Source organism: Columba livia, chromosome 3 (assembly GCF_036013475.1).
Source record: "Columba livia isolate bColLiv1 breed racing homer chromosome 3, bColLiv1.pat.W.v2, whole genome shotgun sequence".
Taxonomy (NCBI): domain Eukaryota; kingdom Metazoa; phylum Chordata; class Aves; order Columbiformes; family Columbidae; genus Columba; species Columba livia.
Genome location: NC_088604.1, coordinates 59,495,589 through 59,639,767, shown reverse-complemented (window position 1 = coordinate 59,639,767; position 144,179 = coordinate 59,495,589). Strand labels below are relative to the sequence as shown.

At 41.3% G+C, this 144,179-nt stretch overlaps 1 protein-coding gene across 3 annotated transcripts; it reads left to right on the top strand.

Annotated features, from left to right (window-relative positions):
- The first annotated feature begins 42,801 nt into the window (after nucleotides 1-42,801).
- Nucleotides 42,802-121,059, top strand: SGK1 (serum/glucocorticoid regulated kinase 1). Of its 3 annotated transcripts, XM_065057052.1 has the most exons (14): nucleotides 42,802-43,373; nucleotides 69,756-69,971; nucleotides 93,738-93,813; nucleotides 115,553-115,628; nucleotides 116,061-116,136; nucleotides 116,584-116,688; nucleotides 117,166-117,249; nucleotides 117,353-117,484; nucleotides 117,769-117,881; nucleotides 118,090-118,213; nucleotides 118,542-118,637; nucleotides 118,737-118,892; nucleotides 118,999-119,088; nucleotides 119,808-121,059. In XM_065057052.1, exons 1-14 carry the CDS (start codon nucleotides 43,305-43,307, stop codon nucleotides 119,973-119,975), a joined length of 1,581 nt encoding a protein of 526 aa, XP_064913124.1. In that variant the 5' UTR covers nucleotides 42,802-43,304; the 3' UTR covers nucleotides 119,976-121,059. The 3 variants fall into 3 exon arrangements, with proteins under 3 accessions (XP_064913124.1, XP_005509458.2, XP_005509457.2); XM_005509401.3 differs by lacking the exons at nucleotides 42,802-43,373; nucleotides 69,756-69,971; nucleotides 93,738-93,813 and adding an exon at nucleotides 112,365-112,843; XM_005509400.4 differs by lacking the exons at nucleotides 42,802-43,373; nucleotides 69,756-69,971; nucleotides 93,738-93,813 and adding an exon at nucleotides 115,199-115,445.
- Nucleotides 121,060-144,179: the final 23,120 nt, after the last annotated feature.

Genomic DNA, 144,179 nt, shown 5'->3' with positions numbered 1-144,179 from the left:
TGCCCTGCCATTTTTGTTTTAGCCAAAGGACAGGAAAGAAATAGAGAAGCCACTTGTTTCCTTCATATCCAAAGCAGGCAAATCTCCCTTGAGTCAAAATTATTTAAGGGTATTCATGTGATCAGTGAGACTGTAGACAGAGGGAGACTGGATGCTGTTGCTACAAGCCTCCCGCATGTTGCCATCCCCCCACCCCTGCCTCCCTCTCTCTGACTCCCAAAAGCTGGGCATCCCCAGCAAAGTGTGAGAAATGTTCTCCAACATGGTGGTGAAATACATAGATCATCACTCTGCCTTTATCTTTGCAGACTTCACCATCCATGGATATGTAGATTAGGGTAGGGTATATGCCTGGTTAGGGTAGAACAAGGTCATCTTTGCATATATGATACCCAGTTTTCCCACAAGTACTATTGAATCTCCCAGCTGCCATAATAAAGTGGATTTCTAGAGAAGATATAGACAAAGTCTGTCCTTCTGGGCTGATATTCTCAATGCTATAAAATAAGAAAATACCTGCTTCTTCCATTCTCAGATGCTCTCTCTTTATCACCTTCACAGAAGCGAGTTAGTCAAAACTGAATGTAGGCAATATTAAGCAGGTGCAGGCAGAAGACAGAGTAATTTGTATGGCAAATGCTTGTGCATCTATGGCTTCCTTCATTTCCATGGTGTTCTTGGATGGAGTCTTCATCTGCTACAGCAGAAAACCGTTCCTTGTGGCTTTGGGAGAGGTATGCTTGAACAGAATAGTGAGTCACTTTGTCGCCATAACATTATTTTCACTTCAGTGCTTTAAGTAATCTGAAAGCCTGCTAGGAAGGAAAAATAAATACAAGAAATTGTAGCCTGTTTTATCTTGCACAGAAATGGTTAGGGTATATATCCATTCCTGGGTAGTAAGCTTAAATAAGCTTCAATTTATTTAGAAGCAAGACCAAATACCCTGGGAAAGGCAGCAGGTATTTGCTTTGTGGAACAGGGCTGCTTTCACAGTTTGAAGCATATCTCACTGAAACCCCAGGAACCTTCACATTCGGTTTAATTGGGCTCTGTATCAGGGCAAATCAGTATAATTTTCTAATAAAAGACCTAACTCACTTAGAAATCCCTCTTAATTTTACTGGGGAGAGTATATGTCATGGGTTTGGATGTGTCCTATTGAGCAAACCAGCCTTTTCACCTTCAGAGTTAAACACAAAGCTGATCTCTCTGATTTGTTCTTCCGTAACGAGTTACGGAAATACAAACTAGAAACAAAGACTCCTAGGGAGAAAAAATAGTTTGTTTTTGAAAACTCTCAGCTCATAGGAAAGATAAAGGAGCTACTGTATTAAGCAGTGGCTGGCTGGTAGGTAGGCAGATAATCTGTCAGGAAACATTTGCAGTTCCGATCTGTGTAACCGAATTTCAGTGAAGAGGACAGTACAAGCCTAGGGACTATGACAGACTGAGTACTGTCAACCGTGACAGCATGCTCAGTGTGACTGAGAACACCAAGAACTACGGACTAGGAGAAGCTGAACACCTTAACGTTGCGCTTAATGGAGAGCAACCTGCTGCCTAATCACTAATTTTGGGGAAGCCTGCAACTTCTTCAGGAATAAAGGAGTACTGATGTAGGGCCAGACACTGCTTCTACTGATATTAATGGCAAACCATTTAATGATTTCAGTGGGAAAAGGATCAGGCCCTTAGGTGAAGGCATGAAAATGTATCTATATACTAATGAACCAGCATCAGTAGGAGAGAAATCCTGTTGTGTGGAAACAGGTTGTTGTAAATGCAAGTCCAAAATTGATTCTGCATTTATGTTTGCAAAGGACAGGCAAGAGATGAAAAACAAGCCTTTTAGTCAAAGAAAATGGATATTAATTCAGTTCCCCAGCTAGGGCACCTGTGCAAACAATACCATCCCCAGGCAGTTTAAACAGAGAAATCCATAGCTAATAGGGTAATGTTGATTAACACCTGACTACTTCACAGGCCGTGAAGAATAGATTTGGCAGATTTGCAAAATGAAAGGATGTCATCTAAAAAGTCATTTTACTCTCAATGATTCTACAAGAAATTTTAGATTTGAATAGCTTTCCTCAGCCACAAGCAGAACATATGACTATATTTGTGAGAAAAGGACTTTTTATTTGGTAAATCTAAATATTTAAGAATGTGATTTTTAAGCAACCTTTGCTTCTAACCTTTTAAAAAGACATAACATTTTTGCTGTAAACCCGGATAATTTTCTTACTATAAAAATATTTTGACACAAGTTGAGATTTTAGTAGTTAAAAAAAATTCTCCTAATGCTTTTCCAAAGTAAAAATTTAGTTAAATTAACTAATCCTCATGAGTAATTTCAGTATCAACTTTTTTTAATGCTCAGTAAAGGCCTCTCATTGGATCACCGGTGCTCCAAAAAATTCTAGGACAAAAGGTTCAGATGAAGTTCTAAGAAAATCAGTTTCGGCACCTGGAGGCCTCGGTGCAGCAGATTACATCATGTCAAGATATTGTAGGTGGTATTCAGCTCTTCTTTGGAAGACTGAATTTGGAAGTGGCCCTTAGAAACATGTAGGAAAGTGAGATGATATCTTTTTTCCCCCAACTCTCTTGTTTTTATTATGATGTGGTTTCTTGTTGTTTGTTTAAGTTTCCTTGCCCAAGACCTTTTAGTCTACTAGAAAACATTCTTCATTGTTGTTTGCATTCAGCCCCAGTGGTTCCACATTGGAGGGAAATAAATGCCATGTGTTGACCACTGATATTAAAAAAAAAAAAAAAAATTCAGTATCTAAAAAGTAGCTGAGAGGCCTGGTTTTATCCTATTGCTAGGAAGATTAGAGATTCGTGGGACCAGAATAGTTCCTGTCTTATATTAAGGTCTGTAACTAGACTGACAGGAGTTAAAGTAATCAGAACCCTTCAGATGGTTTCAGTATCACACCCATGTATCATCCACCTAGCCTCAGACTAACCTCAGTATAAGGTTAACTTGAAGTTTATTACAAGTTAATTTAAAAGAAAAAGAAAACCAACCCCCAGACTATTAGATAACTGCCAACAGCTGAGCAGGGCAGCAGCCCATCACGCAGCCTGGGTATTTTCTGAAACTCTGACAGGCAGCTCAAGCCATTCCTTGGCTGCTCAAAGCAGCCTGCTCACAGGCCAGCAAAACACAGATGGTTTTTATTTACAGCTTGCCAGTATCATCCAGACCAGCAGCTAATTGAGACTGTGCTATTTTCATGCTTGATCTTTGCTGAGCTACAAATTATGAGCCCTGAAAAAGTATTTTCCCTCATACCATGCACCTTATACTTGCACTCTTCAAATTTCCGAACAGTGCAAATAGCTCCTTAAAGATTATGGACCACTGAATCATCATGAAATTATTTTTGAGTGACCTAAGAAAGCCTTTTATACAAGAGACTTCATGGATCAGGGGAGAAAAATGTAAGCGAGTCCTTTTAGTATAGGTTGGGAACTAGGTGTAGGGTATTAGGATTAAAACTTGGAAGCTGTTCATTTCAGTCTGTTCCAATCCCAGCTTTGCTGGGTGAGTCAGAGAGAGGCTGTAAGCAGCTGTGTGAGAGACTACCCTCACAGGAGATAAGGAAACACTCAATACCTCTATCAACTTGGTTTCATCAATGCTTAAAAAGAAATTGCAGTGCAGGAGCCTACCCCAGCTTTTACATGTGCTGACTTCTTGGAGGACTCTGCTATTAATTAGGTTTGCAAAGCAGGACAGAAGAGAGAATTTATATAAGGTTGTGGATAGGGAGATTGAGAAATTTGCATTTGGTCTGTGGGAGAAAGGAAAGAAAAATAAGAGTAAGGAATTATCATGCTAGAAAGATCACTATGTAGAGCCACATAAGGCTGCCAGGGGAAGATAAAAATGCAAAACACACTTGAAGTAGGCATGGAAGGATCCCACTATAGGAGGACAGAGTTATTTTGCTTCATATAAGGAGAATTTGGGGTGAAAGAATCTATCTAGATGAGTGCATAAAACTCTGTTGTCCATTCTATTTACACACTTATTCATGTTGCTAGCAATCAACTGGGAATGGAGACCTACTATCCTAGGCACCGCGTGGGTGAAGAGAAGAAGACAGTCTGCACCCTGAATTGCTTACAGTCAAAATGGACAAGACAGCTGAAAACTAGGGAAAGGAGATAAAACACAGAAATCCACAGCAGCAAATGCTACAGTACTTTCACAGCCCAGGTTTCACTGGGGACAGGAGTGTGATAAATGAAAGGGAAAGAAAAAGCAAAGGAGGGAGAGAGAGAAGGAGGGTGTGGGGAGACAGGAGAGTGGGACCATCCAAAGGGGACCATCAATGTGGGACCATCAATGAAGAGGCGTGGATGAGGTGGGAATCACAGCAAACAGCTGCTTGGCACCGCCTAGTCAAAACTGTAGAAAAACATTATCAGTGTCCATGAGGCTCAAATCACGTTGTCTGGGTCTGTTGGCATAAACGTCCACTTATGCCCCCAAAGGCCACACATTTGGAAAGACAAGAGGTCCCAGTCCTACAAACAGATAAGATTTTTCACTTACATGTTTCTAAATATGGAAAGAATTAGAAACATTTTCATCTGTGTATCTTATTCTCCAATAAAAAAAAAAAAAAAAACAAACCAAACCAAAACATTTTTAGGTCCACAAAATTGCATAGAAATCCCTACACAAATTAATGAAATTGTTTCAACTAGGGGAAAAAATTAAAAAAAAAAAGGAATGTGTTTATTTACATTCAAATGTTTTGCCTTGACAATTTAAACAAAAAATTTACCTGGATTTATTTTTTTATATTAATTAGATTAAACTGTACCTTCATTTCATTTGGTCTCAAAAGAATTTTTAAAATATGGACTAAGCCTGAAAAGTCATTATGCAGTGTCCTGGATGCAATATGAGCCTAATGCAATTTGCCAGCAAACAGAGGAGTGAAATGAAAAATTTGCAGTTGTGCTAAGCACAGCAGTCAGAATTTATCTTTAGTGCTACCTTTTAATATGTGTTTTACATGATACATTGCTCTTCTGCTTCTCTTTTTAAGGTGATCTAAAGAAATGTACACCTGAACAGTTGATCCAGGAAATTGTCCTTGCCCATCACCAGCTACGCTGACTTACCCCAGTCTCAAATCACACGCTCTTAACTTTCAGCTTTTCAGACCCTTAAAACACTGGAGGAAACATAATTGGATTCCTGTTGCTCCACAGGTTGTCTGGTTTAAGATGAGAGGAAAAGAGAGCTCAGGAGTTGAGCTCTTTCTGTGGAAATTAACTTTCCAGAAGCATATTTGCATAGAAAACGAGGGGTTCCTATGAAGCATCTTAGCAGTCCTTTATTTCCTTGGTCTCACACAAGCAAAGAGGCAGCCTTTAAGGAGCCATTTCCAGATTTGGCCTAACAGTCAAAGACAATACCCTAATTTGCACCCAGGAATGAAACTGAAACAGAACATAGCACAAAATGCATCCTGCAAGAAAGCCTGGTCAGCAAGCCAGCAACAGCATGCCACCCCAGCTGAAAGTAATCCTAACCCACAGCCAAACTACGCAGGGCCTGAACTGCGCTCTGCACTTGGCACAGAAAATAGGCAATCTAATGGGCAGAGAATTTTCAACATAAATTTAGATGCGCTGCTACAATTAGAACAACCAACATGGTGATTATGGACTAAGGGAGTATGAGAACCACAGCTTTCACCTCAAAAGGAAACTGCTTGAGTGTGGCGCAAGTAATGTTTTGTTTATGCTTCGATTAATTTGAAAGATATCATTGAGTAATCTTGGGCCTCATGACAAGAGAAACAAGGTTCACTGAGTGGTAGAAAGAGAGGGGTATGATGCCTCTGTGAGTAAGACTTCAAGAGCCTTTCCAGTATGAACAGATTGAGGATAGGAAGAAGAAGTCACCCACACTCAGATCAAGGGTGCAGTCACTGAGACTTTTAACTGTGAACAAGTACAAGAGGCACTTGAAGCTGCAGTCTAGAGAGTTACAGGAAATCTTTCAAGCCAGTATAAGGAGTCTGAATGTGATATATGGTCATTAGGAAACCAATGAAGGATTTGAAGGGAAGAGAGGTTTGGATGAAAAACACATTTTTATTTTTTTTTTTTTTTGGCAAACCGAGAGGGAACAATGAAGAAGACCATAGAGGAAACCACTGTAGTAATCATCCGACCACCAGTGCATTCCTGCACTGTACCCAGCACGGTTCCTTGTGCAGTCTAATCAGGGAGGCTCCAGGGCAAACATCCCCTTCCAAACATGGATCTGGGGCTGGAGTTCAGCTCTTGCTGTGCTTACTACACCAAGGCAGCAAACAGAACCAAAAAAGCTGTTTTGCCTTACCGCAAGAATTTTAACAGATCTTGTCCATATTCTCAGTGTGAGAGGAGTCCAATAAAGTGACAAAATTAGAATGTCTGATGCTACCCAAGCTTCAAACACATCTCCTTCATGGCTTTTCACAGTTGCTACTTAACGTGTATATATAACTTTCTTACTTATCAGACACATGCACACACTTCTGCTCCCCTTCTTTCAAAATACAGAAATATTTAGATCAGCGCAAAGATGCAGCTGAAGGTGAAAAATAGTTGGAGAAAAAATGTTGGAGAAAATGAACAAATTATGCACAGATTCATTTATTATGATTTACTTCATGCTTTGCAACTTCAGAAGCTCAACTTAGATAAAAATGTTAGTTTAGCTACTTCACGACACGCTAATATTCAAAACAGCAGCTGAGAATGAAGTAAATTATTAAACTTAAAATTATGGGAAACATAAGTCTGACATACAAACCAAAGACATACTAATCACTGGCAGAAATCAAATTTCATGATAGGTCTTCTATCATATAACATGCAGGGCTCCATTCAAGTGAAAAAACCTGAAACAAACAATAGATTACTTCCTCGGGTAGTGCACAGTGATGTTCCTGTACTAATTTTTAGATCATGGACAGTGAGAAAAAAAAAAAGAGTGTCTAATGATAAGGAAAATAAAAATATTTCAAAAAAGAAAACTAGTTCTCTGGCAAGAGAACTGTGAATTACACGCACAAAAATATTTGGTGGGATTTACACAAGCTCATAAATGTGTAGATATTCTCCATGAAGGGTAAGCAACTGAGAAGTCTTTTTCAAGCGAACTAGCATCTTCTGGTTTTTCATTTGCCAGTCCTCAGAAATGGTCATCATGAGTTAACCTGCCTTTGCTGGACTTTTACATTTTGCAAAGTGTTTCTTCTACCTTGCTTCTAGCTATAACTTTGTTTTACCGTTTCTTTAGGACTAGATTTTGTCCTCTGATAAGGTAACAGCCCAGGGGAGCAACATCTGACCTAAGCAAGTATCTACAAATGCTGTCATCTGCATCTGTTTCAGCTCTTTGAACTCACCAGCCAATAGTGACGAACAGGCACTGATTCCCCTTGTCCACCTCTAGACTTCTAAAAGGTGCCAGATGCATTGTCCCCTCAAGAGCAGGAAAGGAAAATGGTTTATTTCTTGCCACTGACTAAAAAGAGGACAGGGACTCTAGCTAAGACATGAGAAAGAAGACACTAGACTTTTAGATTATAGATACAAGAGAGAGGCATACTGTCTTGAAAAAAACAAATTTCTTCCATGTTTCAAAAGCAGAAATATTTTGTCCCTGTGCTGTTATTATTTTTATTTTATTTTTTTTTTTCCTTTTAGAACTCCATAGCATTAAAAATTAGACTTTTTCCTTTTTTTTTTTCAGGGAGAACAACTTTCAGGATTTCAAAGCGGAGGTGAAAAGGTACCCAAAAGTAACAAATCTGGAAAAAACAGGTGTTCTAATGATATAATTTGGCTCAGCAGAGGAATAACATGACCTAAAGAACATATAATGAAAATCAAACCTGCATCTGCAGCATTTTCTTCATATATCTGCTAGGCAGAAGGAAAAAACACAATGACTCATGAAAAACATTGTCTTTTGTGAAAATTGGATTAGATTCTTGGTGCTTGTCACATAAAAAAAAAACAAAACAAGACAAATAAAAAACCCAGATTAATACAATATCACCTAGGAAACAAACAAACAAACAAACAAAAAACCACAATGGGAATGGATGTACATTTGGTAAAACTGAAAGGCCTTTTCCCTTTGGTTTCAGCCTCAAGGTCTTAATTTTAAATAATGTTATCTCCAAGCAATCACAATTATCCAGGCAACCACCATCTTGCAAGCATTGGCCACTAAATAAAAGTCTGAGATGACTGAAGAGGGGGAAAAGCAGATAACCCAAGTGAATGTCAAACTTCAGAACACTTGTCAGGAATCAGAGGAAACATTTCTTTGAGCATGCACATGTTGGTCTTTGTGTGTACTTACCAGCTATCTTAATGCAGTTATTAAGTACAGTGTCATTATGTTATTAAATATGAAGTGCTATGGTACCACACCCAAGTGATATCTCTGGCATGCAAAGGTCTGGAAATAATCTGCTGCTTATCAGAGATTTGAGCAGGGCTGAATGCTGACCTGAAGGAGGGGGTGGGGAGTGAGCTGCAGGATGTCTCCTGTGACCCCACGAAGGCCACATTTGCCACCCCAGGTAGTAACACTTGGAGAGGATCTGCTGGTTCTGGTGTCTCAAAACCTTCCTGGTAAATCAATACATATTTTCATTCCAGGCAGGATAGAAAATGAAGCTCCAGACTTCTCTTCTCAAGCCTGAGCTTTGTTATCCTGTGACAAATAACATTTTGGTGAAACTCAGTTTGCAGCCAAATAGGTCCTGCAGTGCCATGGCAATGTGCATTTTTTTCAGGTTATCTCAGCAAACGAGAGTATGGCATGCACTTATTTAAAGCCCAGAAATGAGAAGGATGAGCATACAAAATCCTTAAATCTGGAAATGTATCACTGTGATGCACTGAACTACAGCCTATTAGTCTGCAAGCAGGGTTGCTACAGCGTGATAGTAATGTGAAATTTTCTAGACATTAATGAACATAGTAATATTCCTGTAAAGCTCTAATTTTGCCTGTGAATTTTGAGATTTTGGTAGGGAATGTGCTGCTCTGTGGTCACAGGCCTTTCCAAAAGGACATCTGCTTCCAGTTATTCAACCACAGTCCCTGTTTCCAACCTGAGTATTACAATTTCATACGGAGAGAGAACATGTATGGAAAAGCAGGTGTTTAGATCACAGTTCTTAAGTTAATCACTTTCAGGATATGGCTAGAATTTCATCTTAGTTCACACTGAATCAGGATTAATTTTGTATAGTGTTTTATATGGTTTTGTGGTATATGTATGGATCATTCATTCTTATTTCTGGTCTGATATGACAAGTAGTTTTATGAGATCCTGTCTTCAGATTAATCAGCTGAAGTCATGTACCTTTCATGGTTTGAATAATACATGTCACTAAAGACACAGGGACAATCTCTTAGTGCCTTGATGATTTAGATAACTGCACACTGCTGTCTTGGCATGTTGAAATCTACAGCACAGAATATGTGAATATTCTGTCTTTCATATGCTGATTATTAGTTTAGAACTCTGTATGGTCATCAAGGAAGTGTAAGAAGTCTTTAGACTACCTTCTCATCACATTATAGGAAATACTACTTCTTCCTCCACCCCCCAAATCATCTATGTCTGGAGCAATACTTCTGTAAATAAACACTTGACAGAGGAGTGATACCTGTTTGAGAGAGTTTCAGAAGTTTTCAGTTTTCCTGCAGATTTTTCCTGTTCAGGAGACACAAATCTGCCATTCTACATCATGTCAGGCTTGCAGCAGGTTTGAAAGGCCATTTGTAGTAAATGTACTGTCTTCTATCATGCTCTGTCCCTTCTAGTACTCTAAAAGGAGACATTGAATGCTTTGTGGGAATTTTCCTGAATTCCTTTACTCATGTCCTTCATGATTTTTCCAGACAAAATAAATTGTTAAATGACTAGTGCTCATTTTTACCCCATGACTAGATTTCTCAAGCATTGACAGAGGTGTATGTGCTGATCTCAGTACACTTCCCTAATCAGGAACCACTGAAGTCATTTGAGAGTACCCCCATGAAACACCCCATTGTGTTGAGCAAATATTCTGTTTGAAAGCCCATCTTCAGAGCTCAGGCTAGAGCCCAGATCCTCAAGTTCACTGATGTGCCTGACTTCATGAAACTGAGGATTACGGTCTAACTGTTTATCCTGGCAGTCATGTCTATCCATAAGCCAGAGGAGTGAGTGCAGATGGAGAATTAGTTTCTTTTCCACTTTTAGAAATAAGCATTTGAGCTGAGGAGAGAAGCACACTGCAAGTTTCTAAGACATTCCTCTACACAGCTCAAGGATTTGAAAGAATCTAATGCATTTCACTATGTACTTGGCAAAGCACAGTCTCGGTTCTGTCCTTGTGCACTTTGGGAGCCTATGGCTTCATTTTTTCAAGCCTTGTGATCTGCCTGTATTTCTACCTGAGGCTTCTGATGTGCTTCTGATAAGATACAATTACAGGTGAACAGGTAAAACAAGAATTCAAGGGCATTGCTGAAATGCTGGGCTCAGCATCCCTTACTCCTCCCTTTCTATCACCACCTTTATTTGTCTGTGTTAAGAAAATAACAGCAGCTGAGAAAAAAATTATAGACCCATGTCATTCTCTGACTACTTATCTGGAACTCATCAGAGAATATCACTACTTTCCATTTGCATGAGATAAAAAAAAAAGACTAACGTTAAAGTCCATTCAGAAATGTGAGTTGGATTGCATTAGGATGTGTTCAGATACTACAGTAAAGGTAGAGATGGATGGATACATGGATGTATGGAAGTGATTTCTGTATAGTAAAGTTAGATTTTCCAATGTGAAGCTTTATTTTTCACTCTCCTCCTATAAATTTAGCCTGAATAGTGGAACTGGATACATTTTCCTGATAATAATATATTACAGAAAGGCCATAGATTTCATGGTCATTTTAAACCCAAAATGCACCAGAAAGATGCAATCCTGTCCACCCTCCAATTCAGTTTCTTGTTATCACCTTCTTTCCCTTCTACTGCACCTGCACCCCTGCAGTGTGCACTAAACAAGGTCCCATGGGTGATATGGACTAAAGCTAACTTGCAGAAAAACAAAGCATGCTAATCTCTCCCTCCCCACTCCATCTTCCCAATCTAGTTGTGCATAGATCCATAGTGATTTTGTAAGCGCTTAATGAGAGGTAGTAGTGGGCAATCAAAAAGCAAAGAAGGATAGATGTGGAGAATGATTCTTCAAGCTATCTGCCTACTTATCTACCTATGGCAGGACCCAGGAAGGGTCCAGACACAACCCCCACACTGGTAGGCCTCTTTTCCTCCTCTGCCAGACCTCTGCAATCCTTTTTCTTAGAAAGCTAAAACACTGCTTGGTTTCTCTATGTAGCTGTGTGTATATGCCTATGCGTGGAAATGCGTCGGTGTGCAGGTGACCTGACTTTTAAGGTAAACATTTGTACCTGGTGAGAAGCATGATCCAGTATCTCAAAAGGGTTGCTGAGAGATTAGCTAGTCATTGCTGGAACCTGAGGGCCATTGCCAATGGTTTTGAAAGTAGGTGCTTTCCCCAGGAAGGCTGGGGTCATTGTGATACCAAATGGTACACTGATGCAGATCTATAACAAAAACATGAGGGCTCTTGGCCTTTTCTGCCACCAGTCCCTTCCTGCTTTGCACACATATTCCCTGTCACACGATGCGGCAGTCTTGTGACTGCACAACCTTTCTTCTCCCCCACATCCACACTCAGGTTTCAGCCAGCTCTGAAATCTCCATCTCCACGAGGTCGCAAAAGGTGAAAAAAATGCAAGTTCAGCTACAGTGGTTGTCCAAACCAGCTCACTTATGAAGTAACATAAAATGAGAGCCCTGCAGAGCTTAAGTGGACCATCGGGGTTCATTTCATTGTCACCTTTGATGCCATTTCATACAAGCCAGGACTTTAGCTGATTTCTGATAACTCCAGCCACAGTCGATAGGCAGGCAGAAGGAATACAGGGGAAGATACCAACATCATTGAAAAGGCCTACTTTATGTGCACTGCTCAAAGGCTGAAAGCAAACTATACCTGCATGCAAACAACAGGGCTGAAAAATTCAGATGATGCTGGCTGATTGCTTTCAGCTAAGTGATCCCAACCAGAGTGTCCTGGCTGCACTTATTCCTGCCCTTTTGAGTCAGCAGAGAAAACCTGAATGAGCCTATTCTAACAGCCTGTGTCTCTGCTTGGTGTTTGAAGTAATGAAAAGCTCTGCTACAGGTAGAAATTAGCAAGAAATCAAGTGTGCCCCAAAACATTGATTCAGTGAGGTAAAATTCATGCAGCACTCTTGTTGCTGTCCATGTGAATAGGCAGGCAGCTCAAAAGAATAGATGTTGTTGATATACACACACGTGTGTATAGACATATATCTAAACTTTGTATTTACTGCAAACAGAGCTCAACAAATCATTTGCACCAAGTGCTTTTCAGTTAGCATTATTCTTATCTTCTGTTCACTGCTTACCTGTTAATGCTTTTGTATATGTTTCCAAGATTCTTCAGGTTTTGGACAAATGATGTCTATTCAACACTTAAGTTGTATTGCTTCCTTGGAGCTGCTTGGACAAATTGCCTGTTCATCCTCTGAACCAAACAAGAAGGAACCAGGGAAATCACCAGGACTCCAGACAGTAAAGTTGTGTTATGGTTTAACCCAGTAGACAGCTAAACGCCACATAGCTGTTCACTCACTAACCATCCCTCCAATTGGGATAAGGAGAGAGAATCCAAAAAAAAAAAAAAAATAGTAGAACCCATTGGTTAAGATAAAGATAGTTTAATAGGACAGAAAGGTACAGTAGTAGTAGTAGTAATAATAGTAACAAAAGAATACACCAAACAAGTGGTGCTCGGTGCAATTGCTCACCATCCCCAGACCTATGCCCAGTCTGTCCCCAAGAAGTGATCACCTTCCCCAGCCAGCTTCCTCAAGGTCATATACCAAGCACAACATCATATACTATGGAATATTCCTTTGCACAGTTTGGGTCAGCTGTCCTGCCTGGCTGTGTTCTTTCCCAGCTTCTCATTTACCTCCCACCTTCTCGTTGGCAGGCCAGTATGAGAAGCTGAAAAGTCATTGACTGCTCAGCAACAACTATTATAAAACACTGGTGTGTTATTAACATTATTTTAATTCTAAATCCAAAACATGGCACTATGCCAGCTGCTAGGAAGAAATTTAACTCTCTCCCAGATGAAACCAGGACAGGTTGTGTGCAAAAGGAGACTCTTCTTCAATGGGGAGGGCAGAGAGCTGTAGTAAACTGATGCTCAGATGAGGCTATCTTCCTACTCAACCTCCTACTTACTTGCTTTCTCAAATTCAGAATCAGACCTTGAAACATGAGGTTTCAGACAAATAGTGGCTCTCATTCCTTGTTTCCAGGTGGGCTGGGGATAAACAAGTACGAGAAGCTGATGATTGTAAGAAAGAGGAAATGCAATCCATTAAATTCAAAAAATCAAACAATGACTACAGAAGAAAAAATTTGTATTGTTTCCTCAGCTCTACCTTCAAGTGCAGTCTCATTGACAGACTTGGTTACAGCACAAGCCACTCCCTGTACCTTTCAAGAACATTTAGGTCATTGCCTCATCTGAAGTACAAGAGCTTCTTGAGGCAGTTTCCACAGCAATCTCATTCTCCAATCACCATGTCAGCTACATTTCCAGAACTCAAGAGGCTGTAGAAACTGCCCTCATGCACAGTTGGATCCTGCATGATTAATCTATGCTACTGAGATGACCTGAGTCAGCCTGCAATGTGTACAGGATCTCACATTGCAAAGAAGAGAAAGAAAAATTGCCAATGTTTACAGTAAGAGAAATAATACCCAGATGTTCCTCTACAGCTGCCACTGCTACCCAGGTAGTTTTCCATACGGTCCTTAGTTTACTTCCCCGCAGCCAGCTCTACAGTTTGCACCATGTGCAGCTCCACAGACTTCCACCAAACCTTATAGCACCTCTCTCCCAACCCCAGGTGTGGTCCACAGTCTACCTCTGATCTGCACCCTGTCTCCCCAAGTCCTACCTCCTTCATGTTTGGCTGCCCAGCCGTGTCATTGCCAGAGCAACAGCTGGGTGACAGGATCTTGGGAGCTGCGTGTTGCTGGCACTTTTTTGAAGTCCATGATTCCTAAGTGCTTAGTTTGTGTGTTGCCAGTTGAACAAGCCTTCAGTGAGTGCTCTGGGGCTGCTCAAACAATGCATTTAAGGTTATGTATAACCTTATGTATAAGAGCAGAAGTAATGGCATTAAAGGCAACAAAACTATTCACACACATAAATAATAATTTTCACCACTGCTTTGACAGACTGGGGCTGACTCCATTCACATATCAGCCTTGCAGATTAAGCCCTTAGTGTCTGAACCTTTCTCCTGCTGTTTTTAATAGAAAATGTCCTAATTTAGAAACAGGTCTTTCCCATGCACACCACAGGGGAAAGTAATTACATGTGATAGAAGTCATGACTTCTAAGAGGAGATATAAGGTACCTGATTCCCTGCCTTCTTTACAGACATGCTTAGATCATTGCTGGTTTAATTAACTCTTTAATTTTAATTATCCGGTGGACTATAGATCTGAATTAATGATCTGATGAACAAAACATAGCTTCTAGGTCAGCATAGTAAAACTATATTTAACATCAGAGGAAGAAATTGCTCAATTTAACTACATGTTCTCAAATCCCCTTAGTCGTCTTTGACCATCTGATTTCATTAAAAGCCAGGGCTGCTCCCAGTGAAACAAACCACATGCTCGGGGTGAAAGGAGATGCATGAATCTATTGATGCTTCCTGCAGTACCTGTATTGTCAGACTCAGTCCCTGTATAATTATGCTGCCAACAACAGCATGTTGGTTGCTTTGCCTTTTCTCCCTTTCCCCCTCCCTTCTCTCCCAAATTCTTTGTATCACCTGCCGAGCAGCACCCTGATGCTGTGATCCCACCCATCAGATCCAGAGAGTCAGTGGGTCATGGATCAGGTTGATCATCTGCATGGGGAGATCAGTTTGAGCTGCTTGTATTTCTATGGGGGCTTCTCTTCCCTTCCCCTTCATGTCCATCCCTCCCCTCTGCACTGCACCCAGGGGGCACGGCAGCCCAGGCAGTCCCACCTACCAGCCCCCACAGCTCCTTATGTACCTGACGGGCTGCCCGCAGCCAGGCAGTAGCATAGCTCCTTGCTTGTGATAAATTCCAGCTTTTCAGCATTGCGACATTATTAGCTGAGTCTACTGGAGAGGCTTGTGATCTGTAAAAGCGGCAGATTTTATTGCAGTTGTCTGTCCTTTACTCATAAAAATACCGCCTTTTCATCTTCTTGCTGCGGTGCTTGTCAAGTTGGTGGTCAGGGAGCAAAGGAAATGCCTACTTAGACGTTCAGGGAAGGTGACATGGCTGTCAAACATGCAGGCTATTCAACAACACCTGGAGCTGCAGGCTGACTGAAAGACAAGAAGGAAGTGTGGATACATTGAGCTAAATGTAATATTCCAGCAGTTCAGAGTTAAATGCTAAATTTGTTTAAATTAAATTGAGTTAATCCCTGTGGAACTGCAGTACTACCCCGTATGTTCACTTTTCATCCATGGCTGCAGCACTGCAGATCTCTGCTAGGGTCAGGGATTTCTCAGGCAGGAATACAGCATCATGCAGCATCTGTGCAGAGTCTGATCCATCTGCTAAATTTGTATACTTGCTCTGTACTTGCTCTACTGTGAGTCAGACCTAAGCAGTAAATCCAACATGCCAGCATCTATATGACTATTGTGCATGCAGTGATTATCTGTATTGCATGTGTGCACTTGCAGTGATATAATCACCTGTATGAAAACATACAGATGTTCTTGACCAATATCTAGACATGTAAATTATAATGTGAAGAGACCCAGAGGAGAAAATATGAGAAAACGGTATTTGGTTTAAGGCTTCTTTTCCCTGCCTTAACAGTGTAGAAAGCCATTAGTGTAAATGCAGATAGGGCCTGAAGAAATTTCCTCAGCAGAAGTTTAATAGTATACTGCAATCAGACACACAGTTACTCCTAAGTGAATGTTTCATGCCTTAGCTGACATGTGGTACCAAGTTAATGTCAGTTATTCAATTACCCACCAAATGGTTATCACTGAACCCATAGCTTGTACAGTAGCAGCTTTCATGGCTAATAACTGAAAATAGAATCAGACCTCATGTGAGCTATGTAACTGTGCACTGTTTAAAATTAATTTCTATTACATGGTAGGATGGGTTATATTTACACTACAGAAGTAGCTACTGAACATAGTTTTTGCAAAAATAAAATTACTATAATTGTTTCTATTATGTTATCTAGAAAATGAGATTTTCAATTTTTATAAGGTGTTAAGAGTTTTTGAAATACATAAGGGCACAGAAAATTGGATAAAAAGAACAGATATGCCTTTTTTACTGAATGCACATTGGCCATCATGGATTAATAATCTCAGTAACAAGATTGTCACCCCAGAATGTTGGACACAGAATTTAATTATCACTTTGAAATCTCTTAAATATGTCTGCAATATTCAGACAGTCAGGATATGGTGATCTCTATGTACGATAGGACGTTGCAAATGTTCCTCTCACATGCCTCTCAGCATGCTGATCAAATGACGCTTGCTGTCCTGGAATTAGATTTCATCCACATCTTCCCTCCATCCTCACCCACTCTTCCCAAGAACAACAACAGAGCGCTCTGCATGGGTATATTAACAGTGAGAAAGTGATGACTGGTTACATGAGTCTGGACTTGCTCAGCCTCACAGCTGGCCAAACAAACCTCCCTGCATGCTGTAGCCCGCTCTCCTATCGATGAATCACAAGCAGCAATTGAAGCTTTTAAAAGCAATAAACTAGTTTCTACTAGTCTGTGTTTCAACCTCCTATTTTAAGAGGGATATGTTGGAGTGGATAAAGCAGTCTGAGCCCTTCTTCTCTTTTCATTAACTCTGGCTGGTATCAGGTGGTTTGTTCATGGCTGCAGGGCTGACAAGCTTTCCCACTTTTATTGGGACTGCACCCTGCATATATTTTCCTCTTCAGTAGTCACAGAACTTGCTGGTTGATTTGAACCAAATTTGACAAGCTTCAAATATATTGTTCCTGCAAAGTTTCTGCAAGGGTCACAAGAACAGTCAGCTATTGGATGGTTCTGTAACTCAGGCTCAGAACTTAAGAAGTTGTGCATATTTTCTGCAAAAAGAAAGAGCAAGTCAGACAACAGCAATGAGTACAAAACATGAAGTCATGTTTCTTACAGGGTTGTGATTCTTGGCTGATTTACCAGACCAATATTAAGATTTTCTGTCCCCTTTCCTGATTCCCCTGAACTTTTTTGGCTTCCAACCCCCTTCCAGAATAATGTGCTGGCAGTAAAAACCTTGGAGGGTTTTATTCTTATCTCAAATTTGATTCAAATCAATTAGGAGGTTCAAAAGCTGAGGGGAAACAGAGATGCATACACAGACAGCTCACTTAGGTGTGTTTCCATTTTAAAAAAGCCTAAAAATGTGAAAGAAAGACACATTCCAAGAAGTCACATTTTACACCAAAGGTTGTTTTGTTTCGTGGTTTGGTTTTGGTTTGGTTTGGTTTGGTTTTTACTGCTGCTCAAATAGCTTAATTTGTGACAAAAGGGTTTGTAAAAGCCCAGGTCATTCTCACGGGCAGTTTACAGAAGTGACCATATATTGAAAATGGTTTTAGGATTCCTCTTCTGGCATAACCATTCTCTGTTTCTCTTTTATCCAATTGGAAATTTCAGAAATCCTTAAGCTTCAGGTCCATAGAAGGGCTATCATGCACAAGCTCATAGTTATCTGCTGGTCCTGCAATAGACTACTTGTACAACAGAGTATTGCATCTCGCAGAGTAGATAAAACTGGAGGGAAGCCAAACTGGTGGGACACTGACCACAGGGCTAAACCTCCTGTATTCCACTTCTCCTTACAGGCAGGTATCTGAATACTTTCATTCAGTATTCCCAGGCCTTAATTTACATTAGAAAGAGTATGTCAGTGCTCTTCCTTCAAATACACTGAGTGGACAATACGCTTTTCTTCAAAACCATGACTGATGTTGTTTTTTATCTGCTTGTAAAATGCCCTTGTAACTAGAGTGCTCAAGGGAGTGCCAGAAGCAAAGATTTTTTCCTCTGGAAATGTGGGATTTAAATTTCCCCAAGCAGAGAAAGGAAAATTAAACCTATGTCAACTAATCATAACTCAGGTATTTTCACCCTTTACAAGGTACATACAAACCACCTTCTTCTCCAGCTATGTTTTAAAATCAACTACCATTGCATTTCAAATGCAGTGTGCTCAGTTTGGGGCCTTCTCAGAACACCTGGTAAGTTATTAAGCGGAGATGAGCAGAAAGAGTTCTAGTTTATTGATCCTGATGGAGAATAGAAATGAGACAGACTTCAAGCTGCTCATCGCTGCCAGCCTGGGGGACTTGCAGGGGGAGTTTGGGCATTGCCAGCTTGGGACAGTGGCTGAGGAAGACTTTCACAGACTCTATTTTAAATGTTTAACTCAGGTAGTGATGTCCTTTTATTGGCCTGAGAGAGTCATCTGAATTCCTGCATGTCCCAAAGACTACAGTTATACTAAGTACTTCAGCTCCTGGGAGAAAAAGCTCTGTACCAGGTGCAAAGAAGAGAGAACAAAGTATCTGCACCCCGAAGGCCCCTCGGACAATGAGGCATTCCAGCATGCAAACTGCGCTCCTTGCTAAAGATAAAGTCAAAACCTGTCAAGATCCCTGACTGACTATCTTTTGGAGTAAAATGCTTTTCCTACCCCAAATCTGGCCATTGTCATGACCTCAAGCATCAGAGGAAGTTACACAAAGCAGAAAGCTTAGAGTATGTAGTGCCTTCCATCAGTGTTCTAACCTCACTAATGTCCTGTTTCCAACTGGTGGCAATGTTTGATCCATCAGAAAGCGCTAGGTGGGTAGGAAAGTAATAAAAATATATCTTGGAGGCAGAGAGAAGGAATCCTTTCATACCCTGAAGGTAACCATGTGAGGTCCTCGCTACTGATTGCAGGCTGCAATTTGGAGTATCTCCACTGAAGGATATTTATCAGTGACTAGATCTTGTTGTGCCTTGGTCAGTAAAAGTTGAAAAGCTCTCTACTGTCAGATATCCATCTTGTGTGTTAACACTTATACCAAACAATCAGATCACCTCAAGCTTCTTTTTTCCAGTAAAATGAATAAATTCTAGTCCTTATGTCTCCACTCCTACAGTCCACTTGGCAGCCCACAAGCCAGCTTTGTGTCTCCCCTTTGAAACTTCTGTGGCATTTCCTCAGCCTCCCTCAACCAGCAGTGACCAGAAATGCAAGTCAGCTTCTTGCAGTGGCTAACTAATGCCATAGCTCACATCTCTACTTCTGCTTTCTAAATAACTATTAAACAGTTTTGACAGAGTGCCTAGAGCACTTATTAAGGTAGCAGTAATGGTGTTCCTGAAGGTAAACCTCCACTTCACTCGCAGTTACTCACCCAGGATTCGGGAGGTGCCAGGGTTCAACACTGGGTTTGGCATAGCCCTCTTGGGCAATCTTAAGAATGAATTTGACCTTTCTGTGTTGTCATCATTGCTACCTCACCCACACTTCTGTAGGACATGTACAATACTCGCACTGCTCTGTTTCCACCTGGTTTATCTGCAGGCACATCTGCACAGACGGTAGCTCTGCCTGCACTCTGAGTCAGCCGAGCGAAAGCCTTCTCCAGGCTGGAAGGTGTTTAGACGTGTTCTTGTAGGTTGTGCCCATGCTAATGTTTCCTGCTTCCCCATGAAGAAAAAAGGCATGTCAAGGAGTTGAATTTACTGTTATGGGGCTCCTCAAGGGTAAAAATCCCTAGTGCTTTCCAGCACACCAAGAGACGCAGAGCCCTGGTGCTGAAGCCGTCTCCAGTCTCACATTTGTCTTGTCCAGCATCTAATTTCCCCGTTTGGGCTCAGCCAGCTTCCCCCAACCCCTTCCCAGCCCTCCTGGATGGTTACACGAGGGCTGCATCACAACAGACAGACTGAGATCTCAAAACCTAACCAGTTGCCAGGGGCAGTCCCTCCCCTGTCACTAATTCCATATTAGGGAAGAAAGCATTTCATTTCACTGGGAGCGTGGAACATGCTGTCCCCATGTCGCCACAGGTGAATGCTGTCATGACACAGCAGCACAGCCCTTTCTGATGACATGGAGATTCCTCAGGCGGCACAGACATTGGGTCAGATATCCCCTGCATGCCTAGCTCTCTGAGAATTCTCCTGAGAGTCATGGTTACTGCCACTGGTGAAACACCAAACCTCTTATATGCTGCCCCTCACCAGGCAGTTGCAAGCTTTTACCCTGCTGTGAGTTTAGGATGAAGTACTGTGTATATACTCAGCCTATAAAATTACAATTAGTGACATGATCCACTGGCAGTGTTGCAGATTTATTACATCTGGGTAATTAAATAATTACCTGTAGGTGGAAAGTGCTGAAAGCAATCAGACTTGCTCCTAAGGCCTTTGTACTTACAAATAACAGCATGAACTGCAAGTTTCTTTCTCCCCTCATCATCACCAGTGGTGGAACAATGCTCAATTTGTGTCTTTTATTTTACTAATGTCAAAGTGATACCTAAGCTTCCTGACATACCTGACTTAAAACAGCCAGAGGAGATCTACAATAATCTGTCAGGGTGTGGGTGTACTTTTATTGCAGAGAAGCAGAAATCATTTAATACTTCCTGTGCCTTGCTGTGACTTCCCTGCGCTCTCCCTGTGTGGGCTTCTGAGCCTGTGGATAGCATTACAGCAGGGTTATGTCCCTGCAGCAGAGGGATGATAACTAGAATGGTAAACTGGTGAAGGAACATATAATCTAGTGAAATTCTAGGGAAAAGGCTTTGGTATTGTTCCTGAAGCATGGCCTAAACTAATTTATTCCTCTATTTGTTAATTTGGTCATTTATTTGTAAGGTTTAAGCCTGGGATTTTCTTGTTTGATGCCTCTGAGCAGTCAGCCACCAAACAGTCTCTATGACTCTTGTTGTTGTAAATATATGTCTAGACGTAATTTAGATTAATTCACCATAACGATTCTGTCAGTCTGAATATATTACAATGCAAGTGCACAACATGCGGTTCAAATGCAAGCTCCAAACAGGCATTGCTCTGACCTGCCTGGTGTGTCTTAATATACTGTAATTATTCAAGTAGGAATAGAAAGAGGGAGAGTGTTCTTTCCTCAGTTAGAAGGGGAAGCCTTTACAGATTTTTGTGGAGTTTAATGAACTCAGACCATATACATTCACGGACTGATCCTACAGCATTGCATGGCTTCCCCTTTAACAACTGCCAATCTTCTTTGATTCTTCTTTTCAAAAGAATTATTGAGAAAAAGCAGTTAACATCTCTTTGGTGCTCATCTCCAATATGTACTCAAGAAAAGTAATCTTCTTGTGCAGGTGTAACAGTCTGAGACAACTGGGCTTCCCCTCCCAATCTTCAATGATTTTTTTACCACTTAAGTCTCATCCCTGGGTGTTTGACTTGAAAACAGCATTCAGGGAGTGATTGCTTTAGAAGGCATCCTATCACGGTATGTTTAAATGTAGCTGAAAATTTCTGAGGACCTTTTCCATGACACTTACAGAAAAGTCTCTATGCAGAGTCTAACCCTCTTTACTGAAACAGTTTGAATGTCTCTCTCTTCATTTCTTGCTCCTTCTGCTATTATTTGACAAAAATAAGATCACATAAGGGCAGGGTGTTACTTTGCATCAATTTGAACAAGAGCCATGCCAAGCCAGGCCATGTGCTGAGAAAATTCTAACCTGTGAAGTATTTTAGGGTACATTTTAATGGGTTTTATTTAAGCTTCTGTCAAGCTTGTTGTTACAGAATGTGAGCGTTGTAGCTTATTATGTACGGGTAGTTCCCATCTAAAGACATTTTCATTGCCATATAACCAGACACCATATTCAACCCACCACATATGCAAGGCACATTTATGACTGAGCAAAAGAGACAAAGCCCCTTGTAGTAAGACAGAATGGGAGATTCTAGAAGTTGGTGCCCTGGGCAATTGGCCACATGGCAAACCATGGCCAAAGCCATGGCATGTGGTCTGAGAGGTTTCCTTGCACCTTGTGGAAGCTGTAGCACTGGAGACTGCGAAAGAAGAAAACAGATGGTAAGAAAAGTGTTGCCACCTTCATCTAGGGCAGAAAGTCAGAGCTTCTTATGGCAAGAACTCTCTGGAAAAGCAATCCTGGAAATGAAGGGCTGGGAAAATGCTGGCTGACCTTTGCACCTACTGTATTTAAAGGGATAGGCTACATATACATTCTCTGACAATGACTGGGATTGCAAGGAAGGGAAATGTCTGATTTATATAGTAATTTTATACTTATAGCTAAAACAATTTTGCCTGAATGTTAGCTAGTTTATCAGGCTAATTGGCTGATGTGTGTGTGTGTATGCATGTATCTATATGTACGTGTGTGTATGTATCTACACTGACTCTGATCCATAGTATGATTTGGTTCTTGGGGGTCTCCCAGGAATATTCAGTTCCCTTTGCTGCCACCTTGGTTAGAGGAATGCGTGGCTACTTGGCATCTACCAGGACCTAGTCCATTCCAGCTTACACCTTAGGAACTGATAATTTGGAAGTGTAATACAAGCAGTGATAAAGTGAAGCTCCTAGTCTCCTCTTGTGCGTAGTACATGCCCTGTCTTAACATAAAAAGAAGTTTTAATATCAGCTGCCTGCTTGAGAGATGGACAAATTTTACAATTTCAGAGCAAGTGAATCTGAGGCACATAAAAAGTTGGTTGACAAGCTCCAGGCCACACAGGATCTCTGTTCTCAACATATACAGAGAATCTAAGATTTAGGAACCCAGTCTTATGATTTGACCAAAGTCCTTCAATGCCCTTTTAACTTCCTCCTCAAAAGCGTGCAGTTCAAAAGGTGTGAAGGTTAAGAAAGAACAAGTCTAACCTCCTTCTTAAATATTATCCCTGTTGGAAAGAGCAAAGAAATCTCTTTCAAATTCATTCTGATGGCATGAAATCACTACGGGCTTTGCAGGTATGAATCTAAATAAGCAATGCATACCAACCCTGCAATCCTGCAAACAGATTTCTCACATGCCTGCCTACACAAAACCCTGCAGGTAAAAGAGTTACTTTACCCAGAACATTTTGTAAACCATTAATCTAACTTATCCTTGCACGAAGGGTTAGTCTTACAAATGCTCTTCCCCTCACGTTTCCGACAATGAACAAATCACCTTACTAACTAGATGCTTTTGGGTGCCTGAAAGACATAATCCCCTTCTATATTTTGGTTGAATTTCTCAGAAATACTGTCCAGTGTTCATACAGTTGTCTTCAGCTTTTTACTCCAAGTATTCCAGTAGCTGTGGAACAATACTATAATTCTACAGGAAATCAAAGACCTATATTAGTATGCCTTATATTATACATAAGGTACAAGGTTGGTCTAAAAATATTACCACAAAGCCATTTGATTATAAGTTCTTTGCTCTGTTTTTTGAGACAAAGAACACTGTCACAGTCTAAATCCTTTGTCCATCACAGTCTAGATCCCATAGACTACTTCTTAGCAGTTTAAATCATGTAGATCTCTTCTGAGCAACTATTTCAGGTAAATACATTTTAGCATGAATTGTCATAAAAGATGCCTTTGGTTCTAACTGAAAACCAGAATTTTGTGGGAATGTTTAATAACAGGAGGAGGTGCAGGGATCCATAGGGTCCAGGGAGTGAGCTGTAATCAATTAATGTATTTTTAAAAATGTGCAACCCTCTCAGATCAAATTCAATTTTGTAACAAAAGAAAAGAGATGGAAAAATTTCGTTAACATTAAAACTGATTTGTTTGGTTTTGGGTTTTCTTCAGTTAGCAATCCTTTTTAAGTTCTCAAATACCTGGCAAACAGTACCTGCAGTAAAATTTTCGCGCAATTTCTTTTCTAGACATTTCCTTCACTAGGCCAATTCTATGGTCAAATTAAATAATGCTTATAAACTCTAGTCCTTCTTACAGCTATGCAATTACTGAACATCAAGCTTGAAGATATTTACAAGAAAAACAGTCTTTGCTCATATTACTATGGGTCTTTCTACCTCTGTCTTCTCTCACAAGACACTTGACAGAATAATTATTGAGCATGACAATATATCAGATTGATATTCAGTCATCATTTTTAAATCTCTCAGCATGCCTACTCAATAGAAAAAGCACTGGCAAGCAGCAGTGGCACCCATGGAGTTTGTCCCAGGACACTTAGAGGGTTAAAAACCACACAGTAATCTCTTCATACTGTCACAGGCAGTTAATCTTATTTAAAGGAACACATTTTGCCTCAAGACATCATACCCTCGGGGTGTGAATGGGAGAGGGGTGTGCAGAACAGAACAAGAGTGGCTGGAGGGGTTTTGCGAGCACACAGCACAAGCTGGCTGCTGCCTCCCCAGGCTGGGTCACAGCCCACGGGTGACCCTCATCCAGGAAGGGAAAGAAGCACCTGACTCTGTCCCCACATACCTCACTGCTCCCCCCCCAGCCCTGCACAATGTCAATGAAGCCATTCCCCTGGCTGGAGGGCTGGGGGAACAGCTGTCAAAATGTCTGCTGGCTTCAATGAGACTGGGATTTCACTAGTGTTTCTCAAAGAAATGTATCCTCTACAGGGAGCTGACGTTGATGCCTCCTGGTAATGTAGAGCCCCCCCACCCTGCGACCTTCCTTCTGCTGATACAAGAACCATTTACACCACAATGCCTGCAGAGAGATTTCATTGTCTAGGAAGTGATTATGAAGTACTTGCTAATTATAGGAAGTGTATTAAAGTGTTCCAAAAGAATTTATCAGCATAAGGGCAGAGAGAGCTATTCCCAAGAAGTAACATATTAGGCTACTGGGCTTTTCTTTTTTCTGCTTGCTGAGCATCCTCCAGCAATATGCATTTACTTTAAATTTATTTATCTGAATGCATTTGAATTGATTATTGTCAGGATACTTCTATCACAGGGAATTATAGTACATAATTGTAACTGGAGCTATGCAGCCTGGTTGGAAATGATCAGACAAGATGTAGATTTCATTCTCTGAGTGGAGAATGCAAGTAATTCCATAGCAAAACACTCATGTTTAAAGTAAAGTCTCCTTGAGTGTGGGTGTTTATAATTCCAAATTCCTTTAGAGCAAATATTTGTGTCTATGAAATCCATTTGCAAAAGATTTGACAGGATGTATGCAGAAAATAAAGGTCAAAAACATAAAAGTGTACTGAAAAGAACAAAAGTAAAGTCCTTGAAGTATGTTGTGTGGGTGTTGGTGTACATGTGTTACAGGTATGGGCCATTTTGAAAAAATAACTGTACCTGTGTGGATGTGAATGTGCAGTTCAGAAAATGCATGCATTGTGGGTTGCTACTTCCATAGCCCATAGGGAGAGTGTTTATGTGCACATGTACCTAAAGGAGAGGGAAAACGAGGGGGAGAGTGGGAGGAAGATAGGCACAGAGCCAGAATCCTTTTTTTTCTCCCATCAAGATGATTATAGTGTCCTTAGAAATGAGAGAGCTCTACTAAAGATTTTCCCTTCAAACAAAATTTCTGAGTGAAAGCTTGTCCTCTCCTTCTCTCATTAGTAGGCAGCGAAGTCTTTCACATAATTGATAATCTAGCATAGAAAAACAGAGGAGTATATTTCCCTCCCAAGTCAGGCAAAACATTTCACAGGCATGTGACTGTCTGAAGTTAAAAAAGAAAAGAAGCAGCAAGACATTAGGAGGGCTGTGAACACAGATGTACGAATATTAATGCAACTCAGAGATACTTCTGACTCTTTGGGGGTAACCTGTAGTGTAAGACTCCTGTGATAGTTTCATTTCTGGTGTCAGTGTCCTGTTTTCTTAATCAAATGTTTTTGAGTCACCTTTTTTTTTTTCTTAAATCTGCATTGTCATCCCTCAAATAGACTGGCTGTGTGTGAGAGAGGGAAAAACTCTCTTACCTACCTAGATGTTGGAGATGGCCCCGTGTTCTCTGTCATGGCCCAAAAGCTCCGTGCCATCTGCTGAATACGCCTGCAGCTCTGGCACACCGTCTGCAGCTGCAGGTGTGCACTGATGCCATCTCACAGCTGCCCACTGCTTCTCCATGCCATCCGTGTTGAATCCATCCTGCACCCTCACTGTGTAGCAAGGAAGATGCACATCCGAGCAATTCAAAAGAAAGACAAAAAATGCTGAGGTCCCCAGTCCAGTTTATAAAATCGCATCCAGCAGCTCTCACTTCTACAGTGCTTGTGAGTGATTGAGTTCTATTCCAAATTAAATGAATCTGTGTTGAATAAATATTATCATGATTTTAATTATCCTACTCGTTTAGGGCCAACTCATAACCTAAGAAGTTCACTTTGTTCAGTACATCAGAGCCTAGAGAATTTCCACAGCCTTTTGAATCTTATCTAAGAGATTCCACTGGTCAAGTTTTATTAATTTTTACAGTTGCACTTGCTGTTTTGCTTTTAATATGCTCCACAAATTGATTTTGTGGCAGCTTCCTGTTCAGCACCGAATATTTTATAATCCTTGGATTTAATTAGCTGCATTTCCATGTTATTATACTGAAGTAGAAATTACTATTTAGTGACAACAACAAAAATAAAGACTGAAGGAAGTGAAAAAGAAAACCTAAAAAACCCTCTATTTTCTTCTCCCTCTTCAAAGGAGACTCAACTACTACAAAGGAGAGTTGCAAGTCCTTTTACTGCCCCAGCCAAGAGCACAAATCAGACACTGATGCTGGCATAATGAGCAATTCTGTACGCTTGGGAAACTATCATTCAGCGAATATGCATTATGAGTCAAAGTTATTTAATGGACAAATATGGGCTGAGAGATGCTAGGTCTAAGGTACTACTAATCTGTGTCAAATAGGAAATCAGCTGTCTGATATTAGATGCCAAGTCTCCTGGCATAAAGCAGTGTGAATATGGGAAGACACTTTTCCCTGTTTTCCAGTATCATCCCTGTAGTTGCCAAAATATGTATGAACTGTAGAAACTTTATGTGCCAGAACAAAAGAATGAGGAAGGACAGACTGATTTACTGCCTGTAGTAAGCTAGCAGATGTATGGAATGCACTTTTATGAAAAATAACAAGAAAATATATGACATAATTTTTACAAAGCCATGTGTCTTGTAAACATGCTGTCACTCCTAATCTATACTGCTCCACCCTTTGCAGCACTTTTGCCAATCACATCACAAATGTGAGCTGCATACTTACTAGTTTTATCCCTTTCCTCCTCAGTAGCTGAAATGCTACTAGGTCAGAACAGTAACAATTTACACCTGTTTTAGTCCAAATGCAAAGCTATGAGGACTGGACAAAGCAGAAATACCTGTGAATTTAAGACGACCCTTACTGCATTCGCTTTTTGATTTGTACAAATAAATGCAAACAAACTTTATGTTGTAAATCCATAAACAAACAAATTTTTCTATGAATTCACTGTGGTACATGAGAACTTCTCAGTGTGAGTGATGCCAGGAGCCAGCTTGTCCATAGGCAAACTGTTGAGGTATCTACCACTTATATCTAAGACTCACTATTAGCAGATATCTCGGCACATTTACAGTATATTAATTTAGCAATTCTGATTTGGCCTAGAAGAGGGAAATGAGACCTCTCTTTATTCACCAGTACCTTACTGTGATAAATTATGAACATTTGACAGTTACCAAAATATTCCCTAAAGACTGGTGAAATAAATGAAATAAATAACAAAATGTAAATCATCTTAAATTCTTCTGAAGTCATAGGAAATTACATGTATTTCATTTCAAGCCTGCAAAATTGAATAGGGGCTGGCAGAATAAAAAGGATTATTTTGAAAAACGTACCATATCAAAGGTAGTTTCATTTGGAATTAATCCATTTCTGCAGGACTGCAATATCTTATTCCACTTGTTAGCTTTTAGTAGCTTTTCCAAAAACAGGGGAGAATTTTAAAGGTATGATGTAGAAAGGCAAAAAAAGAAAATGCAATAAAAGAGAAGTGAAATACAAGCAAGCTTTTTTTTTTTCTTGTTTTTTTTTCTTTTATTTCACTTAGTGACAAAGAAAGATAACACAAAATGGGAGGACGAGAGGTGCTAAGTCCTTTCCTTCCAAAATATACAATATAACATAAGCACTGAAATAAGGATTTTTTAACTTGCAACCAAAGACCCTTTAGAAAAGATAACCCTACCCCAAAACTTTCAAAAGCCCAAGCAGACCTATAGACAGAGAGACCACTGGGAGAGGATAAGGCTCTGCCAACAGGAGTGGCACCTGGGTTTTGGGGTGATCCCAGCCCTGGCTCCTTCGCATCTGCTTCCTGTCTCACTTGCAGAAGCACTGTCACCTGGACCAATGCTTGCTGGGCAATGGCAGAGGGAGGGGGTCCTGGAGCTCAGGTGGTGGCTGGTACCAGGTCTGTAAGCACCAGGGAGGCAGCGAGCAGCTGAGTACATCCGCACTTGGTTTTGTCTCTGCTACTCACAGAGAAGTTGCTCTCGCTAAGCTCCCTTATTTGCTCTTCCTTATGAATGTGACCTTCTCAGGGTTCAGCTCATAATTGCTTGCATTGAATTTTCATAAAGCTAGGCAATGATCTAGACTTCATTTTTCATGTAGCTCCAGGGGGAGTGTCTAAAATTGACATTGAAGCTAAGTACACTAGATTAAAAGAAACAGCCGTACATAATAAGACCCAAGTCACGTTGTTGTAACATCAGAAGAACATTCTGAAAACAATAATTCTTTCCTGACCTCTGCAGAGGTTTATGGCTCAATATTTATCATCACTAGGTGGAATTTCCATGCATAATGACAGAAAGCAGCCAAATTTCAGCATATTTCACATATAGAATTTGGATTCTATTAAACATAACACAGCGTAACATAAATGTCTGTTCTGGATTAAGCCTGCGCAGTTGTTGATATTTTCTCCTATTGCTTTTGTGATCCTTATGGCTCCTGCTTGCCCCGATGTCTGGATCTGTATCAGGTGGCATACTCCTTTTTCATTACAAGGTTGATCTGGCCTTCTTCAATCCAGATTTTGAATGCGTGGTCCTGAGGTTGATGTGATAATGTTTAACCTTTAAACACTGACCACCTGAGATACTCCAAACCTTCTTACCCCTTGAACTTGTATCTCAGAGGAGATGTTACTAAGCAGAGACCAGATCTATCCACATAAAAATTCAGGAATAGCAGGAGGATGGCAGCTTCCAGTAAGAACCGTCTCTGCTTGGACATCTTTCAGATGGACACTCTTGGATACTGATGTGTGTATGTGCACACTAAGCCTCTAACAGTTCCTGTTCAGCAACGTGCTTGAAATAATTTTCTTATGTGTAAAATAACCTTAAGGCAACAGCAAAACCTGTAAAAGAGGCATCTGTGCTGAGTGAAGCTTGAGTGGAAGGGTACATAATCCCACCTTCCATAATAGCAAGCTGACTGGCTGGAGGTGACCTTCTTTACTGCTTACACTAAGGCCACAAAGCTAAAGACATCTGCCTTTGGATTTAATTGTTAATGTATTGCTGCTGACTGAGTTGTTAAATTATTATTGTCTTTAACTCTCTTGTGAAGGTGCCATTGTGGCTGCATGTTCTCCTTACACTCAGTTGCATCCCATTAAGACAAATATCAATGTATTTTGATCTTATTTTTTGCCTGATTTCCTAGCTGGTGGCACAGGGAATATTAAAAACAGCAATTGTAGAGATGTGAAAGACATTAGGAAGTTTTTGGCCACAAACTGGATGCTTGTAATCTGAAATAGGCTGTTGTGGTGCCTCTTTCTAGGAAAGAGGATACTGAAAGTGTGAGTCTTTTTATTACAGATAATGTTATTATTTTTCTGAGAAATTGAGAATACAGTATGTTGGGAGTCCATGTATTATTCAGGACAACTCAGGGTCCCTTTACAATCCATCAGAAAAATGTCCCAGGTGATGAACTGGATGACTAATCTTCTAATGACAGATTAGGCAACTGTTTCATTTCCTTCTTACATGTGCTACACAATCTATTGATTGTAGTTGAGTTATTTCTTATTTATTTCTCAGAAAAATGAAGCAAGATTTACTGGGCTTTGGTTTTTCCTGAACACCGGAAGCCAGAGTCTGAGCACCTACATTAACTTGGACATGGACATTCCCCACATCTATACACCATCCCACGTCCTCCCAGCCCCGTACTTATCCATCTGCACTCAGAAGAGATGGAGGTGACCTGTTACTGATTTTGCTAATAATTCTCATCAGCTTCTAGAGTACCAAGAAAGCATTTCTCTCCCTCAGGAGTGACTTGCAAGAGGATTTGGAAGGTTATTTAGTAGGTGGGAGTATTTGAGCCTAAATTTTACGTAGCCCAAATTCAAGCCTGCCCAGATCTTGCAGAAAACTCAACCAGATTTAAATATTTTCAGATTAAGTCTGGGTCTTACCTGTATCACCAATACAGGTGATAGCAACAGCAACCTTGGTCAGAGTTAGGTTTATTCAGCTAAATGAAACCATTGGTAGGATCTGTCAGTGAGTGACAAGGTGACCCTTATTGGTTCTCAGTAGGGTGAAAGACTGACTATTTGAAGCCTTTGTCCCTTTCCTTGTTGGATGTCTGAGAGAGCCAGAGTTTGCCCTAAAAGCACTATGATGTGGCATTGTGTCCTCTCAACTGTCCTGTGGAACATGCATGTGAGTCTTACTCCATTAATAAGTGGTAGATATGTATCAGTATGTTAATGATTCCTGGCTCCGCATGTCCATCTTCTCTGACCCATGCCACACAAAGAAATTAATGATGTGGTACCCGAACAGACTTGATGTCTGACATGAGAGCAGCAGCTGGCGGAGTTCCCCTCTACATAAAGCATGAGTAACATTACAGGATTGGTGGGACAACTGGCAACAGTTCCATTGTGTTCTTGGTGCAGATTCTATGGTTCTATGATTAATGTTTAGTGTCTGGTTCTGTTACAGTTATGAGGACCCTTTTCTCAGTGACAACCAATGATAGAACAAGGGGCAATGGGTTCAAATGGGAACACAAGAGGTACCACTTAAATTTGAGAAGAAATTTCTTCTCAGTAAGGGTGACAGAACACTGGAACACTGGAATAGGCTGCCCAGGGAGGTTGTTGAGTCTCCTACTCTAGAGACATTCAAAACCCGCCTGGACACATTCCTGTGTAACCTCATCTAGGTGTTCCTGCTCCGACAGGGGGATTGGACTAGATGATCTTTCAAGGTCCCTTCCAATCCTATGATTCTGTGATTCTGTGATTCTCTGCTGCTGCTGAAAGGGGTACAAGCCCTCCTGGCAATCATTTTGAGTTTAGCCTACATGGCATATCGGGAGATTGCTTTGTCTAAGCTTTGAATAAACCAAACACCAAGCAGCCATGGATTCAAGGAGCTCAAAGCCAAGATGCAAGTCTGGTTAACAGTGCCAGTGCCCGAGCCTCCAGGCATCTGTGAGCCAGTAACCCTGAATGTGGTTGTGTCTCCCCTCAAAACACAGCACAGGTGTTGCCTTACTCTCCAGAAGTCTTAGTCACTTCAGGAACAGGCTACTCACTGCTCATGACAAAAACCTGCTGCCTAATTCCCTGTTAAATTGAAGCTGATAGAGCTGATAGCTGTCTCTGACTCAAGTCTTCATACACTGAACTAGTGCTTTGTTGCTTAGGTTTGGTTGATGACAAGAATCCATGCGTAGGTTAAGTTTTTACATTTATCATGTAGTCCCTACACTGGTTTCAGAGCTGTTATTGGAGAGGCACCATAGTCTTAACTAAAGACATCCAAGTAAGCAGCGAGTAGTTGAGAAGCTACCTGCATGGGTATTATTTTAAAAATTCTGTTTGAATATTCCCTAAGCCTAGATTTGCTGCCCTGTTAAACGTGGTATGAATTTTAACATTCCTCTTGGCATATGGGAGAGCAGAGGTCAAAAAGTAGTATATTAAATGCTTTTATGTAGGAAACTTGGTCAATTACTTGTGGTTCCAAACTGATTTATATAACATCAAAGGAACTGCGCATAAAAAAAATCATGGAACCAGCAATAGAAGGGTATAATAGAAAAAGAAAGGATTTGCGCATGAAATACACACTGATGGATCAACTATCTATCACTGGGTGATAAAGAAAGGCCTAACATCACACAATATCTGTTTATATAATAAGGTCTAGGGAAAAAAAAAAAAAAGGAAAAAAGAGTGCAAAATGTTAAACAGTTAAAATTTACATCCCTCTGAAAAAAAAAATGTGCCTCCAAACAAAGAAGTGGGAAGTTTGGATAGGTTTCACAATGCTGACATTGTCTCATGACTCCTGACTAAAACCAATGGTACAGTATGCTGAGACGATCAAATGCTGACATGTGTAAGAGCTGAATGCAAAGCACTTTTCTGATCTATAGGATTTTTTGAGATTTCAAAACTCACTCAGGACAAAGAGAAAAAAAAATTCTGTATGATGTCATAATAATAAAGATATTGTTTTAAATAAAACATTTTTTTTTCTGGTAACTGACATTTTTTAAACCCTTTTTATGATATATTAAAGCAAAATGTTGAAGAAAAAAGGAAATTTATGTCATAAAGGAAGACTTTTCCTTTAAAGAACAACAAAAAAGATATTTTGACAATTTGGAATTAAAATTATCCTGAAACTTACTAAAACTAACCATTTTATGTGAATAGTTTCAGTTTTGACATGTGAAACTGTGTAATGAAAAGTGCTTTTTACTGGAAATGTTTTAATTAGTTTTACCTTTCTTTTGTTTCATGGCAGAGTCTGGCTTATGACATTCTAACATAATAATAATTCCATTTAGATTCCCAAAGCATTATCTGAATCATTTTCCATATGCTAATTTCATTTATGATAGATTAAAATCAAATTTGCTAATTATATTTTTCCAGCATCATCAGACATCTCTGTGTTTGATCAAGAATGCAATCTGACTTAATCAATTACGGGATGTGCCTCAGCACTAATATTAATTGTTAATGGATATTTTTGACATAATCTGAACCAAGACATTTATTATAACTGATCAAAGGAGTTTTTAGCCTACCTGAAACTCCATGACAAACTGAGAGATGCAGATGTGTTTATCATAAATTCAGTCTCTAAGAATGCAGAATTATTGAAATTTCAAGGGGATAAAGATAAGATTGCAGAAAATCCTTCAGAGAAAACCACAAATCACAAGAAGAAATTTGAAGACAGACTCCCATCATTGAGATTTTCAGAAGATCACAAGTCCTGTGTAGGGATTAACAGAATTTTAGAAGTACCAGTTTCTCCAGTTGAGAATACTGAGATCTTCTAAAATAGTGACACATCTTTTTCAGTGCTATGCTCAATTACATACAAGTGAATGCCTGTGTCACCTGGGCGATTTATAACATGATCAGTGAAATATACCATCAGTATTTATAAAATGTAAGCACAGGAAAAGCTTTTAAATATTCCAGATTAAAATGTTTCCAGTTTCCAATGTTAATACTGTATTATTCCATCCAAAGTTGTGTCATACATAAAAATTCGTTAATAATGCCAGCTAAATGCTAAAGCATATTACTGCTGATGTGTACAACTGTTACTCAGAAAAATGCAAGTCTTATTGTGGAAGAGTGTTTAATATGGAAAGGCTGAAGTCACCTGGCAAAGCAGCTTTATTTGAGGTGTTAATTTTCTCATATCTTGGAAATCTGTTTCATTTTCACAAAAGTATGTCCAGAAAGTGGCCCAACACATTTTCCTCACACTTTCAGACTACAGAGATTTGATCTTGAGGAAATTAAGTGCTTCTCACCCCAGTGATGTGAATATTCACTTCACAGTTCAACCCCGGTATCAATGACAATGAAACAACACCCTTGGTCTCAGCTGCAAGTCTCCCTGCTTTGGACCACAATTACGTGGTGGTGTCAGTCACTCAATGCCCATATCTGTTGACATTAATTACAAATACTGCTTCCATCACTGTGCTATGTATAACTACCCTCGAGTTTCTATGAAACTTGACATACAGAGCTGCTTCACATAACATCTCCTACATGACATCCTCCTACATCACAACAGCTGCAGCATTCCTTTGTAATAGGAGAAGACATTGGAAAAGTTGTAAAGGAAGCACAGCTGATAAAGCTCAGGTTATTATTATTATGTATTATTCTATAAAGCTCGCAGGCCTGTAAACATTGGATATAGAAATCCAAGAAAATGTGATCCCTGCTACAAAGTGTTCAGAGTCCTAAACCACTGTCTCACGAGTGCAAACATATAGGAGAAATACCGACAACTGTAACATTCGAAGTTATACCAAAAACCACCTTAGTGGTGATCTTTATGGATGAGTGTGAAGCAAAACATTTTACAGGAGGGAGAAGGTCATGAAGAATGTGATTTATGCATTCAATTACTTTTGGAACAAGTTCATGAAGGTCTTTCCATTGATGTTTTTTCATTCCAGATGTTCAGCGTAGACATACCCATACATTGTAGGCAATTACTAGATAAATTCTGGTAGGAAGTGGCTTTCTGTAAGAGGAAAATCATCAGAGGACCTGTCAAGCACAGAAGTCTGCCAAGCAATGTAAAAACCATGAGCTGATATTTCCCATGGGATTCTGCACAGAACAGTCAGGACTCACCAGGCTAACCAAAACACTGCATTTCTACTTGCTTTTCCACCTAAAGAAGAGTGTTTCCATTGAGTTTGTCTGGATTTTGAGAATCGGGCAATATGAATCTCAATTCTGGGAAAGCTTTAAGAGATGTGATTGCATGATACTAGTCAAGGAATATAAAACTACTGCAGACACAGACACAGACACAGACACAGTCTGAAAACACAGCAGAAGCCTCTGAAAATGGAGTAATTTTTCTGCCAGAACAATTACGGTGTAATCAAAGTTTCATTATAAATGAAACTGCAATTCCCACATTGCACATATGAAACAATTAGTGACTTTAATTTGCTTTGCTATAAATGGAGGTTTGCTGTAGCTGAGTTTACTGTGAAAACTAAGTCAGGTAATTCTGTCATAATGTTACCTGAATGTTTTCAAATTGCCTGTGCACAAACATTTTCTGATACAAGACTCTTCTGCCTTTAAACCACCGAAAGAATAGTATTCTGGAGAGGCAACTTGTGTTCCTTTCCCCCTGAGAATGTGTTGAATGTTCAAGTGGAGCCCACATCTTCAAAGAAGAGAAAGGTTAGGAGACCTGGTGATATAATGCAAAAATCAGCCAGCATTGCCACTCAGTTTGCCCTTTTGCAGGGCTAGATGATATTTTGGATTATCCGAGTGTGTGTGTCAGTGTTACACTGTAAGTACCGCTTGCAAACACTCCTACACTGACAGCTCATACCTTGGGTCTGACTGCAGTCAGTAAAGCTACAGATTTTGGAAAGGAACAATGGAGGCAGGGTGGATCTTGGCTCTGTCCACCCTACATGGCAACCACTGTAACTGAACGCCATGTGGGTTGTTACAATTTTTAGATGTTGTGAGCCAATATGAATAAGCTATGTTTCCATGTCCCCCTCCCCAACAAACTGAAGGAGCAAATGAGTAATTGTGACTCATCTAATACTTCTGAGGAATCAGGCTTCTTGGGAATATTTCTAAATTGGTGTTGGTCCCATCAGAGTCTTTTCCTCACCTCTGTGCTGGAGAGTCATAAGCAAGCCCATTTTAGATGGACTATGCACTATTGGCTACATGCTGCTGACTTTATACATTTTGGGTATTTGTATCGTTTCTTTACAGCAAGGTAGAGTGAAACAAAGGAATTTTAAGTCCCAAATTAAATGTAGTTATTTACTCAACTGGAGTAACTGGAAAACTCCCATTCTAGTTAATGGCTTGTTTAAATAAACAAAGGAAAATTTGCTACAGTACAGGGAGTGTGGAGGCACTGACCTAGAACACATCATGAAGAGGAATCAAGAGGGAAATGTCAAGGGATAATCCTTCAAGGGCTGACTGACAAGAGACAATGGGCAGCAAATACTGAACATGGTAGTCACTGGGTTTCATAAGGACAATCCAGTACAATTAATGCCTAATGGCTCTGGGGTAGGAGTGAAAAAGGCGACCGGAGCAAAAATAACACCCTAGGAAGTGAGCAGATGATAACACTGGCTGATATGCAGACAAATAAATCACTCCAAAAGTGAAGGACAATGAGAGCTCACACCTATTTTCTGTGACAATCAGTAGATTTTTTTTTTTTGGCCTACAGGGATGGCTGCTATAATTTCCTTCTCCACCTGCTAGTCAGAGCGAACAGATTTCCCCAGCATGAGTACTCAAGCATGCATGCTGAGCCTGCTGAGCAAAATGAACTGCATCTCTACGTAGGACTTGTGTATACCTGTCCATAAAAGTGTCCTTGACAGCAATGACAAATGTCCTGGAGAAGTGTACGTCCTATTTTTTTTTTTTTTTTAAACAAAATACACATATTTAAGTAAACCTGCAGTAGAAACTTAACTACCAATCCTATGCAAAATGACAGTGACCTCTACAGAGCTTGCTTATTTTCAGCATCATCTAAAACCACTAATGATTCCATGCTCAAGGTATCAGTGGTAGAAATGGAGACTAAGGCTTCCGTGGGTAACTAGGTGTTAGATAACTAGGATTTCAGTCCTGTCCTCTCAAATAAATAAGGCAGCTGCTAACTCACTCCCGCTTCCAGAATGCCACGGATTTGTTTAAATCTGTCCCAGCTTGGACCTTTATCAATGTCAGTCTGCTCAGGAGCTGTATGGTTCATAAACCATCATCCCTGTAAATGTTACAACATGGCCCTGTCTAGGTGGATAGCAGGGTAAGTAAGCATGAGTGAAATATAGTCATGATAAGACCCTTATTTCAATATTAATGCTTTTTTATTTATCATTTGCAATTTGAGGTATTTTGTAGGGCCTTTACTTCCCTGCATGTCTCCTTCTACCTGACGAGTTCGATCTGTCGGCTGGGGTTGCGCTCCCAGCAGCACTTTGCAAGGAGCTGGGAAAACCACAGGGATGCTGGTCGGTGCCACAGCAGTGCTGTGCAGAGCCAGGTGCCTGGGAGCGGGGCACAGAGACCTCATTCAGCCCCGGCACTGAAGCTGGCAGGCTCTGCTGGGAAGGCTGAAGGGAGGTTTTGCTTTGTGAATGGATTCAAGGAATAAAAAAAGAAGCCAGGGGAAAATTACTGGCTCGATAAGGTTTCCATAAAATTATTTGGTTTTCCCTTAGTACTTTTTGGCTCCCTATCTCTAAAAATCTTACAGATCAATCAAGATACAGATAGGAAATCCAATTAAGTGCCTGTGGTAATAAGGATGACCTTCCTCTATCTTGTTTTTTTCTAGATAGGACGCTTCTGGGAAAAAAAGAATCCTGGCACAGAGAATATCTGCTTATTCCAGTGAAATTTTGCTTGCTTTAGAACCAGATCACCTCTTTTTCTCTCTTTTATGAATGTCAGTTTTATTTTATTTCATGGCTTCATGTATCATTTTATTTTCATTCCTCCTCTAAGTAATACTCAAGGAAATGAGATGCCTGAAATAATCAAACATCAAAAGTCAAGTATGCAAAAATTAAAAAACAGCTATTCACTTAGGCTCTTTAGCTAAAGTGACTGATCTTGGTCATGGAAATTTTCACAGTTTGAATTCTGCTCAGGTCAGCAGCAAGCGAAGCTCATTATTTTTAGGTGATTGTTTTGTGGCCTATAGGATATAGATGGATGTTTTCTTCCTGTGAAATAGGTTTTATATCTCCAGCTCTCGGGAACCACATGTAGCTGCACAGAAGGGGATTTCAGCTCACCTATGAGATATGAAACAATTGCTTCCAGCTCTGGTAGGATTTCAGGCTATCAGACCTTCAAATTGCTTCTGATATTGTGTATGAACAAAAGCCATTCTAAGCCATTTTTAAGAAGTTTGAATTGATTGAGGGTAGCTAGATTTCCTTTTCTATTAAGCCTGCACAGTCTGTGAAAGGCCAACACAGTGAATTCGGCCAGGTGAAGGGAGGGCTGGACTGCTCTGGCAGCGGCCAGCCTGGTGACCCTGACCATGCTGTACTTCTGGATAGCACTCTTTAGAAGGATCTTCTTCATCTCTCACAGCTGAGGAAATCCCCCTATCCTCTTACTTATGCCTTTCTACAATATCGTTATTGTTATGCTACTGAAGGAAAGTGCCATAACTTTCCTAGTGTCCCATCATATTTTAGTTTTTTCTCTAAATAAAAGCAAGTTTGACCATCACAAGTCTTTGTCAACACTGTGAAGAGCATCTCAAAATACCTCTCAATGGAGAGGGCTGGGACATCAAGAATGGATGCACTGCTAGTTTCCAAACTGATAATCATGCTTTTCTTTCTTCATAACAGCTTTTTATGCTAGTCTTCTATTGCTAGACGTTGTATCGCCAGCCTTAATTCCTGGCATGTGAACACGATGATTGTACCTGGGGACTGTTACTGTGTCAGTCACTTCCCTGTTCTTTGCTGTAACTGGGAGAGAAAGGAGCAAGCACAGATGAAGAACCACAGGAACCTCTGGCTGACAAGTAGCACCATGCAGTCAATACAATTTTGGGTTGCATATGATCAGGAGCAGGGGGGGAAATGGATCACAGTGGCAAACACAAATAGGAGCTGAGGAACAAGTCCTGCTTGTGAGTGATACAAGATGAAGAACATGTGAGAGCTGGCATAAGGAGGATGTCCACACAACGGGGTCACAAGGTAGATGCTGACAAAGCTAGTAGCTAGAGGAGCAACAAAGGAAGTGTCAAGAACTGCCCTAAGGCATAGCTGAGATGAAAGCCACATGCAGATTCAAGCAGTCTGATTTCTGGATATAGAATAAGGACTGGAAGGGTCAAATATTCATTCTTCTCTCTTCAGTTTTCATTCTCACTCTCTGAGATGTTCCAGTGGTACTCCATGAAACAATCTGTGTCCTTCATTGTTGAATACCAGGGTAAAATATCAGATCCATAGTTGCTGGAAGCTGTAAACCTTTCTCTGGCCACAAAGGAAGGAAAAGGAGGGAAGGAGCGCTCACTGACACTGAGCAGCTGCATAAGAGCCTGTAACTGTCAAGATATTAGAAATTATCTGTATCGTGGTTTTGGCCCATGCCAGAGATGTTAGCAACTTTGAAAGCACAGCAAAGGGAACCACATGAAGGGCTGTGATACTCAAGACCTGAGACTTCAAATTGAACATTCTTCTTAGGCATGGGCAGGAGATTTAGGCTGTTAGGGCTATAGCTGACCAAACCCATCAGTATAATGTACTTGTTCACTGATATACCCTGGAATGATTTATCACCCGTTACCTGTCACATTGCAATTGCAAGTGCTTAAAGGCAAGGCCAATTATTGGGATGCTGAGTTTGCAAAAGGCATGGCAAAATGACAGTTCTGGTCCATGATTAGGCCCCTCTGCACACTATGTTAATCAAAGTTTATACTTCTCCTTCAAGAAGATCTGTGATGAAAAAAATCTCCTTGCTTTTCTATGGGGCTGCCTCACAGGAGTTCAAATATTACTGTGTGCTTTGCAGGTCTCCAAAACTTTGCAGCTAGAATATATGTGCATTTCTCTACTGGCTACCATAATAAAAAACTTATTTTATAATCTGGGGAATATATGACAGTTTAACGGAAACTGCTAAAGACTCTTAAAGCATGGAGCACCTGTAGGACTTGTTTAAAGTGCCTGGTACATCTGGCAGGCCACCAAGTTGATGAAAGCCCTTGGTGTTTCATGACAGTCACAATAAAGTACCGTTGAGGGGGTTGGTTTGGCTCAAGTTCTCATTTTCCTACTCAATTTTTATGCCTTTTGATTGCATTTAAATGCAGTGAACACGGAGTTTTACACTTGCTTCAGGTTTAATTATGAAGCTATGCTTTTGACACCACGATAAAATGGAACACTTTTTCTTAGGGAAATCTCTCTGGCTTTAAATCTTTGTCTACTGCTGTAAAAATGGATATGTAGGGTTCCCTTCTGCTCCTCTTGAAAACTCTTGACCTCTTGTGCTAGATATAAGCTTTGTAGCCATCGAGTCATACTTCTTATATCTGTGGAAAAAAAGTTTGCAAATACAACCCTTTGAAGCTAGAGAGCCAAAGAGATTCCAGCTGAGAAGAATTCTTATCAAAATACAGATATCCTGGAGAGGCCAAGAGGGCTCTGCATGATGCAGTGCTCGCATCCTAGCTCATTCCCTTGCAGTAACACACCTGCCTCAAAAAACAACTCCTACAGTACTTTAGAACTATCAGGCTACTTTAAAAACAGTTGGAATTTTTGCTTTGTAATGGAAATATGCTTAAGTGCACAGTTTGTCCAGCTGAAAAGAGGCCAACACCCAAATAAAATAACTAGCAAAAAAGGACCAGAGGCCAAGGCCCTGGCTCCAGGACCCATCCACAGGGGCAGCTGCCACCAGCAGCAGAACGCAGGGTGCCAGGTTTAGAGGGTTGGAAGGAGAAAGGCATTTCACCCAGCAGTCTGGAAATCTTATGGAGGAGGCAGAGGCAATACAAATGCTTTTGTGAAAGCTAAGATAGTGCCGAGCCCTTCTGAGAAATATCTGAGGCTGAGAGAATGATGAAAGCTGTGGCTGAATAGATCAAAGATCTCAAAAATAAATGTAGGAGCACAGCAAGCTGCCTGGTTTGCCTGAGTGAAAGCCATTTTTCAACAATAGTTTCCTTGCATATGAGATTAGCCAACAAAGCACGTGGTGCTCAGAATAGAGTACTGGGAGATGCCACTGGTAAAAATTGGACACTCATAGTTATCTAATTCTCTTTCTATAAGCACCAGAACATAGGTCTCACATCTATAAACGGCAGGAGAGTATTAATGAGAGATTTTTCCAAAATGGCTGGAGACTGAGGGACAGGTGAAAGGTTGGAAGGGCTGTTACATTCAGGGAGGCTTGGATGAGACATGCTGAGAATTCCAGTTTTTCAGAAAATCCCTTCAGCGTGCCTCTAGCTGGGCAGTCTGAATTGCTGGTCAGTTTTCAGAGTGTGGGCTGAATCGCCCCTTAGTGAAACACATTCATTCCAGACAAAGGGGCAGAGTGGAAAATTCCCTCTCTCCTTGCTTCACTGACAATTAGTTATATAAAGTAGAACAAATTAAAAGAAAGAGGAAAGGAGGTTTTGAATGAATGACATGACACTTACTAAGAGAATTGTTTCCTTAAGAAATTCCAAGTCTAATACCAGCGCAGCCAAATTAAATTGTTTACAAACAGTTCATGAGGGCTAGTGGTACAAAGTGGGGAAATACACGATACTGACTTGAAAAAGGTCATAGCTTACAAGTGACTCAACATGGGGTCTCAGTGAGGTGCAGGAGTCAAAAGACCAGTGAGAGTCTCTGAGGAATAGCCACAGCAGTAGGTGTAAATTTCATCTCTACGTGCAATAAGGAGAAGCCTGTTGTGAGGTAGGATATACAACGGAGGTGCTCTTATTTTTCAAGGATCTTCAAAAAACGGGGATGAAAGGGACAGGGAAGAGTGACCAAATATCTTCAAGAACTAGTGAAAAATGTGAAATGCTCAGTCTATTTACCTAACCATAGAGATGCTTGAGACGTAACTGATTTACAGTAGACCTCAAATGAGGGGAAACTCTTTGTACTACGGGGCTGACCACTCTAATAGAGAAAGGCTGGATAAGGCATTATGGTGAGAACCAGAAGCCAGATCCATACCAGAAATAGGTCCTTTCTTGAAACCAAGGTTTATTAACCTGTAACAGAGGATAAGAGGAAGTGGTGAAGTCTCTCTTTTGTTTTCCAGACCTTGCTGGAAAATACAGTTCAAATGAAAGATATTTTACAGTTTCATTAAGCACATGTTATTAGATTCACTGGACTTGGTGACATTGAACTCAACTGAATTTAATAAAAAGGTTAGACAAGGTGTCCTTTTCAAGATCCCTATTTTCCTATAATAAAATGGTCCTTCTAGTTTTAAAAGCTATGTATCTATGTTTCTAGAGAAAAAAAAATGAAATATCTGAACTAATTTGTCTGTGTCTGCTTACTTTACATTTCTCTGCATCACGTGTGGTAACTGTACTTTATCAGGAACCGGTGGTTTCCTTTAAGCTCATTGAACTTCACTAAGAAGCTCTAATTCTTCTCTGTCTACAACATGTCCTGTCACATAACCCAGTGTTGCATTGATCATCGGATGGGCTTTTTTCCAAAGTACCACTGTTTAAATTGTTGCAAGGAGAGCAACATAAGAAAAACATTTTTTTAATTGACCCATGTCTCTTCTTTTTACTCAAAGACGGTCCACATATAAAACAAGAGGTATTGCTGTCACTCTCCCAAGGGTAACATATTGCCTTTCAGCACTTCTTTCCCTAAGCCTTCCTCCTATCCTTTGTATGGTTATTTGTGTTCGGCTGCTCTACCCGTACATCTCCCTCTCTCTCTCTCTCTCTCTCTCTCTCTCTCTCTCTCTCTCTCTCTGCTGTTGCTGAACTGCAGCTCCCACTGGAATTTGCACAATCAAAACCAGCTCTCATCTCAAACAGCAGTGAATCACACCACCTGAAGAAAAAGAATCGCAAATTGAGCACAGTAGCCTCACTGCTTATACAGCGTGAGGTACCAGTAGCACCCACAGGATGGAAGGACCTGGGTTTATGCATGTGAGACCCACTTAGCCTGAGATCTGCTGCCTGTGATCTGCAAGCTGTCACAGGGTTTTATAGGAGTATGTGTATTTAGGGGACGTTTTTAAGAAGCTAATAGCCTGCTGCATCTGAAAGCTGGAAAAGGCTGCTGCTTGCTGCTGCTGCTGCTGCTGCAGTAGCTGCTGCAGCAGGATGAATGTGTAGCGGACAGCTGCCAGAGCCTTGCCGGTGAGGCTCCCATCCTGCTCTTTCTTCATTAACTGAAGGGATCCAGAGAAAACAGATGCACTAAGTAAGTGCCACACTGGATCTATCACTGCGAACCCTTTACTGTGGAAAATGGTCAACAAAGACATGAATGGATTTCCAGTCAAGAAGTGCTCAGCCTTTCAGTTTTTTAAAAAGAGGGTAAGATTTTCCTTTAATTTTTTCTTTCACCTTTTGTTGCTGTTGTTGTTGTTGCTGTTTATTAATGTGCTAGAACAGAAAGTCATTGAAGAAGGAAGGTGTTTTAATACCAGTTTCCTCCTGTAACTAGCCCATGGCATGGGCAGTTCTACCGAACACCAAGGGCAATAGCACCGTAGGTGAAGGGGTGCTGAGGAGGGGGAACGGGCACAGAGGGGACCAAAAGGCATTACGTCGGCAGTCTGTGCTGTGGAATGTGTATCTCAATCACGGCTGACCACAGAGCTTGACGCAATACAACCAGCTATTCAGACTGGGATAATATGCTCCTAAGCAGAGTGCAGGGTTGTTGCAGCTTGCTTCTGACTCCCTCCTCCACACCCACCCAGGGGTATGACTCCCTCCACACCTTTCACTCACTTGCTTGAAGTGCACTATTACCCACCTCCATTCATCACCTCCAAGAGGGGGAAAAAGGAGAACAAAGAGGCATTTGTAAGCTCAGCAAAATATTTCACAGCTTGTAATTTGCCTGTAATCACAATTAAAGCAAGAGAAAAGAATAAGGCTGGGGTACACCTGGATTTGGTTTTCTTTTGCATTCTTTAACATAGACAAAAAAGATCTGCTATGTATTATACTTGACTATTGATTTCCACAAGGAAACTTAGGTGTAACTCTCTACCTCGTCACTTTAGTTAAGTCATTTATGTTTCTTTGACGCTTTTGTAGTGATGGTGTTGCATACTCTCTATTTAACTTGAGCAACAAAGTCATTTCAATGTGGCAGCAGGACAGGTATTCTGAGTATGTCTGCTTAGATCCAGACACGAGAAGCAAATCATCAGAAAGAGATTGGTGGCAGAGACTCCCCTATGAAAAGTATTTCCTGAATGATTAAAACGACAACCCTCTTTTTAAACAGAGTGGAGTAGGAGCAGATAAGCTGCTCCATTCACTTGTTCATTCACTCATTCATTCATCCCCATTCATTCTCTCTCTGTTTACCAAGAACATGGTCAGGTCATTTAACTATTCAGGCAAAGGAAGTGAAGCCTACACCAGCTGCTCATTGGAAAGCCAGGGTCCACCACTTTTGGGCACCGAGATGCCAGATTTAAGGGTAGACCTAAAAAATACTAGCAGGGACACTCAGAGAGAAAAAGTGCACTGTTTGCTGAAATTTGTTGTTTCCAGGGTGGTTTGTGGAAGCCTCAGGTAGGTACCCAAACATCACATAAACTCAGCCCACAATGTTTCTTGTCTCAGGTTGCTTCTTGTTTAAGTACATTATTATTGGCACATGTATGTTTGATATTCAGCTCACTAGAAAGGCTTATTTGGTTTTCAAAACAGTCTTAAGGTTTTAACATAAATATATTCTTAAAGAGGAAAAAAACAGATTGTAGTCCTTGTATGAGGTTAATTATTGGCAGTGGTCTTCCTTCTCTGATTAGAGCTAAGACAAGTTATCACTTAAAGCCTTTACATAATTTATTCTAGAAGCAGGAAAAAATGTTTTCTTCAGAACTATACTTATGATCAGTGAATTCGTCACTGGAAAAGATATGACTCTTAAGTCATATTTGAAGAAACTGGCATAGTGATACAGTCCTGGACAGTGGATCAACACATATAGCCATTTTTATTTTCTGAGGGTTTTCATTTAATCAGATGTTGCCTTTTTGCTATTGTGATGAAGATAGATGAAATCAGTAAAACCAATTTAGAGGCACAAAGGAAGGAAATTCCCTCCCTGTACATTTCTGTCAATAGATATATGTGTTCATTGAGGTTTCTCTTACCCTGTTATCTTCGTCTCAGAAAATCCTCTGCATTCAAACATTAACCACATTATTCCTACGTCACTGCTTCAGACATGTACAAACAAGAAAAGCTACATGTTCAGAATGTTACTGGCTCCCAGTAATGTATCTTGCATTTGCTGGACTGATGACACGCTACATTTAGCTGCTGGGAGGACAGGGAAAGATAGTTAAAGACAGTCAGTTTGGTTCCCTACTAATGCTCTGGACACTCTGACTGAACAACCATCAAAATCCTGTGCGTACAGAAGCACAGCTGCTAGGTTTCTTGGTTTGAGTCTAGCATGTGATGTTGTTTGCTTGACAGTATGCATCACTACAGCACCAGCAGGCCATGACCAACACCAACAACCTACTGGATGCATCCTATATTGATAGTGAGAGGCAGGTCTTGCCCTGCAGACCTTATCAGACCTGACTGCGGGGCGGGGTGTTAATATCCTGCCTTTTCTGGGTACTGTGTAGGCTTCTCCCAGATCAACAACAGGGTCTATGATGAAAGAAGGGATGGGATCTCAGTTTCTCCAGTTTAAAATCACTGTGTCTGTCTCCTAAAAAAAACCTTGCATTTCTAGCATAGATGCTTTCAGCTCTTTCTAAAAAACCCTTATCAATCTAGATTAGAACACTCTAAATTTCAGGAAATGCTACTGTTTTTTAAATTCAGTTAGATATTTTTTTTTTTTTTAAAGAAAGTGAAAGAACTTTATATTTTCATTAAATTGCAATCCTCTTTGTTACTCTGGCCAAGAGTGCAGAAAAGACTGGAAGAGCTCTGTGTGTTTAAGCTACCCTGAAAGTGCATTCAAACACTCACTTGAATTTGAGGACCAGGGTTTTTTTAAGTCTGGTTTATTCTCTGATGACAAAGCACTGACTCTCTGGGATGCTGCCTGCTGTGTCAGATGATTCAGGGTATGGGCTAATCACTTCTGGAGGTCAGAGAACAGGAAGGAAAGGCTGAAATTAAAGGGCAGCATACTTAATTGAAATAAAAGGAAAAATAGAAACTATTGGTTTTGCAAAACACCCTGTAGCACTCACTGCTGGCAGGGTTGGATCAGACAGATAGAAACTTCATCCACTTAAAACCTGAGCAGTTTGGAAGAAAGCCAAATGGTTTATAATGCCTGGTTGGTTGTGTTTTTTTTTGTTGCAAGACATGTTACAACTAATTGCAACTAGGATCAGGATGATGTTTTAATAATTATATATTGTTTTTCTTAATTAATGATGACACAGAAATCTATAAACAGAAGGGGATAGAATAAGATGGGGCATATATAGGCACAAGAAGAGAATCTGAAGTTATTCCAATGAAGATAATTTGTAAAGACCATTGTTCACACAATCTTAGGTCATGGCATAAAAGGATCACCTTCTGACAAGACTGGGAGATTAAAATATATTATCATCTTATTACACAGAATTACTTTCATTTTTTTGCCATCTCTTGGCCTGTCCACTGTTGTTGCATACTGGATACCAATTTAAAAGCCCACTGACATGGTTTGGATACAAACAGCCAAGAAATCTCTCTTTTTCGTACATGAGAAGCATTTTGACATTCCCAAAGTTCAATTAAAAGGTTCTGTTAGTTAGCAGAAGTCACATCACTCTATTGAGAGGGGCTCGCAGGTTTCATGCTTCAGAGCTGTGCAGAATTGACAGAACTGGACCATTACCAACTCAAAAGATCACTGAATGAGGTAAACCTGCAAACGAACTATTGCTGCTCAGCCAACAGGGCATTCTAGGGCAGAGGGACCTTTCATTGGCACATACTGCCATCCCTGCTGAATAGTTTGGGGAATTCAGGGCTTGTGGTATTTGTACTGCCTTCTTCTGCTGCATTTGCTTCCCTTATAAAGACGTTTGGATAGCATTTTGCAATATCTGACCTCTCTCATCTTGAAATAACATACCTTTTCTTATAACACAACACAAGCAACATGGTTAAAGCAGGACGAATTGTGAACTGCCTGTGCCACTTAAACACTGTTTGATGATATGGTAACCTCAAGTGGACATGGAAATTCATTACCGTCTTAGGTCTGGACCAAGAGCGAATACATATTTATTAAGAAAGTGAAGAAGATAAAAGACTGATAAATGGGAAAAGAAATAGCTGTCTTCCATAAAAGGAAATAAAACAGAAGCAGAAAAAAATGCCAGGGCATGTCTTAGAGAGGAAGTTTATTGCAGGGATTAAGGATTTGCTAGTCTGAAACCTGATAAGGGAAAGAATATCCATAATCCTTTTTCACTGAGAAAATTTACATTAATTAGCAATTTAGGTCAAGCTACAGAGAATGTGCAAGAAGGAAGAGAAAATTCTTATCTTAGTTTCTATGCAGTTTTTCCAAAGATGTAGGTTGTAGAAACCATGCCCTTCTCCTTTCTAGGCTGATATTTTATGGCACTATACACCAGCAGCTTTCTCCATATACAAGCTGAAGAGGCTAACTCATAAACATCATCATGCATGAAGATGACAGCCCAGCCTGCATTAGAGCTCAAGGCAATGAGGGGCTGAAAAGGCTGCAGAATTACTTGAATACCATTTTTAGGATTACAGTAATTTAGGGATAGAGAAAGCCCCTGAAATCAGTACTTCCAGCTGACTTCCTATAGATTATGTATCCTCTGGTAGACTGTGCTAGAGAAGGCACTGCTCTGACACTTTTTCAGGTCTAGAAGTCCATCTCAGGACTGGAGTTGCCTTTTTTTTTTTTTTTTTTTTCAGGGTAATTGGGAGCATACCTAGAAGAAAATAAATGAGAGCTGAATCTGACTGTATCTTAGGAAAATGCCAGCTTTACATGTGATGACTGATGCTTTTCTTAGCTGCTTGGGCCAATGTCACAAAAGTACATAAATGTAAAATTTATTTCCAGGGACAGGGATCCTGGCTGACTGTGAGACATAATTTTGCTTCAGTACAGACTTCTCTCCCACCCCACTTCTCTGCGGAGAGGTGCTCAGTGTCTGTGGCTTTTCTTGACATCAGCCAAATCTGTAAGCTCTCAGCCTTGCCCAGCACAACCCCAAATGCCTTTATCAGGCTACAACTTGAGTGTTGCAGACCACAACTGACACAGAGTTTTAAGGTAACTAGCTGAAGGTGGCCTCATGTCTCAGTCAGATTTCAAATGTGCTACATACACTCATCGAACTGACCAAGCATTTGCTTACCTTCTGTCTATCAATCTCCATCTGAAAGAGATTAACTATTAATTAAACCAAAGGGATGAAATATGAGAGCTGGTGAGAAACTGTGTAAGGCCCAAGTACTGGTTTTCCATGAAGAACTTTGCTTTCCTCTGTCTTCCCATTAAACCAAGGAGTGCTTTGCTTTGGGATCACCGCTAATATTTGACTTCTCAGCTACCATACAGAAAAAGATTAATGAGGCAAAACTGGCAATGTCTAGACAAGAAAACATCTGACAATCCCATGTTCAAACCTAAAATATGAGAGCATTGTTAAAACTTTAGAGCTTGGAATAAAATAATTAAAAAAAAATATATATAAAAGAAATAGGGAAGGATGAAGGAATAATAGCAGAGGACGGAAGGAAGGAAGGAGGGAAGGAAGGGAGACAGAGAGAAAGAGAGAAAGAGAGAAAGAAAGAGAGAAAGAAAGAGAGAAAGAAAGAGAGAAAGAAAGAAAGAAAGAAAGAAAGAAAGAAAGAAAGAAAGAAAGAAAGAAAGAAAGAAAGAAAGAAAGAAAGAAAGAAAGAAAGAAAGAAAGAAAGAAAGAAAGAAAGAAAGAAAGAAAGAAAAAGAAAGAAAGAAAGAAAGAGAAAGAAAGAAAGAAAGAGAAAGAAAGAAAGAGAAAGAAAGAAAGAAAAAGAAAGAAAGAAAGAAAGAGAAAGAAAGAAAGAAAGAGAAAGAAAGAAAGAGAAAGAAAGAAAGAAAGAAAGAAAGAAAGAAAGAAAGAGAAAGAAAGAAAGAAAGAAAGAAAGAAAGAAAGAAAGAAAGAAAGAAAGAAAGAAAGAAAGAAAGAAAGAAAGAAAGAAAGAAAGAAAGAAAGAAAGAAAGAAAGAAAAAAAGAAAGAAAGAAAGAAAGAAAGAAAGAAAGAAGAAAAATAAAGGAAGGAAAAGAAGGAAAAGAAATAAATTCTTCTTACTCCTTTCTCCCTTCCCTAACCTCTTCTTTTCCCTTTCATAAAAGTGTAAGACTAGAAGGCACGTCCAGACTATTTAAGCTTGGTCTCTTTTCCTAAACATGCCTCATAATTCCTACCACAAATTTGACAAGCTGCTGCTTGAAATTGTCCAGGTGTCTTTCACTTTTGGGAAAATCAGCCTGCTTGAAAACATAGAAATCCTCCTCTCATTTTCAGCCTAATTTTACACACAGCCAATTTATTCCCATTTGTTTGCTTTTGCCCTTCCATCATACGAACAACCACTGGTGTATTTATAGACATCAGTCATTTCTTCTCTCAGCTGTATTTGGCCAGGCTAAATAAACCAACTTCTTTTAGACTCTTAAGATAGACTTGCCATTCCCCAATTACCCCTGTAGACAAAGGCAGCTGTCGCTTTTGGTGGCCTGGAGATTTATTTGGGGTTACCAAAGCATCCGTATATTCCTCTTTCACTGTTGTTTCTCACCAAGTCCTCTTCACACTTCTGGCCTCCATCCCAGTCCTCTGCTCCCACTCTGGTCCTCTTCTGCTGAACAGATATCCCATGTGTCACTGGACAATTGTATGAGTGCAAGCCTAGGTACTGTATCAAACCCGCCTCCAGTATTAACTGTCCTCTTGTTGATACACTTCTAGCTAGTTCCTTTCTCTCATAATGATTTTTTGTAAGAACACTCTTATTTTCCATTTTAACCAATTAATTCTCTCGTGTTATCACTGTCTTACTGAGTTACCGAAGACCATACGGATTAGATTATCCAAATTTGCCTCATCAAAGGAAGACATCAGGCAAGCTTAGCATACTGGTAAATGCATGTTGCATGTTGTCTCATTTTCCATTGAACTCTTTAAAATTTGCCCCATCTTCAAATGTGGTAATTTTTGTTTCTATACACACAGTCCCATAAGGCTTTTTTTTTCCCATGCTGTACATCACTCTTCTCCTGGAAAATACAGGCGACAGAATTAATCTTAAGATTTAGTTTTTATCTCAGCTCGATCCTTCTGAGAAGCAGACTTCATTTTTCCTCTTTTTCTTTTTTTTTTTTTTTTTAATTTCAAAATCTGACTGATTTTTTCCAGACACACTCACAGCTGTTCTACCACTTTCAGGTCACTAATGAAATAGCAATAGTGGAGAGGTTTCTTTGAGAGCCTGCTCTGGCTCATTCCTTAGAAGATCAGATTAGATATTGGTTGAGCCTGAATAGTGCTTTGGTCTCTCTTCATTACATGCCTTCAGAGTTGAGCATGGCTTCTGTTTGGGGAAGGGCCAGACATGAGATCTCTTAGTCTTCTGCCAAGTGGATATTAACACCGTTTTAAAGGCCACAGAGTCTGGAGTTAAATTCTTAGAGCAATCCTACCCAGACGATGTCACTGCTATCATAACTCAGCTCAGCAGCCTTAGTATCATTTACCCTCAGTCTGAGCATCCAAATTGTCTGAAAAACCTCATGATGCAAGAAACTGCCAGCAAGAAGAAGAGCACAAGGGGTTTTGGACACTCTTGGCTGTGTGGGAAGAGGCAATGTGAAGTGAGATACTGAGAACGCAGACAGCTGTGTCTGCTAAAAAATCAATGTGGTTCCTCTGCCAAACGGGGAGAGTGATAAATACTATCTGCAGGGTCTGGGAAGGACTAAGAATTTGGAGCAACTTAGTGCACATATTACCCTATGTACTAATTATAGACATGGTTTTGATGAGGGTTGCAAGCTCAGGGAAGGTCAAAGCTTGTGGCCGTGGAGAGAGGAATCAGAGAATTGAAAGCAAGAAGAAAGCTTATATCTTTATAATAAATCGGCTGAAGTAGAGACAGAGAAAATGAAAGGACAGCAACCATCTCTGCAGAAGAACATGTCAATGGAGATGCTAAAGCAATGGAAAAACAAACAAGGTCTAAAAACACAAAAGAGGCTTGCAAAATCAAATCAATAAAACAGAAGGTTTTTCTAGATAGTATTATCACAAAATAACTGTTAGTGGTTGTTATTTACAACAGTTGCTTTTACAGCAAGATGATTAAATATTGAGAGTAAGAAAACAATGAATAGTTCCAGGAGCAACAATTTAAATGTTTATTGAAGAGTCTGCACTGACAGGTTTCCAAATCAGTTTACAAGCAATTAACCAAGTCTCAGAATACCCTGATGAGGTAGAAAAAACATTCACATTTCACAGATAAGTGGACAAAGATAAAATAGTTAACTAAGTCAATTAGACAAGTTAGTATACAAGACAGAAGCTACTTTTCTTTTTTCCTGACCTTTACTGTAACTCACTCTCACAAAAAAAAAAATAAAAAAATAAAGCATTTATTGGAACAGCAGCAGTAAACATCTGCTAGGATTTGCTGTGGCTGGAAGTTATTCAGGAGTTTTAAGCAGCTTAATGACAAAAGCACCAAAATAATTTCTTTTTTTTTTTTTTCAAATGGTCAGAAGAAGTGCCTGATACAGGCTTGCTCACGTGGCAGTGGCACCAGAATATGCTGGATGCTGTGTTAAGCTTGAAAAGCTATTATTTCCAGTCTATTCAGCACATTAAGAAATTGCTCAAGAAAAAAACATGACAAATAGAGATTCTGCAGGTCCTACAAAGTCAAGAGTGCCAAGAGTCATGTTTGTATTTTAAGTATTTTCCATGACGGCCAAAGCCTGTTCCTTTACTGGGATGCATCAGGAAACGGCTAAAGAGGTGGCAGCTTGAGACTGGAGCCCACTTGTGCTCCATAACACAGCATTTGTTTCACTTCTCTCGTGTCTCCCACTGGCACCCCCCGAATATGCAAACTTCTGCATAACATCAGAAAGACAGATGGTGAGCTCTGCCTCTTTTTGGGGTGGGAGCTGCCTCTTTTGACTGTAGATATGGGCAGGCATTCATTTGATATGCACCACCATCAGCAGTAACCTGTTTTACTTCCCAGCTCCAGTGAAGGAGGAGCCATGCATGTGGTTAGATGCAGTGACTCGGTAGCCAAGAGGCCACTTGTCCAGACACCAACAACCTACTTGCTTGTGCTTTGCTGGGCCATATATTTTTGTACACTGTACAAACCACACAGTGGGGGTTCAGTTGTCTTCTGAAAAGATCTGGAGGACTACACATGGTGAAGGTGTCTGCTGGTTAGGTAGTGCACATCAGGGTTCCCTCAAAACATCCCAAGTGTACCTTAAAAGGAGGAGAGGGAACCCTGTAATATGGGACTGTCACATAGAATCATAGAATCATTTTGGTTGGAAGAGACCCTCAAGATCGAGTTCAACCGTAACCTAACTCTGACACTAAACCATGTTCCCATGTCCCCAAGAACCTCATCTATACATCTTTTAAACACCTCCAGGGATGGTGACTCAACCACTTCCTGGGGCAGCCTGTTCCAGTGCTTCACAACCCTTTCCATGAAGCAATATTTCTTAATATCCAATTTGAACCTCCCCTGGCACAACCTGAAGCCATTTCCTCTCATCCTATCACTTGCTATTTGGGAGAAGAGACCAACACCCTCCGTGCTACAACCTTCTGTTCCTGGGGTTCACATTATGGAAAGGCTCCACTCCCACCTACCCACAGCAGCACTCTTCCAACATCCCAGTTGGCTGGGACCTTTTCAGGCAGTATTTTTAAGGGGTTATTTTGCACCCATACTGCATGTTGAACAAGTACTCAGGAGAATAGACTTCTCATTGCAACTCTGACTCTGGTGTAGTGTTTGACCGCGGGAGGCCACCTTAGCTAGCAGGTATCCTTTGACCACCTGCCTAGATAGCAAGCTCTTCAGGGTAGAGAAAAAGAGGCTGAGTTTTTACACCACCTAAACAAGTCAGATTCAAATCTCAGTTGAGGCTTCATGAACACAAGATGGTGAAAATCACTGTCTATTGCTATCAAAGTTGTTTTTTACATAGCTGATTGGGGGGGTGGGAGGAGCAGGGGGTGGGTTGCAAATACAGATGAGAAAGATATTTTTTATGTTATTTCCTGCTCTGTTTTTATTAGATATTTGCTAGATTGTCTTTCTTCAATCTGTTCCTATGTATGTTTTTTACTAGGACAGTTAAATATCTTCAAGTGTATAGCAGAAATAAATTAAAAAAGCTTATTAAGACAAATGCTTGAACTGCAGGTCAACAATAAAATTTGTAGATGTATTGCAAGAAATTTCACCCAAGAATAGGTCACTAAAATGGCTTGAAATTCTTTCCGTTTTAAGTAATTATGTATTAGTGAAAAAATATATAGTTCTTTCACTGTCTTTTGTTTTCCTAAAAGATCCCTGCATTTATCTAATGAAAGACTGTTAAACTTTAACAGCTTAACTGTAAGTAGGTTGGAATTTGATTAATTATAATTTATTCCTCGCTTTAAAATTAATAACATTTTGAAGAACATCATCATTGTTTGACACACCTTGATTCATGCAAAACTTCAGATGCCTCATTCCTAAAAGGTCAACTTAAAAGAGATCTCCTTACAAGAATAGACATTGTAACATCAACTTTTCTGGTTGAAGTGTCGGACTAAACCTATGCTAAGGGAACAAAATCACTGTGGGAATCCTCCGTGTAAAACCTTTCTGACTAACTGCTAGGCTGTGACGCAAAGAAGAGCTGTAACAAAAGGCATCTGAAGAGAAGATAATGGAAAGTAATGTTGGAGGAGGACAGCCAGTGATATAAAAACCTATAATAAAGTTAACAGCTATACTGCTACTGAAGCTATGTAGTTGGGACGATGCCCAGTATTAGGAATTTACAACCTGCAGCTAATGATTGTAAACTGTGATTCATTTCGTGTTTGAACTCTTCTAAAATGGCCTTCTATTGTTCATTGGTAAGAATCCTTGAAATTAAAGGTTATGTAGACTATTTTAATAATAAAAGCAATTATGGTGATAATAATTACAGTGCTCAAAATGTCGTCTCTGCCCGTCAGATAAAATGATATCTCCATGATCTGCAAGGATATATGTTCACTCAAACGAGCCTCAATCTCTCATCAGAAAAGGTCCATGAACTTAACAAAAATATAATATATCAGATTCTCAGGATCTTGATCTTCTGATCAGATGCTCAGGATTATCAGTCACATACTGTGATCAAAATAAAATGTCGAAACTTTTTTCAAACTGTTTTTTTAGACATATATTCTTTCATATGTGACATCAAACTTGCTGTTTGTCCATGTAACTATGATATTGTAACTGGGAAAGGAGCAAAATATGCAAGTAAGTGTGCCTAAAATGCCCAGGTACAATTGTCTTGGTCTGAACTAGCTTTGTTGAGCTAGCTTAGCTGTGATACAGAACTGATTATTCCAAAGTACCAACTAGTTTAGAGCACACATGGAGCCAAGGGAAGCAACAGGCATTATCTAATGTCTCTTCCAGAAGTTCTTTCAGAGATCTGTTTAGGTATTTCAGCTCATGTTCACCTCCAGGGCCCAGAACCAAAACAATCTTTATCTCAGTAGTGTGGCCTTTTGTTTGAATACCAAAAGTGGAGGTGTGATGAAGAGCACATCTGTGCCCCCAAGCTCTGTGTTCAGTTTGCATCCTGGCTTCATGTTGTCATCTCTCTTGGTCAGTGGACATCCTTTCTCTTTCTTCCTTGTTCATCTGGGAAACCACAAGACAAAGCTAATTAGTAACCAAGCCTTTATATTTAGGACTACTAGTCAGGGCTGATTTTGAACTTCCCAAAAATATATCAACATAAATGCTGCTCAATACTCAGCAGCTCTGTGGATGTGCATCCTAAAGATATAGCCTTCAATGCGGAGTGTTCATTGGTCACCAGGCTCACAAGGTGTGACATGGAACAACTGTATTCCCTTGCACATTGAGTAAGGCATGGTGGGCATGTCGTTAGGCCAGCAATGTCTGTACTGCTTTAAAGGCTTGGCATTTTCAGAGAACCAAACAATGCCAATATTCCCAATGCCTCTCTAGAACCAGGGCTTTTGATCCATCCATAGCTTACATTTTCACAGTCAATTCTCTGTCAAGTTCATTATCCCTGTCTGGTTCATTCTTGGTGTCTCTGGTCTAAATGAAACAGACAGGTTTCTCAAACAAAGGTATTTTGCAGAACACATCTCTGTGTGGTGGTGAAGATAAGACCCTCCTGCTATCCTAGTACCAGGGCAATACCTTGTTGCCTCCTCTGCCTATTATCACTGCAACTATTCTTGGCTGCATTCAGGTGATGTTAGGTGCAGCATCTCCGGCCACCACTTGCCTAAGGGTGTACAGAGAATATGAGGTACCTGATGAACAATCATTCAGTGAAAGTGGAATTTGTGAATATGTCATTTTTTAAAAAGGACAGGCCACATTATAAACCCTTATGCACTGACCTACAGTTCAGACAAAGTACATGAGAAGACTGGGAACAGGTCTCCTAGATTTGGTGTAGAACCATTTTTTTGCATCCCATCAGGGCAACTGAGTAGCATCCTCCATGCTGTTTTATTGAAGTTCCCCAATTAGTCTTGAATATCTTTTTTCTGCACTTCTGAAAATATTTCCAGACAAAAAAAAAAAAAAACAAAAACAAAAGAAACCAAAACCAACTAACCAAACAAACAACAACAACAACAACAACAACAACAACAACAACAACAAACCAGGTCACTGAATTTTACAAGGGGGCCTGAGATCTGGACTTAACCCTGTATATACATGCATGTTAACACATAGCATATATAGACATATATATGAGTGTATGTTTATATGCATACATTGTTTTATTGTTACTTCTCTTCCTGCCCCATGAAACAGGGGGAGTTTTGATGCCACACTAGAAATGGTGTGCTATGTGAGCACAGTGGAGCGAGGTTTGGAGGATTTCTATACTGGGTCTCTATTTTTATTAGAACAAGCCCATATTCCCACACAGGATGCTGTGGACAGACAAGTTTTGTGCTATGTCACTGCTTGACTAAAAGAAAAAGGGTTGCATAAACCTCTCTTAAAATTCCTTTTTTTATGGTTGTTTTAGGTATAATATTTCATACAGCATGATGGACAGAATCACTCCTTAGCTCAAGGCCCCTGACATTGCCAAGCCCCTTGGAGAGGTGGACAGGCAAGCAGCAATGCAGTCCTCGAGAGGGCACTTACAGTCTCCATTCATTACCCTGACCCTGATACTTCTCCTTTAGCTCCTGCATTTCAGTTTGTCAGTGTCTCCCCAGTGCATCATATCAGGACTTACAATACAGTTGGAGGAGACAGGAGATCTATGTTTTTGATAAGGAGATCGTAAGATTTGATTCACATTGTCGGAATCATCCATTAGCACATTCCTCCCCAAGCCCATGGTTTCCACGTATAAACCCTCCACCAGCCCCCCTGGGAGAGAAACGGGCCTTCTTTCAGATTCAGATGTTTCTTTATTCTTATGGCTTTTTGTTTGCCCTCCTCTTCTGAGTACAACATTGAGGGAGAAAAGGTGACTGCTCTGGGATATCATGCCCAGACTAAATAAATTCTTTCCTTCTCTGTTTAAAATTAATCAAGCAATGCTGAAGGAAAAAAAAAAAAAAAAATCAGAGCTACTCTGAGACTGATCATTCCATCCCCCAATTATTCAGTATATACTAAGCCTGAAAGAGCTGTAATTAGATATGAGAAAAGCCTGATGAGGTTCTCTTTCTGTAGAGTTCCAAACATGCTGGCAGTCCTCCAGAAGTTAAATATATAAATAAATCTTATTACTAAATTTCTTCTGTTGATCATACTTCTCCCTTTTTCCTCTCCAAGGCCTAACCCATATGGACCTTTCCCCATTTGGTAGCATGTGCACTGAATAGGCCCATACAGCGAAGAAGGAAGAAACTGATTCTTCTCTATTACAAGCTACTAAAATGCTCAGCCCAGCACTGCACTTTATGAAGCTCTTGGAGGAACCTGGGTGAGCTTTAGAAAACCCCAGCAGCTTCTGGATCCAAACATCTTTGCAGATCTGTGCATTAACATGGGATCCAGACACCCATGTCAGGTTTCTGTGCTGTAGATACGCCACCTCAAAATTAGCCCCCTTGCCCTAGCAGGTTAATCGAAGGCAGGTGTCCCGGGTACCCAGGCTCCCTGCACCGCCAGCCAGGGGAGTGAGTTGCAGGGACTGGAAGGAGCCAAGAGTCTGGTGCCTTAGCTGTTTTTGAAAATGTTGTCTTTAGCAAAGGAGTCACTGTCCAACTCCACAACGTTAAGCTGTGGTCTGATTTCCCTTATTTCATGCTCGTATTACTAGAAAAACTATTCAGTCCATTTAAAAACCTGGCTAACTTGTCTGTCTCAGGCATTTCCTCCTTCTACTTCCCTTCTTCAATTTCTCTTTGCTTTAAATGAAGGTAATTCTTTAAGCAAAATGATACCTCTCTTTCTGTTTCACTTATTCTTTGACACAGTAATTTACACTGGTGAGTAGGAGACCCGTAAAATTATTGAGACACCAAACCGCAATCATGTAGATCTTCCTACCTGAAGCATATTTTCAACAGTAGATACTTTTCTCTGATGTCATAGTTATTGTTTAACTGGATCAGCTTCAAAACCTCAAGAAATGTTGGCTTCCTCAGAGGAAAAATGCATTAGCTTCCAATGGCTTTTACCCGAAATGACTTCAGAGTTCTGTTTGAGGGTTTTTTGTTGTTGATTTTTCTTTTTTTGTTGTTTTCCCAAGAATTAGGCAAAAGAAAACCCACACACAACCAAGCATGTGGAATGAGAAATTTAAAACAAGCTGCTTCAGTCACAGGCTTCCCAAAAACAGCAACCTTCACATGTGGGAGACTCCAGCCCTCAAGCTGATGAGTCAGTGTTGGTGACTTACATTTCAGCTTGTGTTTCTAAAACAAAGATCCTTATTGCCGTTGTCTTGTAATAAAGTGAAGACCACAAGTAATAAAAGTGCTGGGCAATATGTTTTTTGTGATTATGAGCATGCCTCTGGAAAAATACTAAGCTAAGAAGGGAAATAATGTAAATGGCAGAAAGAAAGCCTCCCTTGTTTCCATGTGTCTGGTTTGCATCTGTTACTACATTTTTCACTGAAGAACTTTTATTTCTTTTATACATATGAATGACTGTTTATGACTGGCAGTTTGAAAATGTGGTTTTACTCTGATTAACTCTACTTTTTCTCTATACTTAGCCCTTTTAAGAGCGTATTTCTCAAGCTATGTTAAAACATGAGCAAAAACAACACATGGAACAATTTATTGAAATACCAGACAGGTTTGACAGGTGCAAGAGAAATTGCTTGGTTTCACAAATTGAAACAGCTGCAGTTTTATAGGTGATGAAAATGTAATGGGACTGGGTTTCACATTTGTTAGTTCATCTTGTATTTGCTGGTTTGGTTTTGAAGCATGAAGTCACTATCCACTCTCCAAGGGAGCCTCTAAGACCTATTCCTCCAGTGGATGAGGCATCTAGTCTCCACAAGGCAAGGGGAAGCTAAATAAATTTTTTTAAAAAATTCAGAATAAACTGAAATGTAACTAGAAAATAATAATTTTTTCCTCATGGGACTATAAATAAATGTTGCTTGCAGCTTTGGGCAGCAGGAAATACTATAAATGTTAGGTCCACCTTTCAGATAGACTGATCTAGATTTCATTATGTATCTCAAAAGAATATAATTCACAGAAAGTTTTGATTCATTAACCAAGAAATGTTGACCTCATAAGTGTCTCTTGTATTAGAGTTTTACTCTGTGTAGTTGCTAGAGGAAGATGTATGTATGTTTTCTCTTAAAATTATTCAGGACCATATGTTTTTCTATTGTGACAGGGTATGTACCAAGTAGTGTCACTCTCCATAACTTCATTTTTATCATCCTTGCAGGGAAAAAAATAAGACACAAAATCAATGAAAGTTCTTAAAGGAATTGGTCACATTTGGCACTGGATTAATATGTCAAAACACTTGAATTACAAAACCTTCTCCTAGCTTAAATCCCTACTGAAGATGATGTTTTAAGACCTAAGTTCTTGTGTGGCTCAGAACAAAATAATCTTTTAAATCCTTATTGGAATGTATTGGTGCCTCACACACAGCATTTCAGCTGGGACACCATTTTAAAATGGCTAATTTGAATGATTGGGACTTTTTGTATCTCCTCAAACAGTATTCTCAGCAACTCGACAGCGGATGCAAATTGGCCACTAGACAAAGCTAGGAAAAGGAATGGTGGATATTTTCCTGGAAGACATGCCTTTGAGAAAACACATCTCCTTTTACTCAGGATGGGAAGAACAAAGGCATTTCCATTGCCTATGTTACCCAGAGGTCTGGTAGATGACAGAACCACCCCAGAGCTCCTGAGTGCTCCACTGGGGCTCCTGACCGGGGCTGTGCCGGGGTCCCCCATGGCACTGCTATGCCACACTACAGGTAAGCCTGTCTGGGCTGCCCAAGTCCCTCCTGCCAGGTCCTATTCCAGCCTGGCCTTGCAAAGGTGCTGATCTGTGAAAAAACACTCTTATCTCCCACCTGGAGCTGCTCCAGGAAAATTGCAGCTTTCTGAGGTATGTGGTCTGTCTCGCAGCTCTGTTAATGTTTTGGCATGTATGTCTCACAGGGCCAGAAGGACTGGGCACCTCAAACTGGCACATCTAATGGTCCTGGCTGCCTTAAAGATTGAGCTTTATAATGCTGTGATATTTCAGCCTGAACTACTGAAGGATGCTTGGGCTTTTTTTCATTCAGCTACCTTTGCAGCCCATCCACATCCAAACATTAATTCCCTGGCTGCTCTGCGTGGCTCAGATGCTCACAGTACCCTGCTGACTACTTTGAGGCTTTGACTGATAGATGTGGGCTGTGGTGTTTATCAGAGCAGGAGTTAAAGTAAACACTGCCTGGGTTTACTGACAATTAGCTTTCCTCACATAAAACAGAGAATAGAAAAGAGAAGGTACAAGCAAGTAGCCTTGGACTATTTGGACAGGATTTGGGGTTATATTGTTCATGTTGGTTTTATGTGATCTAGATGAAAAGCATTTTTAACTCAGTAGCATGCAAAGATTAGACTTGCACATACACAATAAACTCCATTTTGTTTTGTTTTCCTCTTTGACATAATACACAGAGAGAGGGTGTTTATACACCAGTGTGGACAATGAATCTATTGTCTTATCTCCTGTAGAAACAAGTGCCATCAGTGCTTACAATTGATCCAAGAGCTCTTACCTGACTCCAACACATCAGTTATTTATTTATTCACAGAGAAAAGAATCCCATGAGACTAACAATTGTTATCAAGGGCAACATGGGAGGAAGGAAGAGAGGAAAACTCTAAATTGTGTTTGTTCAGTTGTTTAGATTTTTTTGAGCCACATTTCAAACATATCACTCAGTCAATAATAGGACACAGCAAAAGCTAATTTAGCTATCAATGTGAGATGTGGGGTTTACAGACTTTCTCCTGCACCACTGGAGTTGGCAGGAGCTTTCTCATTGAGTGGAACAGGAAAATCAGCCAGGCAGTCTTCTGTGTGCTCATTAACACTGGTTATTTGCATTACTGGTGTGCCTAAGTTTGCTGCCTAATTTTCTTGTCTTGACCTACATGAATGCAACTTGTTCAGCAGGAATATTCAAATCCATGCTCAGAGGATCCCAAATTCCTCAAGTCATTTTGGTACCCATCATCCTTTAGGATTGCTGCCTCAGTGCAGTCACATGGTGACATATTTTTTTTTAAGAGTCTTCCCTTTGCTGACTTCCTGCTGTGGCCTGGAGATATGTCATTCATACTTAAGATCATAAAAATCTGCCTTATTTGCTTCAAGTGTTGACACTGCAACTGATGACAGCAACAAATATAGAAAAATGTTTCCTCTTAGATGAATTTGATTTCTGCAAGATGCTGTTATGCCAAGTGAAATATTTTGGGAGGTGTGGGTGGGTGTGTATGTAAATGGCAATAAAGTACTGATTAAAAACTCTAGCAAAAGCCCTGAGATGCTCACCACAACACAATGAACCTGAGCAGAGATGTGTCACAGAACAGATCGAATACTCAGCATGAACCAGGAATGCACCTGGGTCTGGGGTACTCACAAACACTTCCAAGCCCTCAGACTCAGGTATGTGTCCCAGCTCCTGTCATGCTGAGACGATTTTGTCCTCCTCCTTGTGCACTGGTTTCTGTGGGAGGAAACCTGAAGATATGAGCTGAAGGGGAACTATGTGTTGAGCTTGGTGGAGTCCTGGACATTTACTACAGACTAGTTTGCCCATTAGCTGTACAGCATAAATCCATATTGCTGGAGGCAGATGGAGATGGTTGCATGGATTATTACACATTACAAATATATTAAAAATATATTAAAAAAAAAAAGAAAAAAGAAAAACAGAACTAGGATAGGTCAGTCTTCTAATCCAGCTCTCATGGTTCCAGCAGTGTCTGGGGTGTCAGGTAGACCATGGAAGACAGCAAGTTAAGACCATCACATATACCTTCGTGTGCTCTTCTCTGTGGCATTTATTAAAGTCACACCTACAGGCAGCCAGAAAGGCGGAAGCTCTCTACAAAGATTTGTTAAAGAATTTATGAAGAAACAACAAAAGAAGAGAAAGATAGGAGGAGAAACCAAACCCCAGAGAACTGGCATGGATTTTCCTAGGGCTTGCAGGAGTCCTGTGGCAGCCAGAGTTGAATCACCCTGTCTGGCAATACCTGGTGCCCCTGAGCAAAGTGTCCTGGGGTTCCTGGAAAGGACATTGCCATTGTCTGCAGCCCTCCACCCTGAGCTGTTGTCGATTCCTCCTTGCCTGGCTCTCCCTCACATGCAGGTGACCTTTCTCCTGGCACACCTGGAGGACTGAACTCTCCATGAATCCAGGTCCTGTTCATCCTGGCCTGGGTGGAAACAATGTGCTCTGTTACTTGGCTTCAGCCTCTTTTTAGTGAGCAGCTTCTCAGCTTGCAAAGTAAACAGCAAATGATGACTCTGCAGTGAGTTGCCCTTCACTTTCCTTTTTAAAATAAAATGTGATTGTTAATCAACAAAGTGATGTGTTTCAGGGCTCTGGAGGGAAAAAATAGCCTGAGGTGATTTGACAAACTGGTTCTTTTGCTGTGTTGCATTTCCTACGGGACATGACAAATTAAATGTCGAAGCCAGCTAGAGAGTAGTGATATATCTCAGTCCAGGCACTAATCAACCTGCCTCTCATTTACTACTTTCCATTTAAGTAGATGACTGTATACAGTTTGAACAATGGAGCTTTTCATTCTGTAATCTCCCTAATTGTAATTTAAATAGGTTTCCTGACAGTCGCCCTCAAGGCTGAAGGGAGATGATTCCAAGAGCTCCGTGTCCACCTAGGGTTTACATAATGGATGAAAATTCAAATCCTAGTCTGAGGCACAATCAGATAATGCCAGGAAAAGGAAAGAGGGTATTGGGTTAACTGCCACCAGAGAAGGTGAAAAGTACATTTGATATCACTGGGAGGCTGAACTAAAGCACACACACATGCACTGACCTAGATCACAATCAAGGTATTTGATACTGTCTGGTAGGGAAATGAATATCCAGAGACTTTGCATTGCAACATGTAGAGTAAATAGGAGCTGACTGAGAGCCATAAAAACCCATGAACTGAAGCAAACAGGAATATTCATGATGAATTATAAGTACAGAAAAGTTCAAACACACAGTGATTTATTCCAATCCCATGCAAAACCAGGAAAAAAGCCTGTCCACAGTTTCAGAAGAAGGAAATGCTGCTGTGCAGACCATACGGTTGCACAGGCCATCAGATTAAATGTGATACTGCTGTGCTGATGGGTATGATGTTTCACTGAGAACTGGCTGATAATACTGGACCTCCAGGCAGATTTCCACAGTTTCCCTTAAGTCATTCCAGCATTCAGTTTACCCTCAGTCCTCATCAAATGTTTGCAATTTAGGTGCTCTAATGGCCTATCAAATTTGTCTACAAACATGTGCCCTCCTTCGTCTATGTTAATATTTACTGCTCCAGAACATGTAATGTCACACTATATCTCTAAATCCTACTAAAATCAGCAGATTGCACCAGGCACTGGGACTCAGTGCAGTAGTGTGACTTTCATATCCTCTGCAAGATGTTAGGTCTCTGCACAATGTGTCTTTTCCTATCCAGTGTATCCAGCACCCACGAGAGTCAAGCCTTTGACTGGGAAGTCAGCAAACAAGCTTGTGGTTGTCCTGGGAAGCACCAGGCTTTCCAGAGTCTCCAAAGCCAGAGAGGACACCCCAACATGGCCACAGGTGCCATCGGCGCCTGCTTCTCTCCAGCAAAAGCCATGCCTGCATCGGCAGCAGCCCCCAGTGAACAGGCCGTTTCTCCCATGGAAAATATTGCTCATGATTACAGTGACAGGGAACAGCTTATGAATACCTGATTAAAGTATAAAACGTGCTGAGTCGACTGATGCCATTGACAACAGAGCCATATGAAATTAAAAGCCGTATCTGTTTGCTATTACATAAGAGGAAAAGCCAGGAGTGGAAAAAAACCCTGGATCTTGGCAAATCTCATTTAATCACATCTGGCAATTTTATGGTCTGAGCGATTATCACTGCTGGATATAATAATTTTGGAAAGTAAAGCAAACAAAGAAACTAGAGCAAAAACTATTCAGAAAATAAAGAGCCTATTTTTTTAAGTACTTGTTCACCTTTCAGCAATATTATACTCCATGCTTGAGGAGAGGGTATTTAAAGCTATTCCCTTATTTATGACAAGGACAGTAACATTTCAATTTAGTTTAGGTTTAGTTACAGATGGCCACATACTAGAAAGGTGTACAACAGTCCTTTGAATTCACTTATCTTGAAAGAATGGCGAAAAATTTCATCCATTTTGTTTGCGGTCTTTGCAAGAAATATGAAACAACTTTGACTAGCTGCAAAAGTCCTTTGGTTGCACAACAAAACCAGAAGTACAAAAAAATCCTAAGCTATGATGGGGTGAAGAGGTATAATATACTCAAGTTTATTCCCAGCCAAGAAGGTCTGTGAGTATGAAGTTGACTGCATTTATTCCAAACAAACTGTTCTGTCTCAAGGCTAAAATAAATGAAACATCATTTTATTTGAAGATGTGAAACTTCTCTATTTGGAGAAGTTGAAATGAGTTGCTTTGACATCTTCAAAACTCTTTCTTTGCAGAAATTATCCAGGTTAGTGGATATATTCAAGCTGACCATGTTTCACAGTTTTGGTAAACTACCTTTTTCTTGCCTTGAATTTTTTTTGTCTCTGAACAAGGCAAGGAAAGGCTTCACCAAAACATTTTGAATCAACTTCTAGCTAATAGCAGTAAGGTAATATTTGACAAATCTCAAGCCTGCCTGTATGGATGGATATGGATGATCTCCTGCTCAGCCTTAGCAGCAGGAGACACTGGCCCTGAACGTGACGAGATGCTGATGTGGAGCTACTGCACTACAGCTGACGGGCAGCTGCTCAGCTCACACCACCAGCAAAACAGGCTCATGTCCACCTGCACAGGCCTGGGAGGTTGTACCTTCAAAGAATTAGTGTGGGAACAGTGAATCTCATAAATGAAGTTATAACCAGAAATGGCTGGCCACTCCACAACAGTCGTGGAGCTGAAGCCGTTTCTAGTGGATATGAGTTGTTGATGAGAAAAAGCATAATGAACTTATAGTCACGATGGGGCAAGAAGAAACTGGGAGTTCTTTTCTGTTCTGCTCAGTCCTTTTCGGGTTATTTCAGACACAGTATCAGCTTCTTATATTCTGTAATGGTGGATGAAGTTGCCTGGGGAATTTAAAGAGCCTTGCTGTGAAAATAAAGGTATGGAAATCTTCAGAAGCATTTCAGAACAAAATTGCTTCCTGCAGCTAGGAGCAGGCTCTAGTTTATTTACTGGTAGATGGATATTGTGGTAAGAATGAAGAAAATGTATTTGAATACTCAAATATTCCTCACATCGCCATGATGTGTGAGGCACCCAGCACTGTGGTATTTAAGCATCACACAATGCCCTAAGAAACAAACAATCTTCTCCTTGTTAAACTTTGTCAGTCAGGGAAGAAACTGTGAGAAATTTCTTCAAAACTGCTTTTCCTTTTTTTGAGCAATTCAGTGAGGTAGTTTTTAAGTCAAAGTGAATTCAAAAGAAATGAAGCCTTGCACTTTGAAATCTTTAGTGACATTTAAGATAGCCCAAGTCAAACAGAGCTATAGACCTAAAGCACTTGTCTAGTGTAAATGTAAATACTAAAAACACAAAAATCTCTGAAGTCTATTAAGGTTAAAGCTAGACAAAAAACTATAGTGTAGACTTACAATTCAATGATTAATATATACACATAACGTTTCAATAAACTTAACTGAGTCACTCTGAAAAGTAATATATAATCTACAAATGTCAACAGAATCCTGAGACCCGGGGAAGTTGTTTTTCTTCAGAAGTCTGCTCTTGGCCTCGCTGTTATAAAGGTGCTGCCAATTCATACGTCCAGTTTCAAATCAATTTTTTCAATGCTTTCAGATAGGGATACATGCTGAAAGCCAGGGGTGAATAATGTCGTTTTCCAGTCAGAGTATTGGTAACAATTACCACACTCTTCTATGCGTGTTACTCTGCATTATCTGTGAATTTCAAAAGGTAAATGTAGGGTTTGCTTGCAGAGAGATACTGAGCGACATTAGTCTGAATTAGCCAATGCTGTGAAATTAGAGGAGATTAGTTAAATGCCATTAAAGTCCTCATGTACCTTTCAATTCAGAATAAAGCCTGAAATTTTAACTCAGGTACATGAAGCTAGTGGCTACAGAATGAATTAAGCCCATCTAAATTCTGAACAGAGCCATCTACATAAGGGTTTACTGTGTGCTCACCTAATTCGTGTTTGGGCCAGTGGACACTAACACATCTATGTAGGCAAGTTCTAAAACTAACAAACACACCGGCTCTTGAACTAGCACGTTGGCACCGACGGAGGTGGCAGCCCCTACTCAGCTCCCCTGGAGTGGCTGCCAGGCTGTCAGCACAGAGCTCCAGCTTGGCACCTCGGTGGCTTTTAGTGAGTCAGCACGGCATCCTGGGCTGAGCTGTCATGGCTGGATGTATATGAACCTGAACTTTGCCTGACCCAAGGAAGGAAAACTGGAATTGTTTTAAACCTTTTGTCCGCTGGTGCATTGGAACTGTGGGTGTGCTAACTTATTGGAACTGGCTCTGACCATTAAATAATAATAATAATAATAATAATCCTGGTAGTCCATTCAATCTCAAAGCTGGAATGCTCCTGAAATTTTCCTACCTTAGTTTCCCCAAAACCCGGTTGTATTTAAAAGAATGACAATATGAGCACCTCACTGTTTGTAATCGTACTTCTTTTCCATCTCTCAGTACAGGCTGTAATGTATAAATAACATGGAGTTATCATGTCAAAACATCAATTTTATTCAACATTTTTAAGCATCAAAAAGTCATTCAGAGGAAAAGGGAGGTTCCTGAGTTAAAACCAGGAGTCAGCTTGGAATAAACAATAGTAAGAAAAAATGTTTAGGATTCACTCTGAACTCAGGGACCACTTGCTGATGCAAAGCCAGAAGATGACACTTAAACGTGTGTATGTGGTTTCATCAATTGTGTGCTCTGTTACTTTCATCATTACCATTCACACAAGTTAAAGCACTGGTTGGTAATTTTTAATTCATTATCATTATTCTGCTGAATGTATATTTCATTGTCATTAAAAGGTACAAATACAACATCATCTAATACAGACAGATTATGCTGTATCAGGTCATATTTAGAATGCTTTTTAATACACATACAGGTTGGAGATCTGTAAGTGGAAACACAACACAGTGAGACAACAGGTCTACAATAGAAATTATTGATTAACTGTGTCACTGCAAATGCCCTGGATTTGCATAAATCATAAAACCAAACATCATTGGGTCTCAATGAAACCTCAAACACAGATTTGCATTTGAATTCCTGCCTGAGCTGATGGTCTATGTAATTAAGTAGTCTCAATCAAAAGTCTGGGCTGTGTCCCTTGAATTTTAAGAAACACTGAACCTGCACCTCACTGCAGCCCAAGCCCCTCTCTGCTGTCTGACTGATTCTTCTTACACACATACTTTTGAATACTGTGTGCACCCATAAATATATGACTGAAGATGCAGGATGTTGAGTAAGAAAGACAGAATTGGCTCAGAAAACATTTAACTGATCACTAGGCCTAACTTAAAGGGGACAAAATTAACAGTCATTTATTCCCCTCAAAATCACCTTAAATACCTTGTATGCTTCCCATAATAAAACTACACTGGAAAATCAAGCATGTTTTTTTTGACCTGGAATATAATTATTCTTTTCAATATACTAAGTTCTGGAATTAGATCAAGACACACAACCATGAATTTACTTGGGGAGAGTAATATATTTAATGATGTGCTTAACGATCATAGAATCAATTATGCTTGGCAAAATAAATGTGGTTAAAATCTCCCAGAGTCAAAAGATCAGTTTCAAAATATGTTTGCTAAAATGAAATATGAAAAAATAACACTTCCCCCTACAACTTCAACCCACCAACCTGAAGCTAAAAAAGTCTGGATAAGGAAAATGGTGAGCCAACAATCTCTGTGCACACTAGTAGGGAATTTAGGAATTATAAAAGCAGGGAAGTTTGATAGAATCATACATTGCTTTTAGCATCTTGGGAAAATGATTCCACAGAACTTCAAGCACTTGGGTTTCAATTATGTAAAATTTGTTACAAAAGCTTGCAGACATGGCACCTCTCATCCACAGCATCCAAGAACTATAGTGAGCAAAAGGGGGATAAGCTGTTGTAGTGATACCCCAGAGCATGGAAGTAGGGGCCAATATCATCCACAGGAACAGATGTTGTTAAAATTGCAAATGAAAATGAAGGGAGAAGTGGCTCATTTGCCTACAGAAGGACATCTATTTGCTTGGTTTCCATAGGGAGAAAAATTTTCCTAATCTTGAGATTTCCGGCAGGTCAGCACTGCAGGGCAGTCGCGGGTGTATTGCTCATGGAGGAGTCACCAGCAGAAGGCCATTTAGAGATGTTTCATTCTGTTTGTCGGTCATACATGATCCCAGTAACCCATTGCTGCGATATAGACTTTCACTTTTAATCAAACACTTGGCATTGTGCTCATGACTAATGTGACATAAAATGTTTATCTTCCTGATGTAAAGCATCCTCTAACGGCATATGTTATCTCCTAATGAAGCATGGCAATGCTGAGGCCAAGTGCTTTTTCTGGCTTGCTCCTGCAGAGAAGGAGGGAGAGGAGTGCTGTGCACCCCTGAGTGAGTCCCTGCAGCCCTGCCCTGCTCCCCTGCACAGACAGGAGACTCGGCTCATGGAGCAAAGAGGTCACCTTATCTGAATAGGAGGCTGGTTGGACTGTCAGCTCTGGCTGTCTCAGCCTTCCTGCTCTGTGTTGGTAAAACAAATTCTGAAATATCCCTATCTACTCTTCACATTCAAATGAAAGAGATTTGATCAGATTGAGTGCAAATATAGCACAGTCCATACGGTGATCTCTTTGCTTTTCACAGTACAAAATTACTTGGAAAAAGAGCTCAGAAAGGTCTCTGACTCCTCACAGTCTTGTTAGAAAATCCATACTTTTGATTCACATGGCAGAAAACAGTCAGAGGAGTGAAAGGAAGAGCAAATTAAGTGCACGAGGCTGACATCATGCCCTGCTAGAACAGCTTATTATGCGCATAGTGTCCTTCCTGCTGTAGCGCACCAGGTCCCAGACAGGGAGCTGCAGGAAAATGGAGAAGGCAGGTTAGATAGAGTCAAGGCCAACATCTGGGGCAGGTCAACATGAGAAACTGACTCTTGAAGCTAGTGACAGGCAGCACAGAAAAGGCTGAGATAGTAGATGAAGTCAGAGATTAAAAAGAAGATATTGGTGTTGAAAAAGGACTGCAGAAAGCTTGTAGTATTACAATTGTATACCTGCAAAAACAGTCTGCTTTCTCTCCACAGGGGGAATTGAGCTGTCTGGGCTGCTTGTTTGGAGCAGTTGTCTTTCTCTTCTTAGCAGTCTACTGTATGTTTTAATATCTTTATAAAGCTTGATAACTTCATATTGTAGATAAACTTATGGCAGACATGCACAAAGCAGCAAATGATTGTCAGCGTAAAAAGCCTGGCTGTGGTGTGTGTTCACACACGCACCCTGACATTGCCTAGTATTTTCTCCTACAGAAAATTGATCCTGGCCCTATACGGTATCTGATTATTTTCCCCCATCTGTGCCTTTATCCTCATAAGAAACCCTGCTGTGCCATCCCACTGCTGCCACGAAGCAAAGGGAGACCATAACTTCTTTTTGTGTTGACAGGTACGAAGGTGGATTAAGAGCCCAATGGTCAGCGTTGAAAAGCACCCGCACACCAGCCTCAAATACCCGGCGTCCACTGTGATGCATTTACCTCCAGGGGATTCGGAGCTTGAGCCTCCGCTGTGCCAAACCTGCCTGAGCGACCACCCTTTCCAGCGAGGGATTGCGCCCCAGGAGGCCGAGGCCAGCTCCTGGGAGAGACAGAGAAGCAGCAAAGTAAGCCGCCCTTTCCTCCTCCATCCCCAAACTTTGTTTATGTGTTTCACACCGATAACGGGGCTGTACTTTAAAGACTGTGCTTCCCTGCGAGAGAGGGCATTCTCCAAAATCCAAAACTCTACTGAGCAAGCCTGTTGTGCACATCTGGGCTCTGCTTGCTACCTTGGACTTTGATACCCACAGATAGCAGGAGAAACAAAGGCCTCTTCACAAAAGTGCTTTGTTGTAGTCTCTCAGTGTTTGAACAGATTAGTAGTAACACTAAGTAATATTTCCCTGTTTTACAGAAACTGAGGTGCAGAGAGGCAACATTATCCTTTCAAGATAATGAAAAGGACCAGGACCTGTTAATTTTTTCCCTTTTGTCCCACAATTACAAGACCACCCTTCTTCCCCCGACAAGCCATACGTAGCTTTCTCTGTTGAACTAAGAATTTGTTCTGGGGAGATTTCCCAAGCAGGAGGTGAGCGATTCAGTGGGTCTCTTAAGCAGAAGGGAAACCCTGTTTTGCCTCGAGTCACGCTGGTAGGTTATCAATGACAACACCATTCTGCATGTAGTGCTGGGCTATTGCACAGAGATGTGAAGGTGACAGGGCTGTAAAGGCTGAGATGAAATGGTCAAGAAGGGGCTTTCTTGAGGCAGACTTTGCACCTTTCATTCATCATTCAGCTCCACCTAATCCCTGTGGAGAAAAGCCAAACACAGAACAGAAAGTTTTGCTCTGAGCCCTTCATCCCTCACAGAACCATGCCTGGCTGGAAACAGTGCACACACACACAAAAAGAGGAGAGAGTTGTAGAAACATAAAAGCAAACAAATAAGAATCTTTCCAAGTACAAAGCAGAGCAAATGTGACACGGCATTTATCAGAGCCTTGGCACACGTCTCACAGCAGAAACATTTTTTTCATGCTACATCTGCTGCATTTTTAAACAGGGAAATTCAAAGAGCACGTAAAAATGGAAGTCCTATGCTCTTCAGAAATCATGCAAAGGCATTTTGGTGAAACATATGCACAAGCAGAGGAGGTAATTACTCTTCCATTTTACTTCATTAAGAAGATTAATTTTGCTCAAGCTGAAGCATTAAAAAATGAAAGCACGAAAGACAGAGGATTCTGAAAATCCTTTGCCTTGACATAAATCACATGTACTCATATAAAGCTGTAGGGCCTCACAACGACTGATTTCCACTAAGTTTTACATGCATATGGGATGGATTTGGCTGAACATAGATTCCCCCAGAACACTCTCTCAGTCTCCTTACTGCAGGCAGCAGAGAGGCTGCTTAGTCAGCAGCTGGAGTCTGCAGCAAGAGGGATATTTTGCACGCTGCTTTAAAAATAACGTCATCTGGAGAAAGACTCCTTGGATAAAGCTATCCTGCAAAAGGAGTCTTTTAAGTAAGTTACTGCACAGAGCCTTTGATGTGATTAATCATAAGGCCACTACCTCTTTTCTACAGTAAAACCAGGCAGGAAGCTTTTAATAATAAAGGCTGAGGGAGCTCCATGTCTGACCTTTTCCAGGTTTAAAGAGAGTTGCTGGGTGAGATTCTCTTGGGGGGTTACAAATGGCACAAGCTGCATAAACGTGAAGTAACTCCCTTCACTTTAAACCAATGTACTTGAACAGATACAGTATTTCAAGGAGAAAAGAACGTGGTCTCTCTTAAATCAGCAGGGAGCCTGGGGTGTGCCAGTTGTCTCTTCTGGCTAATTCTTGTCTCTTTTTCCCTGTTACTCTTCCTTCTCTGCTTTTCAATACTGCAACCAGTTACTGCTACAGTGAGTATAGTTCCTTTGTGCTATGCTCAACAACAACACATACACGGGTCCTACTGACCATGTCCTTTTGCTCAAGGGCAAATTAATTCACAAAGCAATCAGCTGTGAAATATTATTAAAGGCTTATTCTAGGCAACAAGCTTTCTCTGACACTTTCCAGGCTATTCTGATCAGTTTGAAAAAAGGCTTATAAAAACCAGCCTGATTAACCTCATCACCCAAGGGAACACATGTCTGTATTTGTATTCTTACTTCCAACACAAAACCAGGGAAAAAAATCATTACTGCTTGTTTACTGTGATGGTAATTATGCAGTGGAGTCTTTAAAAATGGAAATAAATAAACATATATAAGATTATATTGAAACTGAAAGTATTTTAAATAATGAGATTTTTTTCTTAAGATATGCTCCCATTTCCACTTCCCCCAGCTTTTCTATTAAGGCATGTGTCAGTTGGACATTATAAATTGTTACTGATGTAACCTCTACTAAATCTCCTCTGTTATTTAAATGATAGTACATTATCTCTGTATTCTTATAACGTTTTCCATCATTGTATACAGTGGACTACATAATTGTCAAGTATTGCCAGAAAATCATGCTAATTTTCACATGACTGACTTACATAGGTATAATATTGGGTTTTGTAACTAACGTGGATTAGTGAGTTATATGGAAGCTTATATCTGCTCTACCAGTGTAACAGCTGAAGCCCTAAGGGCTTGGATCACTGCCAGGGTAACGATTTACAATAACCATTCCTCACTTTTCCAAGTCTATCTGCATACTTCAGGTTGGGTAAAACTCACCAGCTTGATGAGGAGGGTGATTTCCTTTCAAAATAAGTTGTTGCGCTGTATGACGACTACCCCATGTGGTTTTGAAAGAGCAGGCAAACCACCTGCTTAGCAATCTACTAAATAGAAAGAGGGGAACATGGTGAAAATTGTGTGTGATTTCACTCTCCCAGGTGAGGATTTATCAGGCTGGGTTGTTAGAGGTAAACCATACTCACACACACATACAAAAATCCTTCAGACTCTGTCTGATCTGTATATGCTGCTTGCTCTGTATTGTTGTGCCCTTGTTTCAGACCTTCCTCTAAATAAGCAAAAGATAGCAGACCTTTTTAGTGAGCTCAAAATATCTTATTTTTTTTCTCAGAGCCCACAGCTAGGTTCAAGGCTTGTTCTGTTCTTTCCCCTTTGTCTAAAAAAGCTCCTGCTACCCTATCTACCAGCTGGCTTTTGTCCTGAAGCACCACAGACACATCTCTACCTAGCAGACCAAAGCCCTGAATGTTTAGAGCTGTCTTTTCTTTCCAAAGCTAAAAAAAACCCTCTCATGCCGCCTCCAGATAAAGGACGACAGGAGAGGAAGAGCAAACTAATGTGTTTACCCCATTTGAGCAACTTGGCTTTAAATTGCCGGGAGCATCTCTGTGTCCAGCACAGCTACTGTTGGCATCACTGTGGGGTCAGGGGTGCTGAGCAGGGCACTGAGTCCCATCAGACCCAGGTGGCACCTGTCCCCATGTCAGGTGCAATATGATGGATCTCACAAAGGGTTTTGGTCTCTTCACCCTCTCTCACCACTGCTATGGGGCTGGCAGTGGAGATGGAGGCTACTGAGAGAGCTGGGTCATCTTCCTCCACCCACATCCATGCCTGGTGTCTTTTGTGAAGGAGCATTATGGAAGTCTTGCTTAAGACTGCACAGAATTTGCTGCTGCCACCTTTTTGGACAAGTCCTTTGCAGCTTAATAGAAGATAATTACCCTCAAAACCACTTTTGGAACATGCTATTAGATCAATTTCAGGGATTTATTTTACTATTAAAAACATTGAAAGCTCCTGTGTATAGAAGAGCTCTTGATTTCACTCAGGTTTCAACACTTTACTGTATTTCAAGTCTTGATTCAAAGATGAGGAATACTGGAGAAAATGCATCCAAGCCAAAGGCTGGGCAATTATTCGAGATAGCTCTACTTATGAATCTCTCACGTAAATAACAGCCAGCTTCTACAAACCTGCATTTGAAATGGGGTAAGAATATGTTTCAGGTGAAATACATAGTGTAAATGGGCATCATAAAAATAAAAGCCTTTTAATGGGCTAGGAAAATGTAGAGATGAGAAAAAGAAATATCTGACTAGCTTTCCATGGAGTTTGGTGACAGATCTGATTGAGCTTTTTAGGAAAAGGTGGTTTTCTCACACATTTTGGATAAAAAGCCCCCCTGCATTTAATGATCTACATCAGCAATGAGGCACCATGTGATTTACACCCTGATAAGTGCTAGTTAATACACAAACATATGAGTGTACGCAACAGGGAAAACTGGAAACCCAGTATGGGACAATTTATCCTGGAACCAATATATGTGAAAAAATGCTGTAATTTGGAAAAGAAAAGTAGGTGAAAATAAGAAGTTCAGGTAACAGAATTGTTCAGTGAAATAAAATCTGAAGAGCACTGTGAGAACCTCTAGTAAACCTAGGCAAATTAAAAACCTGATGGCAGATTACACTTGATAAAGACAGAAACACAGTAATGCACTTTGATGAAATAATTAGAAATACTCAGTACACACTGCAGGGTCTTAAATTAACGGTGATTATTCCAGAAAGCAGCCCTGAGTGCCATGGAGAGCAGACTGCTGAAGACCTCAGTTCAGGGTAGCTCAGAAGGTCTAACCCACACTCATCAAAGCAGACCCTCTACCCCTTCATTCACTGAATTTACTTCTGCCCCTCTGTAGACACACAGGGAGGGAAGGGAAATAAATATACTTAGTGTGGGTGAGGACAAACCAGTGATAGGGCAACAAATGCCTGGGAAAGGCCTTCTGGCCAAGCTGGGCCATTCTTTCCCTTCATCTATATAATGAGATCCACTTTGAAGTGCCTGGTACAGGCCTTAGTAGGTAGGATCCTTTGGGAAGAGGTTGCCAAGGAGCAAAGAACAGACAAAGGACAGTGGTCAAATGATGCTACAGCTCAGGCAAAATGGAAAACAATTGAAAAGTGACCATTTAAGCTAACATATAGCATAGATAAAATGAGAAAACCTTGTATATGATATAAAAGCCTGACCATTATAAGCAGACTTTATTCATAAGGGTTACAGGGATCTGGAGCTGTCTGTCAAAAGACAAGAGTCAAACTGATTTACAGCTGGCGTTTAATCTATTCATATGTAGGGTGTTCTTGTCTTTACACCTGATTACTCCAGATTTCAGAGTATATTTTGCTATACCCCCTTAGAGTGGAGGATGGTGGCGTATCCCACTGAGTCTGGGAACTGTACCTTGTACTCATAAGAGTGATAATCTTTTGAGCAGCCCTGTTTTCAGTGTTCTAAATTTTATTGACAAGGATACTTCCAAGATATTCCAAAGGAAAAAGGTGTTAAAACCAGTAAAGGCAATATTTGTATACTGCATATGATTTAACTTGATAATCCACAGCCACCAGAACTCTATAGCTTCTGTTTGACTGTTTTGACTCTTTTTCACAAGTAAACCCAGTCATCTGCTCCAGAAATGTATTACAGCACTGTGAAAACAAAAGAGAGTTCTAGAGAAGCAACTACTTCAATATGAGCAATTAGAACGGTAAAAAACGTATTTTGTACTTCACTCTTTTCAGCAACTTCTGGCTGCAGAACATCTATATTTTCTGGATCATCACAAGTCAAAATTATAGCTTAATCCTGCAAGTTGATAGTCTCAAATGGAAAACTCATTTTCACCAGCATAACTTACAGCTATTTCCTAAACAGTTGTTTCTAGCCAACTGCACTAAAGCTCTTTCAGCTATTGATATAAATGTGTCGCTAATGGGGTTTTGATGGAATTTGGAATTAGGTACATTTGAATACGTATCTCCACCCGTACGCACAGGCTAATGTATCTGTCAATACATTTCTGTACTTTAGGAATTTGATCGTGTGTGTATCCAAAGACCAGTGACTCAAATGTGATTTTATTGCAGATCCTATAGCTTTAGCAAGATGAAAATCAATCTTAGATTTCTCTGTTGCTCAGATTTCTCAGCAGCTGTGAGAATCAGCTGCATAAACAACATGCAAGTGAGGTGGGAACAGGCTTTGTTTCAGGGATTAAATCTAAATGCAGTATGTACTTTCATGGTTTTGTAATGGATTGATATAGGGTTATTATGGATAATATTTATTTAGACGAGTCAAAAATGTTTAACACAAAAGCGTTTTCAAATGGAAATGGCAAAGCACAGTTTGCAAATGCACAGACTAAAATTATGTGTAATTTCAGTGAATGGCAAAGACTGAATAGCAGACAATTGCCTGTGGGGGTTTTTACAGTCCCAACTGACAAAGTGAATGTCTATGTAACACAGAGCATATAAATCAGTTCCATGACTCAAAGAAATTATGTGATACATCAATCATCTGCTTTACAAATATGCAGTGAGGCACTCAGTCATTGGTACGTCCATCATAGGTCTGTTCAAGGGCCATACGTTTAGTAAATTAATTAGACAAGTCAATATGAAAAACAAAAAGCATGCTTTCCTCCTTTTCAAATCCTGGTTTCTACTCAGATTTCCAAAAGACTTTGCTGACAGTCATGGAGATCAGAGGAAAGTATTAGTTTCTACATTGGTGGTGGTAATCAGCAAATACCCAGTGCAGTGAGTGTGAGGAATTTGGGCAAGGCACAGTAGACCAAATTTCTGTCTAATTTTGTCCTGTCATGAAGGACAGACAGGGCTCAGTTCTGATTAGCAAGTAGTCAGATACATAAGGTCAGAAGATTTGCTTACAAGAATGGGACAATGTTCTCTCTCCCGAATCCTGCTTCTGGCCATATTTAGTACCTGATGTCAAAGAAGAAGGCAACAAAACCAGTCAAAAAGCACTTTGTTTGATTTTTTTTTTTTTTAACAACCTAATGCTGTGTTAGATCAATTTGGTTTTCAAAGATTATATTTAGCAGAGACAACTGGAGATGCTGTCCTCTATTGGAGTTTGATTTTAATCTGTTTATTGCCCATCTTGTGACCATTGCTTCAGCTCATTTTGAGGATAATTCAGTGTTTCACAGTAGATAAATAAAGGAGTCTGTTTCATTGTGTGACAAGGTCATCAAAACAATCTGACAGGCAATTCATAGCCCTCTCTTAGAGCGTAACAGCACCGAAGATAAAACATCTCTCACAAATGCATGTATAAGGCTGCATGTTCCTCCCCTAGCCAATTTGTGTCCTCTCCTTCCCAACAAGGGTCATTTCATGGCCTACCTAGACAGTGCTTTTGAGCATCAGCAAGAGCGCGGCTTGTATGTCATGTCTCTCTAGAGAAATGTATTTATTTCTGACCCAAAAACATATTCCACAAAGAAAAACTTGTTTGTTCCTCCAGCTAGACTGTATACATCAGTCTGTCTATCCCAAGAAACCACTGATATCACAAAACATCCCAAGTGTCTCAGTCAGTATGAGTAACACAGTGAGTAATTTTATTCTCAGTGTTAGTGTTATAGCTATTGCATTCCTTTGCAGTTTATAAAGAAGTATCACTGTTTTTCTGTCTAAAACTTCCAGATAACCTTTTATATAGAATTTTCCTCTTTGGACAAAGAGGTTATAATTGGCTAAGACCTCCATAGTAAAGTCATGCATTCTGTAAATCCTATTATAATATTAGTTAATACAGTGCATGCTGCTCATTTAAGGTAATTTAATGCAACCCCCAGATTCCAGGACTCCTCAGTGTCTCCTATCTTAATACAATGTACTTGCTCTGTATCCAATTATACCCTTTCCATTTTATGAAATCTTTTTCCCCGCTCTGAACAAGCAGCACAGGATGTTCTAAAAGAGTTTCTATAATGCACTCTCTGGATTTGAGAAGTGCATGATAAGTCAACTTTTTTCACCATTTGCATTAGTGGTAAGATAATTGTTTCCAAAGCAGCAGTGCAGCTGCACAAAGCGTTTGTACGGCCTAGATTGTATCACATCATATTGACAATACCACTAAAACAAAACAAGAAAACCCTACTCAGGTACATAATGGTTATACTGTTTCAAAACAATTTTGGAGCTTTACTGGCAAAGAAGTCACTGGTTTTAATATCCCTTGCTAGTTTTGTGTAAGTTGGGGAAATAATTTTGAAGGAAAAGAAGCATCACATTTTCCTGATAGAGAGCTCTGGTGAGGAGGGTGATCCCATCTGACAGCTAAAAAGTCTTGAAGAAGAGGGAGTCAGGACCATGAGACTTCTAGAGATTAGGAATGACCAGTTTTAAGAAGCAGAACATTAATCTAAACTCTTCAAGTTAAGAAATCCTTAGCAGTAAACTGTCATGTGAAACCATATTGGTTTTGCTTTCTTATGCAACAAAGAAATAATCAAATAAATAAATAAATAAATACATGGACTACAAATGTGATAAAACCAATTAACATTTTAAGAGGGGTGTGATAGCACCTGATAACACCTGCCTTCTGGAGCAGAATCCATTGTCTATAGTTAAACACTTAATTCCTCTACATTGCAGAGACAGAATTAGATGCTACAGTGTAGTGCTGAGCAAGCTAGTAGAAAACATAAAAAGCAGCTAGATCTGTTTCACTAAATCACGAAGAAGGATTAGCATGCAAGAATGGTCTTCAAGAGAATGTCAGAGGATCCCTTCAAAGATAAGAGAAAGAGCTGCTAAGAGTGCAATAATACCTCCCACCTATTATTGCTGCAAGTGTGAAGTGGAAGTCTGAGAAAAGCAGATACTGCAATTTAGATACCTTTTCAAATCTGGCAGGTGGCGAAGACAAATGCCTCCCAACTTCCAAAGCATCTTCTAACTACTACTCAGTAATAAGTTTATTTAGTTGAAAGTGGAGGATACTTTTGAAGCTATATCTCCCTGTAAGAGCACACAAACCCCTCCCCGCCCCGTAGCCCACCCAAACCCTGGGTGGCCTGCCTGAACACCCTTCCAGGTTAGATTTTTCCTGGCCTCTATTAACTGCAGCAAGGTTTATAACTGTGAGGTTATCTAAGTGCTTGCAGGATCAAGCACTGTTGTAGCTGAGAAGGAAACCTACAGCTCCTGTCTGCTTCCCAAAGGTCTGATTCTTGAGAGTGGCCAAGTTTTGCCATCAGGCATACAACTCCATTTCAAGCAGCCACACATAAAGCAGGAAAACCAGATTTGATTCCTCTAGGTTGGAAAGGCATTAAAAAGAAGACTTGTCACAACTAGAGCATTTCTTGTCAGGCCTGAGCTATTAGATAAAAACAGGGACCAATGTTCTTGAGATGCTTTTCAAAAATCAGTATTAAAAGGAAGGAGTTAGATAGCAAATGATAGGAGTTTTCTCCTTCTGTTGTCGTTGTACTGGCTGTTTTTACTCTTATTATGAAACATTTAGTGCTGCTAAAGAGGTACTTGCAGAGGTACCTATACACCTTGAGTTACAGGTTGTACCCTAGAGAACCAATGTCTGAAAGCTAGCATTACTAAGATGATGACGTTTAGTTTCTTAAGGGTTTCTCTTTTTTTTAATGTAGCCCACAGGAACTGAGGCTCTTTGAGAGATAAAGATATTTCGGATTAAAAAGAGGCCTTTTCATCAAAACAATTCCACAAGCCCCAAGATACATCTACTGAAAGAAAAATATAGCTGCATGCAAGGCCAAATGCATACAGAAATACAACACAATCCTTTTTTTCTACATAATAAATGGCAGCTACTGAGGGAATGGCTACAGATGAAAAGAACAAACTTGCTTTCTTTTCAAAGCACCAAAGGGAAATGCATGAAACAATGAAACTGTTGAGTAAGCCTCTGTCAAGATAAATATCATATATCTGAAAAGTATCTTTAAAATCCGATTACTATAACTGGAAGAACTTTCAGAAATCTGTGCGCCTTACTTCGATCACCAGTTATTTTTGTCAGAACTGAAATTCTGGAGTTTTTCTGTTTAGCTTTGCTTTCATATTGCCATACATCACTGAAGTGCTACAAGGTTTTCAGTTCCAGCTGCCTCTGAATGTGACTTTCTTTTCTAAATTCAATGTGCCAGAAAACTATGCTCATTATATTGCTAATGTGTCAAAGTAACATTTTATACAAACATTTGGGTTGATTATGTACACTGATACTGGCCAAGTTGTTAGAAGTGACCAGCAATTTTAGACACTTTGTCTCTTGGACACACATGCACAGACATATTCTTTAAACACATTGCAGAAGGTAAGAAACACCCCTCATGTGCCAAGGAACTGTGCAGGACCTCAAGCCAGGATCTCTGAAACTGGGGCATTCTGAGCTGGCAGTGCCTCTAGGAACTCTTGTCCCTTATGTCTCCTAATACCCACTTTTTAACAGGCAGAGTTGAAGCTTTTGAGCTGTGACCTTCTTGGATGACAAATTTTAAGAGGAAATACTCTCTCTGTATCATCCCTTCCCTAGGTGCACACAATGCAATATTAAGAAAAGGAAGAATCTGTTGTACAGTGAAGCTATTTAGTTATAACTAGTTTTCAGTCTTTCTTTGGTTGATATTCCCTTTTAGATTATATAGCAACTGCATGGACAGGGGGAGGAATTTCAAATATACTGTGTCAATCAGTGTGATCTGCAGAGCAGAAGCTGTGTGCATGCTCCACGTGCAAGACCTGAGTTTTGTTACACATCAGCTCCTGAAACCCACGTGAAATGGGGCTGACATAACAGTGCAGCAAGCAAAGTTCTTATCACAGGTTACAGGCGGTTGACGCATCACGCAATCAGGATATCACTTCATATGTGAACTGCAGAGTAACTTTCCACCCTGATAAGTGAAACTTAATACTTTCCACAATCTACGGTTTTGGGAGGACTCTTTGAGAATGAGTAACTGGGCATTAATCTCTGGAAGACACAGATACACCATAAAGGATTGTTAAGCTCAAGTAGTTCCTTCTTCACAATGTGTCTCGAGTAGTATCCTGCATTACAGGCACAACTGGAAAATAAAACCCAACTGCAAACTGGCCATTTCCTGAGCCAGTTACAGCCCACTCCCATGGTTTTGGTCCAGGGCTTTGCCTCTGCATTTGGAAGGATGTTTCACACCCAATTTAGAAGATTCTCACCCAGTTCTCCTTGTCCTCCCAGCTACATGAATGATCCTGTAGGGTGTGAATCTGTGTTTTTACCACATTAGCACATGCTGAAGACCATGCTGAACCCACTACTTGCCCCAGCCTATCACTGGAGGAGCACAGGAAAAAGGCAATTTGGAAATTCTCTAACTCTTGCTGCAAAACTCAGATTGTATCTGTGCTATGTATCCCATTAGCAGCCTGTTTCTTCCTCACATTTCATTCCAGCAATACCAAGAAGAGTGAAGATAAGACCTATAAGGAATATTTTCAGATATATAGGTCTATACCAGTCTATACCAGTTTTCTTAAACAGCTGCCAGAAAATATTTGGAAGATGTTATCCTTTTCTAAGTTTTGCAAAGAACTTTAGGGGAAAAAAATCTGCCAGTGTCTTCATAGAACATTTGTCAATATTTTAGTTTTTTTCTTTCAATGAAACAGCTGTGCACACTCAGTTTTGAATTTTCTGTGTCTTGGCAGTGGCCTTGTTGTGAGACTGATGGTAACAGACTTGTCCAATTTTGTCATAACATCAAAATCTATTTGGCTCCAATCTATTGTTGCCAAATTTGGATGGGTTAGTATCGTATTCTATTATTTAACTAAGAATGCTGTTTCAGTTACTTTAGAGGAAAAACGTAAGCTCTTCTTGGATCAAAGCCACAATTCATAAATCAATTAATCCTGCTGACAGCTTCAGTGATAATGATGGAAGACTGGTTATGCTACACATGCTTTAAAGTTTTGTGGACAGCTGGGAAGAAGACCACCTGCACGCTGTACATATCTTTTGAAGGAATGGAAAAACTACATCTCTGGCTCTCTAAGCACAACTGGAAACTTTTATCAGGGAGATACATAGCTATGAAAGTGCATGCAAACAACCAGCATTCCCATATCTGATTAGGTAAAGCTGGCTGCAAGTGAATACTTGTACTGTGAAAAAAAAGGAGAAGCTGCCTTCCAGAGTTGCAATGACTGTTTACGCTTAGCGGTGCATTAAATATTTTCCAATTTAACAAGTCCCCATTTTCTTGATGCTATGACTAGAGATAAAGTGAGTTGGAAGAGAAAGTATAAACACATCCAAAAGACTTCTTTCGGTGTTTTTATGATTCACAAAAAACAGTGAAATGTCCCTTGTTTTTCCCTTACTTCTCAAGACTCGTGGTTAGAGACAGTCCACAGCAGCAGAGGCTAAGGACCAACATATATGCTCAGTAAACATGCAAGTAGTTGCCTATTAAACAACACTGAAACTTTATGTTGAACCTTTGGACACTATGTGCCAGGTATTTTGTACAAGATCAAGTCTTGTTAATAATCACACCATCAAATACCAAACTGTGGAATGTTCAGAAATAAGTCCCTTTGTAAACTCAAAGCTAGACTGCAAGGACCACATAGGCCCTATTCATTCTTCCCTTAAAGATTGTTGTGTGGGTAGAAACTGGATTTAAATCTGATTTAAACAAGGTTCCAGCCAAACTGGGTTTCGCTGCATGGCTGACTAGTGTAAGCAACATCAATCCAGATAAGAACTATGTTTGTGTAAGAACTTTATAGCTTAGGTCCCTTAACTTATTCCCGAGGTAGAATAAAGTTTTACAGTTCATCTACACCAGCAATATTCCAAAGTGATATCTTAATGCCAATATGCATGTTTATACTAACATACGTATGTGTTGTGTTGGAACCAAGTTGGTTGACAGCAAGTGTGGGAAGGGATGAGATAGGATGCTGGGCATCTGCATTACCTGGCCAGCCAAACTCAGGAAAGTGTTGGGAAATGATCCCAGTATTGCTAACACTGGGTGAGCCCATGCTGAAGTCACTCAAAGGACATCACAAGTGGTTTTGTGGCCACATACTCACATCATGAGAGATTCTCTGGCATGGTGCTGAGAGCACACCACCTCGTTACACTCTGCAGTGTTGGGAGCTTCCTCAGGACCGAGCTGTTGTTACGCAGGTGGGGTTATCCCTTGACTGGCTTTCATGTAGCGGACATACGTTGCATACAGAGTTCACCTAACCTATATGAGTGACCCAGCCACTTTTGGCTCCTGTCATGACAGCCCGAAAAAACACACTGATAAGAGTTAATCATGTCCCTGATGTAGCCATAGCCTATTTGTTCAAGTTATTTCAGTTTCTGTTCCTATTTCCAAACAGCAAACAACAATCACTGTCCTCATTATCAGGCCAGTATCACGCCACCTCCATCACCTCTTGCAAAATGTGGGTGTAGAATAACATGGGCTTGTAACAGTTGCATAGAATTCCATTTCAGGTTTCGTACACACACAACAGGCAGCAATATCATTATGTAGACATCCATTTATGTTCCTTATACATCTCAGCTGTAATGACAGAAATAAAACTTTTCTTCATTTCTTCCTCTGAACACGCGTGCAACTAACATTGCAACCTTAAATGAACCTAAGTTAAAAAGGACACATTTTTCTAATTTGCTTGCTTTCCCTGCAGATGTTTGTAACAGAGGTCAGGCAGCTAAAATGTCAATTGATTTTTCACATTTTCTGTGAATGAAACTATTGCTTGTGCCAGATAGAATGTGTCCTTTCATTTTTGTTTTCCCCAGGGGGTGAACCCTGAAGACTAAGTGAGATTTTCTGTTGTCTTAAAGAGCAAACTGGATCAATTCCTTCCCATGTCATTGAGCTGTCAGAAGTTCACGGAAATATGATTTAAATTATAGCACAGGTAGACAGTGACTTTCCAAAAACTCTTTGCTTCTAACCAGCCTCAATTACTTTTGATTTTCAGGTCAAAGGATTCCTTAGCAGGGAAAATGAAAGGGAGAACAAGAAAAAAAATAATCAAACCTAAGTACAGCATGTTAATTCATGCACAATAAATAATATTTCCTTATAAAAATATGTGCTAGACCTTGCTTTCAGGACACTGAACTGCAGCATTATGAAAATATCAACACTTCAAAGTTAATAGGACATTGAAGCTGTCCATATAGTAAAGACTGTGTGGCTTCCTCGGGATATGTACATCTCAGGCAATGTAAATGAAAGGCTCGATGCAGCAGGACAGTTGATATGTGCTTGCTACTGGTGGGTCAAGGTACTTGTCTGCTCCATCATCCTCACCTCCTGTTTTTCAGCCAAGCATATCTGCTCCTCTTCCTATATAAATATATTGGTGTTTCAGAGAATATTAAAAGATGGACCAGCCAGCATTCTTGTACACAGTGATCGAGATGTCTGTAGAAAGCTCCCCATCACTGCTAGCATAGGGGCTGCACAGGGCTAGGGTCTGTAAAAGGAGTTAGGCTAGGGTGGTATTTGGGGCCAGAACAGGAAACCATAGGACTCACAGCACCCCTCAGATAACTCTGGCCTGTTTCTCTCAACAGCTGCAAATCACAGCTGGCTCAGTGTGGGCCCTGCACACAATAGGAGTTGTTATCCTTCACCTTCTCTCACTAAGTTGCAAGGAGCAGGAGCTGTGCTACAACAGAAGTAATAATTCAGAAACAAATTTAGCCATGCTCCTGAGCAATTCATCCCTTTTTCTGAGCAAACCCCATATACATGAAGTTTCAAGGGCTTATTAGTCCTGTCGGTGGAATTTGAGATTCATTCTCTCTCTTTACTAGTTCAATCTCTTTGTTTCTGAACACATGACAGAAACACAAGCCTTGAAAAAAGATCCCCAGGTGCTTTATGATCATCAAGAAAATAATCCAGAAAAAGGGCCTCTCCATTGGTGTAAAACCCACTGTCTGTGTAAGCTGATTGTCATATAAGAATGTATTAGGGTGTATCACTTCTTAATGAAAATTAAATGGAGGATTGGGGACTAGAGTCTATTCAGGATTCTTTGAACCAAGATTTAAGTAAACAAATACTGAAACTCTTTGTTATTTAGATGTTCCATCTGTAAAATAATAATTATACAACTAATCCTTAGGCTTGGTACTTCAAGATGCCAGGTCTTATCAGTTGTCCCTAGCTTGTGGATGGCATCCATCACTGCACAAGTGGTCACTGCTTTTATTTCTTCCAACGTACAGAAAAACAGAGAATAATACAATATTGCAACCAACTAGTTTTCTATGCTGGTACCTAGGACAGAGTGGAGATATGGTCTCATTTTCACAGGGGGCCAAATGTGATTTTAGGATTCTATAAATGTAGGAGTAGTTACATTTGTACAGTCCTAAAATCCCATTCAGCCCTTTGAAGGCAACCGTGAGGCTGATGTGGCCCCCTGTGAAAATGAGTTTGACACCCCTGCTCCAGAGGGTCAGCAAACTGCCTACACAGTAAGCGCACAGTAAGGTACTAAGAGTACCTGAAGCAAAATCCAGTAGCATCTTCTCTCTGGCAATATGCGCTGTGTGACTGAACAGCCAGAGAACAGTTGTCACGGTAGGTATGTGGTTGTTGCTGAGACATCTCACTTGCTCATCCATGGAAAAATGACCCTTGCTCAGGCCAGAAGCAGTTCAAAGCAAACTGGGAGCAGGCAAGGGTCACTGATTATTTCTGAGGCTTTAACACCCAGGGCAGAGAACGAGTTCAGGCAAAGTGAGAACTGACTCCAACCTTTGCCCAAATCTTAAACCAGACCTGAAGTAAATTCAGTTAACATTCAATTCCCTGCACTCATTGTTTGTGGATGAGAGTGGGATAATGTACAACTGAATGACTTTGCTCTGGTTATAGCCAGCAAGCACCAGAAAGTCCAGTCTTATGACATTTTCGGTCTGATTCCTGGAAAAAAAAAGGAAGTATATTGTGAGCCTTCGAAGATGTCCACAGCTCCAAGGGACTCTGTGAACACGTGGAAGCTGATCAACATACCTCATTGATTGCAAGTGTTGTGTCAGTTCTGCATATAGCTATTTTTTTTAGTCCACTGTGCTACTTAAGAGAGTTAAACTCCACACTCAAAATTATTTCAGGCACTTTTTATCACTTTTATTATAGGATATGATGCATTAGTTTGTTTGTGATAGTCAAATTGTAGTCTTTAGATTGATCCACTGAAACCTACATAAAAAGAGAAAAATGGCAATAAATCCTATTTTTGATGGTCTAGACACAAGCTCCATTTCTGTAACGCTTTGCCTTAATTTGGAAAACACAGCTAATGTTAATGAAAGGATTCTTTTTTCTGAACTTGATTTAGGATGCAGATACATGTTATTATGAGGCAACTGCAAGGGGTTAAATTTATAGCTTTGTTTGCTGCTTTGTAGAAACTGTGTGTTTTCTCCTTGTGCCAAACGCAAGATTGTTTAACCCTCAGTGAGAGAGCTGGAGTTGGTTGGAGTGTTTAAGGCTATGATGACTTCATCAAAAACAAGTTTGAGAGGCAATGTGACCTTGGTCTACAAGTATCTCCCTGGTGGAGCAACTGCTTGTAACACAAAGTTCTTCAAAGACAAGACATTAAAGTATATGGTGTCGGGAAGATCAAGTAGAAGCAATCAATAAGAAGAAAAATGAAAAAATGTTGAACAAATAACTCACCTAAGGAGGGGTGGATTTTCCATCACTGGAAATCTTGAACTCAGAACCAGATCTGACATGATGCTAGAAGTGAGGGGAGTGATCTAGCAATAATCATGGCAATTTTCTGTAGCCACATAATGCAGAATATCAGATAAGATCATTATATTGGCTACTTCTGACTCCACAGTCATTGTGACTGTAACTCTGAATTCACACGTGCACCTGAATTTCCTCTCCGTTCAGCATGGTTTGGTCTCAAGATTCCCACTTAGCCCCATGGAGCAACACACAGATCTGAATCTGAATCCTAATTCAAACTCTTTCAAAATCTGAGGTAAGAAGCCTTGGATCTAATATTCTGTTTTCAATTAATTTTTAAACTAAAAGTTTGCTAGAGAAAAATGTGGCTTTTTTTTTTTTTTTTTTAATTGCCTATTCAATGTTCTCTCATTTTTCCACTTAACAAAAAATGTTGGCTGATTTATAATGAGCAACCCAAAAGGCCTTCATTACACAAATAACATTCAAACGCATTATTTGGACTGGTGCTGCTCTTTTGTAGATAACGCACAGGTGAAATTTCATGTAAGTGCAGGGAAGAGAAGTGCTGATTTTCACTGCTGCCCCCCGCTTCGTGACTGTTTACTCAAGAGTAAGGACTCTTTCAGTAACCGAATGGGTGATATAGCTACAGCGTGCTGTACATCCATGTTGTTTGACGCAGAATTTGCGTTGCACTGCAGGTCTGCAGTTTCATTGTCCCTGGACGCCTGTCCTGTGAGCCATCACACAGCCTGCCAGTGTGTTACATCAGCCAGCCCCATTCAAACAGATCTGTTTCCCAACATCGTTAAATGCAGCTCTGGTTTGCACTGCTGAAGGCAATGAATCACAAAAGTCGTGATTCACAGAGTGTTGTTTCAGTTGTGTCCCTGAGTTTTGTTGGCTTTGAGCTGGGATACGATCCATTTGGTTCAGAAACACGTGAAAAACACAGCTGACCCAGTCTGTCCTCTGCAGGCAGATGCATTTTCAGCTGGCAAAGGTCAAGGAAGCTCTGGGAAAGGGTTGTGGTTTTGCAGGTTAAATGGGAGCCACTCAGAAATAGTTTAGACCTGTATTGATCAGCTGCAAGTTTTACAAAATCTTATGCAGTTAGTAATTCTCCTATTAGATCCAAGGCCAATCTTTTATGTTGTGTTTTAACTGAGTATTTAGGGCAGCAATAATATCTGGTCCTCCCATCCCTAATAATTGTAGTATAACAACATATTATCACAAATCATTAGGTCTCCCACAGTTTGACAATTGCTAAGGCAAAGCTACGGTATTTATTGAAAAGTAAAGTTTCAGCCTGAATAGAAGATTCCTTTTATGAATGGAGGACATTTTTTCTAATAACAAACACTTAGGCCAAATATTATTTTTTCTATATCAAAGATGTGACAGTAAACACTTAATCAGTAATGCAGTTGAAGAACATTATTCTTGTCACTCTTGGTGTTTCTCCTCAGAAGAGTCCTTCATATCCCACTGAGGTGTCTATATTGAGGCTATTCTGGGGAAAAAAACATATTTTGCAAAGCTAGGCAACCCTCTTCTCCTCAGAGATAAATAAATACACCTCCTGCTTATGCTGCTCTTGTCCAGTCTTCTTCCCATCTTACTAAGGAAGCCCTTTTTCATACAGGAGCATGCAGTTTTATCTCCTGGTCTTGAAAAATTACACCTCCCATAAAAGGAAGATCAGTCCATCTGCAAAGCAGTGCAGCAAGAGAGAAGTTGAAGGATATGGGAGGGAATGAGATTAAAATTACTGACCAAAAAAAAGCAGAAAAATACAAATCAATGCTCTTTTCACCCATAGAACAGTGCAGGGGCAAATAATGCTTATGGTTTGAGTCATCCTGGCTGCAAATCTCTTCAGAAACTAGTATGATCTTCACCAGGACACCAGGAGATGCCTGTCTACAAAGTATATAGTTTTTGATTCTTATAACACAAACATGGGACTTTGTGTAGGCTGAATCCTTCTGAGGCCCAGAAAAGAACAAAAATGTAGACAGACAAATGACATATGTATTGCACATTTTTGGTAGTAACAGCCTGGAGACCTGTGCTTGCAGCTATGGGATCCTGCAAGCCATTGTGGCTAGGACTGGGGGCCTTTGCAGAAACACTGTGCAAGGATGTAGAGTGCTCTGTGGAGAAACACAGGGGCTGGAGAAACAGTATTGCAGCACACAAAATGCAGACAATGGCCTTCTCTCAACTTTGCAGCTCATTTCATTATGGCCCTTCAAGTTGACTTGATCACAGCATAATAAAACCCACTGCAAGTCATGGTTGCTTTAAGAAAATCGGCATCAGTGCTTTTTCCACCCATAGGCAGAGGTTGGAGTCCTCATATATTTTAGAGCTCTACCTATGTAAACCTCTGAATACTCTTTCACAGCCATCCTGGAAGAATCTGCTAGTCAGAAGCTACAATAACCATGTCCTGGTTTAGGCAACTTCAGATTTCAGACTCTTCTGGGGTTCCTGCTTTGAACACCAGCACAGGGCAGTCAAGTCTACTCTCATTTCAGAAGCTGCACATGACTGTGGTCACCAGAAGTGATGATAGTCCCTTTCTGGGCACAAGGCACGGTGGTGGTCTTTCGGCAGCTGCTCAGGACTTGCTGAAGCAGTTGTGCCAAGAGAACTGTGGATGTCTTCCATTAATTTTGATGGATAACTAGCTTTAAAGCCTGATTATAGACATTTTAGCATCAACAACATTATGAATCTTTTCACTTTGGGTGACCATTTCACAAACACAACACACAGAGCTAATGTATGCTCAGCCCTGTCACATCCTGACATTGTCTTCGCTACAAGAGATTGTATCTAAGAATGAAGCCATAAATCTGAATATAAGTGTCATAAAGAATTCAGTGACTTATTTAGATAACTGCAAACCTCAAGTGAAAACAGGTTATTCATTATCATCTCAGTAGCAAAAATATGTTAGATCCCAAGGATGTGTCTCTCTGAATAAGGTAGATCCTCTATAGGACTCCACAAAATAGCCGCGAATGCAGATAACTTCAATAAATTAGTATCATTTGGAATCCGCAGGCAACATCTTTTCTTTTTAATACAAAGTGGCTGTGGTATTTAGTCTAGATAATGTATTCCGCTTCCACTGTTGGTATTGATGTCCTTTCAAGTGAACATTAATGAGCTCTCTCTGTTAAGATGTTCAGCAATGAAATAATTAACAATGTTGATGTGTAAATTAGGCTTCAGAGTTTAAATTACTTTTGCAATGAATGAGGCAGATCACATTTCTCTGGCTCTTGGTTCAGCAGAGCAGTTGAGGGCTGGCTAAATGCTAAACACAGCAGTAGTCCCATTAAAAGCACATGCATTAGGGTCTTCGGTCATTTCTGGACCAGAGGTGTTAAATGCCTTACTAACATTGTTATTCAAAAAATAACAGGTGTTTCTTGTACTGTCCCCTTTCTCCATTTTTGGTGGGGGCAATTCCTTCACGGCACCTTGCTGTGTGCAGAGGAGGAACATGGACCCCATGTTATAGCAATGGAGGAAGTGATTCTCCCAGGTCTCAGCTCCTCTGGGGTTCCCACAAGGGGACTGAGGCACTTGTTTGAATGTCTGGATGCCCTCAACCATCTCCATGCTGGAGGTGATCTTTTTCAGAGTATCTCACCAAATTCTTGAATCTCAACAGCCTGGCCTACTCCAGCTTTTGCACGAACAGGCAGCCAGTCTGCCTACCTTGTTGCTTTTCCACTCCTTTTACAGACAGTCTCCAGGCTGAGGACACACCAAGAGGTGCTGCAGCTGAAGAGAACTGTGTGCCTAGGTCAAAAGTAGTAGAGAAGGAAGTGATGTAGCTACTATTTTATTAAAGTGTTATAAAGACTGATGTCTTTTTACTGTTTCTAAAATAAGAAAAAGCTGGATCATGCAGTTAACATTGTGTTTGCACAAAATATATGAAGCACTGAATTTTAGCAAAAATAAGTATTTCAAGTCAACTGTTGCTTGCACTGACATATGAACTTCTGACCTATCCTTTCCTTTATCTTCTCCCAAAAGCACTGAGACTGCAGTAATCCCAAAACACAGTTCAGTGCCTTTAAAGTCTGCTTCAGAGATAAATCCTCTAGCATGGTTTACCTCTTGCAAACCGGAGGCTGTAATTTTCCCCATATGACTCCTAGGGTAAGGCTTAGTGGGAGCTGTCCCACTCACCGGGCTGGCTGGCCTTTCAGGGTCACATTATCGGAGTACAAGAAATGTGGGAAGGGAGTAATTGTGCTTCATGGGATGAAAGAATGTGCTGTATTCTACACCGAGTCACTATTGTATGGATATTGTTTTAAAATATTTGACCTGTTGAGGTCTTATCTGCTGTGGCTTAAGTGTACTCAGCTAGCACAAAGACTTGGCCGCTAGCATTAAGCTATTTGTCTCCTTTCCCCTCATTGAACTTTAGGCTTGAGCAATGTCAGCTAGGAAACAGACTTAATCCAGCATTTTACAAGCACTACGATAAGCATATTCAGTGTCACAAGCAAAAAGCAAAACTTCTTCAGTGCAAATATCATAAAATGGAAAAGCACGTGCAAAACAATTTTTATTCTGTGGATATGGTGGCCTTGTACGTTTTCCTCACATGTTAAGACATGAGAATCAACACCACCTATACTTCATGTGAAATTCCTGTATTTAGAGAATGGATTATTCAGCTGAATGGGTAGTATGTGAATATAATCCAGGAAAAAATACAAAAGAAACATCCTGCATACAATAATAAGTGGCCACTCCTTAAGAACATTGCACTTTTTGAGAACATCAATTGAAATGGTAACATAGACATACAAATGGAAGGTGGAAACACAGGTAACTGTGGAGGAGAAAAAAGGTAGAGGAGCAAAATTATTGGAAAAGATGAATTTGTTAGCAATACCATGCACACAGAATCACAGAATCACAGAATCACAGAATCACAGAATCACAGAATGGTTGTGGCTGGAAGGGACCTCTGGAGGTATCTAGTCCAACCCACCTGCTAAAGCAGGTTCCCCAGAGCAGATCGTACAGGAATGTGTCCAGGCAGGTTTTGAATGTCTCCAGAGGAGGAGACTCCACAGCCTCTCTGGGCAGCCTGTTCCAGTGCTCTGGCACACTCAAAGTAAAGAAGTTACTCCTCATATTCAGACAGAACTTCCTGTGTTTCAGTTTGTGCCACTAGAAATGACTATTACAATCAAATACACTTGAAGTGGGAATACTTAGTGCTATGGGAGATCCACAAGCTATTTCAAACTAGATTTTCTACCTGTTTGTCTGACTTCTGTCACTGGTGTTTTCTGCATTTCACAAGACTTAATGCTTTCACCTTCCCATCACTGTTGTGAGATACGGAAGTGTTACTGACTGTGGTTCTGCAGATCGGCACACTCTGGAGTGTGGCAAGGTGTTTGTCAGCTCTGCAACTTGCTGGCATTAACCTGGGATGAGACATACAAGGTTGATGCTGCTGCAGTGTCAGAGCAACCTCAGGCTTCTGCTGTCAACCCTTCTTCTGTCGGCAGGTACAAATGTTTGTCTTCACTCTCAGCCAGTGCTACCCTTAGTGACAGAGTTTCTCTTTTCACTGAACTCCATTGAGAAACAGTGTTCAGGGTTTGCAGCTTTCAGCATTCAGCCTTTTATTGCTCATGGGCATTGTGGACATTACACATCTGTCCTTGACATGGTGACTTTGACATATATTGTTTTGCACACATGTAAAGATGTGCTTCTCTGTAGGGACAGACCCATGACTAGTGTATTCCTTAAATTATTTTCTCTGTTTTCTGAGTTTGTATTCTTTTGGGCATAATCACAGTTCTGCCTGGAATGCATCAAACCAAGCACTTTCCTTCCCTCCCTCCATCCCATACTTACTTTCTATTCCCACGCTGCTTCTTTCCTACAGTCACTCTGGCTCTCTAATCACAGAGTTTACAGTAGCTAGAACAGTGGCTGCCCTGAATGCCTGTTCCTTTCCTTTTATTAACCATGTGCTTAATCTCCTGAATGAAGGCAGTCAGAAATATGCCATCAGAAAAGCAAGCCACATTTTCAATGCTTCACAACACTGGGCATCTTCTAGACAGCCTCACACCTGTTTGGAGTGTGTGTAATGGTGGGTGAAGTTGCCATTTGTATTTGGAAACTTTTGAATGAAAGCATTTCTTAAATTAAAATAATTAAGAATGTCAAAGTTGAAAACTCTGCTTGAGTGACTCGACAAGCCCCAGACTGATATTGACAAACTCTTTAATTCTTCAGGACTGCAGATTTTGAGAATAGCATATTTGTGTGAAGAAGCACTTCAGTTTTTTTGTTAGCTAAAAAATTTCTCCCCTCTTTTGACACTGGAACTTTTTACCAAAAGCCTGTGCAGTGATTCTAGGGGGAATTATTTACCTTGTTTGCTGTTTGACTGCTGCTTCCTGTCCTGATGGTGAATGCAGCATTTCAGCGAGATGGAGAGCCTAGGAAGTACTTTGGGATAGCGTTAGCAAATGTGTGATCCTGCTGACTGACTCCACCCTCACACTCAGTTTATCACCCAAAAGCAACACCACAAAGGCCAGCAGCTGGTACCCTTATGAAGGTGATGCTAGGGGACAGTCACAACTCCCAGTTCTCCCAAAGTCTTGCACAGCTCTCATCAAAGCTTCTTATATGAATTAGAAAGACCCAGATTGCAAGCAGTTAGATGTGCCATAATAGAAGGGATAATGATGAAATGTTAACCACGGAGGGGAACAGGAGTCTGTAGCTCCTCCATTGGTGACACCCAAGGATATGTGAAGGGATTACCCTACCCCAGACCCCATTCCAATTAAGGCTGCCCCTGCCCTGGGTGGAGGAGTGGGCACAGTGGCTCTTTGCAAACTTCCTTATGTCAGAAGACAGTCCTGCTGAGACCCTGCCTGCCATTGCCTTTCCCTTTCTCCCCCTCAGCAGGGCCAAGAAGAGGAGAGAACAGGGCTAACCACCTGGTCCATGGGTGTACACATACACTTTGAATGGAAAATGCAATTCAAAGTACAGTAAAGCACAGAGGCTTTTTCTTTTCTGGAAGATCACAGTACCTGGCACCTCGTAAGTTTATCCCTGACTATGGAAACAGCTGGAGAGAGGCCTTGCACTGCCACCCAACACACTTTCTTCGGATGGAAAATAATTTTACTCTTAAGTTTGTAAAGCAATAACTCAGCACAATAGGAAGCTGCCATAACCTATGTTCCCTCTGTTTTTCAGGCGAAGGAACCCCATAACAAAGGAGACTCGCTGCCCAAGCCGGAGCCCAGACCCCTGTGGGGCGGTGAGGAGGCAGGTAGGGGCAGGGGACGGCAGGGCAGGCAGTGGGTCTGGGGTGGCATGGGCCGGGAGGCTGCTTCTGATGGGCCTTTATTCAGGGCTGAAGTGCTTTGTCCGCAAGCCAAGCCTAATTGAAGGATGTTTTTCATGTCCAAATGAGATGTGGGCTCTCACCCAGAGTGTTTGCTGGACAACAACAACAACAACATCTCACTTGCGGGCAGGGTGGACACAGTCTACAGCATGCTGCATGAAGGAATTATGCCACGGCATAATGAGGAGAAACAATAGTATTATAGGGGATCTGTTTAATAGGCCATCAGCCACAGTTTGGCAGTGATCTGCTATCTGAGCAAAACTCTCCTTAGCTACTAGAAAGAGTCCTGAGAATATGGTCGAGGGCAACCTCAGTGACCCCTGGTTTGTACACAGGAGGACTGAGTATATGAGTGCTGTGCACACGAGGAGTCTCGTTAGTTTTACAAGAAGGGAGAAAGTACAGCACAGCCAGCCATATGTTGAGCCCACACACATCCTTCTTACTCTGTCTGCTTTCTGTCTTGGGGTTTTGCTTTTGGGGGGGCATATGGGGGTTTTGGGGCTCAGTTTGTCTTCACTTTGTCTTATCATAAGCTCAGATCTTATTTAAGTATTGAAAGTGTACCAGATTAATTTAGACTGTTGGTGCTGTGGTTGGATGACATATCAGAACTGCATCTAAGCCAAGAAAGTAAATGCCCCCAAAATGCTGTGCCTACACAGTACAAGTGTCCCTGTAAACATAAACTGCTCCTAGCATGACAAGTAGCTGTCAGATCCTGAGGCACATTTCACTTGAATAACTTGGGGATTTTCTTCCTGCTCTCATTGCCATTTTTGCAGCTGTCCCCCTGGGAAACATCCCAGAAGCCTCTGTCCCCATTAGGAGGAAATCTTTCACTTCCTCGCTTTGATTTTGAATGCTTATGCTCCTGGTTAATTTCCCTGACCTATAACCAGTGTTGACTTCTATGTGTAGAGACTAAATGCTGGTCTAGATGATAAACTTTTATGAAACAAGTTTAGAAATATATTTAATTAACTAAATAGTCTCACTCCTTTGTGAGATCTCGCTGTGGTGTGTGAATGTTGTAGGTTTCACTGATTCTTACAGTAATGTTAGCTATAGCCATATTTTTTTATTTTTTTTTTTTTTTTCTAAAATACAGGAGTCCATACAGGGTAGTTCCACTGATTTAACTTATTTGAGTGGTAGTTTCTTCTGCCTGAAGCGCAGTAGGCCAGTGACCCATCTTACTCTTCTGCCAGTGACACAGGCAGTGTGAGGGCTTTAAATGTCCCTCCCGCTCGCTCCTGCCCTCTCTTCTCTACCAGAAGTTATTGTTCCTTCAGCTAGGTCAAGGCTGGCTACACGTGAAACCCAATCTGGGAAATGACCCAGGTAAAACCACAGTATTTAGGGGCCATTTCTTGTCAGTGATGGTGGGGTGAGGGTGCTGTTCTTATTCTTACATAGGTTGTTTAGATATCCAGAGTAACTTCAGCTAAAGCAGAAAAAGTTTACGTTTTACTATTCTGGGACCTAGTCCTACCGTAGCTGAAGTTTGAGGGCTCTTCTGCCATGACACAACTGTCCTAAATGGGTCCTTCAATGTGAGACTGCAGTGACTGACTGAGCATCTTATCATAACATCTTAACCGACTTTTGATTTTTAAATGTTTTCCAATGGTTCCACCTAAGAAGCATTTAACAACTACTACACCATATGAATTAATTGAACATGATTAAAACCCAGGTGCTTCACCAGAACAAACTTGGTAGCGAATACTTGGGCATACGTAAAAATGCTATTAGAGGGCTAAAGCAGTGTTTCTTTCCAGGTTTCTACAATGGCAATCAAGGTTAATCTTGTTTAGCACCTGCATAATCCCCTCAGTCAGGACTAATATAGTATGCTTGTATTCTAGTTACATACTGTGTCTTGATTACACCAGAGGACTTAAACTGCTTTGAAGCAAAATCTTGAACACTTGGGTTGCTTTGGGTGTGTGTTATGACTTGGTCATTTGTGCTGTGTTTACATGACAAAATCGGGTGTCCTTGGGGATGATTGCTACAGGCAAAATAATTCCTTGGTCAGAGGATGAGGAGCAAAGAAAAGCAGGATATAACTATGATTTTTAAATATTTTATCCAAATGATCTTTGAAAGCTTTATTGAAGATCTGTCTGTCTTAATGAGGGAGCAGTTGTCCTAAGCCTACTGTAACTTTTGAAAGAAGTGTGCGAATTGACTACAGGCTCAAACATTGGCTAACATTTCTAGAATTCTCCCTACTATTTATCTTATAAAAATACCTATAATATCTCTCTTGGGCTTGGAAAGTAAATGGAAACAAAAACAAAGACCTGCCATCTGTGGTTTCTGTCACTGGATAACCTGGAATTAATGTGTATAACATTAAACAGTGACACAGCAAAAGAGACATTGCTATCCACCCTTCACAGGTGACCCTGCCTTTATCAGAGCTCCACCAGCTCCCAAATCATGGAGGTGAAATGCTCTCCCTGCACCAGTGCCAATGCAACATGCAAATCTCAGGAGGTGGGAAAGCGCCCCTACAGTGCTTTCCACTTCCACACATTTCACTGAGCCCAAAGATATGTTGTTAGCAAGAAGCAGCTCTTACTTTTCAACATTATTTATCTCAAATTGTGCTTAATAATTTGGTTCTGAAGTGACTGATAAGCTCAAAAGTGTGATAAAGAATGCCCCTAGTTTGCAGTGCCAGGCTCATTCTTGCTAGTTCTTGCAACTTGATGATGAGTCTCATGATATTTCAAGTTTCCTTTACATATCCCTACCTGCTTGACCTTGGAGACTGGGAAGAGCATTTAGATACTTAATATTTGTGGCTAAAGAGAAAATGTAAGTCTGTGAAGCACCTGGAACCTCTGAAACCAGAGAGCAAGAAGAATTAATTTTTCATTGATTATTTTTATTTTAAAATGGTGTGTAAATAGGTTTCATAATTTGGTGACAGTGTCTGGACTCATGATTTTTGAATGCTTTTATATTTGCAACGCTGTTCACATTAGCAGCTATTTCTTTTTCAGTTCTCTGTTCCTGTCTACTCAATTCAGTTCACTACAGCATTTCACAACAGAGATGGCAGTGCCACTTGCCTAACCAGTACAGGATTACTGTAGTCTGAGCAGTGAGCATTTACTTCTGCCATGCACTGCTCAGGCCAGGACGAAAGCAGCTGTCCATGGCTCAAAATATTGCAGTTCAAGTGTGATTTTTTTACCATAATGCTGAGCAGGTCTATATTAATGACTTTCACCACTGATAATGAGACCTACAGTGTTTCTTCAACCAGTTTTACTGAAGTTATTTGGAATCTTTCCCAGTCATTTTGTGTGTAGGCTACAAAACAGAGAATTTTTCTAAACCTAGTCTGCTTCCCAAACATTATATCTCATTGCTACACGTATAGCACTCACAAAACAGCAGTTCAACAGTAGACATAGTATTACCATCTCAGACACTCAACATTCATGAGGTAACCTGCTCTTGCTCTTCTCTGCCTTCCTTCCTCCTTATACAGTCAAAGAGCAGACTGTAAATAAATAAAATAAAATAAATAAAATAAAATAAAATAAAATAAAATAAAATAAAATAAAATAAAATAAAATAAAATAAAATAAAAAAAAAACACCGTAGACCTATTTTATGTGTGTACAAAATCCTGAAGGGACAATGAAAGCTGTTCTTTTTCCTTTCTCCTCCTTGAGAAGTAAAAAAAAGCCTCCATGAGACCTGTTGCTTACTTGATTGGCACAATGCTATTTCACAGTTCAGGATAAATTTTGAGCCCAAGAATGGTTCTGTGAAGTCCTGGGTAGATATTTTTGTCTGGGAGTGTCAGAAAGCTTTACTTTGCACTTACTGAATTCATGCTGAAGAAGACTGGATGGGTGTCCCCCATTTGCGAGCACATAGACCCGGATTCAGTGCGCTTTGCTGTCTGTGACAACTGGAACCAGAAACATCATTCCTAAACATACCTGTGCTGGAGATGCAGAAGAGCGGCATTTCCCCCTATACAAGGTTCCCTGACCCGACCTCACCAAAATGCCAGAGAGAGGATTGCCCCACTGACCCAGCCCTTCTGCAAAGCTCTGCTCCCTCCTCTCGGCACCCCCTGCTCCAGATGAGCCTCAGGTATGCAGTAAAAAAGTCAGTCAGTGCCCCTCTGCAAGGAAACAGTCACCCTGATTCAGCTGGCTGTGGAAAATAAGAGTTTGTTTTTCAGGCTGATTGTCATGTTGGTTGTTTTTTTCCCACTTTCCCACATCAGCTGACCATCGTACTTGGCTAATTTTGTCCTTTCAACACAACATTATTTGAAATTGATCTCCAAACCAGCCTTGGTATTTTTCCTGCCAATGCATGTCTTTTTGAGAAAACTAAGTTTTTATTTCCCAAAGTATAACAATTTGAAAATTTGACTTCCTAATACACAAGTCTTAGAGATTTCAATTTCAAGCCCATGGTATTTCTCAGTTTAATGAAACATTAGATTTTGTTCTACTTTTCCCTCATCTTTTTCCAATAAAGCTGTTTTCCCTGACACAAAAGCTAGCACAATTAAAAATGTGATTAAACAGCTGTAAAGGCACAGCTTGAAATTCAGCTTTGCAACTTATAGAAGATAATTGTTTCATGTTTTATTTTTCTTTTAATGTATTCATTTATACAGTACAACCTGGTAGCAGATTAAAGGTCTAATAGAGTTTAATTGCAGTTAATATAAATGTCTTTCTATGTGTCATACTGAACTTGCACCAAAAAAGAAATGTAACAGTCCGTGTTGAAGGCACACAAAGTTATTCCAGATCTACCTGCAGGAATGCCTTGTGCCGATCAGCAGGCACCAGTGTCAGGCAGCAAGGCGGGCTCCAGGGAAGCTCAGATGCTGCAATTTGGAAGATCTATGGTGACCATGCATTCTACATTTTTGGTGAAAAATTGTGCTCCCAGTACTTGTAGCTCTGAAGAATTTTTCTCAAATACAGACCAAAACCGTAATCTCACCTGACTTCAGAACTCTGCAAAGTGGTGGTTGATGTCACAGTCTGTCACTCTGGTTTCTGTGGCAATGAATAGAGAGGAACAGCCACCATTTTTCTCACCTACACGTGATGTCCTGTCCAAGAAAGAATGAATCCCTATCTGTGTCCTTTCTCTTGACTGTGATGGAAGGCTAGATGAGCTGGATTTAACTTCTTAAAAACCTTCAGTGGTGGGGATTTCTCAATACCCCTCTATTCCTTTATTTTCAGTTCCAAGCTTTATGTTATCATCCTTAGAGTCCCATTTTCTTCAACAGGACTAAGTATTTGTATTTTTTTAATCCTTTCTTAACTTTTAAATTGGCTTCTAATTATTTTGCGTTATACATCTGGCATCTGATGTACCACAGAATATGGTGGACCAAATTAGCCACGCCAGAGCCCTAGAGTGTTTTCTTCCAGAGTGTGGCAGTAGATGAGATACATCGGTGCAGTGGTAGGGGATGAAAGTAAGAGAGGGCAAGGGGATAGATAAGAGGCCAACACAGAAAACAGTAGAGTGATGAGTAGGCACCACATCCATTGCTCTCCCACGTGCCAGAAGGATATCCAGATCTGATCTTTTGTCTTGCCCTAACATTTACTTCACCATCATGTATTTTCCAGACAGTATTTAGATTGTCTCTCTATTCTGTTTGAGGTCCTGCTTCCCCAGCAGGGATCAACAACTCAACTGGCAAAACCTAATGGAAAGCCCTCTTACCTGGAGCCTTGCCAGTGACAAGAGCTCCAGGCCTTATAGGATAGTGTTATATTTTTGAAGAGGAGTATGAAAGGCATCGTCCACAACTCTTTTGTGCAGTTATTCAGCTAAGCAATAAATCACACACAAACATGGGTTGTTGCAAGATTAATAGAGAAGACCTCTAGGAAAATGTGGCACAGAAAAGAAGTCGAGTATCAGGAGTCTCCTAGATGTTCATTTGGATTGCCTGGCTCCTGCCCAAGAAGAGCTATTGCTATGCATTTTACAGGCATTGAAACAAACTTAAATAAGTGGCTATTTAAAAGATAAATAAAGCAAAAGCCCATATTGAACAATGCCCCCACAGAAAAATGAAAATACTCAGTTGCTATAATTAGTCTGCATTTTTTTTCCTGTTGTTTCTAAAGATGACCTTGAAATTTGGAATGTGCCAATGCTGCTTTCTTCCAAAGACAAAAGACAATATTTTGTCTTTTGTAATGCAAGCACGAAGTCTTTCTGGATTGTATTTTTCTGCAATATATTTTGCAAGAGAAATCTGTATGACCCTGCTCCTCAAAGGGTGAGGTCTGTCCAGGAAGGGGGAATAAACAAGACAGGTTACCACATAGTGACACCTCTGGATTCATCAGCCCTTACCATCACACAGCAGGAATGGATCTCTCAACAGAACAGCCTGACAGAGGAGACATTTAATTCTTTTCACACCAGTGCAAATGCTCTGAGATAAGTGTATTTTAGAAGACAGAAGGGCTAACTAAGGCTTGCTATTCATTATCCCCTAATTACATTTCAAGGCCTCAGGCAGAGAGCTGGCTGTCCCCAGACTGAGAGCTTTAGGAAATAAGGGGAATATTCCTCAAAAAAACCTACTGCTTTTCCAGCTCTGATATAGGAGATAGAAGACTTCTGTCCATGTGAAGAAAAAACTATGCTGTAATTTTTTTCACATAAAATGTAACCATGATCAACATCTGTGACTATTAAAGGCTCAAAAAACCTTCCCACTTGTCAGGAACCAAGGGAGTAAAGAATGTGATCTTAGATGTTGGTATGAAAAAGGATTCATTTTACATGATGTCAACAATCATATCGTTCATTGATACCCTCTGTAGTCTCAAGGAGATGCTTATATCTGCTTTGTCACTGTACACCTCAGAAGACAATTTGTGAGTATCAGTTCAGTGGCTAAGGAAATGAATTCAAAACATTTTGTTATAATCTGACTTTAATATGTTGGAACAAAATTGCTTAGTTTACCTGAGATTAGCTATCGTTTTCATTTAGCCTATCACATGATTCAAACAGTGTTGTCTGGAGGTAAATACTGAGGAAGACAAACTTTTGTCTGCCTAAAACACAGCAGCAGAAACCCATTTACTGCAAATTAAAGCACATGGAAAACTGCTATTGCTTTTAATATAGTTGCACAAAAATTCAGTTTGCATGTATGCTAAAAGTAATGGTAGCAAATGCAACATTGAGTCTTACAACCTATGTCCTAAACAAAGTTTCAATATTTCAAGCATCCCAGTAAAAATTAGTGGATTTATTAATAAAAAGGAATTGAAAACTGTAAAAAACCCCCACCTTTCCACAACAGATATTGGATGATTGTGGTCAGCCCTGGGGCAGTGGGGGTGGGAGGGGAGAAAGAAGAAAAAGGAAAAAGACAAAAAAATAAATAAACAAACTGACCAAATATTTCATTAGAATAACTCAAAGAAAAGTCATAAATATTGAAACAACAAATAGAGAGCTTTTATTCTATAAATACACATACGTATCATCACACGGATATGAATCATCCCACTACAACCAAGGAGACTACCTGCCAGAATTACCATAACTGTTTAGGTTGTCTTATATTACCCTTCTCCTTAAAAAAAAAATTATATATATATATATATATATATATATATATATATATATAAAATTCCTCCTCTTGCAGTTCAGGCGGGACTGGTTAGCAGGGAAAGCATGGCAAACTCTACAGTAAGTGTTTTAAGAGAACAAGTACATCATTCTGCAGTATTATAGTGTTATTTAGAGGGGCCTTGTGAGTCATCCAGACTATGGCCAGCACTGCAGCAGGTCAGTATGGTTTGGCCTGGCTGAGGCTTGGAAACCTCCAAGGATGAGGTTTCCTTCACCTCTCCAGGAAGGCTGTTCCTGGGCTGCACCACCTTCTTGGTAGACATTTTGTTTCCTAATATCCAGGCTGAGCACGCAGCTTGCTGCCAATGCCCCCTTTTACGCCTTCTGTTATGACTGAGAAGAGTTTGGCTCTGGTGTCTTTGTAGCTCCTCATCATGAAGTCATATGCTGCTGTTCAACTGCCTTCTTCTTCATCAGGTTATACAACCCCAGCTCTTTCCTCAGTGGTCCTGTGCACTAGACCCCTGACCATCCTGGTAGCCCTCCACTCTGTCTCTCCAGTTTCTTGACATATGTCTTGAATGGTGGCAAAAACTGTGCACAGTTTTCCATATTCTATTTGACACCACATTATGAAATAAAAAACGTGATAAAGTGTTCACTTTTACTTGAAATAATTTTCAAGATGACTTTGAGCTCTTGATGTTTCTCTGAAGGCGACTATAGCTGATGATGTTGCTTTCAGAGTGCTGGTTTCAACTTGAAGCAGCCAGGAACAAAGAAAGGCCTGAGGGAGAAAACAAAGTGAAATGCAGGAGCAGACTGAGGAAAAAAGATAGGCCCAAGGAGTAATGGAAAGGGCAGAAACTAAACAGAGGAAAAACAAGGTTGAAAAAGAAGAGCAAGGGAGCAGTGCAGAAAATGATGCCCTGTCAGTATTGTTGCACTGTGATCCAGGACAAATGTAGACTAATGTGATCTACTTAGCAAATGGGGATAGGTCATGTTCGAAATCTAAGCTAAGCAGTTTCATTCTCCAGACAGGAGAAAGCCAATGGCAAACAGAGTCCTCCAAATACTTGCCTCACTCTACATCTCATGGAGTATGTTGCTCAGGCGCTTTACCATGATAGTGCTTGAAATGTATCTTTCAATTATTTCAGTCCCTTTATAACCCTGTAGGAGCATTATATTTCTGTCTTGGAGGGGGAGGTCCAAAATACCCTCTGTCAGAGAATTTGTCTCAGCTCTCTGTGCTGTCCACTTGCACCAGCATATCCAAACTTGCCTCCGTCTCCCAGCTGACTCAGGAATGACTAAACAAAGAGGATCAAATCTAGAATTTAAATTGATCCTCCTGGAAATGAGATTTGAAATCTTCCAAAGTGATGGATAAATTGTCCATACAAGGACTTCCTCTAAAAGTGACTTCATTGCATTGAGGGTATTACACTATCCTCCCCACAACTCTGCAAAGACCTAACTGCTGTTTGCTCAAGAGCTAATGCATAAGCAGAACTTCACTTTACACAAGAAAAACTGTCATACTTTTGGACTCAGCTTCTGGAAAAAAAAAAAAAAATAATAAAATCACATGACAAAACCAAAGAAGCGAACAGCCCTGACATCACAGAGGTTGACAGCATACTCCAGACAAGCCAATGTTTATGGAAAGATGAGGGCTAAACTTCCCACCTGCCAAATCTGTGCATGGTAAAGAAGTGCTTTGCCAGCCAGGGTCAGAATGGGCTTTCATCATATTTTCACCTTGCTGCCTTGCATAGTTCCCTGGAGATTTTGTAGAGCAGATGGGACTGCATCCCAGAGTTTTTGGAGGCAAAAGAGAATCCATTCCTGTCAAAAAAGACAGCCTGCAAAATAGCTTTCCCTTTTTATAGAAGTCAGAGCTTTGTTTTTCATTCTTGCTGCCCAGAATGGCTCTACAACACTCAGCAGTTTCAGTGGGATGTTGTGTTGTGCACAACCTGCCTTCAGCTGTTGTGCTGTGTTGCTATGTGCTCATGCTGACAGCTGCTATGTTTTGCTCCAAATTAGTGCCTGCCTTTCGCTTTTTGGAATGAAGTAATACCTACACGCAGGGCCAGCTTCCAATTCACTATGGAAATGCCCCCAAAACAAGTGAAAATACTACCAAAACAGATGCTTTGTACCCATTTCCTGATCGGTCACACACAATACTTCCTCTTTCTATATGGAGTTCCCCACGCATTCCCTCACCAGTTCCTTTTTTTTTTTTTTCTTTCCTAGCAGTCTAAACATTTCGTGTTGTCAAAAGAATTCAGCATGTCAGTGGTTCCACATTTCTTGTAACCGGCCCCACAGAAGTGTCAGGATGCTGAGCCATGCTTCTGAATGATGGCATACAGCCTGGAAGCCTGTTTTTCTTCCTGCAGAGCCAAGTCAAAGTAAAATGTGATTTTGAGTTCTATTTAAAGGTCTTACAGGAAATTGATAGTGGGTAATGAAAGAGGACCTTTTACAAGTCAATAGCTGTAAGATATTGATCAAATAGTTTTTAATGTTTAGCATTCTTTAATTGCTTCAAGAGCATTTGAATTGCCAGTTCAGTCTGACTAAATGTCCACTTCGCCCAGGACCACATCTCCAGTAATGGTCAGTGCTAGATACTGTTCAGAGGTGTTTCTCAATCTGTGGCCTCGGCAGTACTGCAAATCATTAAATATTGAATGATGACCTGAAAAACGGTCACTTTTTTTTTTTTAAGTAGTCAGTCAAGCAAAGGAAACACAGAAATAAAAGTAAAAATATTGTCAAAACATTATTGCAGAAGGCAAGAGAGTAAACACTCAAAGCATGGCCTCAGTGTAGTTGTCTGTGAATCAAAACCTTATAGCTGTATTGCACAAGGTGGTTCATGGATAGTTTTCCAAAAACTTAAGTAATCTCTAAATTAACAGGATTTGAGAGACATTGTTAAAGGGAAGGCACAAGATACTCAGAAATGCTCAGAGAAGTTTACTTCCTACCCTGGCAGCTACAAATAGGCCTATACAACAAAGCAGGACCTGATGTCTCACGATCATAATATTCTTGAATATTCGAAAACACCACATCTGAGAATAAAAACGTGTATAAAGAAAAAAAACACTCATTATTTTAATGAATTAATGTTGTTTCTCACAGTTTCTAACATCATAACAGCCTTCCCCCCACAAAAACAAATCATGTTTTCCTATTAAGCTGTCTTTAACCAATGTGCTCACCAGTTCATTAGTCACTTCTGTACATATAAGTATGTTCCAGTGAGCACAAATAGGAGCCCTTTTTGTGACTCAGCTCACACAGCCAAAGTGACTAGTAGTGGTTGCAGCACCTAAAGACAAATAACCAGGGTGAATGCTCTGGGGCTTGAGTGATCACAGATCTTTCATCAGTGTGACCCAAGACTAGATGAAAGAGTTACAAGTTCTGCATAAGCTGTTCAAATTAGAAAAGTAAAATAAGCTAGAATAAATATACCTTACATGGAAAACACGATCACAGTGATAAATATAAATATATACATAAAATTAAAGATGAGGGAAACATGGTCTGTAAAAAATACTTCAGAGTGCTATCTCCAGACAAAACTGAGCATACTTTATTACTATGTGCTACCCATTTTGAATCAGGTATTGTGAAATCAGAAAAGGATTATGCAGATACAGAGAGTTACTACACCAGTGAGTCTGGCATATGCAGCTCATTATGTATTTTATACTTTTGTATCTCAACCACTGGCATGAACAGATTTTCTAACTTTCTGAGAAATTCCTTTCCTTTCTCTGCTACCTGTCAGCCTATATGGTGTTTCAGTAAAAAAAAAAAAAAAAAACCACTAAGAATCTCAAAATTGTACAACTAGTCAAAACTTGAGCATTGTTTCAAAAATCATGGAAACTGGGGGAAGGCAGTATTTGATCTTGATTCAGAGTCCAACAGCTGTGAATTCAATCACTGTTTTGAGTCAGTCAGTCTGGGTCAGTCACTAAATGAGCAAAAGTGTTCTCCAGTTTTGTCATGTAGGAGTTGGGCTATATGTCCAATGGGCTGAGCATGAGATTGCAAGTCACAAGCCCTACCAAATGTTTATTCTATTTCAGGCTCATCATATGACAATGACCCAAGTCATCCAACTTCCCCATCTCTTCATTCTTTAAAATGTCACTGTTAATATTTGCCTGTGTGAGGGCTTAAAGATCTATGAATAAAAACATGCATAAGTGAAAATCATTGCTAAGTGAAAATCGTGACTAATACCCTAGTAACACAATTCCCTGCAACTGTAGAGAAATCCTCAGTGCTATGCTGTGCGAGCAACCAAAGCCCCTGTTGGTAGCTACATTGTGCATACTCTTTCTGTATTTAAACTCTATATTTGCCCTCAGTGATTCATATGTCTGCACAAGTGGTACAACACTAAAGGCCAAAAGTTTTGTTTTCAATCCTCTCACTCACTGGACAGTACTTTGCTTAACCTGTCTATGTTTCAATTTCCTCACTTGGAACTTTATCTGTATTTCTAAAGAGCTTCACTGTGAACAAAATACAAACTGCTTACTAATGTTTCCTATATTGCAGCAGATTGAGACATGTTTGCAACATTCCAGAGTTCGAGGAGTTAATTTTTCTGATACTTTATTAAAAATACATAGAGATGATTCATTCTCCCTTCCTCTTGGGACACACACCTCCCTCCAGTTTCAGCTGTGCCAGCTGGAGAGCCTGTGCCCAGGTGCTCCTCACCTGGCTGACTAATGCCAGCCAGTGGGAGCTCCCACCTGGAGATCTGCCCGATGATCCAAAGGTTGGCAACACCCACCATGTGGGTGCTGATGAGCAGCTGCAGATGCACTGGGGTGAGGAAGCCCTTGCTGAAGGCTGGGAAGGTCGTGTGCTCATAGCCTGTGGTCTATTGCATGATTATGTGTGGGTGGGTGTCTGTGCTTGTCAAAACCTCCTGATTCTTATCCTTGAATTGGATGAACATTTTGAGACAGTCAACCTTGAGTTAAGAGGAAGAGACAAGAAACCTCAGAGGTAAAGCTGGTGGACTTGATACATGTAGCAGCAAATTCAAGTCTATGTTACGCAGAAAGCCAGGCTAGGTGCTCTAGCAGCTCCTTTTAGTCCTGAAGTCTAGTAAACCTATGGCAAAAACATTTGAGCTTGGCTGCCTGAAGTTAAGGTCTTCTTTGTGGAATCATGTAAAGCACTTACAAAAAAGTAAAGACAGTTTCTGTCAAAGTAAATGAAACCCATATCAAAGGCTGCCAATTCACTTCAGGGCTTAAGGTGTTAAAAAAGTTTGGACTAATTGGAATACTAGAAAGAGATTCACAGTGCAGTGAATGACTGAACAGGTTTGATAATAGCATCTGGAAGTGAAAAAAAGAAATTCATGCTTCAGATGTTTGTGGCTTTTTCTTTACTTGTCTGCCTGCGAAACAGCTGTGGGACTTTTTTTTTTGTCTTACAGTAATATTTTTTGTGGAGATCATGTGCTGTGGGAAAAGCACTTTCCTGGTATTTCCAATATGTTGGACAGTGGCAGGTGACACTACCAGTTGCCAGTTCAGTGTGGATGCAGTTATACTTCCTTCCCTTCCCCACAAATCTGGATTTAGGTTCTTTCTGGAATCACAAGAGAACCTTTTAGGTGTCAGTGTTTCCAAGTCTCACATTTTTCACTGTGATTGGTGGCTCCTGCTGGGATGGGAACCAGGGCTATAGCAATATCAGATACTGACGCAAGGTTCCACCAAGGTGCAGCAGATGCCTGCAGTGCCTGTTCTGGCTCTTGCCACCCTAAGTGATCTGTTTACAATACATGTAATTACATGAATGAGGTTGGCAGATATGGCATATATATTACCGTACAGTAAGTGTAATCCAGTTATTAGAACTGGAGAAAGTTAACTTCGCATTTAAGTTTTGGTTCTACCATGGATTTCTTTTAGATGAGACACATTGTCTACCCTGTGATTTAATTCCCACTTTTTAAAAATAGAACTAAGACTTTCACATCTCTCTGAGATTATATCAGACACAGCACTAGGCAAGATAATGTCAACTAATTTCAATAAAGCTGGTGTGTCTTGTCTGTCCAGCACAATATAGAACTATGCAGGGCTACTAGCTTCAAGCCAAAATGTGTTATTCATTCTTGAGGAGCACTATGGAGCATTATACTAATGTTACAAGTCTTCTCCCAGGTCCATAGCTAGACTGGACTGAGCCAGCTCAGGAATCTCTGTCTATCATGTATAGTATTTTAACTTGCCCTAAGATTTTATCTTTTTACATAAATATACATATATAAATCAGGAAAAAAATGGCCAGCTCTCTCAGGGTGTGTTGACAATATGATCCTTTAAAGTAATTCTACATCATTTACATCATTCAGAAATAAAAACAAAACAAAACAAAACTGTGATTCAAAAATGCTTCTACCTACCTGTGGGTTTCAGGCACAGATTCCTTCAACTCAACATTAGATACTGCCTGATTCAGGCCACAGATGCAATGAAATGTCTCTGGGATGCTTATTTGTCTCTTCTGACCAAGGAGGGTACCTTCGGTGACTATACGCCTACCTCAAATGCCAAAACTTCAGAAGGGTAGATATGCTATGACTATAAACACATATTTTGACTCCATTTTGGACCAGTTATCTAGGGCAAAATTAGCACTTCTTCCCTCATCCTCTGTCTTGGACTAATTAGTCTGCCCTCATAAATAGTGTAACAACCCAGCTGAAAGCAATGGACCCAGATAACTAAGTGGCAAATAGGTCCTAAATTAATAGACTACTAGAGAAGAAACCCTACAGATAATGTGTGGTTTAGCGTGTGTGCTGTGCATCCTTCTGCCCATTTACACTTCCCAAAAGATCTGCTAGAAATAATAAGGAATATTAAAGCAGTCAACATAATGGCAAGAGACATGGTGGTATCACCACGAGGAAAAGCATCAAGACCTGATAGTGTGAGCCTCCCTTTAGTGGGCCTCTGTTTTCATATCCAATTCATCTCCTAGAATCCAAGTTTCTGGTTTGAGTTAGCAGCCAGCTGAACCTCTCTCTAGCAAAAATTCCTCTCTTTGACTAGTTTGCTCACTATTTACAGTATTTGGTGCCTTAACTCCAAGGTTGCTGGAGGGCTTACAGTCTTAAAGATATCTTTAAGATAATGAACTACAATGGTGATGATAAAAGGCATTGAGACATAATGTAGCAAACACCTCCTTGTGGAACACTAGATTAACAGATAAGGGAATGACAGATGACCTGATAGTTAGGTTTGATCAGCTATCATTTGTATTTTAGCAAATACAGGGAGAAGTACAGGGAAACTTGTTCAGATTGTGTGCTTGATAGAAAGTTCCTAAATCCATCTCTGTTATTATTGTTCAAATGCTAAAGTTTTGGAAGGAAAATCTGAGTGCCAGATTCAGTAGACAGTGCATGCCTATGCTCTCCATTCTGGAGCATATACCAGCTCCTCACATTAGGCTGCCTTGTGACCAAAGAAGACCAGCAGACCAAATTCGCAGCATCACTAAGAATCTTCATTTTTCTTGCAAGCATTTTTTAATCACTCTTCTATCTTTTTCTTATGTTTTCACATTCCTTTATTATACTAGCATCATTCATTTCCGATAAACCCAAACTCTGTGCAATCACAGCACATTATTTTAAGTTCATAAGAACAATAGTGAATTCAAGTATCTGTCATCCAATCTGGTTTTATGAGGACTCTAAGCTAGAGAGCTGACACAACACTACAAGGACTTATACTAATTGAAGGGGGGAGGCGGCACACTCAAAGAAGGGCATAGAAATGTGCTGCTTCTGCTCTCACCCCTTTCTGACTACCATGGGCTGAAATACCTACAATATTTGCTCATAAAGTGACAACAACTCCATTAGACTCGAATCAGTGTGCTGGAATTAAAACGCAAGTTAGGGCCATTGTTTATCAGCTGTTTCAACTAGAGGTCAGTGCATTGAAAGGATGCTGTAATTTTCCATTGCTTTCTACAAGGACAGGAATTACTTTTTTCTCACTGCAGCCCTGCATCACTCTGTGATCCTGTGAGCGTAATCCCTTGGCACTAAAGCCTCTTATTGACAATGCAGTAAACCTGCTCTGTAAGCATCAGAAAAGGGAAATACAGATGTTCCAAATTTGTGTTTGGCAAAATATGACACCGAAATCAATTAGATGTTTCCAGATCAATAGGCTTCAGTCAATAAACCTCCTGTCAGAACAATGTCTAGCAGACTTGTTGACATTATTCGAAAGCTCCTGATTAAAAATCTCTGTTGGGTTTGTGATTAAAGCTGTTATTCTGTTCCTTATCTATTTGTTGCTACTTGTAGACATCATTTGTGGGGTAGCCTGAAGGTCTTGACTGAAAGTTTCAGCTGTTGCACATAAAACTTAATTACAAGGTCAGAGACAAGAACTTGTTTGTTGGGGGTTTACAGGAGGAAAATCAAAGCTTTTGAGATTTTGCTTCAGAAGACAGATGCTGTTAGGAGTGCTACCTCCTTTTGCATTAGGAAGCTATGTCACTCCTGCAGTCCAAGGCTTGAATTCCATTTTTGTTTAATTAAGCCAAAGCCAAATACTGCTGAAAATATTTGCAGAACTTTGGGAAGCTTTCTTCCAGAGTCAGCCAAGTAATTTTAGAAACAGTTCAACCTGCTGCATCCTAAGGTTTTGATTCAGCAAGATGAGTAAGCAGGAATTCATTCATTCAGCATTGAATTCATTGCCAAATTGAAGTTCAGAAGCTATCCGAGAATCTATTCCTGAAGGATGGAGGCACTGAATTAGGTTCATAAATCTTCCTCTGCAGTGGAGGGCAAGGACCAGAACAGAATTTGAGGAAGAGAACTCACAAATTCCAGTTACCGTGTAGCCTGCTGGAAGCCACTGACCTTCCTGAAGGGGAGGAGGGAGACATTTCTGTGTGCCTTGTAGACACCGTCAAGCAGGACTAAAATCTGTCTGTCCATCGCAGATGAAGAAACCCTCCAAACAGGGAGATTTCTTTAATGAGCCGAATTTCCACAGTCCAGCTACTATTGAAGGTGCTTTGAACTGCATTGGCCAACACATACCCGCACTAGTGATGTGTGGGCCTGTCCAGTCTTTAAGATAAATTGAAACAGATCCCTCCTGGCTTTATGTTGGGCACATCCCAATCTGTGCACCGGCAGGGATACTCATACCTACCTTGTATTGGCAAGTCAGCACATCATGCCTGCTCTGCCCTTAAGCCTACATCAGCCATGGTTCCAGCAGAGTCTGTGTCTTTCTGCATCTCTCACAGCCCAGCAGCAGGGCCCTGTTTTGGATGTTGGTATGGTGAAGAGCTTGATGAGCATCTGTTTACCTAGCACTCCTTTTATATGGAATACAGTTATTTGGCAGAGTCAAATGCATAACTTTAGGCTACAAATCAAATCAGGTCTCTTTTATTTTTCCAGAAAGAAGAAGTTCTTGGGGTTTTGTGAGTTAGTTAATCTCTGTGACTAGAAAAGATAGCATCATGCCACTCAGAAATGCAATATAAGACTATCAGAATGAAGGTATGAGCCCAAGGTCCTCGTAGGTCAGTCTGTGCTACCCACACCAGCTAACAGTGCACTGTGGAGGAAGATGGTAAGAGCAGGCAAATATTCAGTGATTTGCCCCCAAAACTGCCCTGGCTTCCAGGAATTTGTTTTCCAGGAAAATTCCAGGTCAGACATCCCTATTCATTTATCCAGTCATTTTTTAACCCATTTACACTTTTGGTGTGCACACATCCTGGGGCACAGAGTTCTTCAACTTTTAAGAGCCCTTGTATGGAATCTCCCTTTTCCTTTTTATTTTCAATGACCACCTTCTACTTCATTTTTATTCATTTTGCTTTGAAAAAAACATTAGTTTAGAAGTTCAGGAAAACATGTTGAAATTTTAGCCTGAGGGAAAAAAGTAACGAGTGTGAAACAGCACTGTAACTTTTTTATCCTTCTCTTGTATTTAGTTTTTAACTGTACACTCCTAACACACTGGTTGTACAAATTCTTGATGCAAACTCTTTCAATTTATTGAGATTTTGACAATGTCTGACGCTCTTCTAGAAGACTTGGCTTTTGAATAAGGGGACCTTAGGGTACCTTTCTCTCACTTGTGTTCTCTTGCCCATTTCAACTGTTAAGGTGTTTGCCGCTGTCGCTGTAAAGAAAAGTTTTAAAACGCAGCCTTAGGACACTCAGGCTTTTAAGCCAAACCTCGGGCTTCTGAGAACCCAGTTCATGACTTTAAAACGCCGCGTGAATTATAGATAAAAACAATAATTCATTCGCTAGGTTGGGAGGAATTCCTCCCTTTCACATTAAAATCCTCCGTGCTGTGAACTCCCCGCAGCCGGGCCGCAGAAGGAGCGGCACCGCCAGCACGGGGTGGGAGGGCGAGGGCCCTGACGGCTGCGGGAGCCGTCAGGTGGGTACCGGACAGAGGGACGGACGTAGGGACAGAGGGACAGCGGCTTCCCGCGGGCGGGCGCGGCCAGGAGTGCGCGGCGCCGGGCCGGGCCGGGCCGTGGCGGGCGGGGGGCGCCACCGGGGCGCTGCCGGCGGAAGGCGCTGGGTGCCAGGTCGGAGCGGGGCGCCGGTCCCGCCCCGGCGCTATCCGGCCTGCGGGGAAGCCCGGCCGGCAGCCGCAGCCCTGCGCCACCCGCGGGCAGCAGCAGCCCCCCGCCCCGCCCCTGCCCGTCCTGTTGCAGAGCCTCTTTGGGGAAGCGGGGTGGGCGCAGGACCCGCGCCGTGGGTGCGCGGCCGCTCGCACAGCGCCGGGGCGGGGGGAGCTTTGGCAGAGCCTCCTTCCGCGAGGCAGGGTCAGTCGCTGCCGGCAGGTCAATTTGGGCCGGGGTGCCCCCCCCCGCTTCCCCCGCCGCTGCCCTTGCGTGTTTGTGTGTGCGCGTGTGCGCGCTGATTACAGTAATTTTGAGGGCGATGTTGCAACGGGGCAGAGTGTGCGGGGCGGCCCGTGCTGAACTTTATAACGCTCCTGCATGTCAACCGCCCTCGGTATTGCGTCCGTAAACGGGTCAGCGGGAGCGGCGGCCGGCCTCGCCGCCCTCGCCACCTCCCTCCTGCCTCCGGGCCGTCCGGCCAGGAAGGGGAGTTATTTGGGATTACGGCGGCCGCCGGTAGCCCCGTCACAGCCTCCGCGCTGCCACGCCGCGCCCGGGATCTCGACAGAGAGCGAGATGAGGGGCAAAGAGGAGAAGTCGTCGCTGAAAGGTGGGTTTACCGCTCTGCCGGCGAGACACCCTGCCCTGGCAGGAAAACGTCTCCCCACAGGGGAAATTACCCCTCCAGCAGCGGGGCCACCGCAGAGCGGGGCACCGGAGGACACAGGAGGGTGCGTGCGGGGTACAGCAGGGGCAGCGTTCCGCACAGAAAGGGTCCAGGTAACTTGGCAAGAGCAGCGGAGCCTTTCCAAAGAGACCGGTGCAAAGCGGCGGCGAGGGCGGTGGTGTTACCGGCCGGAGCGTGGGCAGCGGCCGGCGACAGTGAGGCCGCTCTCGGGCTGCGCCGTGGGCTCTTGTGGGCAGCGTGGGGGGCCGCGGCTGAGCAGGGAGGCGGGAAGTGGGTTGCAGCCCATGGGACGTTGTGCAGAAGAGGGGGGAAGGCTGTGCTGGAGCCCGCCCGGGGGCTGGGAGACGCTTGCCTCTGTGCACAGCTGGCGTGAGTGTGCCGGGGAGGCAGCGCCGGCGGCTCGGCTGCGGGGTGCCACGTCGTAAAGCCCGGAGAGAGATGCCAGGGGAGCAGAGAGCGAGGGACGGAAGCTCTGGTTACCCTCAAAACTTCGGATCTCAAGTAACACTCTAAAAGCAGTCCTGAGGGAGCAGAGGAAACTGACTGCTCCTTTTCCAATCTGTCAAGTTTGGGGGTTGGGGGGGGGAGGATGGTGCCTTTTGATTTTTTTTTTTTTTGGGGGGGCTCTGCTTCGATTAATGACAGTGGCAGTTTTTGCAAGAGAGGCGTGCAACAAGTCGGAAAAGCTAGAGCCCCGCCAGCTGCAGACAGCTTTTTCCTTGCCTCTCCCGTCGCCCCTTCCTTCCCCGGCGCCGGCTCCCTTGCACTCCCCCGCAGAGTGGCGGCGGGGCCGGGCAGGGCCCCCCTCCGCTCCGGGAAGGACAGCGGCGTCTCGGTGCAGAGACCAGCGGAACCAGCAAACATCCCTCTTTACTCTCTCGCTCTAAGGCCTTTGCAGCACTTGCTAAGACCTGTTGCCCACCTCGGAGGGGTTATCTCTATACTTCACGTCATCCGTCTTGCTGCTCAGGGTGAGCTGCAGCCTTTGACGGCTGCTGTGCAGGGATGCTTGCCATCACTCCCCCGGGGGCAGACAATACAGGCAGCTGCCAAGGGATGCCGCCCAGCGGCCGGCTGTGCTGGCGGGGGAAGAAGCAGCAGCGGGTGCAGCGAGGGAAAAAAAAAAAAAAAACAAAAAAGGGCTCCGGGAGGGGGGAGGACGGGGGCACGTTGCAGCTGGAGCCGCTGGCCGCATCCCAGCGCCCTTCGCTCAGACGGCAAGGCGAAATACGCGCATGAATAACGCCCCGTCGGGTGGAAAGTTCCACCCGCCTGTAGCACGCAGGAGCCCAGCACCCCCTGGCCGCGCTTGCCCCCTGCGAGGGCTGCAAGCGGGGATGCGCCCCGGGGCGACAGTTAGGGGGAGGCCGTGATACCTTGATACCCATCGCCGGACCTGCCCCGCGACCCCCGGGCGAGGATCCCCGGCAGCATCGTTCCACCTTGTGTTTTCGTGTATGCACCAGCGCTCCTGACGTGCCCCCAGTGCTCCCGCAAGGAAGCGACTGAGCAATTAAGTCCCGGGTACACGGTGTTCCCAAATGACCGTGTACAGTGGAAACAGAAACTGCGAAGCCTGGGCTGTTTTAATCTGGTGGGCCTTTTTTTTTTTTTATTTATTTTCCCTTTCACTTGTCTAGTTCTCGGTCATCTTCCCACCTGTTCTAGAAGCAGATCTCTGCCGTCTCCTCCAAGTTCAGGGGACTGAGATTTTTTTCCCTCCTGTTTCCCTTTTTGGAATTAAAAAAAAGACATTGTATATTTTTTTTTTCCTTTTTCCTTTCACTAATGTCCCAGCCAGGATCAGGGCAGTGCACAGAAGGGGACGTTTGTTTGTTTTATTGAAAACCGGGCAGGAAATCTTGTTCTCCTGAGTCACTGTGGCTCCTTCAAGGAAACGTCAGCGTCCCTTATCGCCGCTTACCCGGGGCGGCGAACCGGCGGCAGGACCCGAGAGCGGACGCGGGCTGCGGCGGGGGGGGAGGGGGACGACACACGCTTTAGGAAGCTGCTCGTCCAGGACAGAGCCAGATTTCAACTTTATATAAAAAAAAAAAAAAAAGGAGTGCCGGGAAAAGAAGTGGGGGCAGAGATATGGGGTTAAGGGAGTTTGCTGTGGAAAAAATATATGTATGTATTTGATGCGTTTGTTCATAGATGCTCTGCTTGGTGGGGATGCGGTGAGGGGCTCTCCAGGGGGTGCGCCTAGGGGGGAGCAGTGGCAAAGTCGGCGACGGTCATGTTTTTCCCCCCTCCTCCGCCTCCCCCGATGACCGCCTCCGAGGACGTCGGGGGAGAAGTGGGGGGGACGATCGTCGCCGCCCCGCCCCGTTCCCGCCCATCACCGCCGCCACTTAAACGTCGTCGGGTACCTCACCGAGGCAGTGCGGTGCTGAGAGCCGGTGGTGATTGTACGCTCTTTATTTATCCTCCACTCGCTCGAAAATGACCGTGAAAGCAGCCGAGGCGTCTGGTCCTACCTTGACTTACTCGAAGATGAGGGGGATGGTGGCCATCCTCATCGGTGAGCGGCGGGGAGCTTCTCCAAGGATGCTCGGGGAGCTGTTATTTATTTTCCGCAGGATGGCTTAACCATTTTATTTCTTCTTTCCCTGTCCTTTTACTTCATAGCTTTCATGAAGCAGAGAAGAATGGGGCTAAACGACTTCATTCAGAAGATAGCCACCAACTCCTATGCATGCAAGCAGTAAGTATCAGAAATTTCAGACAGATTTCAGTCACAAATGTAGCTGTTTATTGCAAAATATACTTTAAAAAAATGTTTATTGTGATGCCTCTGACATGACTGTTACGGAAGAGTTAATTGATCTCGAGGTGTTACTCACTTGGCAACACATCCTAGTGGGCTGGGTTTGGGGAGAAATTAGTTGGATGGGAATTTTAGAGCCCCGTCCCTGTTTTGAACTATACTTACAGTATAAATACATTTCTTTGTATGGCAGAATTTACTTTCTGTGGATTAATTTTACTCCTTAAATCGAATAGATTGTTTCAGTAGCCTTCTGTAATAGCCCAACCCAAAACTTCTCTTTCACAATACATGCATGCCCTCTGGCGGAAAGATCTTATTGATGCTTTTGGTGAACTCTTCTAATTATGCATACTCTTGCCCTTGCAGCCCTGAAGTTCAGTCTATCTTGAAAATCTCCCAGCCTCAAGAGCCTGAACTTATGAATGCTAATCCTTCTCCTCCGGTAAGCAGATTTTACTTAGTGAAGCATTTTTAGAACATCAAATCAGCTGGTAATAGAAGTGTAACAAAATTAGCATCCGGAGTGTTACTTTAATTCAGCTGATAGCACACTGGTGTGACTGGGAAAAAAAAGCTCCCAAGTTAAACTGAAGATTTTTGCCAACATGGAAAAAAAAAATAAGCTTTATTGCTTGTTACTTCACTATGGAATGTGGCTAAGACCTCAATGAGAACTTTTAAATAAACTATGGCTGTTATACCCTTCTTAGGCAGTGCCTAGTAGTTGAAGATATCTGGCAGAGGTCAAGATTAAATTCTTAGTGATAAGAGGAGTGCTAATCTTCACTTTCAATGTAATTTTATTGATATTTTCGAAAAAGAGGCATTGTTGATACTCTCCCTACCAAGCTATTTTTAATAAACGTGACCTGTCTGCTTATTTTTCTAGCCCAGTCCTTCACAGCAGATCAATCTTGGTCCATCATCCAACCCACATGCCAAACCATCAGACTTCCATTTCTTAAAAGTGATTGGAAAAGGCAGTTTTGGGAAGGTAAGTCTAACTTCTTTTCGCTGTGATTTATTTACCCTTCCACTCTTGTATGTAATGCCCGAGCGTCTGGTTTGTACTGGCTTTGGTAAATGGTGGTCACTTAAACCAGATATGAGCATGTTTTGCAGCCTGGTTCTCTGCATATCTGCAGGGAGAGCGAGCAGCATGCTGCCTTTGAAAGAGCTGTAGAAGAGTGAGGGAATGAGGAGGCACTAGTGCTGGGAAGAATATATACTTTGCTTTTGGAGGGGGACGGGACTACTAATAAAAACTTTGGGCTAAACACTATTAAGCTGCCAGAGGCAGCTGCCAGAGGCTTAATAGTGTTTAGGCATTTCCAGCAAAGGACTTGCACGTTGAACCAAAGGGATGTAAAAGTGCTCAGCAGTTCAGTCAGTAAAGGCTTGTTTCCAGTTGTGTTTACAAGCTGTTCTGTATTTCAGCATTGCTCAGTTCTGGAATTTTATCCTCTTTCAGGTTCTCCTTGCACGACATAAGGCAGAAGAGCAGTTCTATGCTGTTAAAGTCCTGCAGAAAAAAGCAATCCTGAAGAAGAAGGAGGTAAGCTGCTTCTTCCTGATGCCATTGTGATGTACACAAAATATATTTTTACTGCTGTTACTAAGCAAGTGTACTAAACATTGATAATTTCTTATGTTTTCAGGAGAAGCACATTATGTCAGAACGTAATGTCCTGCTGAAAAATGTGAAACACCCCTTCCTGGTTGGGCTGCACTTTTCCTTCCAAACTGCAGACAAATTGTATTTTGTCCTAGACTACATCAATGGTGGAGAGGTAAGCAGTAAGAAAATGAAATAGTATTTCCTATCATGTGCACAGTGGTAGGGTAGACTTTTTCACCCTTCCTTTTAAATAAAAAAGAGTTGCAAGGGGAAAAGTCATGGGGGAAAAGTTACTAGATTGAGTGTTTCCAGCCTGCCAGGTTTTGAACTACCAAAGGATCATTAGGCCATTTCCTGCTATTGTTCTCCCTGGCTATATATGTTGAGTCTAATTAAGTGCATTGTTAACAGGCTTTGGCGCCGTTTAAACAACTTTGTTCTCTCTGTCTCCTGTAGTTGTTCTACCATCTCCAGAGGGAGCGTTGCTTCCTGGAGCCAAGAGCTCGATTTTACACTGCTGAAATCGCCAGTGCACTGGGCTACCTGCACTCCCTGAACATTGTTTATCGGTAAGCAATCTTGTGCAGCTTGGCAGACTGAAAAAAAGAAAAAACGTGCTTTGTTGAATAAACATTGACAAGTTGAACTCAATGTGAGTTCAGAATTGCTTTTAATATTTTTTCGTGGCTTAGTGAGGTTCTGTAAGCAATTGCACTTGAAATAGTCTCGCTGTAGGTCCTCTAACAAGCCCTTGTCTTCTTTCATCTCTTCCTACAGAGACTTGAAGCCGGAGAATATTCTGCTTGATTCACAGGGGCACATTGTCTTGACTGACTTTGGACTCTGCAAAGAAAACATAGAGCACAATGGCACGACCTCCACCTTCTGCGGCACACCGGAGGTACGGGCAGCCCGCGGCATGCAGAGTGGCAGCAAGCGCTGTTTTCGTCAGTGAAACCTGACGTGTCCCATGTATATTTCTGGCTTGTTAGACAAGCAAGGGGGTATTATGGGTCTTGTAATATCATGCTGCCAGTGAGGATATGTAGGGCTTGTTAAGCAGGAGAGGACAGTTTTTGAGCTGCCTCCCTGTTTATAAAGAGCTTGTAGCCCTCCAGTAGCTTAGATATTGCTGGGATTCGGTAAGCTGCTTTCATTCAAGAATGAGAGGCTTTCCTAATTGTAAAGATCTCTTTGGTTAATGTGGCTCTCTTCCTTTTCTTACACAGTATCTTGCTCCTGAAGTTCTCCATAAGCAGCCCTATGACCGGACTGTGGACTGGTGGTGCCTTGGAGCAGTCCTGTATGAGATGCTTTATGGCCTGGTAAGCAGTGAATCCTTCATGACAAATCAAACTAGCTTACTTGTCCTTCTCCCTCAAGAAGCCTCATTAACCCAGATCTCTCCTTTCCTATTCCTACAGCCGCCCTTCTACAGCAGGAACACGGCAGAAATGTACGACAACATCTTGAACAAACCCTTGCAGCTGAAGCCAAATATTACCAACTCTGCTAGACATCTCCTGGAAGGCCTCTTGCAGAAGGACAGGACAAAGAGGCTTGGTGCCAAGGAGGACTTTGTAAGTGGAAACCAGCTGGTGCCTGTGGGCAGCACAGAAGGGTGACTAGGCCATACTGCTTACATTAGCTTGGGTCTGAATTAATCTATTTTTCTCTCTGTAACAGATGGAGATTAAGAATCACATCTTCTTCTCCCCAATTAACTGGGATGATCTCATTAATAAGAAGATTACGCCCCCTTTTAACCCAAATGTGGTATGTATCACTTCTAATTATAGAATGTATGGAGAGTGTCTTTTTCCCCCTTGTCTTCATGTTGTGCCCAGGAGCTGGGGGCAACTGGCTGGATGGGTGTGTACGGGGAACACAGCTTTTCCTTCCCCTGTGGCTGAACCAGGAAGATTAAAAATAAGCAAGTAGCTGATGGAGCATATGAATTTAGCTGGGTTTTTTGGCCTATCACATGCTTCATTTGCATGGCTATTTTAAAGTCATCCCCAGCATCCCCATTTTATCCAAGGGGAAGGTAAGGTGTAGAAAGCAAGTAGCTTCTAAGGGCAGAGTGGCATTTGGCTTGTTAGATACTAATACCTAAAGAGGGAGATCTGGTTGTGGAGGTTGTTCTCTTTCACTTTCTGAGCATTTTATAACCTAAATTTAGTAACTAGCCCAGAGATCAAAGTCTTCCCCTGCAAACTGCTGCATGGCAGAGTGGCATGTTTGCATTGTTGCATGAGCTTAGTTGGGGGATAGTGCATTAAAACTGAATCATCTTGGTTTTAGTGAGACAACATGCAGCAGGAGACAAAAAAAAAAAGACTAAAACTGTCAAAGACTCTTAAAACAGTGGGCCCAAGGTGATAACACTGTGAGTCTCTGCACAAGGGTGCTTGTCCCCATTTTGACTTGAACTGTGCACTCACAAAACATTTGTGTCTAACTGTTGTATCTTTCATTTTCTGCTCTTTCCACAGAGTGGCCCCAGTGACCTGCGACACTTTGATCCGGAGTTTACAGACGAGCCAGTCCCCAGTTCCATCGGCCAGTCCCCAGACAGCATCCTCATCACTGCCAGCGTCAAAGAGGCTGCTGAGGCTTTTTTGGGCTTCTCATATGCCCCACCTGTGGACTCTTTCTTGTGAACATTTTTCTTTTTCTTTTTTAATAATAATAACTATTATTTTTATTTTTGTTTGGCCTTCTGGTGAAACTGCCAGTTGACCGGTCATTTTGAAAGAGAATTTGCACATTTCTACCATGGCAGCTTTGCAGCCTTAATTTCAACTACACTGTTTGCTGGAAGCTTTTTTGAAGAGCACATCACTCTCTAAATGAGCTTTACAGGCTTTTCATTTCCATTCGTTCTTCCCCAAAAGTGGTGCTGTCTCCTTGGGAAAGAAAAACAAGAGTGACTGCTGCCACAGACTGCTATGGCAGATCGTAGGAGTAAGAACAAGCTGTTTTGAAATCGTGCTCCGAAAAGCCTTGCCTGAAGATCTATCTGAACGTGATGAGGATTTTATGAAATGTGCCTTTTTCTGATGAGATCTCGTGAGCTCCAAAGCTTTCCCTGTTGCAGAGTGTGTTTCTCAGTTCATTTATGTGGGTTTACTATGTGAACAAATGGTATGTGTGTGGTCTGCGTACTACAGATGGACTTAGTTTAAAGCATCAGTGTGACACTTGCAGGATACCACAATGTGGGGCATTGTTTCTTTCTTCCATATTTGGAAGATAAATTAAGTGTAATTTTGAAATTTCTTTTGTAAATCTATACAGTCAACTAAAATTATTGAAATGGGCTCACAATTACTTGTATCCAAATGCTTGAAGAAAGCATTGCTGCTATGAAAAAAGATTTCTATTTTTAGAAAGGGTTTTTATGGACCAAAATGCCCCAGCTGCAGTCGGTCAAAGCTGTTGGATTATTTTTTCTTTTTTCTTTTTTTTTTTGTTTTGTTTTGTTTTTGGTTTTTTTTTTGTTTGTTTTAAAGATGTCATCTGTAAAATGGGCATTATTTATGGTTTTGGGGTTTAGGGGTTTTTCATTCCTGATTGTATGTATTGTAAATCTGTACATTCAGTTATAACTCTAGATGTATATTTAAACTTACAGACTTACTTGTAATGTATACCATCATTATAATGTAATATAATTAACATGGTTATATGTATCATATTTTTTGTGACCAAACCCATTGGTTTGCAGTAAAATCCTGAAAAATACTTCCATAAACTCTGTCATCTTTTATTTTAAAAGAAAGGTTTTCTCTCTAAAATTTTAGCCAGCTTTTAAAAAAAATTAAGAACAAATCTGAGCTACCAGTCAGCTAAGATATCTGTGTAATTCTACTCCATCAAACTGCACCCGTTCAAGTCTTTTCATGGATACACCTTGGCAAAATACTTGGTCTTCCAGCTGTAGGTGTTTAGTGGGTGTGTATCACTGTGGATGCTCTCTTGTGGTATGAATGTTCACACTTCTCAAAATGGGTTTCTTCACCTGTAGTAAAGTGAAGGTACTACTCTGGTGTGGACAAAGCACAACTACACTTGAAGAATTAAGTCCTTAGGTCTGTTGTATAACAAAGACTTGAGCTGTTTTAGCACTGTGCTGCAAATGTATGCTAAAAGCAGCTTGGTGTAAGGCTGATGAAAACTCCTGACCTAGGGGTCCATCCTGGAGCATTGAACATCACTGCTATGATATGAGGCAGTGTAACACACCCTGAGTTTACCAGTATGCCAAAATCTGTATTGGTGAGGATTTTGACAATTGTTCATATGCTTACCTGGATGGGCTAACAGTGGCTATTCATCTAAAACTGAGCTGTTCAATAGAGGTTTTTATTACTGAGTACTACTGGGTGGCCTGTAAGAGGGACTTTTCAGCCAAGAATTAAGATAACCACTTCTGGGGTGATTGCATTCAATTTCTTCTGCACGGTGATGGATGGCTTTCTTCCTTCTACGAGGGATTGAGCATCTGCACCTTATTTGCAGCTTCCATTATCCACTGGTTACTGCAGTTGGTGGTCTTAGCAATTCAGAGAATCAAAATTAGCAGTTGTTGAGGAAAACCTGGACAGAGCCAAGTGTTGCTTGGGCCACTGTGATAACAGCAGTGTAAGCAAAGCTCTCATAGGGGTGATATTTCTGTTCATTATATTTCTGAGATAAAAGCATGCAGTAACTTTCCATCCTTTACTATCCATTAGATGTAGGAACAAAAAAAAAAGTATGGCTTCGGCTGTGTCTGGGAGACCACACTCAGAGCTGAAAATGCTAATTTATAGCATTAAAGAAACATCTCTCAGATCGTGTTAGTATGTGAAAGAGATGCAGCCACCCCACTCCCTCAAACTCCAACAATCCCAAATCCATGTGTTTAATGAGTGCCTGAAACATCTTTTACACTGATGACTTGTAAGCTAGAGATGTTAAAATATATAGTGCTAATTTGCTCCTATACAAAATGAAACTACGCATGCTAAGTGACAAGGTTTTGCGATATGCATTATCTTTGCCTCACATTTCCCAAGCATTTAGCAAGGTGCTACGTGCAGATACGCGAGCAGAGAACTGCAGCCCTAGGGTAACAAAACATTAAATACTATCTATCATTTTAAAGAAAAAACCCACTAGAGTCATTAATAACAAAGAAGTATGGAGCTTCAGCAACTCAGAGGTGAACCTTGGGTGCCTTTCATCTTTGCCCAGATGAAGGGTATTATTTTAATGGGTTACTTTTAAAAAACAATGTCTGGTTGTAATTTTAACTGTTCTACTGCGCGTAGGCTCATTATGCAGCTGCTGCTTTGGGCAAAAGATTGCAACTGCTAGCAATGAATATTCAACACATGCTGCCTCAATTATTCAGTGTATAAAAGGTGAAAAATTTGTCCAGGTTTTTAATCTCCCTGAATATGATGTATTACAGTCATGCCTGAAGGGAGGGAGTCTATGGCAGTCAGCTGTTTTGGGGGTTGTTTTATTTGTTGTTTTGTTTGTTTTACAGAATACCCTGTCTGTAAGGTCTATATTCCCTTTAGAGAAGAGTCTCTGGACTGAGAAGTGAAGGGCTGTGACTCCTGAAATCCTAATTGACAGGTGTTACATGTTATTTTGACCAAGACCTGAATCTATGGTTCAATTTCACCCACTTGTAAAATGCAAATAATCATCCAGATTTTCTGCTGGTGGCAGTGTTGTAACTGCCACCAGCTTGGGTAGCTGTAGTTAACAGAATGGTCAGCCCAATGAACCTCACAACACCCGTTATGTTGTATTTTGTATGGTGAGCGTGCCTGGGCTCTCATGTGCCCCTTGGGTGGAGTGTATTGGTGATACACACACAAACACTTAAATACGTTAAATTCAGACATTCTACGTGGTTTAGTTTACTTATCTCTGTGTACCATAAGCCATAAAGTGTTTCATGAGCCTTACAAAGATAAGTGAAGCTTAGCTACAGTATTTTTCTTGTGTTTCGTCTGTACTCAACAGGCAGTCACTTCTAGAGGGCAGTATGGATTTTAAATAAATTAAGCAGGAGATGCCAATTTCTCTCCTGAAGTATGTATTCTAAAAAAGTAGTCTATACTCATCTTCTGTACATTTCTTATAAAGAGCTTGTAGAAATTAATGAAGAAAACCAGGACTACTGTACAGTAGTGCACCTCCAGTGAAACATTTCTACAGAGAGCCTAAAAAAATGAGGGACACTGCTCAGAAAAGATCTTTGCATGGTGGTCCTAACTGGACATCTTACCTGGAGTACCTAAAGGCAGGCAAGATGAATCTTGGCCCGCGTACTCTTCTAAGCAGTGAAACGAAGTATTCCAAAGCATTACTCTCCAACTGCAGTACAAGCTCTACAGATGTTTATGTGGTACCATGTGGCTATAGTTACTCCAGTAGAGCTCGCAAGATGGGTTATAGCAAAGCTGGTTTCTGATGCTCGCAACATTTACAGTTTCAGCTATCAAGACCAACATGTAAAGATCAGGATAAAATTTTCCATGCTGGCTGGAACTGTCTGTGGAAAGTTTCTGCAAAAAAAGCTTCCAAAACTGCTTTCCAAAAAGAGACAGTCAGGGGAAAAAAAAAAAAAAAAAAAGTCTTTGATATGAAAAAGAGAACCTTACACAGTTAATACAGACACGTACTGAATTTATGTTTTGAATCAGAGACATTTTGGCCAACAGATTAGTTTAGTGTCATGTAAGGCTCTAGATGAAAATTCTGTTCTTTGAGAGACTAAAAGTCAGTAATTTGCGTCTTTCCTGTACAGATACGGGCATTACAGTAACAGTATATAATCACAACACTATTCTGTTTGGTCACCTGCAGTTGTGTGAAGTGAGTTTTCTAACTTTGGATGTTTGCAAGCCCTGGAGAGAAGCAGACATCTCTTGTTTACTCAGGAGTTTCTTCCTGCTGCATCGGTTAGAGTAAAAGAAAAGACGGGAAAAAAAGTGTGGAGACCTCAGTGTGTGGCGAGAGGGCAGGTAAAGCACGGAGCGCCTCGGCGGTGCCTTCTGCTCCGCTGCCAAAGGGCCTTTGCCCCGATGTCGAAGTGCTGGAGAAGGGAGTCAACAACACCCCCGCACGCTCGGTCTCTGCTCCGTGTACGTGGTACCACTGACCCAGCGCAGCGCCGGGAGCACCGGGCCGTGCCAGGGCCAGCCCGCACCCGCGCAGGATCCGCCTTGAGCTATTTCACTCGCAGTGCCCCTTCTTGCCCGTGGGCGATCGCCGCAGGACAGGTGCCCGCAGCCGGAGTTCTGCCTCGCGGAGCTCTGCCTCCCTCCTGCCACCCAGCTCCCAGCTTGCCGCCCGTAGCGGGAGCTCTGCTAGCCTGGAGCGCGGGCGACACCCGGCGGCCAGCTCGGCCTCTGCCGGGGCGAGGGGCACAGTGGAGCGGCCGTGGGTACTCAGAAATAGCGGGGCGTGGGAGCTCACGCATCTGGAAAATAATGTCCTTCTGCACCTGGCTCAGCAACGCGTTTAAGCTGCTGTCAGGTGAGGGGTAGGAATGATCTGATAGCTCCAGTTCGTCTTCCACACAGGCATCCCCTCCCAGGGGTGGAGGTGTTTTCTTGCCTGAGCCTGTTGCAGCCCTGAATCAGCCCAGACAAACCCTTCCTTCCATCGGTCTCCTCTGTTAGCATCCCCCTCTAGATGCACTTGCCTTTGAGATGCATCCTGATACTACAAGAGTTTCCTCAGACTATTGTTTTGGTGCATAGTTTGGTGCAGTCCTGCCCTCCCCGGCAACTTTGCTTCCCCACCTCTGTGCTGGACCCTTATTCTGTGGCAACTCCAGGGCAGGACAGAAGGGAGGGGGAGTTATGGGACCCTCCTCTTTTGATGAAATGAACTGCTATTTTGACTCAGCAGCCTGGGAATACACATCATCGTTACTGGTTGGATCCATCTGCAGAGTAAAACAGGCCTTAGGTGGCTTAATCCTGTAAGCTTTATTTTGCAGCCTCCAGCAAGGACAGAGGGTACCTCAGCTGATGGGCAAATGCTGGCAACCTATGCTGCCTCCCTTCCTCTCCTCTAGCAGGCAGGGACAGGCAGCACTAGGCAAGAACAACATTGCACCATGTCCATGGGCTCCCTCAGTAGTTCCTTACTGGGGAAGATTGAACTCTTTAGGAAACGGGCCACAGCCTTGGCTTGTTTATTCAGTAGAGTTCTGTTCACTGAATCATCTCTCCCCACCATGCAGGAGGATGTGAGGAACTTGGTACTATGTGAGTGGTCTTTCATACCTTGATGAGGAGAAGATATCCCACAGTTCAGGCCATCTTTTATGAATGTAATATATGGAGCACACAAATAAGTGGTTTATAGGATAAGGCCTAAGCCATCTTAGACCTTATACTTCTTTCTCAGTACTTGTAAACATCCTTCCTTCTGCACTTTAGAGTCTATACTTATGACTGTTCTCTAGTGGTTTGGTATCTATATCTTTACTTTGGAAAACTATTGAAATCTGTATTTACTTTTGTAAAGATACAATCATTATAGTGTGCTGGAGAGTGGAGTACAGATCTAGTAGAGAGTCCTGTATGGCTTCATAAACGTATTGTAAGTCAGTTACCACTTTTTTTTGTCCCAGGGAAATCAACTTGTTAGTTCAGGTACACACTACTCTGAAGATATCTGTGAAGCTAATGTCTCACCAAGCACACTGTATATGCCATATAGAGAAGTCTCCTGCTGAGAGCTGTGCTGTGTCTGTTCATTTATATATGCTAAAAATAGCCTTTGTGTGCATTTGAACAGAAGTAATATATAGCATGCAACTGCAATAACGACTGACTGTGATGAGATACACTGAAATAAGAAATAGAGCTGATGCGTGGCTATAAAGGGACCTAGCTTTTTTGAAGGGACAAATCAACCCATATACTTGTTTTAAGTGGTGACCATGCAACAAGCTATGGAACATGCTTTACTGACTAATGGTCTCAGATAGGACACATTTCCAGATGTGAGTCTGAAGTGTCTCCATGCTCCAGGATCACTTGGCTTCTGGTTTGGGATCACATGCATAGCTCAGGCTAGACACTACCCTTAAACCCATAAACAGAGGTTGACAGTGTGGGTACATGCAATTCCAGGCATCAGGTTGGTTATAAGTTTATAATTTACTGATGTGTTTTAAATGATGAATTTGTAGACTTGGACTAAACCTCGTAAGAAATATTACTGCTTAATAAGCGATTATCCAAATACTATTTTATTCAACCCTGAATGTGGAATACCATCTCACTGAGATGCGTTCAGTCACAGTTCAGATCTATGGCTAAGTTAATTAAATCATATCTCTTTATCAGTATGGGTCAGACTTGAACCAGCCACCTAATCTCCCTTTACGGTGACTTTACAATTTACAGAGAGAAACAGGTACTGAGGGAGAGCAATTGATCTCATTTGTCTTAAACACAGATGGTGGGTACTCTGGAGGGGATGGTTTATTTCCATTGCCCATAAAGGGGGTTTTCACGGACTGGTAAATGTTAAAACAGATTCACATGCACCCCCCTGCCCCCAGGCTATCACTTAGCACGTGCATATTTCGCTCAACGCCAATGTGTATTTAGCAGATTACATCACAGGCACATGGGATTGATATCAAAAGATGTAGAACTAACTGGAAATCATGCAGCTCACTAGGGAGTTGAAGTATTTTACCTTTGCAGATGCTGATAAGCCCTGCAAGCAACTAAAAAAAAAAAAAGCAGAGAAAAACTGTATTTGTTTAACACGACTGCAAGCCAGTAGAAAGCTTATCAGATGTGACGATTAACATACTTCCAAAGCATGGATTTTTAAATTATGGTTTACAGATGACTAATAACGTACTGCTTCTTGTTTTGTAGTCACAAAAAAAGAAATATTTCAGGAACTGAGAACAAGGAGGAGAGAAGAGCAACCCATGTATGAAATGAAAAGTGCTGGAGAACAAGAAATATTAAAATTAAAAAAAAGGAAGTTTTTTTAGATTTATTTCTAAAGCATCTATCACTTTGGCTATCTGCCCTGAAATACACACAGTATATATTAACAGTTATTAACATGACATGGCATCTCTTGGCATGTTGCCATCATGCAAAATATTGTGACAGGTAATGGCAGAGAGTTGGAAATAGATAACATACTGCGACACTCCATTAGAAAATAATTTGTAGAAGAGTAGTTTTTGTGTGAAATGGTGCCAAAATCTACAGAGAGTTACACTAAATCATGTAAACGTGTAAACCATTTCTTCATGCAACATGAGAGTATCGTTAGCAGAGTCACTCAGCCAGCATGAATCAAACCAGACATTTGATGAGGGCCTATTACCATCTGGGCCAAAAATAATTCACCAACTGTTCACGCTAAAATACCATGGTTAGTCATTCTGAGCCAGATTATAGTGTCTTCCAACAACATATTCGCTTCGTTTCTCCATGTGAGTACCTGCTTTACCACAGCATGTGCTATAGCTCTTGCTGATGCATTCAGATGAACATTTTTTCATGTAATTTACTGTTTTCCTTCACTCAACTCCGACTATGTAACTTCTCTTGCAACAGACAGGCCAGATGGACAATGTCTGTTGTTTTCCATGTCACCTTGATTGGAACAACCCAGCAAGAAAGAGTGGTGGCAGGGCTTGCAGGTTCTCTTGCCCGAACAAGCCATTTGCCCATCAGCTGAGGTACCCTCTGTCCTTGTTGGAGGCTGCAAAATAAAGCTTACAGGATTAAGCCACCTAAGGCCTGTTTTACTCTGCAGATGGATCCAACCAGTAACGATGATGTGTATTCCCAGGCTGCTGAGTCAAAATAGCAGTTCATTTCATCAAAAGAGGAGGGTCCCATAACTCCCCCTCCCTTCTGTCCTGCCCTGGAGTTGCCGCAGAATAAGGGTCCAGCACAGAGGTGGGGAAGCAAAGTTGCCGGGGAGGGCAGGACTGAACATTTTGGCAAAAGTGGGACTTTATTTTGTCTCAGCACTCTCATGGACATGTCAGAGCTACTGAAGGTCACGCAGCTTGGCTGTGGAAAATCAGTCCCTTTCAGTTGTGTAATTACAACTGGAGCTTAGGTGGTGACTCGAGGCTGCAGATGGGTTGTTAGCTGTGGGCACCTTCATTGTTGTTTTGCCTCTGTATAACCCCACGTATCAGGCCATAGGGCTATGGACTACAACAAGAATGTTCCAGCACACACTTCCAATGTGTGTGAACTGTGCAGAATTTTTAACAAGTTCCTGTGTTTGGCCTGTAGTGTTCTCATGAAGACTCAGTGTCATCTTCCAGATAAGCATACATTTACTCCAGGTAATCTTCTCTTCGGTATGCTCATGCATCTGGGTTTTTATTCTTCCTATTATGTAGTCAGATCCTCAGTCACTTTGGAAATCCAGGAATGGGTCTGAATGCAGTTCATGCATTTTAACTTGACAAATTTCACTAATATAATTTACTTAAATTATTTTGGAATGATCATTGATTGTGAAGTACAAAGAAAGAGAATGAGCTTGATTCTCACCTCACTGTCAGTTTGAATCTGGCACAGCAAGGTTGATTCTACTGAAATTAGTCCGAGATTCTGCTGTGCAATTAAAAAAAATCCTAGAACTGTTTTAAAATTACAAACAGACTTTTATAGTAAGAATAATTTTTGACGATATATCCTTACATTTTTCTGCTGGGGTCAGTTTTATGTGACAGGTGATAGTTCTAAATGAAACAAGCACCAAATAGCTACAAAGTATGAGGAATGCAAACAGGTTATTTGCATCTATCCCCTGGCATTTTATGTGTGCATATGAACCATACAGTGGATATTTTTCCCACATGTGGCTGAGTATATGGTCTCTATTCAGTTCTTCCATTTCAGCTATGCTCTTTCATCTGTTGCAGCAAATGCACCTTTGTATTATCATGTCACCCTGTAAATCCTCTTCAAGTTAAAAAATAAAAGCACTGCATGGGTCCTGGAATTGCCTGTTTTAAAGAGATCATTTCAAAACAGAGATCAATACCCTTCCCTGGATGAGAATTCAAGAACACAGCTTTCAGTGCTCTTATACTCCTGGCACACTGCTCATTGCTGATGGCTGACACTTAGGTATGCTGTATTAGTCATACAGGCACGTGCAGTACCCAAACCCATTACCTATGGAGATAAAATACAGATTTTTGCAGTTTAAATTCCAGTAGCTGTGTAACCACATATTATAAATAGGATCTATTATACCTCTTTATTTATCCATCACTGTGCAGCTGAAAACCCATCACCCCAGTTGCCTGTGACTGTCTCTATTTGTCTGCCCTTTTTCACACCCTTGTCTCTGTGTCCCCGTCAGATCCAGACACAGGTATTTTTCCTGTGACCAGGAAATCTTGCATCTTCTCTTTTCCAACCATAAATGATGCCTTGGTTTCCTATATAAGGCATTGAAGTGCACCTTTGACAACTTTCTTTCAGAGTCTCTTGATTCAGGTACAAATCTGATCATGACATAGCAATCCCAAAACAGTTTGACCCAATTTTTTTAAAATTGTTAACAGCAATTCTAGTAATACACTATCTGTTCTAAAAAGTAGGGACTCAAACATCTCCACGGTCATATTGGCTTTTCCTGCATCAATCGTCCACTTCTTATTTACAGGAAAGCCTTCATCCAACATGAGATTTTTTAATTCATAGACTCACAAGATACTCAGTGCAGGATCATTAGGTTTCACATCAGACCTGGAGGCTCTAAGTCCAAGCAGGAATTTATTCCTATTTGAAAGGCTGCAAATGTCTCAGTCCTTTTTAAACTGGCTAGTTTTCAAAAAGAGTAAAATTTAAAATATCTTTTAAAAATTGGAGAAAAATCTTCTGTTATTTCTGTGAACATCACTTACAGTAAGGCCAAAGAGTCGTATGGGTCTTCACAGTTAAAACTGAAAGCAAAATTTGGCCACCATGGTTATTACTACTAAATAGGTCTGTTCCCACACTGCTATCCATTTTCCTTTTTAGCTCTAAGTACAACGCCTTCCATTGCCCTTCCTAAATTTAGACTGTCTTTACAGCTTTAGATTCCCCTCTTATGTTCACCATAAATCGGGAGTCTTTTACAGCAGCCCTAAATAAGGTGAGGCACTAATGCCAAATTACTTGCTGGCTAAGGATGAAAATACACTGATTACACCATCAGGATATAAAAAGGATGATAAGAAGCTTGTAAGTTCAAATGTGGTATTTCCAGGAAGCTTAGTTGTCTATACATGTGCCTTTCTTTTTTATTTTTTTTAATTTGTTATTGAAAGCTGCACTCTGAAAAGGCAGCAGGAAAAGTGCCGTCACTAAATGAAGAGTCAATTCAGAAACTAGCTGATTACATCCAATGCAAAACCTGCTCTCTTTCCCTCCTTTGAATATAGTGTTAGCTTGCCAATATATTCCAGAGGTAGGATTGTAGATCTTTCATACTATAAATTCTTCACAAAAAATAAACCATTTTAATTCATTTTTTTTTTTTTAAATATTCTGTACTGGTTTTCCCAAAATAAGCTGATTAATGACATCTCCTTAATTACTTGAACAAGTTAATTCACACTCCAAAAATAACAAAAGATAATTTGTAAATACACAAATCCAAACACTAATATCAGGTGCATCTTGAAATTAGCAAAGGTATACCCTGATATTTTCTCACTATGTATACTACATCTATCTTCAGCCTTTTTATCTCAACAGCATCAAGAGCACAGTAGGATAGATTTTCTACCCTCCAGCTAACTAATGAAAGAATCTCTTCCAATTTGGGCTAATCCAAAACCACATGACAACAGTACCAGTTTGTCATACTTACCAGTTTAGAAGGAGGCATGGTATTACATCTCAGAAATAAGAAATACTGTTTCCTACACCATAGCTGGAACCTACCCCTGGGACGGTGTACACCCTGCAATCAGAGTGTACCTGTGTGGGTGTAAAGGCATCCCTGAACTCGATTTAAGCTACCTGTAGGCTGCTCCCCTGAAGGAGCCGATGTGAACATCCCCACCCACATGCAGGGAGCTGCTAGCAGGGAGCTTGGCTGGTCAAATACATGTTGTGCTTCCTAGCTGGGTTTGACAACTGCACTCAATTCTGCTTTAGAAACATAGTTTGCTTGATTGATCTTTATCCTAGTTAATTCTGACAACAACAGCAAACAAGACATGAAAGCTGGGCTTTCAGTCTAGGCTCAGCAGACCCACAGGGGACATACAGTGCTCACTTCAGCAATGAGCTGGTGCAGAAACCACACATCTGATGTTCTTCACTACCACTTGTATTCAAGCTCCTCAGATTAAGTTTCAACAAAATGCATTTCCTTGTCCTGTCATCCTATCTTCTGGTGGCAACAGGCTTTCCACCTTTCCTGATATGCAAGAGAAAAGTGTCAGGTCAGATGCCACAGGTCATGTCTTGACTGTCAGATCCTGATGTGGGAGAACAGCAGTGATGCTTGGCTATGGCCAGGGACTATCTCTTATCCAAGATCTCTTCTGTCTCTCTCCTCCTCGATGACCCAGAATTACTGTATCAAGAGAATGGTGAATGATCAATCCCTGTTCACCCTTTCCATGCAACTTGTGATTTATAAGACAGTGAGTTAGAGGAGAGCAGAACCAGTTACCAAGGGGGTGAACATCCATGGTTTGGCGAAAGGCCAATTTTATTCCATCCCAGAGTCTTACTTAAGCTATGCACATTGGTTTTGATCCTGAACAAGACAGGGAAAGGGTGATATTGTAAGAACCAAGAACAGGAGGACCATTGTGCTCTTACTACACTACACAGATTTCATTGCAGTGACAATGCTGCTGAGAGGCACTAGCTGCCATGGATTAAAGGCAACTGATGCTTGTCAAGTGCAGTGACAAATAAAATTGCTCACATATACAGCAGCTTAGCTGTTCCTTCCAAAATCATGGTGCATCAGCCACCCCAAATGTGAGTGGCCTAGCTAAGCAGGTGGGGGTTTTGATGTCTCTGATACCTCTAAACCACTACTTGCTGACAGAAACATCTAGAAATTTTGCAGCTACCTTCTCTAGCTCTCTGCCATGCTCCCCTCACAGCTGTGCATTGCAAGGAATGACATTTGTTGTGTTTTGGCAAACACTCATATTTCCCAGTGGCAATACAGCCAACACAATAGTGCCCTATCATGAACTGCTCACTGCCTGACATCTCCTGTTCTCTCCCAGGCAGAAGCTGAATTGCTCTGTAGCAGACGGGGACTGCAGTGGCTCTGAGTTTCATATAGGCGGATGGCCCCTTGTCTCCTGACCTTCAGTGGAGCACAACCAAGGTGGTGCCCATAGAGGGGGTGAGGTTAGGAAGGCAGGTAGACCCAGAAGTGGACAGAAGAACAAGGAGATAACTGGAGTAAAACTTTGCAAATACTTAAAGACAGAACATGGAAGAGGAAAATATCTGCAAAGGTGCATGCAAACTCATTAAATGGTTTACATAAGCCATCGTTCATGGATTTGCACAAAGTTTGGCAGCTGCCTTTGCCGTTGATATCAGGTGATTCATGAGCAATGCATGACTTTCTGGGAAGAGGCATTTTTTGTTTCCCATTGCCTGACCCTGACCTGGTCCATCAGCAAAGGTGAAGTTCCCGGTGGTGTGCTAGGGGCTGTGCACCATGGATCCGGGCTATTGTGTGCTCTTATCTCCTGGAGCAGCAGGATGTGTGATGGCCCTGCTCCCCTCTGGAAAAGCACACTGAGGCCCGCAATTGCATTATTCATGGAAAAATACAACCTTCCAGCAACTGAACCAATATACACAGCCTGTGGCTCTGCTATGTGCCCTGATCCTTTCATAGGCTGAGGTGCCAAAGCAATGCCATGTTAAGACCTCAGGATAACAGGTTAAGTAAGGCTTCAACCTGACACTACTGCAGCAACACGGAGGGAGATAACCACAGCGTGCAGCTCTGGGGGGAGAAAAGTGGGCTGAAACACTGCTGTGGGGAAACAAGAGGGCAGCTGTGAGAAACCCCAGATTGCTGCAGCAAAAAGGCAGTTTTTGTGTTCCTTTAGGGGTATTATATGTGTCAAAGACATTTGGATGATTTAATAACTGCTGCTGCCACCCTGGCTCTGATTATCTACATGTTGCCTGGCATTTCACAACAAATTGGATACTGGCCAGCTGAGATGCCACTTGCAATTGAGATGTGACAACCACTTGCTGGGCACAGACTCCAAGCCCCATGGAAGAGGCAAGGTAACCAAGGGCATGGCACCACAGCAAAAGCTGTGCCTGATCCAGTGTGTCCCTAATCAGCTGAGTTGTTGCTGTGACCACAAACTAGATCCCCACACGGCTGCAATGAGGAGGCAGCAGAAGTGGCACAGGCAGCATAGTGCCAGCTGTTACAGACTTTCGAGTAGCCATAGGGCTAGTCCCAAGTCTGGGTTAATGTCTCTTGCCGCAAAACATCCTCTCTGGTCCTCATTTACCGACCTCCTTTACAGGAAAGAAGGAATACAGAATCTGATTTCAAATCCTTATTTTAATTTGCTCTCATATTAGAGAGTGAATACTTCACTTTTTAATTGTGTCCTAACCACTTCAAAATAATTGCTCAGTGTATTTATTTTGGTATTTTGATCTAACTTTTCTAAGCTATCCTTTATGATGTGCAAACTCTAGCCTAGAATGAAAGTGATTTTTTTCAGAAAAATGCTCAGTTTCCAAAGCAGAAATCTATGTGAGTAGTTTCTCCAAAGTAGCTTGTTACAAAGAGTTATTCCAGAATGGTTAGCGGGCCAGATTCATCACATAGTTAAGTCCCAAGTGAACTTCTTCAACTGAAATTATCCTGCTCTTTCCTGTAGTCTTCTTTGTAAAAATGTCGTGCTGGTGACCTCTAGTGGTATAAAACCAGACATATTTTATTCTTCTAAAATCCCCGTTAAAACAGTGGATTTCTCTTCCCCAAACTGTGTTAGTCTGAACTCCATAAAACAGGAGCTTATTTTGCTGGTCTATGCTCAAGAAACCTGCTTCTGTGAGCTCATAGTTCCCATGTTGTTGGGAAGATTATAATATCATTATTAACATAAAAGAGGCATGTGACATCGGTGCAGTGTATTTAATTATGAAGTCTAAGCAAAAAGGAAGAGCCTGTAATGGATAATTCCCTCCATGACTCTTCTGAATCCCACCATGGGTCTGCTGTTGTTCTTTCTGATCATCAGAGGGTGGAGAACATGAGGGCAGCTGGTCTTTCAAAGGTAGACCCTCAACGGACACCCAGTAAGGGTCACTAGGTATTCATAAGGTTGCCCACTGCTCTGTGCTAAGTACCTTTTTTTGGAGTGCTTGTTGTCTTACTCAACTTCAACAGGTTTGATGGCAATTAAGGAAAAAAAAAAAAAAAAAGAAAGAAAGAAAAAAAAGCTGTCCTGAGGTGAATGTCAATAGCTGCTGCAAGTACCCATGCTGTAGCTGGTCACAGGCAGGGTTCCTGGTGACTAAATACATAAGAATACAGTTAATATACTTAACTGAAAAACTATGGATTGCTTTTTTCCCCTACCTTCATAAGCATACAAGTCAATCTCAGTAGTTTCCCATGGCTAGAAAAAATCCTACTTGGCTGTAACCGTACACCTGTGCCTTGTTTTTTTGAGGCACTTTCAGCATTAATTCCTGTAATCTTTCCTTCTACCTGAGCATCCTGCTCCTGGGCTCTCTGGTTGCCTGCCCAGGCCATTTTCATGTTTCCTGGGCAAAGCAGCAGCCTGGTACAACATTCAATTTGTGCAGTCCCTGACCTCCCTTTGCTGTGGCTATGAAAACCTTGCTCCAGACACAGCCATTGTGATCAGCAGGTGCACTGCTGCTATAAGATCTGCTTGCAGCAAAGCTCAGTGCAAAGTATTCTTTCCACATGGAACAAACACTAGGAGAAAAATCCACTTTTGCCGATGCTCAAAAATATATTTACTTTCAAAAACATTACTGTCATAATTACTCCCCCATTCTGCCTCATACAGATCACTTGAAATTTAGCAAGGGTAACTTTTGTGCCAAGAATATATGCTTTCCTCTTCCTGAAAAAACCTGTTCAGGTTTGGTTAAATTAGGAGTCAGGACACGTACAGGCATGCTAGAGCTCAAAAGTTGAAGTTGTTAAAGGTACCGTCCTTAGTGAGCGGGTCCTTCCTTCCATGTTCCTGGTACCCAAGAGGCTGCACACTGCCCTTCTCTCTCCTCAGGAGAGAGGTCACCCCAGGCAGCTCCGAATGGATTGGGGACCAAAAATGTGCCTTCTTCTGGAGGCAGATGAAAGTCAAGCTCCAACACCAGCCTGTGACATGGAGTCGGTACCTGGTGCCAGGGAAGTCACTTACACCAGACTTCCCACGGTGGTTTCTTCATTTGCAGATGCCTTGTTTCTTAAATGCATGAAAAATAATTACAGTAGGAACTCTACTTTTATTAATTAAGAATTATTAACAAATAATGGTCAAGTTGGAAGAAAATCTGCTGTTGCTTCCACAGTGGTCTGTCCTGGATCTGCTTCTTTTTTGTGCTTTCTGCTCCATTACTAATATCATTAGCAGATGTGTGTAACAAATTTGTGTGGGAGACCACAAACAACACCCATCTGGGAGGGGAGCTGCAGGCACGTGGGAGGGCAGAAGACTAACAAATCATGGCGAGTTGCAAAAATGTGGGGAAACAATTCAGTTAGAAAGACCACAAATGTTTGCATTTAAGTAAGAGTAGTTGATTACAAAATTATGAAATGTGACCTGGTGGGATGCATAATAGCTCTGCAGAAAAGGAACTGGGATTGTAGTGTACCCCAAGATATTAATGAACAATAACATCAACACTGTTTTGGATAAATGTGAGGATCACATCTAGGACGTATAAACAGAAAAGTAATACATAAGAGGCACAAATAAATTTTTCTGCCTTGCTTAGCACCCCTGAGACCTCTGCTGGCATTTTGTGTCCCTTTCTGAGCAGCGTTTTTCAAAAAGAGATGCGAGCCAGTGAGGACTCCAGGGACCAGCAGCAGATATTCAACATTTTCAAAGAGCAGAGGAATATACAATTTTTCACATCACCTGTGGACAAAGCAAGAAAGCAAGGAAAGATAGACAAGCTGTGGTACAGACAGTTTAGTCTAAACGCTGGTCTAACAATGAGCATAATTACGCACTGGAAGAGAGCTGCCTTCAAAGACAGTGAAATCAAAGCTTTTAGGGATTTCTAAAAACAGGTTGGACAGGAACAATTTAGCAGTAGGGATACCCAAGGAAGAGTGAGATGGCTGCCTGTTTCTTAGGGACGGAAAATGGACTAGATGGCCTGCAAAGGATGCTGTCAGACTTGTTTTTTTCTCCTTGCATGATCTGAGATCCTGAAGCTTTATTTTCAGCTGTGTTCAAGACTCACAAGTGTGAACAAATTAAATGGTATCTACCTTTATATTATTAGGACTTGTTTAATGCTAGAGGAGAAGAACAAATCCTAGGTTTCTCAGACTAGACATCCAAATTTAAGAGATGTTTTTTGACTAAAAATGGTACATTCCAGTTCCCTAACCCCACTCATCTTATTGGCATGTTGTGAAGATGGATTAATTCAGGTTTATGAAATTTTTTAGATATATTGCAGTGCCATTTAGCATTTTATAGGGGTACTGTTAACCATATCTCTGTGACAGATTATCTCCATTTCCAAGGTTAGCATCACAGGCTGGAACAAACCAAACAAAATCAAAATACTGACTAGTGCTGTAGGTTATAAGGGCAGCAGAAATGGCTGTAGTTTTACGGTCTGAGCTCTGACGTAACACAGACTGCCAATGGTTATTAACTAAACATTATCTGTTCTGTGTACTGAACAAAGCAAGGGCGTGTGAAACAAGCTGTGTGCAATACAGACATTAAACAATGTATTGTGCATATAGAGCTGAGCTACAGAGGCATGAATACTCTCTATTTCTGGGATTTCCAAACTTCAATGTAACTGCCTTTTTTAAGTGTTTCTAGGTACCCTTGTGCATGAAATAAACCTGTGCAGTACTCAAACATGAAGAACACATAGATAAGATTCATTGAGACAAACCTGTCTTATCAATCAGGAGACTCAGCCTAAACAGAAGAAGAGGTTTGCTTCCTTTCCCTGCTTAGTTAAGGGAGCCAAAAGGAGGGGCACAACACAAGCTGTAGCTGAGGCACATGTGAGCTTGCTCCCCACCTTCCTCTTTCTCAGAACAGTGCAGCCCAGGCAGGAGCCATGTCCACGGGGACTCAGGGTGGCCCCTGGCCCATTGGGTTGTCCAGAGGTCTCTCATCTCTGAACTCACGGCAGCCTATAATGACCAAACCTCAGTTTGATCCTCCAGTCACTTGGAAACTAAGCCAGAGGGACAGAATGATATGGGAACTCTTCAAAAGCAGCCACGCCAAATCTGAGAGTAAATCACTGCTGTACTGCTGCAATTGCAGCCTGCGGAGCTCCAGCAGACTGCAGAGCCCATGCATTGGCTGCACAACCATGCATCGCACCTGGCCAGCTGCAGTTACCATGTAGAGCAAGGCTGTGCAGTGTAGCTCCTCTTCTTTGTCTCCAAGAAGCTCCCTCCAAATTCCACTGGCTCCATGCCACCTGTTATCTGGGAGGAAGCAGGATCTGACAAAGAAGAGGCTGAGACTGGTAAAGAAGGTGGGTTTGCTTTGCCTCAAGCTTCCAGTGCCTCCAGACAAAGACAGATCAGCTCAGGGCAACACCATTTCAGCTATGTCCCCCAGCCCTTGCTGCTACCCTTGCCACTAGCACAGGTGTCACTTGGCAGGGAGGATTTCAGATGGATGAAATGGTTTCAAGCTATGCTCAGGCCATCCCTTCTCACTGTCAAATCAAAAACTTTCATGGATGTGTTGCAAATACACTGCACATCTGATCGCTGTCCATGGCACATGTGCCCACCACTGCCCTGTCTGTGTCAATGGTGCAAGGACTAGGCTGTTCCAACTATCCTGTGGTCATAATCTGGAAGAACTAAATCTCTTCTATCTAAAAAATTGCTTTTCCTCCTCAATTTTGATGTCAAGTGTGTTCAAGCTGAAAATGAGTTTTTAAATACTTCATATGCCTTTTGGAAATTCAAAAGACTGGCTTTAAAAGCATGGCTTTTAAAACCAAAAAATGCTGAGTTTTTACCTTCATATTCTCATTCTTGAGTTTTTACGAATGTAGCTCAACTAACTCATGCTTTCAAGTTTTTACAACTGAGAGAGTGAGTTGTGTAAGCATGAAAATCATAAGACTCAAGAATTAGGTGCTTTAACGTGTTGCCTCTGATTTCAATGGCATGTATCCAAGAGTTTGAGAGCTGGCCCAAGTGTATTCACTTTTAGAATTGGCAAGGGAGCCAAATCCTATAACAAATAGGGATAGATACCTCTAAACATTTTGTTAGTCACAAAAATCTCTAAACTACAGAGAGAACTGTTACAAAGTCAGATGTATTGTAGCAAACTGAGACTTTCTTCAGAAGGGAACCAAAGGTCTGAGTTTCCCGCCTCATTGCTGTAGCTGTTTTGCCCCCCTTGGGTGACCTGAGGGAGAAGATACAGTCCAGAGTAAGAATGCATGAGTGTGTATGTGGTGGGGGGTGTGAAGGCATGTTCACGGAGTACAGCTGAAATTTCAGAGCTGTCCATCAGCAGAGGGCAGACACCCACTGCAAAAAGCCAAGGTGCAATTCAGGAGAGTCACAGACAGGAAAGAAGAGACTTCTCTTATAGTGGTGGAGTGTTTATTGGTCACTACCTAGGAAAGGGTAAGATTTGGAGAATAAGCTAGAGCATAAGGGAAATGTTCTAAGTTCCCTGTCTGGAGGGGGAAAAGTTGAAGGAAGTGCCGAAACTCCTCACCAGATTCTCTGAAACTCAGTGAGATTGCTGTGTTCTCTCTGTGATGAGGCTGGAGAAGGAAAATGGGTCTTGCACTTTCTCATGTTTCTCATTACTTTTTGGGGTATGAAAAAAACCTTCAGCAGTCAGTAATTCCTGCCTATTGACCCCACATGTACAAAAAGTTTTCTTGTGCACTACATTCGTGATAGGAATTCCTTACCAAGAGCTAAACTTCATGACAAAACCATGTTTCGTCCACACTACTTTGACAAGACTAAAGCCACTACGTAGCAGCTAAAGTCACTCGGTTTGTTCCAACTGAAGAAGAGGAGACTGAGGGGAGACCTCATCACAGTCTGCATCTTCCTCACAAGGGGAAGAGAAGAGGCAGGTGCTGATCTCTTATCTCTGGTGACCAATTATATTACTTGAGGGAATGTCAGGAAGGTGTGCCAAAGAGGTTTAGGTTGGACATTAGGAAAAGGTTCTTCACTCAGACGGTGGTGGAGCACTGGAACAGGCTCCCCAAGGAGGTGTCACAGCATCAAGCCTGACAGTGTTCAAGAAGTGATTGGACAACACCCTCAGACACATGGTGTAAATCTTGGGGTTGTCCTATGCAGGGACAGGAGTTGGACTCAATGATCCCTGTGGCTCCCTTCCAACTCAGGACAATCTATGATTCTAGGATTTGCTGAAGTTTGAAGCTGTACTGGAAGGCTAAAGCATTGTGTGCACTCTGTTTGCTGTGAACCCAAACTCAGACCTCCCTTCCTCGAGGGCATTCCTGCTCAGAGGCAGTGCGGTGGCTCTTCAGGGTACTGTGGGTCTTCCACAGGGCACACGCTGTACCACTGGTAGCTCCCTGGCTTTTGCTGATGCCTGTTTCACCAGTGTGAATTTAAATAACTAATGCTTTAGTGATTAGTCTGAAACAGAGAGGCTTAAGCCAAACGGAGCAGCACGGGGTCTGAATCTGAATGAGAAGGGAGGAAGGAGGGTGTCTGCTAGACGGAGTTGCTCATAGGCTGGCAGCCCATGCCATGGAGAAGCCAAATGAGTGCACCAGGACTTCTGTAATCTTTGGAGAGGTCCAAGTCCTGATGTTAACATCTCTTTTTCACAGAAACAACTCAGCCAAGAGCTGTGCTGGGATGACAGGGACCTTGATGATGGGCAGCAGCTGCCATCTCTCTAGGCTGTGTCTGCCTGTGCCCGCAGCAGGGAGGAAAGCAACCTCAGCCCCCAGGCTTCAGTCCCCAGCAGCTGTGGGAAGTCCTTCCTAAAAATCATGCTAGTAAACCACACAGAAAGCTAAAGGAGAAGGTTTGCTTCTACCCTGGAGATCAATAAATCAGCTTTGCCAGGAGTAATACGTACCCTGAGCTTTTAAGCAAGCAAATAAAAATGCAAATGACTGAAGAGCAAATACGAGCCCCTGAACTGCAGCAGGCTGCAGCCAGCACAAAGTGCTTTCACAGGGTGCATGTCAAGGATACACACTGAGGCCACTGCCTCACCAAAGTTTTCCTCTCTGAGGAGGTCCTGGGGGTCCCAGGGGTACACACCCAAAAGACCCATGTCAGATAACAAAGCAGCCACTACCCACACAGGCATGGCCTGATTTTGGGACCTACAACACACAGTGCAAGGGGCCAGAGAGCTTGTGGCCAAATGGCCTTCACTCCCTCCTGATAGCAACCAGGAGAAAACTTTTAGTGGGAAGTAAACAGTTTAAAACCCAGCCTCTCTGCCACCAAAGTGCCTTCTTGCCCTGTGGGGAAAGGAAACCTCACAGGCACCTGCCTGTCAAAAAAAAAGTCAGTGTATTATTTCCCCTGCCTGTATTCCAAAATATGGGATTTTGCTGAGTACAGAGGCAGGGAAGGATTCTGTGCCAGAATACCCCTGCTTCTTCCAAACAGCCTCTCCTGTGTTGTCCTGGGTGATATCAGACTTGTCACTTCACCTGCTGACCTTTCAGTGTCTCCTGCTGTGAGGCGGAATGATGGTCTCAAACCAAATTTCCCCTGGGCACCTCCAGAGGTATACCATCTGTTGAAGACCATCTTCACTACCTGTTAACAAACCCAGGTGAGCAGCATTCTGGGCAACAGATGACCTAAAGCTTTCACCACATCACAGGACTGTACGCTATTTATTTCTTCATGCCCACTGGGTGAACACAAAATGACCTGTGCAAGGGAGGCTGGTTTAATTTCCTGCTTGCCTGCAACAATTTGAAAATTTTGATGGACTTTGGAAAGCTTTATCCAGACATTCGGTATTAATAAATGTCTGTAAAACTCCTTTCAGTGCCAGCTGTGGTCAAAAAACAGCAGGAAGTTGAAACACAGCACTATTGACATTTACTGGTTCACTTTTGCAAGAACAAGATTTTCAGGAGAATACAAACCCCTTTCTTGGTGGAAATAATTAAAATCATCAAAATGACTGCATTTCCTGTGTGACTGACATGTTTCATACAGGTGAAAATAGTTCCCAGCAACTAAAAAAAATACATTTCAGCAGCTCACATTTTTCCTAGCAACCTACATCCCTTTTCTTAATGGGACCATGCAAAAGGAATTTCAGCTTACACATTTTTAACAACTCATCACATGAGGAAACAGCAAAACCCTTTTTTCACTGCAGAGTGATCTAAAGGGCTTCCATTTTTGCCACTTTGTCTGGAAATTCCTAAAAAACACCCGATTTCAGGCAGCAGGTGACATTAGTAACTGGCTGCTCTAGGCCCAGCCCTTCCCCTGGGACTGGGCACCATCAGGTCCTTCACCACATAGGTGACAGCACGCTTATTATGGTGGAAACAAAGCAAGTAATCAGGGCCACGCACTCACTGTTCCTCCCACTGTCTTTCTGAGATGCTTCCTCTGAGTTCGAGCTTGAGTTCAGCCCCTGCCAGTGAAGTAGCTGGTTGAAATAGCTCTGGTCACACAAAGCAGCGTCCTGAATACTAATGGAGACATTTGAAACATAGCCCTGGTACAACTCTTCTTGTTTCATGCTGGGTTTTCTCCACTGATTCCAGAAGGCTATTTGAAAAGCAGGTAAGAAAGAGATCAAGCCCATAAAAATTTCAGCCCCAACAGAGAAATTGTTTTGACACTTCCCACAAGATAATTCAATGGACAACATTTGTGCAGCTTTTTTACTGAACTTTCTGACATCCATTTGTCACCACCTCCCAATTTTATTTCAGATGGACAACTTTATTTCAAATATATGGGGCCGCTGTTTCTATGATTTGTTTAAAAAAAAATGGTATGTGTGAAATATCTGAAGCAAAGAGGAAAATACAGCGTGTGATGGCAAACCAAAGACGTGTTATTCAGTAACTACTACAGGTGGCCTGTTAGATCACCCAGAAGCTAGAAAACTTTCATTTTTATTTGATGAAATGGCTACACAAAAGCAAAATCTGATGTAAAATTCAGTTTTTATTGCATTTTCTGAATCAATTATTTTTTATGTTGTACTTTCCAACCTCCCATTCTTAATTTCAGTTTGATTTTAAGTTTTTGCTTATACATAACTCTTAAAGTTTCTGATCCTGTCCACACTGTGCTTTTAAAAAGTACTTTTAAAGAAGATGCAAACAGAAGAGCAGCAGGAATAAACAGTTGTGCGGTGTGTCAGTAGGTGTTTCTCAGGCCCTAGAGGAAGTGGGGAACTGCAACGAGCTCTGGACTGTATCTATTATTTGTTCTATCAAAAGAGGTCAAGAATTTTTCTGAAAGACTTTTTTAAAGTCAGATAAAAATGCATTGGTATAAATCAGTTCCTCTTGAAGTGACAAGAATAAAACACAAAGAAAATGACTTAGTAAGTAAACCACAGGACTCAGAATGAAGAAACTTGTGGTCTCATTTTTTCCTAAGTGAAAGGAGGCTACCTTATTTATTTATTTACTTAGTGTTATCCATTTATTGCTGTATTTAGAGTTAATTTCTTTTCAAAATGACACAAATGGCATAGTTTAAATATTGAATTTATGAAATTTATCTTACATCTGTAAAAAGCAACTTTGCAAAGCTGAGTCCTGAATGGCAATTCACTTGCTGCACAACAGTAATAACAATAGTAATAACAATTATCTTCTTATTATTTGCAGTTCCTCATGGATGGATCATTTCACTTTCTTGAGATAGTTCTGTCTTTTTCATCTAGTTTTCATTGCTCTCTGACTGGAATTTCGTCACATTTTCCCCCCTTGTGTGTGGGTGTCAATGCATCAACACTAATGGGAAAGGCTACTTATGCTTTTTTAGATTAGTACTTTTTTTTTTTTTTTTTTTTTTCTGGAATTAACAGTACATTTTCATTGTTGCTTTTGCTCCGTTTCTTTTCTCTCCACATCTCTTTCTTTCTCCCTTCCTCCCAGCCTCCCTCATGTTGTCCCGTACTAGCTATCTTATGAACTTCTGCAAATGGTGAACTAGTTCTGAGAGCAAACCTCAATGATCACAGATGCAGGAAACATAACTTCAGCTGGTATGTCAATAAAATCCTCTCTGTAGCTTTTCTGCAAAGCTTTTTTTCCATATTTTAGAATAAATCAATTGGGAGAGTTCTGTGATCTTTTTTTTTTTTTTTCCTGAGAGTCATAAAATCTACAAGAAACTGACTTTCTTTACTCCATCACTGATAAATACGACCTAAGAAAACTGATTCAGAAAGCCCTTCAGCTCTTGATTTGTTCCTCTTGACTTAATGCTGACTTCCCTGTCTTTTCACAACCCCAAATTTGAGTTATTAGATTGCTGAAAAAGCAGACAAATACAAATCATTACCAGAGAATTTAGAAGAAATGTCCACCCCAGCCTCACAGATTTTTCAGGCAGATTATTCAGCAGTTTAATGT

Excerpts from the sequence above, each read along its gene's own strand:
- SGK1 (XM_065057052.1), top strand. The coding sequence starts at position 43,305 with ATGGTCAACAAAGACATGAATGGATTTCCAGTCAAGAAGTGCTCAGCC. Across the intron at positions 69,972-93,737 it reads AGAGACAGAGAAGCAGCAAA|GCGAAGGAACCCCATAACAA; the intron begins GTAAGCCGCCCT and ends TCTGTTTTTCAG. Across the intron at positions 119,089-119,807 it reads CCCCTTTTAACCCAAATGTG|AGTGGCCCCAGTGACCTGCG; the intron begins GTATGTATCACT and ends CTCTTTCCACAG.